General features: G+C 37.0%; 8 protein-coding genes across 23 annotated transcripts in view; 5 read left to right on the plus strand and 3 right to left on the minus strand.

Moving 5' to 3' along the window:
- Positions 1-7,482, minus strand: part of LOC123768752 (uncharacterized) — a 45,529-nt gene extending 38,047 nt beyond the window's left edge. For 4 of the 9 annotated variants that reach the window (XM_069316292.1, XM_069316290.1, XM_069316289.1 and 1 more), the window contains exon 1: positions 7,343-7,482. Coding sequence is in view for 2 of the 9 variants with exons in the window: in XM_069316290.1 (XP_069172391.1) it covers positions 7,343-7,382 (40 nt within the window). In the remaining 7 variants the exon portion in view is untranslated. Of the gene's footprint in view, positions 1-2,187; positions 3,239-7,342 lie in introns of those variants that run through there. The other 5 variants (XM_045759517.2, XM_045759516.2, XM_045759514.2 and 2 more) reach the window with 5 other exon arrangements.
- LOC123768754 (baculoviral IAP repeat-containing protein 7) lies at positions 329-12,222 on the plus strand. Of its 2 annotated transcripts, none has more exons than XM_045759521.2 (8): positions 329-417; positions 4,758-4,959; positions 7,202-7,594; positions 7,905-8,290; positions 8,499-8,675; positions 9,789-9,839; positions 10,052-10,145; positions 10,324-12,222. In XM_045759521.2, the coding sequence occupies exons 2-8, from the start codon at positions 4,902-4,904 to the stop codon at positions 10,515-10,517; spliced, it is 1,353 nt and encodes a 450-aa protein (XP_045615477.1). In that variant the 5' UTR covers positions 329-417; positions 4,758-4,901; the 3' UTR covers positions 10,518-12,222. The 2 variants fall into 2 exon arrangements, with proteins under 2 accessions (XP_045615477.1, XP_069172394.1); XM_069316293.1 differs by having other exon boundaries at positions 402-509.
- A 7,258-nt stretch (positions 12,223-19,480) lies between these two features.
- LOC123768750 (scm-like with four MBT domains protein 1) lies at positions 19,481-37,662 on the plus strand. Its single transcript, XM_045759497.2, has 12 exons — positions 19,481-19,620; positions 23,487-23,631; positions 24,660-24,733; positions 25,677-25,804; positions 26,571-26,844; positions 29,437-29,615; positions 31,171-31,891; positions 32,369-32,516; positions 33,087-33,261; positions 33,552-33,711; positions 34,790-34,970; positions 36,956-37,662. Exons 2-12 carry the CDS (start codon positions 23,493-23,495, stop codon positions 37,591-37,593), a joined length of 2,817 nt encoding a protein of 938 aa, XP_045615453.1. The 5' UTR covers positions 19,481-19,620; positions 23,487-23,492; the 3' UTR covers positions 37,594-37,662.
- A 3,837-nt stretch (positions 37,663-41,499) lies between these two features.
- mRpL53 (mitochondrial ribosomal protein L53) lies at positions 41,500-48,139 on the minus strand. Its single transcript, XM_045759496.2, has 3 exons — positions 47,959-48,139; positions 45,452-45,564; positions 41,500-44,697 (listed from the first exon to the last, which is right to left on the minus strand). The coding sequence occupies exons 1-3, from the start codon at positions 48,108-48,110 to the stop codon at positions 44,543-44,545; spliced, it is 420 nt and encodes a 139-aa protein (XP_045615452.1). The 5' UTR covers positions 48,111-48,139; the 3' UTR covers positions 41,500-44,542.
- Positions 48,140-52,164: 4,025 nt separating this feature from the next.
- On the plus strand, positions 52,165-102,640 carry AGO1 (protein argonaute-2). 4 transcript variants are annotated; one of them, XM_045759493.2, is made up of 20 exons: positions 52,174-52,292; positions 65,761-65,813; positions 66,012-66,221; positions 66,556-66,761; positions 69,471-69,545; positions 70,228-70,359; positions 73,646-73,820; positions 75,773-75,915; positions 76,671-76,750; positions 81,580-81,688; positions 81,832-82,065; positions 83,267-83,489; positions 84,044-84,187; positions 84,623-84,782; positions 85,203-85,362; positions 90,769-90,849; positions 91,456-91,688; positions 93,001-93,130; positions 95,306-95,505; positions 96,958-100,083. In XM_045759493.2, exons 2-20 carry the CDS (start codon positions 65,804-65,806, stop codon positions 97,064-97,066), a joined length of 2,814 nt encoding a protein of 937 aa, XP_045615449.1. In that variant the 5' UTR covers positions 52,174-52,292; positions 65,761-65,803; the 3' UTR covers positions 97,067-100,083. The 4 variants fall into 4 exon arrangements, with proteins under 4 accessions (XP_045615448.1, XP_045615449.1, XP_069172396.1 ...); XM_045759492.2 differs by lacking the exon at positions 65,761-65,813 and having other exon boundaries at positions 52,165-52,292; positions 96,958-102,640; XM_069316294.1 differs by lacking the exons at positions 52,174-52,292; positions 65,761-65,813 and adding an exon at positions 52,337-52,487.
- Positions 102,641-109,901: 7,261 nt separating this feature from the next.
- LOC123768747 (uncharacterized) lies at positions 109,902-114,758 on the minus strand. The gene is made up of 2 exons (XM_045759491.2): positions 114,621-114,758; positions 109,902-112,893 (listed from the first exon to the last, which is right to left on the minus strand). Exon 2 carries the CDS (start codon positions 112,874-112,876, stop codon positions 109,988-109,990), a length of 2,889 nt encoding a protein of 962 aa, XP_045615447.2. The 5' UTR covers positions 112,877-112,893; positions 114,621-114,758; the 3' UTR covers positions 109,902-109,987.
- A 5,158-nt stretch (positions 114,759-119,916) lies between these two features.
- Positions 119,917-134,530, plus strand: Vps16B (Vacuolar protein sorting 16B). 4 transcript variants are annotated; one of them, XM_045759488.2, is made up of 14 exons: positions 119,917-120,073; positions 120,864-120,965; positions 121,776-121,941; positions 122,941-123,063; positions 125,229-125,302; positions 125,922-126,131; positions 127,049-127,137; positions 128,379-128,406; positions 130,514-130,655; positions 131,652-131,938; positions 132,295-132,429; positions 132,771-132,860; positions 133,733-133,831; positions 134,333-134,530. In XM_045759488.2, exons 2-14 carry the CDS (start codon positions 120,885-120,887, stop codon positions 134,351-134,353), a joined length of 1,545 nt encoding a protein of 514 aa, XP_045615444.1. In that variant the 5' UTR covers positions 119,917-120,073; positions 120,864-120,884; the 3' UTR covers positions 134,354-134,530. The 4 variants fall into 4 exon arrangements, 3 of the variants coding, with proteins under 3 accessions (XP_045615444.1, XP_045615446.1, XP_045615445.1); XM_045759490.2 differs by having other exon boundaries at positions 122,944-123,063; XM_045759489.2 differs by lacking the exon at positions 119,917-120,073 and adding an exon at positions 120,153-120,206.
- A 5,547-nt stretch (positions 134,531-140,077) lies between these two features.
- nst (phosphoglucomutase 3-like protein nst) overlaps positions 140,078-144,179 on the plus strand; it is a 15,451-nt gene continuing 11,349 nt past the window's right edge. Inside the window, exons 1-2 of the mRNA XM_045759485.2 lie at positions 140,078-140,230; positions 143,497-143,567. Of these exons, the coding sequence (XP_045615441.1) occupies positions 140,133-140,230; positions 143,497-143,567 (169 nt within the window). The 5' untranslated portion in view covers positions 140,078-140,132. The remainder of the gene's footprint in view (positions 140,231-143,496; positions 143,568-144,179) is intronic.

Here is a 144,179-nt window from a genome sequence, read left to right on the forward strand (position 1 = left end):
ATCACACATGTTGATGAGCCCTGTTGCTAGTTCATCACACATGTTGATGAGCCCTGTTGCTAGTTCATCACACATGTTGATGAACCCTGTTGCTAGTTCATCAGTCATCCCATACAATTTCCTAATGTATCTTTATTACACGTTTGATCTATGAATTGAACGTCTGGATAATGTTATAATACTGAGTCGTCGGTGGACTTGGCCTTCAGCCCTTATCTTCATGATATCATTGACTACTCAATCTTATCGCGTGCTCTCTGCTTGGGTGAAAGATAACAATAATTATTGAACTACGAATTAGGACACAACAAAAGTTAAGAGCTAGTTCGGCCTCCATGCTGAGCACACGTTTTGCGGGTGTCAAGAAACGAATCGCGAGTCACAATTTTATCAGTTTGGTTTCGGTACTGGTGTAAGGTGCGTCGTCTGGCCCTTGCAAGATGGGTCGTCTAGTCCTTGCAAGATGGGTCGTCTGGCCCTTGCAAGATGGGTCGTCTAGCCCTTGCAAGGTGGTCATCTAGCCCTTGCAATATGGTCATCTGGCCCTTGCAAGATGGGTCATCTATCCCTTGCAAGGTGGTCGTCTAGCCCTTGCAAGGTGGTCGTCTAGCCCTTGCAAGGTGGTCGTCTAGCCCTTGATTAACTGTAGTCAGGCTAAGTTTTGTTCCCGGCTACATACAGTTCACGAAACTCATAATGTCAAGACATTAGTTTAAACAGTTTAAAATCCAGATAGAACATTTTTTTCAGGAATAATGGGGGAGGGGGGGAATGAACCTTTGACAAGCCGCGGGCTTCCTATCCGCGTGACTTGGTGTAGGAACGATCCAGCCCTCTACTAGCATCCTCCTATTGTTTGTTAATATTTAAATGTTAACATAGACGATTCTGTTGCCTACTCCACTCACCCCCAATCCTCTATACCCACATTTATCTATTAAAACCCCATTGAAGTGGCAGAAGAAATTAAGAACATAAGAACAAAGGCAACTGCAGAAGGCCTCTTGGCCCATACGAGGCAGCTCCTATTTATAACCACCCAATCCCACTCATATACATGTCCAACCCATGCTTGAAACAATCGAGGGACCCCACCTCCACCATGTTACGCGGCAATTGGTTCCACACATCAACAACCCTGTTACTGAACCAGTATTTACCCAAGTCTTTCCTAAATCTAAACTTATCCAATTTATACCCATTGTTTCGTGCTTCAAATTAATGAAGAACAAGGCAAAATTTACTGTGATACTACCGTTAGCTACAATGTAATCATTATTTCGCTTGTCCACCGTTTCCATGTCAACTGAAACATGGCCTAACCAACCCTTTCATTACATTTCCTCCACCATGTATCCTTACTTTCCGATATGTATCCTTACTTTTCCTTACTTTCCATGTATCCGATACTTTCCTCACAGTATCTCTAACCCTGTCCATGGAGGACAGAAGAAAATGTATATATGCTGGTTAGCATTGTAAATGTGTGGCCACGTCTGTGGTAGAAAATAATAATAAAAAAAAAAAAATTACATTTCCTATACTGTTCCTTCTCCTGCCGCAAGTCCGTACTGTGTATAATTTTGCTTTTGCGAGTAGCGCTGCTCTTAACATGTATGATAATTCTGACCTGTTATCGCCTTTTTTTAAGAGTTTGCGCTTTCCTCAAGACGATAGTGCAAGTTCGCCTACCCCCCCCCCCCCACCCACCTCCTGGGAATATCTAGGCAAACGACGTTGATGCAACAATGAATCAGCTTTGAAGACGATGATTCAATGTCGGACAAACGTTGCTAAAGCGTGTTTTACCTGCTCGGAGCTAGATCATGTATCAATATATATAATGACGTGACTGTGCATCCAAATACCATTGTTGATGGAGTATATTGCAATATACATCGGCTAAAATAAGATTATATGGATATCAAATAACATGCAACTATGTGTTACGCTCTTTGGTAATGTTAGTGTTGTATAAACATGTGATGTCACTTTTATGGCAAGCTGTGAAGAGTTATGTAAGTACACAGTATCTCCATCCAGATGAGTGTAGCCTGTACTTAACTGAGTCACTGTGCTGTGTATAGTGACCCATACTCATTACCACCCACTGATGAATTATATTGAAAAATATAATTCAAAAATTATTACTGTGAATATTAAGGAGTGCAGAGAAGAAACACTCACTCAGGACTCGAGGACGACTCCCCACCTTTCAGGGCCTTGTAGATCGAGGGCCTCGTTTCTTGCCAGATCCTTGCTCGATCTCTGATGACCCAAGTGGCTAGGCACCGTTCTTCTGCTTCTTTCCTCATAGCCCAATTCCTTATCTTCATATCCCAGCTCCTTGTCCTTCGTAAGGGAATTCCAATGACCTCAGGTAGGCTTAAGCGAAATTAGCAAGTTCTTGCTAATTTAATCGAAGGATACTGGAGACCTCACAGTCCGGCCACAGTGACTGCGCAGTCCCCCGAGCATGTCCCACTTACAGGAACGGCAGCAACCCCCAGGACAGCTGACCAAGACGACGAGGCCGACTCCGAACACTCGACTGACTCCGATGACTCGACCGACTCCGAAGACGAACCCAAGGAAGCCGACCACGATGACTCGAGCGACTCCCATGCTTCAGTCGATGTCACCGGCTCTCCTGCGCCCTCATGCGGCCGCCCGGGCACCATCTCCCCCTCCAGATCCCGCACCGGTACCAACCAGACTGACAGGCTCCCATGCTGCCTCCTCTGGGTATATCCGACGTGGCCGCTCACTTTCCAAGGAGGACAGACAGCATAACTCGATAACCCACAACGACTACTGGGAATACAAGTGCAGGGAAGCAGGACGGATCCTTCGCATGGTCGTCCCTCACGAACGCCTCAACCATCTCTGCGACTCCTTGAAGAATGAAATTCGACCAGACTACCAACTTCGAGGAACTGGGATAAGAGATAAACCAATCCTCTTGTAACACCCGGACATCTCCCTTAGGCCGGCCAGCCCGCCGAGAGCCCTGCTGACCCCTGCGTCACTGAACTGTGAGCAACGTGTGTACCTCATCAATTCACCGGTCTGACCAGCCTTATGGTCTTAATTGGATTGGCGCGTCCAGGGACCCCATCCCCAGATCTCCAGTATCAGCTATTGATACAGGTAATGCCTCCAAAGAGCCTCCACTACAGGCTCACCATAGCCCGTGCTACATGGTAATTTTGTTCCAGTAGCTGAATCTAAAACACCAACAATAGCGAGGTTCACTATTACTGGCTATTCATGCTCGTGCCACCTCTTGGGTGGCTTAATCTTCATCTTTATCAATCGAGATCCCTCCCAAGAATGCAACTCCACAACAGTTGATTAACTCCCCCGGATACCTACAATATTTACTACTAGGTAAACAAACGCATTAGGTGAAAGGAAACGTGCCTAATCATTTCAGTCGTACCCAGAATTTGAACCCGGGATTTCCGATCGCGAGTCGAGAACTAACCCGACTGTATTACCAAGACCCTTCCATTGTCTGTTATATGAGACAGGCTTCCTTTCCCATCAGCTCCCCCCCCCTTTCAAAATCAAGGTTGTATCGAGGGATGGAAGAGATGAAGAGACACGGTGAGAGCGGCTGCAGCTGTCTCCTTTCCATCTGGCTCAAATGACTTTTTTTTACGAAAGTGGTTACTGAACTCGATTATAATTCCTGTTGGCGGGCTTAATTCCTGTTGGTAGGCTTAATTCCTGTTGGCGGGCTTAATTCCTGTTGGCAGGCTTAATTCCTGTTGGCAGGCTTAATTCCTGTTGGCAGGCTTAATTCCTGTTGGCAGGCTTAATTCCTGTTGGCAGGCTTAATTCCTGTTGGCAGGCTTAATTCCTGTTGGCAGGCTTAATTCCTGTTGGCAGGCTTAATTCCTGCCAATTGTCCTTCATAGCTGACCCTATTAGTTGTCCCTGAAGCACGATCCTCCAAATTGGGGACTTGGTTGAAAACCAAGTCCCCCAAATTATTGTTGGGTGGATAAAGGTGAACCGTTAAGAATAGGTTCCCAGTCAGTCCTGACTTGAACCTGCTGCACCCTAATGCTCCCCCTCTCCCCCACCCCATACCCACCTGTTATCAGTAATCTCATCGTACTATGGTAATTCCAGACAATCAGTCTTTTCTCGTGACTATCACTGAAGAAACAAAAATTACGTAAAGCCCCCCTAAGAAAACTGTATATTCGTTTCCGACATATATCCTAAAAGAGCAGAATAACTATCCTTAAAAATAAAGTAATTTATTCCTTCCCGTCAGGCAGTTATTGCCCACAAATATCATACAAATCTGTCTAGCCATTAATTATTTTGTGCAGACAAAACTGAAAACAATGCCAGAACGCAGGCAAAGTAAAATTAGGCTTTCCAGACATGCCATATATATTACACTATATTACACCAAACTCTTAGCCCAATATCCCAATTTCGCCTACTGTAGATAGTGCTGTTTGTCAGCTTTCAATAACTGCAAATTTAAACTATCTAAAATTGTAAATACTGTTGTAAATATTAACAAACTGTGTAACTAATTCATCAATGCCGTAACTTGGTTAGCTAAACGAGTTTAGTTCCTGAACCCGCATACCTTTCAACCAGCGTTCACAGGATAAGTATTAGAATACATTAATTTACATAAAAATAAAAAATAAATTGATATATGCTTCCTCTGCGTGGGAAGACTCGAAAGTTTTTTTATTTATTTATTTATTCCTCATGCGTGATATCAGGATTAGATAAACGAAGCATGTTCCACACATGAGGACGGCACGATAACAGTAGTATTAAATGGTTATCTACACAAGTGCCAGTTTCTCCTTGGGTGTCAGGGAAGGACGACGTGCGTGCTGTGAACTCCACCTGCCATCACCAACATGTCTCAGCTTCAGTTAGATGGACTGTCACTTCCTCAAGCCACACAAAACTTGCGAGGTGAGTTGGTGTCATGACTCCCGTGGTGGACTGTTGGGAGAGTTACGTCGTAACCAGTCAGGCTGCGGCCTGTGGACTACAAGGCTAGGCTGCAGCCAGAGCGACTGTAGTGTGTGGAGCACAGCAAGGTTGCCGCAGCCAGTCTGGCTGGGTTGTGGAGCACAAGGCTGCCGCAGCCAGTGTGGCTGGGTTGTGTGGAGCACAACAAGGCTGACGCAGCCAGTGTGGCTGGGTTGTGTGGAGCACAACAAGGCTGACGCAGCCAGTGTGGCTGGGTTGTGGAGCACAACAAGGCTGACGCAGCCAGTGTGGCTGGGTTGTGGAGCACAACAAGGCTGACGCAGCCAGTGTGGCTGGGTTGTGTGGAGCACAACAAGGCTGACGCAGCCAGTGTGGCTCGGTTGTGGAGCACAACAAGGCTGACGCAGCCAGTGTGGCTGGGTTGTGGAGCACAACAAGGCTGACGCAGCCAGTGTGGCTGGGTTGTGGAGCACAACAAGGCTGACTCAGCCAGTGTGGCTGGGTTGTGTGGAGCACAACAAGGTTGCCGCAGCCAGTGTGGCTGGGTTCTGGAGCACAAGGCTGCCGCAGCCAGTGTGGCTGGGTTCTGGAGCACAAGGCTGCCGCAGCCTGGCTATATTCACTTAATTGTGCTTGCCGGGGTTTGAGCTTCGGTTGTGTCCCCGCCTCAGAGACTTTCGATGTGGACACATGGCATTTACAGCCCGTTACCCATAAGACTTACGTAGTGAAGATAATATGTATTGAATATAAATAATTATAACGCACTGGAGACAATCCAGTTGCAGATATAGTAATTATCAGACCCAAATTGTTAGTTATTATTATTATTATAATTATTTAAATTGTTAGACGGGAGTGGGAGAGATAATGATGCTTTAACAGTGAAGAAAATTATCAAACAATGAAGATTATGCTCGTGTAGTGGAGATGGTGTTAGTATTGTGAAGATGTTAATGGAATGGAGATCGTAGCACAGTGATCTCGGCTCTCAATCAAGGGGACCCGGGTTCAATCCCCGGGCAGAACAAAAAACAGTTGGGCACGATTTCTAGCAGTTAAACAGGTACTCCTAGAGTTAGGTAAATGTTTTGGATTATATCTTTTAGGTCTGGTTGACCTAGGGAGACCTCTATGAGCTTCCTGGATGAGTACAGGCTTCTTGTCCCAAAAACCGGAAATTCTGTAGTAAACATATAGGCACCTCCAAAGGATACCTGATCAACTAGGCTGTGACTCGTACGTCAGGCTGCGAGCAGCTGCGTCAAACAGCCTGGTTGATCAGTCCAGCAACGAGGAGACGTTAAGCCCCGAAGCCATCTCAAGGTAACCTCAAGATAACCATCATAGCTTTTAATCCTGCATTTTATGCTATTTAAAATTTATGCTGACGTCTCAGGAGATATACCACTCAAGAAAGGGTCGAGGGACATCATCTTCGATCGCCCTCAGTGAACAATTATATATTTATTAGATAAGATACCCAGAGGTATCTAGATCGACCCCAGAAGGTTGCACCATTTAAGCGCTGGGAGCCCCAGAATGAAAATCTACCACAGAACATGCATTTTGCATGTCAATATCTCAATTCTGTGATATTATGAACATATGATGAAACTCTATAGGCTCGGCAGCCACTACTATATCTCCACCAACTTCATTGTGGGTCACCATGAGTGGGAGCGAACCCGACGCGCATATAACAGGTCACTTAACACCCACCAGTCACCCTGTAAAGTTTAATGCCGCTAGCCCAAAGCGTCTGGGCTTAAACTTTGAACTAATATGTATTCTATTAATATAGATTATTATTTGCATTACTGTTGCAGTTATAACAATCTATCAGTTAATAACATAATACCTATAGTTGCCAGAGAAAAATGTACAAAATATGGATTATTTTACATAGATTAACTCAACAGTTTGTATTATAGAAAATTTGGAAGATAATAAACAGAGACATTAATCCGTAGTAGGCCTAACCAAACATTTATGGATTAATATATATTCATATAAACAATTAGACATTGAATACGTTGAGTTAGGCTTAGGACAGGTTAGGTTATTGTTTTCCTTTTTTTTCAATAAAAATGTGTAAACTATCAACTAAATACAACAATCCATATTGTGTATATATCCCTCTCAGTCGCTACATGTACTGGCTTACTGATTGATGGACTGGGATATCAGCATATTAATCAAAATATTAATTGTGTTCCAGCTGTGGAGGAGCGTGCTGAGCGAAGGTTTCACTGGCAGTCAGCACTGCTGCTGGAGTCAGTGCGGCGCCAAACCTTCGCAGACTGGACGGTTCCCTTCGTCGATCCAGACCAACTAGCTAAGGCAGGATTTTTCTACTTACGGACTGAAGACCACGTCCAGTGTGTTTTCTGCCAAGGCATCGTAGGCTACTGGGACCCCGGCGACCATCCTGAGGTGGAGCACCGCAAACACTTCCCAAACTGTCCTTTCGTTACTGGCGTGGCCACAGGCAACGTCCCAAGAGTCTCTACAGACACTCAAGACAGTGCACTCTACGCCTTAATGGACGAGTATCACGCCTTCAGGCTGGCCAGCACGCGCCCGCAGCAGCCAGACTCCGGCTTCCACACAGGTCTGTAAACATAACCCTTCTATTAATTGTCATTCCATCCTCCTTCAGTTTTGATTTAAATATACTGAACAACATTATATTTTACCACTATATACGGCAGTCAATATTTAAGCTAATACAATGTATAAAGATGTAGATATGTGCTATTCAAGTTGACCGACAGGGTTAGGTCAATGATCGTAGCGCAAATCTATATCTATAAAAAAAAGAATGTCTGTTTCTGTCCAAGGATGGAGGCCAGGCGCTTAGATTTCTGAAACAAACAAAATACGTTCAATTTACATTAAATTAACATTTACTGTGTAAACAGACGCTGTACAAGTGGCAGACAGCGGGCGGCTCGCCTTCCCTCACTTCAACACTCCATCTAGTCGCTTGCAGACATTCAGGCGTTGGCCTCAGGACACCGGGGTAGCTCCCGAACAGTTAGTGGAGGCTGGCTTTTTCTCCACGGGCCTCGCTGACTGGGTCCAGTGCTTCAACTGTGGCGGAGGGCTTTATGGCTGGAGGAAGGGAGATGACCCGCTAGCCGACCATGCTCGCTTCTATCCCTCCTGCCCCTTCATCAGGATGCAGAAGGGCAATGAGGATATTACCAACGCAATGAAGAGCAAGCCGGCGCCTACAGCCAAGAACCGCGCGCTCGCTCTCAGTGACCAAGAGGCAGAACTACTGCTGCTCCACCCCATCGCCAAGGTTAGCTCTCAGCTCTTGCAGGATACAAGCTTTAGCGTTTTGTGAATATCTTAATAATATTAATGATAAGACCACGTTAATTTACTTATAAAATTTTGTTTTATAAAATTCGCCGTAAAATAAACTAAAACTAAAAATATAGCTAATTATTTTCTAGCTTTAGTTAAAGAGATAATTGAGCATTAATGAGCAATGCCCTCTTCCTCAGCGCCTTGTAGGCATGGGACTGTCCCAGGTGTCAGTGAAAGAGGCACTGAGACGACGCCTGCAGAACCGCGGAGTTCTGTGTCGTACAGTAACGGATGCACTCGAGCTGGTCTTCGACTATGAAGAAGACCAACGCAAGAAGAGCATAAGTCCCCCGCTCCTGCATGACGGAGCCCAGGTAACAGCACTACCACCCATCTCTTGCTTAGCATGTTGCGCCTCCATCTTCAGTATTTACTCGGTTCTATTGCAAGTAAATACTGACATTTCCATATAAATACAATGAGGATTTTTAACTTAAATATAATAATTTTAAAACATTTCGCTCCGTTTATCACATTTTATATATTGTTTAGTTTCAAGTTGAGATCATGTCTAGAATAACTTAGATTTTAGGTGCAACACATTCTTAAAAAATTATAGTATTTATATTAACTCTTTGGTAGAACGTACAACTTGAAAACAAAACTATATATGAAATGTGATAAACGGAGCAAAATTTACGGTTTGTAAATTCGCCAAATGGCAAGCCAAAAATTGGAACAGTAACTATAAAACCCAACAACCTGCCGAAGTCCTAAATATGCTATCTTAGGCTTAATATAAGCCACACTAGACCTAATATACCGCATATATATGCTATACTAGGCTTAATATAAGACACACGAGACCTAGTATAGTACATATATGTGCTATACTAGGCCTAATATAAGACACACGAGACCTAGTATAGTACAGATATGTGCTATACTAGGCCTAGGAAACTTTAGGTCTGGTGGTTGCCTTCTTTTTCGTGCCCTGAAAAAAAATAATAGAACAAAACGCGATTTTTTTTGTCACAACAGTTCATTTTCGTACGTTCATCCCATATTAGCTATAAGTACTATTATGATCCAGAGCAGGACATAAAATAGTTGGTCAAGCTTCCCTTCACCTAATGCCTCTGTTCACCTAGCAGTGAAAAGGTATGCGGGAGTTAAGCAACTGTCACGGAGTTGCACCCTGGGGATGGTCAGTAGCTCGACTTGGGGGTCGACGGCCCTCGGTACAAGCCTATAGTATACATATACACCAACTTCCTTTCCCTGACAATACGATTATTATTATTATTATTATTATTATTATTATTATTATTATTATTATTATTATTATTATTATTATTATTATTTTATTCTGCGGTTATTGACTACGAGATTTTTTTCTTTGAGATTGTTTTTCTTCGCTAGCATATTTGTTATTGTGTAGCTTTTATACAAAGCACATATGTAATGGAGACCTCTGGTGTCAACAGATTGAGAACCAAACGTCGCAGACTACAATCGCCTCACCAACGCCCATGCAGGTAGGCTATGTTGCCATAGTGCACTAATGTTGATTTACGTCCATGGCGATATGTTAAAATTATATGTTAATAATGTCAATGTTGCCATATAAATTCCCCTGCCGACAACTCTACCAGAGTGATTTTGTAGTCAGGCGGGGAATTTGGAAAATGTAAATATATTGTGAAAATGAAGCATTAAATCGGGATATCATATTTCATCTCTTCAACAGGTGGAGCCCTCGATGCCTTTTTCTCCTGGTGTTGGCTCTCAAGACCAGCCCAGTCCGCATGTGACGTCAGATCACACCAGACTATTACAAGAAGGTAGAGCTTACAGCCTCATGCCCTAACATAACACTAATGTACAGTAGTGGTGAATTCACCTTGCTCATTCTTCGAAATGTGCAATAGATCATAAAGCTTGACAGACCACTTTTAATATATTCTAAATTGTGCTGTGAACTAAAATATTAAATCAAAACATTTGCATTTGACTTCACAGTGGAGGAGTTGCAGCGGCAGGTAGTGGAAGCAGAAAGTCGATTACTTTGTCGAAAGTGCAAGAGAGAGAGAGTGGCGGTTGTGTTTCAGCCGTGCTCTCACCTCCATCTGTGTGCCGACTGTGCCAGACCACAGGACAGCTGTACCACATGTGGAACCATCGTCAGGGGAACACTCAGGCCTATCATTGGCTAATCTACAGACGGCACCCAAGTGGACACTTCTTATGTGGTCACCATCGATGCGCTACAGCTTGCCATCATCATCCACTACACAAACAATGTCAGAACACATTGAGTCAATATCTACACACAGCCTATTACCAAAGACACCTATTGAGACGTTGTAGTAAGATTCATATCTCGTGCTTCAATTTTCTCCAACGAAATACATGTCAGCACTACTGCCCGCACCAATGTGATAAGGGGCTGACCCCCCAGCACGGTGAAGTGGATACTTCGTGCAACAACCATCACAGAAATACGCTCGACCTTAACTGGCTGCAGCATAGGCTATATCCTGTACCTTGCCTGTTAAACCCACCTTCGACAGAAGTGTACATTTTCCATCTAGCTCCAACGCAGCATCAGAAGGGGTCTCAGTACAATTTAAAATCTCTTGGGTCGCCACGTGCCGGTAATCCACCAACGCTGTCAAATATCAACACCACATTCTGCTCTACAAATACTTTATGTAGTGCCTACAGTTTTCCACGGCGCATTAACAAAGCTCATCTTTATTGCTCCACATCCTTCTTGTCTGCCAACGCTCAGCCATCACTAACCTCTACATATTTCAGTAAGGTGTATAAATACTTGCGTGATAAGGTAAGTAGTTCACTTATCTCTGCTGCAAAACACAGTTTTACCGGAAGTCGGGACACGGTACGAGAAGCTAATGATTACAGTCAACATAAGAGGTCCTGGTCACTTCTGTTCTGCGATCTCTTGAAAACATTTAAAATGTCAATAACAAATAATTTTCGCATCTTTATATTTCATATAATTAATTACAAAAACAGATTAAAAGATATATAAAATGATTTTTACATTTACATAAAAACTATTTTCCGCCTTAAATTATATGCATATACGCCTACTAACGGTATGTAAATAAAAACCGATTCATAGAGCACAAAACATAAAAATTAAGCATTCCTCTGGCCTAGCATGGCACATATATGTACTATATTAGACCTAGGATTGCTTGGACAAGAAAGTCCAACAGTACATATTGGTACATTTGACCAAATAGTTACCATAAGTACTGTACTTTAGGAAGATGAGCTGGAAAAGCACACACACGGTAACCGCGCCGTCTACACTGTCGATGACCCTATATATAACCGAAGCAACATATAGTAGTAGTAGTAGGTAGGCTTGGGAGACAATGGTGTTGCGCTCTGGACGTCGAGGCTGGCGTGTCCTCTCCAGGGCACAAAGTCTGTGTAGTTAGATATGGAGGAGACTGTTACCCATGCAGCAAGTCCTCTTCCCCTTCTCCACGTTTCTGAAATTGTCAAATGGAAAGGCAAACGCCAATACTCTTGGTTTCAGCGCTGTCGCAGGAGCTGTCGCAGGAGCTGCCAAAACGAGGTTGAAGTCAGCCTTAGGCGCTCCAGCTCCGGATTTTTTCCTCGAGGTTATATGTCGTCTCGAGACGTGTCGATATATGTTATGTCGTTTCCTCGAGACATATACCACATGTTTAATAATAAGTGGACTTAAGTAATGGTCTTATAAAATTGTGTTGGGCTTTAGCTTCGGTATGCTGAGCACAACACAAAAATAAGTTTAAATTCGTGAAAATTTCAACTTCTTACGATTTTGTTTATTATCGACATCCTTATTTACAAAAATTGTAAACTTTGTTGTATTACTCTAATAAATTTTTACTATTATTATGCAATTTTATTTGACATTTTCACTTGCACCCAATACAGCTTGTGATCACATGCAAGGAAGAAAAGGTTTAACGTTCTTTACTAAAAATAATGTTATGGGTAGAAACGTATTAATGACAAGTGGACTTCTATAGTAACAGTCATAGAGTATTGTGGCACGCGAAGCAATGGACGGCTTCCCATGAATATCCGATGTCTGAAATTTCCCAACTGTTCAGTGCTGACTTACGGTAATTTTTCTGCTGCACTATGATCCAAAATGGTTTCCCAGGAGGGCTGTAATTTTGCCCTTAGTTGTTTTCAAGTTCGAATAGTTTTATCTTTCTGATTAAGAAATTTATATTTTTTGTCCAGCCCTTCTTATTGCACGTCTAGGTCCTCTAGGAACTTAAATATCACCTAGTGGTAGTAGGCTACTATTCCCCCCTACGAGAAACCTGCTTAGTCCTTTGGTCCACTACTCAGCACCCCTTCCCTAACTGTTCTATAGAACCGATTGAGTATGGAGACTCGTCTTAAATTTATAATTTCGTTTGTAATATAAATATAGTCCAGTGTTGCTGTATTATGTCCTTGCTTGCCCCAGTTTACTGGTTGCCTCTTGCAAACAACGTCACTATTTGACGCTGTAGCTGTTCATCTTCTTTACAGCATATTCTTTTTGAGGTTATCTTGAGATGATTTCGGGGCTTAGCGTCCCCGCGGCCCGGTCCTCGACCAGGTCTCCTTTTTGTTACACACCCCCAGGAAGCAGCCCGAAGCAGATGTCTAACTCCCTGGTACCTCTTTACTGCTAGGTGAACAGGGACATCTGGATGAAAGAATTTTACCCATTTGCTTCCGCCTCCACCGGGAATCGAACCCGGAACCTCAGGACTACGACTGTGACTACGAAGTCACAGTCCCCGGGGTGTAGTGGTTAAGACGCTCGCCTGGCGTTTCGTGACCGCTTTATCCTGGGTTCGTATCCTGGCTGGGGAGGATTTACTGAACGCAGATCCTTAACTGTAGCCTCTGTTTACCCAAAAGTTAAATGGGTACCTGGTTGTTAAACGATTTGGCGGGTTAGTATTCCGCAAAACATAGGATTAAAGACTTAAAGCCCGAAACGCTACGCGTACTAGTGTCTGTACAAGAATGTAACAACTCTCATATATATAAATTAAAAAGAAAAGAAAAAAACAAGAATCCGAAGCGCTGTCCACTCAGCTGCCAGCCCCCCCCCCCCCCCCATTTTCAGTAGTGGACTCCTATTCCATCCTACGAGAACCCTGCTAAGTCCTTTGGTTACTACAGACCGTTATGCATGCCTTAAGAGACTCCTAATATTCTAAGCCGGGGTTATGCACACACAGCCACTAGAATCAAAGTAAATAATTGATATAACTACAGAGGAAAGACGGCCTTGACGTGTGACTAGGGCGTAGAGTACCTGAGGCCTCCATACTCGAGTGACACCTCTGGTGAGGCCTATAGTCTCAGGTGAATACCAGTTGTATGTCTTAGAGGTCTTCCTTTATAATGGGTGTTCAGTGGTGTTGTGGTTAAAATTACGGGCTACTGCTTTTGTGGGCTTATGTTCGAGGCTCTCGTGGCCCAGGTGAATGAAATGAAACGTTACCTTTTACAAAATAATTACGTGAATTACACCACCAGGAAAATGAGCTCCTATTTACAAATGACATAAATAATTTAGACATGCTTTGGGCTAACCCCCAAGCCTCCCTGAGAACCAGGCTTACCAACAGGTGCTTCACAGCCAGCACATGTGAGACCACAGCGGCCTTGTGTCACGCCCCAGTCACTCAACCCACAACAATAACCCTCAATATAACCTCATATAGTACACCTATTTCTCTGTAACGTGAATCTTGCATCAGGATGCTACTAACACAACTATGTGAGGTACTTAGCTGTATGACGACTATTTAAAAGCGACAATTTCACTGGAAACTTCTTGCCTCGTTCCAAGCCCCTTCTACTGAAATCTCTTTTCGCCATCTTTTCGCAGGGTTGCCAGATCTAAGTTGCGGAAAGTAGCGAGCTGACGCTCTAAAAGTAGCGGACTTGTAATAAAAGTAGCCCAATCTTTTTTAGTGAATGATATGGGTTTCAAAGTAATATATTTTGATATATAGAGTACACTACACGATATATATATATATATATATATATATATATATATATATATATATATATATATATATATATATATATATATATATATATATATATATATATATATATATATATATATATATATATATATACATATATCCCTTGTAGCTTGTAACTCTCTTGTAACACTTATATGCTGTGCTTCCTATTTTAACCTGCTATGTTAAATGGGATTCTTGTATTGTGATTTGTGTATTTGTACTCACTGAATTTGTGCGCCCCTTGAGGGACTTGAAGTAAGGGGGTAGAAATAGCCTAAGCTACTCTATCTCTTTGAGATGTATTTTTTTATTGTCTCAATAAACATACTTGAACTTGAAGTGGACTTTAATGTTTTTTCGGCAGCTTTATTTCCTTGGTTTCCGAGCTGTTTTCTTTACCGTGTATGTTGTAATAAACTATTCCAATATTTACAGTTGTTTCTCCCTGTGAAGATTATTAAACAATTGTGATTATAAGGGCGCGGAAGTTCAGCCTGGCCAGGGCCGCCAGCAGCCCTTGGGCCCGCCCCGGCAGCGCCCAGTCTTTAATTTGGCACATTTGCGGGATCTTGGTATAAGCCTAACATGTATATATACACACTGGCTGCCTGTCTCCCCTACACAATGATTTATTATTACCTATTATTTTATCATTTAATTTAAATATTAAATAAAATAATTGATTTAATTATTATAGTAAGTACTTAATAATTTAATAATAAGTAGTAAGTACATAAAAATGATTAAAAAGTACAGTTTAGTCATAGGAGATTTCTAGATTGGAATTCACTACCAAATTTCAATATATCCAAGTATTTTTAGTGTGAAATGCTGTTATTATATGCATAAATTGTTGTTTGAATAATATTACGCTTAACCACTTGGGCTGGACGGTAGAGCGACGGTCTTGTTTCCTACAGGTTCGCGTTCAATCCCCGACCGCCCAAGAGGTTGGGCATCACTCCTTTCCCCCGTTCCATCTCAAATCCGTATCCTGATCCCTTCCGAGTGCTATATAGTTGTAATGGCTTGGCGCTTTCACTTGATAGTTCCCCCACCCCCCTGAATAATATTACGAGAGCAGTATTTACGGGCTATTCATGCCCGTGCCACCTCTTGGGTGGCTTAATCTTCATCAATCGAGAGCAGTACGTCCTAACCAGACATTATATGATGATATCCTGAACAGTTGATAAATAAAAGTAATTGCCGAACTCCAGTTATCTAATACCTATGATAAACGGTATAAAACCTTATCATAAGCCAAGGGATTTGTAGATCAGTGTTTAAAGGGAATTCGGAAGTAATAATAACACACCTAATGCCATCTGTCGGCAGAAGAGAACACTATCAACTGGCTGGTCAACAGTGGCCATAAGATACAGCTTACGCCATCTGTTGACATCAAATTACACCTATAACAAATTACCCTACAAAAACTACTAGCGCCATCTCTTTTTTTTCCAACGCACTATAAATAGCCAAACAGCAACCCATAAGGTGGGTTGTTGTGCTCGGGTAGGAGGTTCCAAGCTCCGCCCACAGATGGTATGGGGTGCATAATAAATGGCATATCATTTTAGAAACTCTTTGTTGACATTCACACAACAGCCAATCACAGGAAGGGATCAGCTAAAGGCTCCATCCACTTAATAAATCATATTTATTCAGCACACCATCCTTGCTTATGACATTCTGCTTCAACTTTAATCTACCTAAAAAGTGAAATATTAAGTATTTAAAAGTATTAATATAGTGATAATTAAATACTGCAGGATGTAACGGGTGTTACAGAAATATGGGCTGGCTACCTAACTTTTGACGTTATTTTGGGGGGTTGCCTTGACACAAATAATGATACGCTGCTCTGCCCTTTTATTCGAGTAAATTATTCAGTTAAATGGAGATTTCTGTCAGGTGCAAAACAGAAATGGTTGTTCTTTTTCACGACAACCTTGTTGTTGTGCACAAGGACCTTTTTCTTAGTTTAAATTTTATTCATAAGAGTTTTGGTATTCCCCGCAACAGCCAATCACAGGAAGGTATCTCTGGAAGCTCGGCCTCCTTATGGACTCAGCACATCGATTTAGCTCATGTCTCTGTTTCATCTCTTGTATATACAAACTGACTTTTTTCGATAACTGTTACATTTAATAATAGGAGATATAAAAGCTTTTACACAAAATGGCTAAATTCTGCCATTAAATGAACTGTGTCTGGTATACATACAAACATTCACCAATTTATTACCATTCATCCATTATTAATTTCATATGTAATGTATACTGTCTAGTTTTTTTCCTCTCGCCATTACTTGGTGCAATATTTGAAAGTTGTTTATTTATTTATCGATTTATCTATTATCTTTTATTTATATTTACAAGTTTCTGTGGTTGGAAGAAAACTCTGCATTGAATTTTGACTAATTTATTAAATAATATTATTTAGTATTACAATTATTATTAATTACAATTATATTTTTCTTAGTTACTTTTATGTAACTCGCAATCGTACATTCTTAACAATAATAGCCCAAATTAGCACATCTTGCTTTTAAATTAACCCAAAAAGTAGCAAGTAGCGAAATTAAAAATTTGGGAGCACCGGGCTCTCAAAAGTAGCCCAATTCGCTATTTGTAGCCCAATCTGGCAACCCTGCCATTACGCCAAGTTCAAGTTCAAGTTCAAGTATGTTTATTGTGATAAGAAAGAAATACATCACAAAGGGATAGAGTAGCTTAGGCTATTTCTGCCCCCCTCTACTTCAAGTCCCTCAAAGGGCGCACAAATTCAGTGAGTACAAATAGACAAATAACATTACAAGAATCCCATTTAACTTCGCAGGTTAATATAGTAAGCACAGCATACAATTGTTACACTCTTGGGGCAAAATTCTTGTAGCTCCTAAGTAATCTGTCTATCATAACATATCACACATCCAAACATTTGAAGTGGTACATTACTTATTTCCTTATTTCTATAGTTATCAATAAGTTGATACTCTATTGCAAAATGTTCTAAGGTGTGGGCGTGCGGCATACTACATAATTTACACTCCTTATTCAAGTTCAAGTATGTTTATCAAGACAAAATAAAGATACATCTCAAAGGGGTAGAGTAGCTTAGGCTATTTCTACCCCCTTACTTCAAGTCCCTCAAGGAGCGCACAAATTCAGTGAGTACAGATACACAAATCACAATACAACATTTAACATTGCAGATTAATATAGTAAGCACAGCATATAAGTGTTACAATCATTGGGGTAAAATTCTTGTAACTCCTAAGTATTCTGTCTATCATATCATTATCACACATCTAAACAATTTGAAGTAGTACACTACTTATTTCCTTATTTCTATAGTTATCAATAAATTGACACTCTAATACATAATGTTCTTTCAAGTTCAAGTGTGTTTATTGAGACAAGTTAAAAAAAATCTCAGAGTAGCTTAGGCTATTTCTACCCCTCCCCATATTTCAAGTCCCTCAAGGGGCGCACAAATTCAGTGAGTACAAATACAAGAATCCCATTTAACATTTCAGGTTAATATAGTACTATCTAAGAGTATAATAGTGTACATCCACCGCACTAGATTTTAACCCATTAACGCTCCAAGATAATATTCTCACTCTACTTTCATCCATGATTAATAATAAAACTATCTTTGCCCTGTCCGTCACATTCCATGAGATACGAGATTTTCTCAGACAGACTCTCCCAACACTGTAACATTTTTGCTTTCTCCTTACTTGCACAACAGCTACTAACATCAAAGGTGATATTATTCATATCTATTTTCTTTTTTACTTCTCTATATCGTTTTACTTTAACCTTTGTTTCAACATTTGTCACTACAGAAGGTTGAACACATGCTAACACTACTAGAAAGTTCATTTTCCTGACTATCCTCTATCATCAATACGTCATGTTCTTCCTTACTTTCTTCAACACTTGTTTCACCCACCTCGGGTATGGTAAACTCTCCGCCCCATCTCGGGTATGGTAAACTCTCCGCCCCACCTCGGGTATGGTAAACTTTCCGCCCCACCTCGGGTATGGTAAACTCTCCGCCCCACCTCGGATATGGTAAACTTTCCGCCCCACCTCGGGTATGGTAAACTTTCCGCCCTACCTCGGGTGTATGGTAAACTTTCCGCTCTACCTCGGGTGTATGGTAAACTTTTTGCCCCACTTCGGGTATGGTAAACTCTCCGCCCCACCTCGGGTATGGTAACCTCTCCGCCCTACCTCGGGTATGGTAAACTTTCAGCACTACCTCGGGTATGGTAAACTCTCCGCCCCACCTCGGGTGTGGTACAGCTGCATGTAACACCAGATTGCCTACATACCTGTATATGGCGTTGTAATATTTGGGCTACAATTGTCTTATTTCTGATTAAAATTTATTTTTTGTATTTTCTGACTAATATTAAACATATTATGCTTCGCGAGCGCTTTGGCCAGGGTTCGTATCCTGGCCGGGGAGGATTGACTGGGCGCCAATCCTTAACTGTAGTCTCTGTTCACCCAGCAGTGAATGGGTATCTGGTTGTTAAACGATTTGGCGGGTCGTATTCCGGGGAGGAAAATAAGGATTAAAGACGAAACTCTATGCTCCGAAACGGTATGCGTGCTAGTGGCTTTACAAGAATGTAAGAACATCTGAATATATATATATATATACAAACAAAAAATACAGTACTTCTGAAAATGTGCAACGCTTTCTCTTATATGGGCTGCGCGTTCTGTGCCGAAAAAAATACAGCATCATCAGCTTCTATGAATTTAAATAAATTGACTTTCTGCACATACTGCAAAACAAGCTTTGCATTTGTATATCAGACTGTACTTAATACTTGGGGACTGATTATATCTGTGTGCGCTCGTTGCTTCATATACAGCAATAATCACAGATAATTACAGTATTATGTATTGACTCGTCACAAAGCTTTTAGTCACGCTAACTTGTGTCTCTCTCCGAATGTATAATACATAAAGGATAATGTACCTAATCTCATTCCAATTTATTACATGTGGCGATTAAGTGTGCGTTGTCTTTATATGATACAGTATACATAAAGAAGTTGGAGAGGATAAGAAAGCGATAGTAATGGTGTGTAGAGGTGAGGTATCCGCCTGGCGCAAGTCTTAGATGGTAGTGGAGTGGAAGACGGGTCACTGGCTCACCTGGCACTCTTCTCCTTGTTTTAGGGCCATATCTGCCCTCGTGTGAGGTAATTATGCATCAACTTGGCACCACTTTAGGAGTGGAACGTGTTAAGTAATGAAAATTCATGTGTGAGAACTGAAGTTATATTTTATTATTGTAAACCATGATTGGACGCGAAGATTGAAACGACTTGGCATCATTTGTTATTAAAAGTCAATAATTTACGTATAATTAATTATTGTTATTGATTGTAATTACTTTGAGCAACTTTAAAATTGTTGCTAGTTAGCTTAGATATACGTAATGGTTGCACTAGATATATGTACACTTGCCGGAAAATTAATACTAATTGTACAGGTAATGTTGACAGCCAGCTGTCAACAATACCTGTAAGCACATGTACAAAAATTACAGTTTTGTACATCCTGTAGTAGAACATTTTCAGTAACTTTGTGTGTCTTTAACAGTTATAATGGAAATTTTCAAACAAGTTAATTTTAAAAGTTTTTCTTTTAATTTTGTAACATAACAATTTGAATCCTTGAAGTTCAAGTAGGTCTAAAAAAAAATATATATATATATATTTACTTTTTTTTGCAGGCACAAGTCAATATGTTGTACAGAGATACAGATGCTGAACATTGATTCTGTATAGAGATAATTAAGTATGGGAAAGCATATACTGTATATTGGAAAGCTGGCCAGATTGAAAAATATGTAGTAGTTCATGAGAACTAATTCAACAGTTGCTTGAATAATGTACATTTACATAGCCTAAAGGTTGTGAATATGTTGGATATACATCTGTACAGCTGTTCTCTTTATAGAACTTTCTCTCTGTTCTGTTATATATATATATATATATATATATATATATATATATATATATATATATATATATATATATACATATATATATATGTATATATATATATATATATATATATATATATATATATATACAGTATATAAACAGTGCTGTAGGTACAATGGTAATTACTAGTATAGGTTCCTAATTAATCACCCCAAAAAATGTACTAATTTAAACACCCAAATTAAGCTTAAGATATGCCCAAAATGCTGCAAAATGATTATTGGGTTTTAGAAAATGTAAATATTTACAATGAAATCACTTTAATCAGAGCCTCCATAATTTACTATTATTATTATTATTATTATTATTATTATAGTTCAGTCTCCTATACCTGCTTGATGGGGTTATGGGAGTTCTACTTCCTAAGCCCGGCCCAAGGCCAGGCTTGACTTGTGAGAGCTTGGTCCACTAGGCTGTTGCTTGGAGCAGCCTGCAGGTATAGACATACTGTATTTCCAACATAGCCACGGTCATTATGTTAGCTTAGGTTCTACTATAAAGATGATTTTCATATGTCTTGAGAAAATTATACACATTTATTATATGGTATGCCATGAAAGGTTTGAATAACATTACACTGTTCAGTATATAAAAATATATCTATTTTTAAAACTAAAACTAAAAAAAAAAAAAATTTGCTGTCACAAATCAACAATAACCAGCATATTGATCATCACTACTACAGGTATTACACAGCAAACCTTGCAAAAAACTATGTAACTTCAAAATATCACTTGCCTATCAGTTTTTCAACCAAAATGTCAGATCACTTTGTAAACATTTTGATGATATTAATGTACTACTTGCAGCACTAGGTACTAAACTATCATTCATTATTTTAACAGAAACATGACTAAGTGAAGACCATACCCAACTTTACAACTTAGCTGGTTATAAAGCCATTCACAACTGTAGGCCTAATAAAAAAGGTGGCACAGTTATCTACTGACAAAATACCTTCATTTGCAATAGTGTCATTAGTGATAGAGACGACTGCTGTGAATATACCTTTGCTCAGTTCTCTATTAAATCCCTTAAATCCTCTTTGACTATTGGAGCTCTCCATAGTTTTCCCATTACTAATATAACTGCATTCTCAGATAGCCTAAGGAATCTTATCATAAATAACAATCTCAACAAAAATCACATCATTCTAGGAGGTGACTTCAATATTGACCTTTGTCAACAAAATAGCCCTCAAGTTGACTACTGTATTTCCTAAACAGCATGAACTCCAGTATGCTAATCCCCCACAATCACCAAGCCCACCCGAATCACTAAAACATCTTCTGCTACCTTGGATCACTTACGGAGTTACGTAACAACTCCCCTTGCATCTGGTATAATCACTGACAGAACAACTGACCACTATCCTACCTTCTTCATAGCAAACATGAACATAACACCACCAGATATCAAGAAACTCACATTTAGGTTACACAGTGAAGCAGCAATAGGCAATCTCACAAATGCACTTCACAATATAAACTGGGAATCCGAATTCAATAATACACAAGATATAAATTCATTAGCTAACATCTTCCTTTCCAAACTCTAAGCCTCTACAACACTTGCTGTCCTCTCCTCACCAAGCAAGTAACTGCCAAAAGATTCAGCAATGCCTGGCTCACAAGTGGCATACTCAAAGCAATCAACAAGAAACATGAATATGAAAAAAATTAGGATTGGCCTAGTCACAATATTAGTAGTTAAGAGGTACTCATCAACGCTTACCAATATAATCATAAGAGCAAAATTTTCCTATTTTGAGAATAGATTCAAAGAATCAAAAGGCAACATGAAAAGCACATGGAAAGCCATCTCTAACATCCTAGGATCTAAACAACAATCACATAACCAGAAAACTCTCGAAGGATGGTTATACACCAGCAACAAATTTAGAAATGGCAACTGAATTTAATAGCTTCTTTTCATCATCACCTTGCCAGAAAAAATCTCACAGACTCGGATACATGTTACCACATATCTTACAGGCAGCTATCCAAACACTCTTCTCCTTTCACCAGTCAGCTCGACAGATGTTATGTCCATCATTCACTTTCTCACCAAAACTGGGAACATCAGTGAAATACCATCTGTGGTAGACAAGAGTGCCTCCCATGCCCTTGTACCACCTCTAGCCCTGCTGTTCAACAAATATCTAGGATGTCAAACCTTCCCTGATATCCTTAAAAAAGCACAAGTAATGCCAGTTCTTAAAAGAGGCAATACGGCAGACATAAACAATTACAGACCAATATCAAATCTACCTATATTATCAAAAATATTTGACAAAATTATTTACAAACAGCTCTACTCCTACCTCGTAAAATTCAACATACTAAGCCCTTGTCAGTTTGATTTCCACTCCCAAAAGAATACCAACGATGCAATTATTAGTCTGCTTGATATAATCTACACAGCCCTTGACAAAAATGAGTTCCCGACGGGACTCTTCATTGACCTGAGAAAGGCCTTAGATACTGTTAACCATAACTACTGTACCTCTTACTTAAACTCTACCATTATGGAATCTGAGGCTTTGCCCTGAACTATATTTGATCCTATCTTAGTGACAGACACCAATATGAAATAATCAATGATATAACCTCTCCCACTCTACCATTACTCGTAGGAGTGCCACAGGGCAGCATCCTAGGACCTCTCTTTTTTCTTATATACATCAATGATACCTGGTTACCTGGTTGATACCTGGTTGATGGGGTTCTGGGAGTTCTTCTACTCCCCAAGCCCGGCCCGAGGCCAGGCTTGACTTGTGAGAGTTTGGTCCACCAGGCTGTTGCTTGGAGCAGCCCGCAGGCCCACATACCCACCACAACCCGGTTGGTCCGGCACTCCTTGGAGGAATAAATCTAGTTTCCTCTTGAAGATGTTCACGGTTGTTCCGGCAATATTTCTTATGCTTGCTGGGAGGGTGTTGAACAACCGTGGACCTCTGATGTTTATACAGTGTTCTTTGATTGTGCCTATGGCACCTCTGCCATAGCCACCTCTGCCACCTCTTTAACTACTAATTTTGTATATACTTTATGCAGTTAAAGATGATGTCAGGTACCATAGAAATGGAAGAGGCACAGTCAGCAACACCAGTAGCATTTGCAAACCAATCACCCAAGCCTCAAGAAGTCGAGTGTTCAGAAAAGCTTATGACACAAGAATCAGCTGTCATCTCAAGTCCAGGTTAGAGGTTTGATTTATAAATTAGCTAATCAGATGTTATGTATATCATTGATTTTGGACAGGAGTAGCTAAACAATTATTGGGGAGTACTGTACTCTACAGTAGTTGTAGCAAAATTGGTGGTAGTATTAATACAGTAGATATCTTACTTATAATGTATTGAATTTACCTGAATTTACTCAAATTTATCGTTTGACCATGATTGGGGACAGGAAATCAGTAGCTTGGTAAAGGTTCCCCCCATTTTTCCTGATAATTTTTTCCTGGGTTTATGGCTTCGGCAGGCAGGCTAACATTTTTTCTATTGGTTTTACCGGAATTTACCTGAGGGGCAACTAATACTAGTGTCCTCGATGAGGACACGAAGCGGTCAGCTTGTCAAAGGTCGCCCCATTTGCCCTGATGATCTTTTCCAGCTGAATTTTAAAACCGAACAGAGGTTTTGGAGTTTACAGCTTCTGCCGGTAGGCAGTTCCACAGGTTTACAACCCTATGGGTGAAAAAGCATCACCTGTTTTTTGTTTCGCATTGTAACTTATTGGGCTTGAAGCTGAAGCCCTTTTTAAGTGTTACTTCGGATTTTTTAAAGAAGTTGTCTGGATTATTATCCTCCGATTGGTTCATCACTTTAAAACTTTCCATGAGATTTGGCCTGTCACATCTGCTTAGCAGTGTAGTTAATCCTGTGGCCCTTAGCCTTTCATGGTATGTGAACCAACATTGTTTTGGGATGATTTTTATCGCTCTGCATTGTAATTTTCCAAAGCAGATACCTGTATGTCCTTCTGAAGATGTCTCAATTCTATTTTTATTTATAACATGACAAAGCACCAGCCTTATAAATGCAAAGACTGTAGTTAAGGTACTGAAAAAACATTGGCATGAAATATCTCCTACTAAATTAACTGTGTATTACTTTCATATACTGTATTTATTTTTTGAATAATTTTAGTTGATTTATTAAAAAAATTATTTTATTTGTGTTGGACTACTTGAAACATAAATTGTACAGAATATGAATTTTTCAGAAGATGAATTTGTGTGGGAAGAATACTTGGAGGAAACACAAGGTGAAGCAGTTCCTCCTACAGCCTTTCAACATGTAAGTACAATACAGTACTGTACTTGTGAAAATAATTATTTTATAATAGATACATTAGAGTTGATGTATCCCAACACTCTGGAAACCTAGTTGTGCTTGCGGGGGTTGAGCTTTGCTCTTTTGGCCCGCCTCTCAACTGTGGAGACATATTGTTGTCTATTCACTTGTTTACAAATCTAAATATAATACTACCTTTTATCTACTGCCTTCCTTAACAGATATACAGTACTATATACCTATATACAGTACTATATACCTGAGTTTACCCGAGTAGGTATTTAACTGCAGCAAGAGTGCTACATATGAATACCTTCCTCAATAGGGTCCTGCAACACAGTAGTCTACGTCCTCGGCTCACAACTGAGTGAACCTGGTTCAATTCCTGGGCACAATAGAAACAGTTGGGCAACATTTCCTTGCTCCTGATGCTTCTGTTCACATAGCAATAAATAAGTACCTAGGAACTAGGCAACTGTTCTGGGTTGCATCCTGAGGAAGGTCAATAGTTGGCATAGGGTGATCTTGATAAGGCCAACAGGTGGGACTGTGGGAAACAAGAATGTGAACTGTATGCTTTACTCACATCAAGTAAATAGCAATGGAATATTGTTGGTTGAAAAATAGGCAAACATTTGAACAATATCTGTTACACAGACTTCACACTGGAGGTACTGTAATACTAATGCTGTGTATGGACTATGTCAATATTAAGAGAGGTAACGAATGAGCTGTATCATTCTAACATTGAGTATGGTTTCAGATGTTCAGAGTTTGATTATTGTTGTGATGCAACAACTGTCATTTCCATCCATAAAACCCCCTGATATGGCTCATTATTCACATCCAATACTATACTGTAAATATAAACACATTATTTGGGTCCTATATATGGTATACATGGTGTCTCATGCAACTTGTCAGTGTGCAATGTGATGCATTTCAGGTGGAGAAGAGCTTAGAATCTGGAGTACTAGAAGATCATTTGGTAGAGGTGGTTCACCCTACACTCACACAACAAGGAACCGGATACTGGCTAACAAAAGTTGTTACTACATGTGGTCCACTGTTAAGGTAATGCATTATACATACAAAATTGTGGTCATTATATATGATTTCTGAGGGGAGCCCCTTCGGCTCCCTGGAGCTATCGGCAATATATTAGACTAGGGATTTAGTCAATGGAGTTCAGCCTACCGGGGACCACGAGCCAGAACCTGGCCCTCCTCAGAGAGGCACAAGGAGCAATGGCTCTTGGAAAACCTCCCGGGAGTGCATCATGTGATGTGTCCGGTTGCGACTACGCTGTGACCTGTGCACCTCAGCTTCTGTGGCCGGGGATGTGCTTTGGGTTGATCCGGTTTCCCTCGTTCCCAGTTCCAGGGCTCGGGTCTCCCAGGTCATCAACAGGGTTAAGTCTAGCTAGCCTGCAGTTTATCCTTGTGCCCATGACATGCATAAGTTTGCTGCTTTGGCTACCATTTTGAGCTGCCAGCCCAGTCTTGGGGGTTCCAGGGGGGCCATTGCTCCCTGTGCCTCTCTGAGGGGGCCAGGTTCTGGCTCATGGTCCCCGGTAGGCTGAACTCCATTGACTAATGCCCTAGTCTAATGTATCACATATTAGCCCGATCACAAAGGAGCCTCTGGGGCTCATTCAGAAAATGGCGTTTCATTACATTCAATGCTAGTTTTTTATTAACTATAAAGATAATTAAAAATTCTGCCTGTTGCTGCCACTTTAAGGAGTGTGAACAAAAAAAAAAATAAACAAATTAGTCAATCTTTTGCAAATTAATATTGCACATAGAATAATTCAATCACTTTTTACTTTTTTTTACAGATTGCGGTATGTAACTCAGAGTTCATTCAATATAGAATGCTGGCATGAGATAGCAAATGGGGGTCTCCACCCTGTAGGTTGGTGCAGTCATCATAATATCCCTTTATCTTTGCCACCTGAACTCACTTCTGTTTTATTAGATGATGACAGTGTAAAGGAAGCCAAAGAAGTAGTAAAACAAGTTCAGCAAGAAGGTACATCAGTACCGGAGGAAGCACTTGACGTGGAAGGCTATACTGCAGTGGACCGCATCAAACAAGGAATGAAAGTTGAAGTATGCATCTTGTTTTGGATATACAGTATGGTGTATAGTACAGTACATATATGTATAATTTCATGGCCGAGATTTCACACACGAGTTGGCTAATAGAACATCATTCATCTTATAGGTATAAATTTTTTAACATAATGAATAGAAAATCATTTTTGAAGTATAGTAGCTCTCTGAGTAATCGTAATTATGATATTATTGTTTTATCTGCTGAAATATATTTGTCAGTTCAAATAAATAGGAAGTAAAACATGTAATTGGAAATATAGTGACCATCTCTCTCTTGTTGCCACTGCACTGCTTCAGTATTGCAACCAAAGTACAGTATGCTGAGAACATGTGTATGCAAAGATGTCTAAAATATAAAATGGGCATTGTATATTAATTTGTCACAACATTAAAGGGTTTAATAATCTCTGTGAGAGTAATTATGTCTAAGCCAACTTTTAACTGATTATCTTGTAACTACATCTTCAGACGCCAATGGACTAGTATTTATGTATCCTTTAATAAGGATACTTTATGATTTCTCCATTTTTTCTTTTTTCTTTTTCCTACTGAAGGTGGTTTTCACTTATTATCTCTAGAAAATATTTGTGGAAAATGGTTCACATTAGTATTTTGAACACTAGACATATATTGGGGGCTACATTTTGAAGCAATATGTAGAATCTCAGAAGAGACATCAAGGTATAATTTAAACAAAACAATCCTTGCAGTTTTGTTTCCAAGGAAAAAATATATAGGAGCATGGAAAGCATGCATTAGTTTTCCATTTGTTGACTATTGACAGGACAATGAATTATGTAAGGCTTTTGGTAGAGTTGGTTGATCAGAAACCATACATTTTAATATGACCGTTGCACCCAAAATGTACAGTTCATCCCTATTAACAACACAAGGACCATTCCCAGATTCAATCCAATCTGTATTGATAAGAATAAGAAAATGGGTCTTTGGGATATCTATAAATACATCCCTATTTTCACCAGTTTAACCTTAAAATTGATTTGTGTACACTTGATTTGTATGATGTCTTCCAGAAACATGACCCTCAAAAACTGTTGAAAAACTCTATAGAAGCTAAAAGACCCATTTCAGACTTTATAGGAGTTGCTGGAATTTGGAATAGGAGCTAATCCTTGTTTTAAAAGGGGATAAGGCAGTGGAGCAAACCATGACCTGCCTATGACAGCCCTACCACCTATGTGTCAGCTTCAAAAATTGGATGAGGCTAACCCTAAACATCTGGCCTCCATCCTTGGACAGGCAGATATACATCCTCTTTTATAGATATAGATAATGTCTTATATAGTCATAGTGTATACTGTAAAAGTTCACTAATCCAAAACCTGCCAATCTGGAAAATGCCCTAATCCAGCAAAAATCATGTCTAAATAATGTTATATCCCTTTCCAGACAATGTCCGTACAATCTGGATGACCGGATATTTTTCCAGATACAAATAAACAGACAGAGAGTTTACCATATATGTGGTGTATAAGTCAACATTTGAAGCCTAAAAATCTCTCCAAAACCAAGGATCGACTTGCCACCGAATATAAAATGTGAACCTTTCTCACTGAGAGATAAACACGTTATAATAATAATAATAATAATTTATTTTCAAGAAGGTACAATGGGTTGGTGAAATTACATAAGATTGGTAATTTTACATTCATGCAAAGCCACTAACACCCATAGCATTTCAGGCAGCAAGTGAAACAACAGGCCTAACACTCATTGTACACCACCACCACAAAAGGAGGTGGTCAAGCAGGGTTCAAGCAAGCTGGGAGGCTTCAGGCAAGCCGGGAGGCTGGAGCGGGTGTGGGTGTGGTGGGTGCTTGGAGTGGGTGTGGGTGTGGTGGGTGTAGGCACCTGCCTGCCTGCCCACTTGTCCTGCCTCCTATGAGCCAGGAGGCTCATAGGAAGCAGCCCCACCCACCCAGCCCCACACACTAATTATAGTGTGTGGAAATTCAAATTATGTTGGTTGTGGTACAAAAAGTTTTGGAAACGTTCACTTTTGGACTTCTCTGATCAAATGTCCTTTTGTCCGGATGACAGGCCCATCCGGACGGGGATCCTTCCCATATACTCCGGACTAGCTAGCTAATACCTGTACAGTATTGGCAATATTTTAATCATTATCATTGTCCCATTTCACCACTTTTCTTGTCAAGTCACACAGTCGCTGCCAATAGCAAGACTCCAGGCTCAGTAGTGACCTATTAAAAGTTTTAAACTTTCCCTGACATGTCATATTGGAGTTAGAGAAGACACTGGAGAATATTCATTCTAGCCTGGAAAGACTGCCAGACATCACATTTCCAAAAAATTCCAGAACCTTTTCAAGTGCTAACTTGCATCACAGTACTGTACTGTAATATTATAGAGGCAAACTTACTAACACATTTCATGCATTAGTTGAGTAAATACACAAGTGGAAGTGATCTGATACAAACAGGTATTGCCTCACATTGGTTAAACAGCCTTTTGTAAATTCTTCTATTCTTATGTTACATATTGAGCCTGGATGTAAATCCAATTAGAGGTTGACAACATATATTTTGATCCTTCATATCCCTTTAGGTATTATTTGATGGCAATCCACTGTGTGGATGGGTAGCAACTGTGATGGATAATATTGGTGGTCGTCTTCTCTTGCGTTATGATACCCCAGACTGCTCTGCTGATACATTCTGGCTCTTCTATCAGCATCCACGTCTGTGCCCACCTGACTGGATTCATCATCAGGGACCACTTTGGAAGTAAGTAAACAATAATACAGTTATTTATATTTACATATCATATGTACTCATGTACTTACCTAATTGTGCTTGTGAGGGTTGAGCTGTGGTTTTTTGGTCCCACCTTTCAACTGTTAATCTACTGGTGTACAGGTTCCTGAGCTTATTGAGCTCTACCATATCTCCATTTGAAACTGTTTATGGAGCCAACCTCCACCACATCACTTCTTAATGCATTCCATTTATTAAGTAGTGTACTCTTACACTGAAAAAGTTCTTTCTAATGTTTCTGTGGCTCATTTGGGTGCTCAGTTTCCACCTGTGTCCCCTTGTGCGAGTATCACCCTTGCAAAATAATGTCCTGATCTACCCCGTCAATTTTCCCTGAGAATTTTGTGTAGTGATCATGCCTTCCCGAACTATTCTGTTTTCCAGTGACATGAGGTGCAATTCATGTAGCCTTTCCTTGTAACTTGTACCTCTGAGTTCTGGGGTGTATTGAGATGTATTTTATGCATTGATCAGTTCAATACACAAAGTTTTAACCGTAGTTAAAACTTTTACTCTCGCATGCTGTACAGCCTCAAACCTTTCTTCTCTAAACTTCCTAATGTTAATTGCTACATAAATTTTGTAGCAATTTTTTAAGAATTACAGGTTGGCTTAATGATTATTAATATGGTTACCATTATTTTTTGTCATCCATTTACAGCAAACTTGCCCATTATTCAAAGATCAACTCACAAGTGTGTGACCAGTATTCTCAATGCTCCTACAAGTGATAATTAGCAATACAAGGAATGACAGTATTCTCTCTCCTAATTGCATTATTAAACTTAGTTACCCCACCCCCACCCACCAATACCAGATGGCACTACCTGCCACCACAACAGTGTTGAAGCTGGTAACCTTTCCTTGTGCCGTCCCCTGTCCTTGGTGTATATGAGTTTTTTGTGTGCTTTTAACTTTAGCTGTCCATCACAACTGTTGTAAGTTTGGGGGTAATGTGAATTAAAACAGTAGTTTATCATCACTCACAGACTGAAGTTAGCTGAATATGCACGTCCCAATACACATCCTCTGGGTAGTTGTGGAAAGGATATAGAGGTGCATAATGGGTTCAGGAACTGAACTGCATAGGTGCTACTAACCCTTCCAACACCTGTGATGGAAATGGGGGTTACCTGTGTGTACAGCATATTCTCTGCAGCAATACAGCATTCTATACAACAAACTTCTCAATTTCCATTTTTTTTTTAATTTCTGTACTTACTAATTGAGATATTTATTACCCGTCGTTTATCGAGTTTCTACAAACTAAAATTACAGTATTGTACAGGTTTGTTATAATTATGAATGGACCCTTGTTTTATCCCCAAACAAGGGTCCATCCCTAATTATATAACTCTGGATATAGCTTTAATGTATATCTAGTTCCCAAAATCCATTTCTATCATTATCCACCACCACCCACTGGATTGGTATGGGATGCCAAATAAAACATGAAGCACTGACATTTAGACAGAAAAGCCAAAGAATGTTCATATATAATAATTTTGCATTATATTTTAATCAGATACAGCCACCCAGAGTCATCTTCAGCATATGAATATGCAGAATGGGCTGCTCTCTTGGAACTGAGCCGTGATGATGCAAGACACTCACCTATACCGGTCTCTCTCCTGGCCCCCAAGCTGACTCCTGATATTCATCACTTCAAAGCTGGAATGTTATTAGAGACAGTGCATCCTTTCAAACCATACTCTGTGCACGTTGGCAGAATATCTGAGATAATTAATTCCTATTTCTTCAGAATAGTTATTGATTCTAATACATCAGATGAAGAAGTTTCCTGGGTTACACACATAAATGATCCATTGATATTGCCATGTGGATTTTGTAAAGATAATAATTTGATTTTAGAAGTGCCTAAAGATTGGCTAAGTGAAGCAAAATTTGACTGGGATATTTTCTTGAATTCATCTTCATCTTTGTGCACTGAATGCGAGATGTTCCCAAATTATGAATCCTCAGAAGACCAAGGCTTTTTACCTGAGATGAGATTAGAAGCCGTAAATCCACTTGCCCCCAATCAAATTTGTGCAGCAACTGTTAAACAGACATGTAAACATTTGTTGGTGGTCCAGCTTGACTCAGTACCAGACTCAAAGCCAGTAATTCTAGCATCAACAAGTCAGGATATTTTTCCAACGGGATGGTGTCAGACCAACAATTATCAACTTCAGTTGCCAGCAGAATATTTTCCTCGAGCGACAAGTCATGAAAATTCAACGTCGGTGAGTTTTGATAATTCATATTTCTGTATTTGGTTTTTGGTTTATGGGGTTTGTTTATTCTTTTCAAATACAGTACTGTATTAACAATTTAGGGCTGCAAGAATACAGAAGTACTGTAGTTCACTTTTAATTAGAGAACAGAACATAATGAAGAGTTCATATACACACTAAATTTACATCCAGTGGTATTTTCATTTTTCTTTTTATTAATATGATTAAAGATATTTTAGAGCACTGTTTTAATGCAATTAGCAATGTGTGATCATAATGATGTGATGATGTAATCATTTTATGATGTGAAGTATTTTTTGGTGGTCAAGTAAAATTATACAAGTTTTCACCTAACACGTTAGCTTATGACTGTATTACCCTATTAAAATGTTCAGAATGATGGCTTTCATCGGCTAATTTTATTTTAACATTTGCTGTGTAGGAATTTTCCTCCTAAAAATATAATTTTCATTGTTTTAATTTCAGGAAATGAGCCAAGAGACAAATAATGAGAATTTACAGACTACGGAATCAGTTTTGAGTGGGGGAGGAAGCCAGCGGTCTCTCTGGTGCCCTAGACTGTATGTGAATCACTGGTGCTACACCGGTCCTTATCTCAGTAAATCTAAAGTTGGTAAGAGTGTGTTTTTATTCCTTTATACTGCAAGTCATAAAATTACTTTGGTCATGAAAATTTAAAAATTAATAATTATTATGTTTTAACATTTTGAATGTATTTTGGCAACTGTAATTATATAATAGTACAATTGGAATTCTTAATAATTATGGGTAGTATAGCTCTTCATGTACCTTATGTCAGTGAGGCGCATGTTTTCAATGCGCTCAGTGTACTCTCTTCTTTTCAGAATGGAATATGTCTCAGAACTCAATATTTTTATGGTTTACAGTTACTGTACTAGTAATTACCTAAGTGTAGTTACAGGATGAGAGCTACGCTCTTGCATGCATTTAATTCCATGTGGTTATGTTCTATTAAAAAAAGAGCCACAATGAGTGTTATGGTACAGTACTGTACATGGTGGTATATATAATTCATCCCTCTTCTGATGAACAGCTATGATAAAACATATCTAGTTCATAATCAAATTATCATTTAGATTTTTTAGTTGAGTATGTATGATTTATTTTCTTAAATTGAGAGGTGCTTTATAAAATCAACAAAAATTTATGCATCTATTTTTAGCAAAGCAGTCTCAGAGTGTAGGTCCAGGGTCAGTAGAACTGGTGCTACGTGAAGTACTCTCAATGACCATCAATGCAGCGTACATACCAACACGAGTTCTAAGGGAACTGGAACGCAATGGTCCTGATCCACAACATGTCTGTTCGACTTGGCATCTCACACCATTTAAAGCAAAGTAAGTTCTGCTATCCAAACTGATTCCATTTACACTGTTAAACCTTAAAATCCTTTCTCTTTTGCATTTGCATTTTTGTTTTAATGCAGAAATTTTCTCATTAACTTTAAAATGGCTGATGTGCATTCCATCTTTTAAATTTTCTGTACGAGGTTTGTAATCCATAAATTATATAGGTGTGCCATAATATTAATAAATTAACCAAAAGATTGTTTTTGTAAAATAGTACTCACCAACACCTTGACTGAACCAGCTTTATAGATTACATTTCTTATTTCTCTCTTTTTAAGATTCAAAAGGTATACATATACGGCAAATATTCCGGTGGCCACTACAGCAAATGATATAAGTGACTTCTTATACTCCATTTGCCAGACTTTACAGTGTTGCCCGAATCTGTGGTCACATTCACTGACTGGAGAAAATTGTCCTTTGATCTGCACATCTCAAGTAAGTTTTGTCATGAGAGGTTAATGTAGGCTTGTAACTTCTTGTATAGAAATAATTTTGGTAGACTAATGAACACTAACCATTTGTTACTATTTTATGCCTCTTAGAATTCAACTACAATATCTGAATTAAACTACATAGTGCTGTAATTAGGTTAATGAAACTTAGCAACTTCGAGACTTAGCAACAAGTACTTGGTCCCGTACTGTAGAAGTGTATTTTGCAAGCACTGGCTGTACTATATATGTTAAAAATTTCTAAGCTTATCTATGAAATTTGCATTCTTAAAACTTTGCAATTTGTAATTTTAAATAAGCAGTACATTTTGGGAATATGATATTGTAATACAGTACTGTATATGATAAAATCAATTGGAGCAATGTGGTGACATGAACCAGCAGTCTGGGTACTCCCAGCTGCACACCTTACCCCTGTACCATGACATGGTGAAGGTTATACAGCATCAGATTCCACTGAATCCACAGGATGTGTGGAGGCTCCTACTGAAGCTACTCTACGTTTTTACATATAATCCCCATGCACTCTGGTGTAGGTAAAAGAGTTCATCAACCAAATGCTCTCTTCAAATACACAAGGAAATCACACAAACATGTGTTTTCAAGTCCTCTCAATGTTCCAATTGATTTTCTCATTGATATATCACATTAATGTGATTTCTTTGTGTATTTGAAGGTAGCATATGGTTGATGAACTCTTTTTTTTTTTTTTTTTTTTTTTTTTTTTTTTTTTTTTTTTAACCTACATCAGAGTGCATGTTTTTTTTTTTTTTTTTTTTTTTTTTTTTTTTTTTTACTTACATCAGAGTGCATGGGGGGTTTATATGTAAAAAATGTAAACTGGTTTCAATAGGGGCCTCCAAATGTCCTGTGAATTCAGTGGAATTCCAGATTTGAGAAACCTTTACACGACATCTTTACCATGTCATGTACAGGGGGTAAAGTGTGCGACTGGGAGTACCCAGATCACTGGTTTGAGTCGCTGCATTGCTCCAATTGATTTTCTCATTGATACATCATGTTAGTGTGATTTCTTTGTATAATACAGTATATGTCAACAGATGACAATTCAAGGCAATCCATCATCATGTCCCCGAGGTCGGGGAAGAATCTCCATAAACAAGGGTGTCAGAGGTGGTCCAGGAACATCAAGAATTATTCATCGGCGTAAGAGGGGTGGTCGAAAGCGTCTGTTTGTACCTGTACGAGCAAACCGCCTCTTACAAACTAAATCACTGACGAGTAAGTTTATCTTCAATGATTTATATAATAAAAACAGAATAACTAAAACACTGTGAAAGTTTATAATGCTATTAATTTACTCTAAACTACTACATATGTAAGGCACTGAAACAAATGCTTTTTCTGAACTACATACCTCATTTCTTAAGGTAAGTAACATCTGTTGTGTCCAATAAGCAGGATCATACATTGTCAGGCAGAACAACATATAGCTGCCTGACAGTTTTGTCAGGCAGCTGTAAACAAAATACAGAAAACTTGTAAGCAGGTCCTTGCAGGATTATAGTTATGCTTGGAAGTCAGTAATTAAGATTCAACAAATTATTTCAGAATAAAGTATAGTATACTTACCATGCTGTATTTCTATGTGATTTTGGTATCAAAACATGCCCAAAAATTTGTTCTATTGCTTTAATACTGTAATCATAATAATTGTGGTACAAAAATAATGAAAAGCAGCAAAGATAGGAATTACTGCAGACCTTCCACTGCAACATTTCCTGCTAAAATTCATGGTGTAACACAAATAAATCCATTCAAGTAGAGTTGTACTTGTCTGTTTAACACTTTCTTCTTGGTATTTCATGTTCAATGATTTGTTGGGTGATGTAACTTATAAAGTAGCAGTATGAAAATCTTTGGCAAAATGAAACATTGTAAGATCCCCTGCTTTTACCTCAAGCATGTGGCTTTGTACAGGATCCCTCCTCACCGAGTGGTTCTGTCAGTAATGATTCTTTCCCCTGGTTATCTCATGCCAGGTGGTGTGTTCTTCACTGTAAAGCAACCTTCAAGTGCCCTCTGCAGCATAGATGAGTTTGTCCATTTGTCTATCCCATGTTTCTTCCATTTTAGATTCTTAACTTTAGTAGCAGGCAATTGAGATAACTCAGAAACAAGTCTTGAGATATATAAATAGCACCTTTCATAGTGGACCATTTGGCTGTTTCTGCCAAAAAGTAGGAAACCTTTGGTTTCCTACTTTTCCTGTGGTCAATATCCTTCCTTGTATGACGGCATATATGGAATGGTTTAGGTGTAGGGACATGGAGGTGTGTTCAACCACCTGATTGCAGTTTCTGAAGGAACCCAAGCAAGCCAACAACAGACAGTAGAAACCCTCACATTGTTGTCACTTGTGATATTTAAGGAGGAATGTGGAAGGGCTTTGAATATTATAAATAAATACTGACAGTTACTCCAAGATAGGTTGAATGTTCTTCAGTGACTCCTTGACTCCTTAGTACTATTATGACCCCTGCAGTTTATTGTGTTGCTGGTGCTAGTACATTACTTTATCTGTGTATGATCCTGTCCTTTGCACATAATGTATCTTACATACCTTTTTATTTTTATTTATTTATATATACAAGAATTCTTACATTCTTTTAACTACTAACACGCATAGCGTTTCGAGCAGGTCCTTAATCCTAATTTTTCCTTGGAATATGACCCGCCAAATCGTTTAACATCCAGGTACCCATTCACTGCTGGATGAAGAAAGGCTACAGTTAAGGATTGGTGCCCATGGCATCACTGCACCATGGGGACTGTTACTACCTAAGATAGGAGCTGAATAATCAACTCAGAAATGCAATTTTTCATATATTATTACTCAAGGGTAGATTTCTTTCCCAACATGATGAATGTAACTTAGACCTAACACCAACAGTAAGTAATGTATTGATTGATAACATTAATTGCCTTGTGAACTTTTTTTATAATTTTTAGAGGATGGGTAGAATATGCCTAGAATATATGTGACTTGAAGGAAAAACTAAAATTAGTTATAAAAAATATATTTTTGTGGCATACAAAGTAAACAGAATTGGTTAGTGGAAGGTAACCAACATCCAAAATAGAAGAAACATAATATGTATGCTTAATGGACCATGTTATGAAAGGTTGTTTGGATCAGACAATAAGCACCCAAGGGAGAGGAATCATTTTTAAGTAATAAAATTAACTTTGTATATTTGTTGCAGCTCCATCAGATGATATATCAGAGGATGTTGAAGAGGAGGAAGATGTTGAAATTGAAGGTGATGATGATGATGATGTTGTAAGTGGTTCTGATGAAGGTGATACAAGCTCTCGTAGTTCACGTCCCACGAGCCCCCTCTTAGAACATGGCCTTACCAGTAGACGTCGACGAAGAGTGTTCCCACGGCTTGAAATGCAGACTAGAGGAATTAAATTGCCTGACTATGCATCTCAAATGAAGATGAGACATGTAAAAAAGAAATATGAAGTAGGAGAAGCATCATCTAGTGCTTCAAGTTGCCGTGAAGAACCCTTAGAGCGTAAAGAGCGAATGAGAAGAGATCGAAAAAATGAATATCCAGATACAAATTCTGGGCTAGAACCTGCAGCTGTTACATCTGATCCACTAGAATGGACTGTACACGATGTTGAGCAGTATGTTGCAAGCCAGCCTACAATTTGTCATCATGCAGTCAGATTGCGGGAACAAGAGATTGATGGACGTGCTTTCTTACTACTCAACCTTCCTACTTTAGTACAACATCTTGGCCTTCCACATAGTTCAGCAGTTGCACTTGCTCAGCACATATGCAGAGTTAAATTAGCCCATTTCCTTTATTATTACAGAGCTGAAGCATGACCATCATTTTCATACAGAGGAATAACTATTATTGAGCAATCTTAAATTTCTTAATTTAGACAAGACATTTCATATGATTATTTATAAATATTGATAAGATAGTCTTAAGAGTTGAAAACAAATATGTATTTTTAATTTATTCAGTATATGTATGATGTTTATTTATTAACGTAGGCTTTTCAGTTGTGTTTTAGTCCTTAAACTGCCATGAATAATAATTTAGTGATACTTTGGATTTTTCTGATGCCAAAATTTGTGAGGTGTAGTTTCATGTCAGAAGTCATCATACTTCTGGCCATCATCCCTAAAACGTTGATAAACCAGTGAAGTATAGTTTGCACTTCACACGCTCAACCATCCTGGCAAAATCACTGCCAGGAGTGCACATGCCATTATACTATATATGGGAAAATGGACTTAACACTTTCGCTCGGAGATGACGCAGCATTGCGTCATCCGTTTACTGGCGGTAATGCCGGGGATGACGCAGCATTGCGTCATCCACTTTAAAAATTCGCCAAAAATCAGGTTTTTATCCGATTTTTTGGGGACTGGTTTTAAAATGTGCGCCGATGTCTTCCCATTTTCTTTGTTGAGCCTCGTGGCCCTCAGGCGGCTTGGCACACGCCGTGGGCCCATTGTCTTTGCCCCACTGTTGTGACCAATGTCGCCTCCCCTCGCATCTCAAACGTGTGAACATTTCGGCTATTTTCCGTGGCTATATTTCTTACTGCGGCTTTAGAAACTATCTACGCTTACTCCACGATGGATAGTAATCATGAACAAGGCCCTTCCAGGAAGAAAATTGCGAAAGAAAGGCTTGAAAAGGGTGGGAATTGGGAGTGTAGCAGGAAGGCCTCTGAGCGCTCACTCATGGCTAACGCATGGCCCGTCTTCAACTCGTCGGCGGTTGGAGCGTGACCAGGTTTTTTTTTTTATATGCTAATGTTCCTCTGGAGAATTTTATTACGAACCCATTGAGACCAAAATGAAAGACCTAGGACAAAAATTGAGGTGACCAGAGTGAAAATAGTGAAAACATTTTATCCCGTTTCCGCGCTCCCGGGTAACTCGTTCACACTTTCTCTGCTGCGGGTAATTAGCCGGGCTTTTGGAGTTTATATGCATTTAGTGCTGTAGAGAATTTTATTGCGAACACAATGATACCAAATTTAATCTCGTAGAAGGAGAATTGAGGTGACAAAGTTGAAGAGAGTATACACTTTTCGGAATTAACGCGCGCTTCCGTGACATGCTGGGGCCCATATCGCCCTGTCGAGGGGTGGCGCGCGGGGTGAGCGAAAGTGTTAAGATATAAAGTTTTTTAGAAGCAAAATTTCTTTTATCAGAATAACCGAGTGAAAATGTATTTTCACTGACTGCTGCAACTGTATATATGTGATCTGTGACAAAGTGTGTACGTTGCCTTTAATTGAAATATAAATAATTTAAATGTAAAATTATTTATATTTAGAATTTTGTTCCTTACAATTCTAATTACTCTTATAGTTTTATAAACAGAAAATCAGGATTGGGGTAACTTATTATTTGTTTGGCAAGTTAAGGATTAAGAAATGTGTATATACAGTACATTATATGTGTATTTTTTTCATCTATGCATATTTATTTTCTATTGTCTGCTTTTCTGTACATATCAATTTTTTTTTTTATCAAGTATGCCATATGTATTAAGTTTGTTATTTTATGTAAATTTTTACATATGCAATATGTTGTTACTTATGCATAACAATTAAATAATTCTTAAATGATTACATTTTTTACACAAAGGTTACAAATGTACAAAATTTGTGATTTTGTCTACAAAAGTTAATACGTATACATTTGTATTTCAATACAGAAATTTTAACGTCCACCTATTGAGATTTAAGTTTGCAGCCTTAAGAATTGACTAATATATATATATATATATATATACACACACACACACATATATATATATGGGTGTGTGTGCAATTGGTGCAATTGTAGGGACCCAATGCCTCAAAGAAGAAAATAAAGAGTATGTATTCGGAGAAGACCATGTGGATTCTTACTGAACACTAATATTTTCTTCTCCTACCACCCCTATTTTTTTATATTATTTATTTTATTTTATTACATAGCTACAGTATATATATATATATATATATATATATATATATATATATATATATATATATATATATATATATATATATATATATATATACGCACACACACACACACACACACATATATATACACACACACTACATGCGTAGCTCTCATCCTGTAAATACACTTAGGTAATTACACTTAGGTAATTACACACACACACACACACAGGACATTACTAGGAAGTGATGTGGTGGATGCTGACTCCATACACAGTTTCAAATGGAGATATGATACATCTCGAGAAGCTCAGAAATCTGTACACCTGTAATATCCTACTGCAGATTGACTGTTGAGAGGCAGGACCAAAGAGCTCAAGCACAACTAGGTGAGCGCACACACACACATTTGTTGTTTAACTTATCCTATAAAGCTGTCTAAACTTATGGCCTCCTCATATTCCTTGGCCTTTTCCTCAATCCCTTATTGGTGCTATGTTCTGCACCATACTGGGTTACTCCCTTGGCTTTTCAGCGTTTTGTTCATCACTATCAGCCCCCACATGATGATGGTTGATAATTTCCCAACTGTTTGGAAAACCCTTTCCATGAACATTTTTCCTCCTGTACTTATTTCTGTGGCTTTGCCATTTCTCTTTCTGATCACTCCCATATATACCACCTGCTCCCAGAGCCTAGCATCCTCATTGCAGAACATACCACAATATTGTATGCTCTTCATTAGCTGTTCTTTCTGTCTTTGTTCCTGTCATTGTGGTTGACTTTTGCAGTGCTCTTGTGGATCCAGTCTTTTTCTTTGCATCCTGTGATGGTTGAAATCCAATGCTGGCTGTTTGTTATCTCTGGCAAATATGAGTGAAATTTTGCAGTTCCCAGCCATATCGAAGTTACCATAAGTAAACTTGCGGATCTACCACTAAATAGGCAATTCGTGCTTGCAACATTTCCTTAAAAAAAAAAATCCTTATTCAGATTTGTACCCAGTCATTCTACTATCCACAACCGGTGGCAGGATTGTTGGGTGAGCATTACAGGGAATAAACTGCATGCTCTTAAGTGACCTTCCCTCTTAGCCTTCCTCCTGTCACCATAATAAATGTTATGGGAAACTGCTTTGGCTAGGTTGTGTATTGATCACACCCATTTAACTCGTGCTCAATTAATGGAGCTTCCTGTTCCACTTTTGTTTGAACTGCATTGTCCAACTTAGTTGTGCATCACCTTGTTGAATGTCCTGATTTTCAGGATGACCTTATGTCTTGCTTTCCTAATGTCACTAGGGGTCATTTGTTCTGATGCAGAATCCCTGACGAGTCCGATACCTTTGATATTGCTTGCATTGTTTTTTTTGTTATAGTACTGGCATCTAGTGATATTTAACACCTTTTGAATATCCATTGACAGTTGGTGCTACAGTCTTGGTACCTTCCTTTAACAATTACTTACCCTATAAAGCACCCTATTATTTTATACCATGACAATCTAATCAGCCCTATCTTTAAATAGTGTCCAAGTAAATATCAAAAGATGACACCAAGCCTGGAGGATTTAAGCATCATCTGTGGTGCAAAAGTCAAAAAGTCTTAATTGATATCTAAGATGCCAATATGAGAGCCAGAAGACAAAACTAGTGTTGTCCAAAACAACCTTCAATTTAAGTGCAAACACACCGTCGGCTAAAATACACAAAGTAGTAAAGTTTTAAAGGGGAGAATCACATGAACTAAGAAAAATACTAAACATTAGGTGTAAGGAATATACAGGTATAGGAGGAATAAATGAGATCCAAAGCTTCAAAAAGGCAATTTTTTAAATTGTCAACAAGGTAATTTCAGGTAACAACTTATACAGGTTTTAATGTAGTTTTATACATGTAATTTTATAATCTGATACACAAGACCTGAAGGAACATTACTGTATGGAGCACCTCTCAAAAATAAATTCTTGTATATAAAGATTTCATATGCTTTTCTATTAATTACATATAAATTGAATGATGTCAAAGTTAAATATAATGTATGCCAATCCATTATGATATATACCCAGTCATGCTTAATTAGGTTTTAATATTCTATCCCCACATTTCAACAACAGTGTTTATCGTGCCTGAACAGAGATAACAAATGTTCTATTTTTTCAAAGCTCAAAGGTAACCAAGTGTACTTTAAACATACGAACAGTGGTGCAATTAGTACAAGGGATGTAATACAAGGTGCTTTAAGGAGTACTGTACATGAATAGTATATCATTTGCTGCCAAGATTATGCCAGTTATCCCCTATCATCAGGATGTATAGAAATTTTGCAGCAGCTACAGGAAATTATCAGATTCTTATAGAAATTGATATAAATGCACCGAGCCATGAGGCCTATGTAGCAACAATGTCAATTACTGTACTTTACTAGATATTCATCGAAAGCACCAACTTCGTATTTCTTGACATAGGTCTTTTTAAAGTTTCAAGCCATACACGAGGGTGATTTCCCAATATCTTGTGGATAAAACATACACGAGGGTGATTTCCCAATATCTTGTGGATAAAACATACATGAGGGTAATTTCCCAATATCTTGTGGATAAAACATACATGAGGGTAATTTCCCAATATCTTGTGGATAAAACAAAATGGAAACTTAAGTATACCAGCAGGAAATGTTCAATCACAAAGTGATACCAGTATACAATAAAAAGCAAGTAGGATACTTAACATATCTCTAATAACAAATCAATGGCTTGTGGCCAATTAATTTAATAGGTAATAATTAAACTTTCCAAGCATGTACTGTATAAAATACTATCTGATAGCGAGCAAGTAATTACATATCAAAAGAAAGCACTGAGCCCAGATAGTTTTATAGGACTGTTGCAGAATATTCAAAACTTCCTAGACATTATTCAGGATCCCAATACGAGAGCAGAAATCCATGGGAAGGAGAAAATAGTTACAGGAAGCAAAACTCAATGAAGAAATTGCTTCGAATAACTCACCAGCTGGTGTTCGACCTGGGACCTAAATTGTGATCAAATCCAACAAAGCAAAAAAAAGTTGGTGCATTTTGCATAGCCTCAATTTTTCTTTTCTTTACATTAGCTGTTAATATTTCTAATTTACATGTATTTGCAAGACATGAGCTACAAGTAATTATCAATAGAAGGCACCAAACCGGAAAGGCTATGGAGCACCAACACGAGCTACAAAAGTTCCAACCAATAAACAAAATAAGACATTGCCATGAATGGAAAGATACATTACTTTGAAGTTGTTAAGTTTTAAAACTTAGGATATGTGAATGATGCCAGAGGACTTTGAATGAGGTTGAATGGAAAGTGGGAAAATAAAAGTACTGATAAAAATGAATGACACTAAAGGACTGTTCTAATTCTAATGCATGGGCATGAAACTGGTTTGGCCCAAACTGAATATCATGAGTTAGAGCAGTTGAGATGAAAACCTGAGAAGGATGTGTGGTATTGAATAAATAAAGAATGGTTATGTAATGGAATTATGAGGCAAGTGAAGGCATCCTAATATGTGTGCCATAATAGTAAAGTCATTTGGAAGCAATAATAAAGTAAAGTATATTAATGAGAAAGAAAAAAAAAAAGGAGAAGACTCAAGTGCGGGTGAATCAATATTGTGAGCAATCATGGAAAAATTGGTATGCATGCAAAGCAGCAATGAACATTACGGTGGTAGTTTTTAAGAGCCTGAAAACTTGATAATTTGATATCACAATTAGTACCAATACTTTATAACAGTGGTCTTTTGAAATGACCAAAAGGCCACCAAGGATATTTTTCTATACTGTACCATGTTAATGTGATAGTACCAAGGGTCATCCAAAATATCTTTAGCCCTCTCTTTCAAATAATACATCCATATTCTGTGTCATATTACTCCCTACCCAGTGAAAGTAGGAAACAGGGTAATGGTAAGACTTCCAAGGGCAGGAGAGAGTGGAAAATGCATTTACCACCCCAATGTATTAACAATAACATACTATCCATATATAATGTGCTAATGACAACACTAAATTTCTGAATTTTAAATTTAAGCATCTGATATATACACATACATTTATGGACTCCACATATATAATAATGTGATGCACGTATAAATATAATTTTATTGCACTAAAACAATGTGCATTGTCATCAGTTAAATGATATTCACTTAATGAGATCCTGGTACAGGTACTGTACTGAAATTTCAAAGTTTTTTCTAATGATCATGAAATTAAAAGGTTTAGCTGCCTATCTTATTATCTTACATAGTACAGTACAATATTACAAACTACAGTTACCCATGTTTATCAGCTATATTCAATCCATATACAGTACATGAAGTAAACCAATTGGATGTGATGGATGGCAAAGAATCAAAAGGTTTTCTAGCACATTGCTCAAATAATTAAATCAAGGTTCAGGTTATATGGAGAATAGCATGCTTTATTCATGAATGCAAGTCAACCCATTATAGGTGACTCAATCTACAGGCTTTAGAGTAATAAATCTTGATGCAACTATTGTCAAGATGAGCGTGGCTGCTGTAAAGCATCCAGCAAATATGTACCAAGATTCTTCATCAAAAACATCTGTGAAAGCTGGCACACTGTCATACACCTTGTTGACAATGCTAAGGGTGGCTTCATATTTGCGCTGAGCCTGGGTGGACATGATGACTTGGTTAATACCTTAAGATTTAAGGCAAAACTATATTAGAAAATTTCCAATAACTCACTCTTCCTAAATATTTTTCTTGGCAGTTGAATTAAAGTGATACACAATCAAATCTAAAAAATATATACAGTACAGGGTCAATTTTCAATTGTTCTTTATTTTTTCTTTTGAGATTTTGTTAGTTTTCCTTTAGATAACTTTTCTGTTGCCACATCCAATTTAACTTGGCTGCTTACTAGTTTATTGAAATGTGTAAGTATTTCTAAGGGCTCCAGATGCTTCGCTTGGAAGAGTAGTGTTCTACCATCCACTGAAATGAAAGATTTAAATTAACTATAGTTCAAAGAACACTGAACACATTACAATAAAATTGAGAATAATGGTTAGAATACTGCAAAGCTACACAAGCATGACACCATGCTTACAAACAAAATATCGTGCAATCAACGAACATCAGGCCTCCCTGCTTCTTGGCTCATAGTCTTTTAAAGCATCGTGATGACGACCTTGCCTCGCAGTCAATACTGTCCTGACTACCTCATTAATTACTTACTATAATACATCAATATATATGCTGTCGATTGTGTTTATAAATACTCTATACATATACAGTATAGTCAAAATATTCACCATGATCTGTATATCAATCTAATCACTAAATACCAGGCACTCATTTCTAGGGTTAAATACTGTAATGTCCATATATAAGTACTGTACTGTATATGCAGTATACTGTACTAGGTATGCAATTTTACTTTAAAAAATAAATTTCAGTTAGTTCTTCCATTACAATGCATATTAAAAACTTTAAAAGTAAATTATGAAAAATCAAATGTTTTCTTAAGATATAATGACAGTTTCAAATAACTACCTCAGTACATATAATATACTGTAGGTACTATTTTATAACAGTACATACAGAGTTGTATGTACTCCTCCAGAAATAAAAAATATATAAACTTATTGTACAAAGAAGTACAATATAGAGATCAGGAAATATTCAATAGGTTCCTGGGGATAGTATTCTGTAAATGATACCGATCACATTTCACATTTAAACCTACCAAGATTGACTTCTACAGTAGGGTCAGCTCTTGTAGACAATACATTAGTCTTCAACATGCAATTCAGATTGGTTTCCCGAACTCTCTCTATATAAAAGAAATTCAGCAGGCGCCTGAGGAAAAACAAATTAAGATTAGACACCACAGTATTATTGGAAATGAAAGTAAAATGCAATTACAGACAATTGAAATATACTCTTGAAGTTGGAAATACTGAATACTGTACTTTTTTTTTAAATATATATAATGAGATATGCATGGGGCAATATATAAGATTATATATTAATCTTAATATTATATAAGGTTCCTTATATATATACTATAAGGAACTGTATGGAAATAAATTTATTTAGAAATTAATTATCCCATGCATAAGTGTAAGTGTCAATTTTTTAATCCTTTTATTGATGTCTCACTCCACTCCAAAACAAGCTTTTCAGATGCAAGCTATTCTTAAGTCTGGATAAGGTGCTCCATTTCTGTCACTGTCCCCCCTTATTTACACAATATTTTAATAATTACTTATATACTATAATTATATATAACTATATAATTATTATATAATTAATTATATACTTATATCCCATTAAAAAAAAGTTACAGTATTTATGAATATGTAAAACATTAATAAAAGGAAGACACTTGCTATATATAAATATATTTTTATGATGGTTGTACTATATATAGACAGACAGATTTGATGTTATTATTCCCGTTATTATGATGTTATTATTATTATACACAGAATGTATGTGTATTATACATATATAAAATGCTAAACTGTAATGCCAATCCTGATCTCAAAAGCTTCATAGAAGATTGTAACAGAACCCATGAGCACCACACCAGAAATAAATACAGTTTTGATATTCCTAGAGTACGACTTAATCAAACCAGAAATGCTCTACAAATCAAGGGGCCCAGAATGTGGAATGACCTTCCCAACCATGTTAAAGACAGTACCTCTCTCAACCAGTTTAAGTTAAAAACGAAGCTATACCTAATAAATTCCCTGTAACCTACCTTACCCCTCTATTGTCAACCCATGTATGTCTTGTTTTTTTTTTGTTTTTCAAATCAACACTGTTTTAATGTAATTTTCTGTAATAATTTGTAATTGTATTTGTGCTGTTTTTTCAACAATGTTCCCCCCTCTTTTACCTCTATTTTTATTTGTACTCAACGCATTTTTTTCTTTTTACCCATTAGTTTTAAGCTTTAGTCAGTAGTGTTTTTTCCTGCCCGAAACGCTTTGCGTAATAGTGGCTTTAGGCATTGTATGTACTAGCTCTATCTATAAAGCCAACAAACTTTGTAAAATCTCTTTATGTATGTACCTTTGCCTAAATAAAAATTATTATTATTATTATTATTAACAAGTTCAGGTTTCCTATCACTTAATGGCCCTGTTCACCTAGTAGTAAATAGATACCCAGTAGTTAGTCAGCTTATTTTCGGAGGTCAGTAGTTCAATTTTACAGGGAAACTTTGATATAATGCTGATATCATGTTCATTCATATTATTTATTTACCAGTACCATATAGCAAATTATAATGCAGACGAGGAGTCACAATAACGTGGCTGAAATATGTTGACCAAACCACACACTAGAAAGTGAAGGGACGACGACGTTTCAGTCCGTCCTGGACCATTCTCAAGTCGATTGTGAGAATTCTCACAATCAACTTGAAAATAGTCCAGGACGGACCAAAATGTTGTCGTCCCTTCACTTTCTAGTGTGTGGTTTGATCAACAAATTATAATGCTTGATGTGATTAATTCAAGGCTTTGAAGGTGAGAAGAGTTGTGAATACAAACTGGTGCATAAGTATACTGAGCACCAAAAATACTTTAATGCAAGAAATGCGGGCACAGGCAAGTGGCTCCCAAAATCTTTGTTAATATTATATATTTGGTGTTTACTTCTAATACATAGTTATATACAAGCATAACTATCATATAATAAAGAGTTTACCAAAAACTGACAGTCAAACTGCTTTGTGCATTTGATCAAGTTTGTGAACATTAGGATATGTTGCATTGTTTTTATGAAGCCCAGACTACTGTATATATTACATCATTGTACTCGAGTCAATAACTATATGCATCCTAATTATATTTTATCTGTCAATACCATTGTACAGTATTGTGGTTTTTACATTTTATTTCTACAAAATTGTAGAAATATCTAGGAGCAACCTGTCTCTGCAACTATGTATGTACTGTTCCTAAATAAATTATTATTATTATTACATGCTCGAGGCTGGAGTGAAGCTCGGAGTCAATAATTCCCGGGTAACGGGTACAGAAGCCATAACCCATAGTCTAGTGGCTATGACAGTAGCTACAACTAACACAACTACAACTCTTGCCAGTGTATCATTATTTATAATGGTGATGGCATTTAGGCTCTCACCAGGCACCCTGTAACACCCTCCCAGCCTACACTTGGGTGCCCCACGCAAGCACACACACACACACTTTGGTTTCCTCTACATGGATTTACCTCACAACAATGGCCTTTTCTTCCAGGGGGTCGAAGGAGAAGGTTATCTTCTTGACCGGAGTGAGGTTAAGCAGCTTGCTCTGCTTGCCCAGGGCTGCGTAGAGCCCGGCACTTCTGGTGAAGGTTCCTTGGAACGTGTAAGGTAGTGCCATATTGAATTTCTTCCCCCCTCTACGACCCCCCCTGGTACCATCCCGTCAACACCCCCCCCCCCCCAATTACCCTCCCTTCTATAAAACCCATATTTATTTATTTAGTTATATATATATATACATGGAGATACAATACTAAATTGATGATACTAAATATTCGCTTATATTTTGTCTAGTTCCATTGTTTGCTTTGTATTAACAAGCTTAGGTAAACAGAACAATGTGCTGCTACCCTATTATATGTGAAAGATTACACAGTGTAAATAAAAAACTAGCTATAAGTTCACCTAATATCCCCATACAGTTGTTAATTTATAAAGCAGCACAGATATGAGCCGCAAAGAACTGCAGAAGGCCTATTAGCCCATACGATGCAGCTCCTATTCTTACCCAACAATAGGCCCACACATGGATAATAATATGCACTTATAACAGGAACATAATTGAATCTGCTTTAATACATATCACAAAAGAAAGTAATTTGAACATTAACAGTGGTTTATATAACTTAGATCCATTTTTGATAGATCAATTAAAGGGCAATTTGAGTAGGATCATTGATACACATTTGTCTCACTAATTCATTGTAAATATTTACCATCTTATACTATTATTATCCATGTGTGGGCCTCTTGGTGGGTAAGAATAGGAGCTGCATCATATGGGCCAATAGGCCTTCTGCAGTTCTGACTTCAGAACTGCCTTAATTCTGTTGTTGTTTTAGATTTAGCTACTCAGAATACGAAGTGTCCATGTAGCACGGGCTATGGTGAACCCGTAAGGGTTTGCAGTTCTTATGCGGCTCATATTTGTGTCCACTTAATTACCATTCATTTTTCATTGTACCTCACTTCACTTCACCTCTCTCTCCTGCCTATGTATATGTCCAATACTTGATCTGTAAACACCATTTGGTCACCATTTGGTCCGGGAGACATCTCCCGTCACGCAGGGTGCAGTTGCGCCTCCACAGATCTCCAGTATCATCTTTTGATACTGGTAATGGCTCAAAAGGGCCACCACTTACGGGCTATTCATGCCCGTGCCACCTCTTGGGTGGCTTAATCTTCATCAATCAATCAATCAAGACCTGTAAACACGGGAGACATCTCCCGTCACGCAGGGTGCAGTCGCTCCTCCACAGATCTCCAGTATCATCTATTGATACTGGTGATGGCTCAAAAGGGCCACCACTTACGGGCTATTCATGCCAGTGCTACCTCTTGGGTGGCTTAATCTTTATCAATCAATCGACCTGTAAATCATTCCTTCTGAAGATGTATTAATATACGAAAGTACTGAAGAAAATTCCTGTTTCAATTCTTCCTCCGTGGTCTGACATTGTCACATTTTTCATCACGTATTAATTTTCGTGATTTACACACATATATATATGTGTGTGTATGTATATATATATATATATATATATATATATATATATATATATATATATATATATATATATATATATATATATCAGGTAGTCATTGACCTTATGCTCACCATCTAGGGGACCTCGACGGGGACAGGAAGCCGACGGCTTATCACAGATCTCTCATTTCTCTTGGGAATTTTTTTAACTGGATTTTGAAATCCAGTTGAATAATGTTGTTACATTTACGACTTTGGCGAGTAGGCGATTCCATGGGTTTATAAACCTATATATACGTGAAAAACTATGTTTTCTGTCCTATATTGTAGGATGGTTAATACTAATTCACTTTGTTGGGAACAGGAAGCCAGTATAATTAAACTTATCGAGGTCCCCCGGTATAGGCTAACTGCTGACCTTTTCCAGGATGCAACCCACAACAGTTGCTAAACTCCTTATAAGTACTGCTAGGTGAACAGAAGCATCAGGTGAAAGGAAACGTGCCAAACCTTTTCTGTCCCGCTTGAGCATTGAACTCAGGGTAAATAATACCCAAGAAAATTATATTTTCCTGAATTTACCTGAGAGCCACCATCTTTCTAGTGGCAGTGACGGGTATTGGAAGCCAGCGGCTTGTTAAAAGTCCCTCCCCCCCCCATTTATTCTAATGATTTTGTCAGTTGGATTTTGAACTGCAGAATTTAAAGTCTTGGCATTTACGGCTTCGGCGGGTAAGCAGTTTCGTGTGTCTATAACCCTATGGGTGAAAAAGCATCTCTTTTGTCTTACATTGTTGCTTGTTGTGATTGAAGCTGTTATATGATATACATTTAACCTTTTAAATCAGTGGTCTGGATTAATATACTCCAACATGTTCAGTATTTTAGAGATCTTATGATGATATCTGTCATGTCTGGTTTGCAGAGTTGTTAGTTCTGAGGCCCTCGACTGTTCCAGGTATGAAAGTTGACAGTAGTGGGATGATTTTTGTCAATGTGTGATGAACTTTCACCAAAACAGATATGTCCTTTTGAAGGTTGTCTCCATGCTTGGATACAATAGCTCAGATGGAGATGTACCACTCAACAGATCAAAGATTTGTACAGTTGAATAGCTACTTTCTTTTCCTTGAAGTCAAAGATTTGTTTGACTATTCCTATATTGGGTTTGGTTGGCTTTTTATTACTGTAGCTCTCACTTGTTATGCAGTTACACTGAGGGTAGGTCAAAACTCCTAAGTCCTTTAATTCTTCATCAATCTGATATATGGTAGTGTAATTGTTGATTTTACGAGTTGTGGAGTTCATGTAGATATCCTTGCAAAGTCTCAGTATCGTTTTCGCTTCAAACTTTGCCATAGATCTTAGTTTCATCTGCAAATTTAATTATATGATTTATAATACTCTTATCTATGTCACTGATCAATTTGACAAAAAAAGGAGTTGGCCCCAAAATGAAACCTAATGTGATACCCTACTCGCCACATATGTCCTAACAGATTCAACACGACTCATTTAACACGACGCTTTGCTTTCTTTTGTTGTAACCATTTTTCAGGCATTCTAGTATTTTACCATTGATTTCATGCGCTTGGAATATAGACATTTATTGGTGCGTCGATTGAGCGTACAGCTGATGTTTTTGTCTCAATAAACATACTTGAATAATACCTCAATAATACATACTCATTATTACTACTATCCCCTACACCTTACTTTCCTCCTCAGCCCTCTCTTGCCTATTTATTGCCTGTCTCTACCTCCTCATCACCACGGGAGACATCTCCCGTCACACAGGGTGCAGTTGCACCTCCACAGATCTCCAGTATCAGCTCTTGATACTGGTGATGGCTCAATAGGGCCACCACTTATGAGCTATTCATGCCCGTGCCACCTTTTGGGTGGCTTCATCTTCATCTTAACACATTCACATGGGAGACATCTCCCGTCACGCAGGGTGCAGTCGCACCTCCACAGATCTCCAGTATCATCAATTGATACTGGTGATGGCTCAAAAGGGCCACCACTTACGGGCTATTCATGCCCGTGCGACCTTTAGGGTGGCTTAATCTTCATCAATCAATCAATCTCCTCATCACAATCGACTTGAGAATGGTCCAAGACGGACCGAAACGTCGTCGTCCCTTCAACTTCTAGTGTGTGGTCTGGTCAACATACTTGAACTTTGGAATACAAAATTAAATTACAGTTTGTACACGAAGCATTATATACGCATTTGTTACACTTATATTTTTAAAAAATTCTCGCAAGTGCTATATAGTCTCAATGGCTTAGCGCTCTCTCTTGATAATTACCTTACCTTTCAAATCATCGAGCGACATCCCCACATGAAGTATAAATATTTAATTGAAAGCTGAAAAAAGAAACATACATGCAACCATGGTGATGGCGACGAGTTGAAACGCACATCATTCCATGTTTTAAAAACAATTATATGAGAGAACACCAAGTCAGGAAATAATCAAAACATCTGCAGGTATTTCATATAGGGAGGTCCAAGGCCCAAGAGCTAGATCTCGCTTCCCAAAGCCACAGATAAGAAATTCCAATAGTGGTGAATATCTGAGTACAAACGTACAAATATAACTCGGTAGCAAATTAGGAGTTTGTGTTAATATGAGATTTTAAGATGTATATTGTGGGAGCGTTGAGGTGAGGGAACCAACGGCTCAGTCTTACTCCAGGCAGGAAGTCGAGAACGCCATTTTCAACATTTTGAAGTCTGAGATTTCCATAGTTTCGTCCTTAAGTTAGCAACTATTGTAGAGTTCATGTACCCTGTTGGGCAGCGTAAGTATTCGTCAAGAGTCCACCTCCATTAAAGTACACGTAGCCTTAGACCATAGCAAGGAAGGAACTGAAGAATGTTTTGTTAGTAGGGCAGTGACACAAACGGAACTGTGACCTTGTTTGTGTGTGTGAGAGACTTACAGAACCATACTGGCAGCAACACCCTACCCATGCAGCCAAGACCAGTCACGGCAGGTGGGTTACCTGCGTCCTGCAAGTTCAAAGTAATTATAGGGACGAACGAGGTGGTTTGGCCAGAGAGAGAGAAGACTGGGGTCAAGAGCCTCCAACCCCCCAGAGCTCCCCTGGATCGCGCAAGTAGGACAAATCATCCTTGGCGTCACAATATGACAGGATTCTGCTCAAGTTATTAGCTTCAATTGCTATCAGAAATGCCAATCGTGAAGACCTTTTCATGAAGGATGTAGCAGGATGGGTCGCCAACATTGGACCAAGTATCATGCTTGACATGGATTTAAGCGTAATTGTAAAATATTTATTCTATAATACCAGCTGTAGTAGATAACTCATTATTGGCTCCTTCCATAAAACCTGAAGTTGGTGATTAAATATAAAATTTAACAATCTTTAACCATACTCGGTGACATGCTACACATCTCAAGTTACTCGGGAGATTTTTATTAAAATTTTCTATCTAGCAAGGAAAAGGTGCATTTCTTTTGCATGTTTTCACTGTAGCATTTGCTAAAATAATACATTCTGTTATGTCAACAGTTTTGGATGCTGTAATAGCATATCAGTCACTGTACAGAAGGCAGGTCACACAAATTTTAGAACCTAAGAACCCAAGATATTCATTGAGTGGGTGAAGCTTATTGTATAGTGTGAGTGCATAATGCGGTTTACAAAAACTAAGTTTTGGGTCAAGTTCTCTGTTTTCTAATGTGCTCCTAACCTAAAATAACCTAACATATCCAGTCCTTATCTAGCTTATGTAGCCTCTTAAAAAACTATATTTAACCTAATCTAACCTAACACATCCAGAAAGTTTAGATGAGTGTGGCCTATGTGAAGGTAAGTTGTTAAAAGAATGATGTTTTAATGCAATAGACAATAGGAAAATTATAAAAAAATGGGTTGAAACTACAACTGATTAATGTGTTAGTTTTATTAGGGTAAGCAATGTACAGCATTTGCATATAAAAAAGTAGTTTTATAAAATATAACCTATGCATTTGCCCAAAAAAAACTCTAGTGTTAAAAATGGATCTCGCACAATGCTCCTTGCTATCTGATTCTGTTTACTACTAGAAAAAGAAGCTGCCTTACCTAATAAATCAAACCTAACCCACAAACTTTCATTCACTGTTAGGGTTGTCATGATACTTGTATATACAATATTATGACAATTTGATAATGTTTTGAGGCTTGTGCAGTTTTTAGAACAAGAATGCTTTAATATATAATACAGTGCATTTTTTTTGTTTAAGTAACATCAGTAGGCTAACAAGCTGCTGTCACATTTATCGCCCTAACAAAAATTTGTATTTTCTGTACCTAGATATTTGTTGAAAGAAAAGTTTAGCCTTGGTATTACCTTCAGAAGCCATATGATGAGCTGTTGAAATATCCCCTGCCTATCTTAAATCAAATATGACTGCTTTCTACCCCAAACCAGCACACAAATACTGTACTGTATTTATATGTGCAAAGCTGTCGTGTTGAATTCATTGCTATGAAGCACATTCGTGCTTATTGAGGTAACAGCCATAAAAATAGGCATTACATTTTAGGAATTGCCCAGTGAACTAATTTGTGATCCATGACATCATTCAAGTTGGTAAAAATTACCGTATTTGCCGGCATAAAAGATGCACCCTTCCCATAGGATGCACCCCTATTTTACAAGGATATTTTGTGGAAAAAACTATTTTAGTATGTTTAATCATCCATTTATTGAAAGATTTTAAAGTGGATTTTGTACCCCAACTCTTACCTCCCCTAAGATCACCTGTATAGTTTATATTTTGGGTAAGAGAATTGCTATACAGGATTTTAAATTTGTATTTCTGGATGTGATGTTTTGTGTTGCCGCATCTGGCTACCAGGGCGGCGCACCTGGTGGTGGCACACCGTCCCGACGCTCTGGTTTTGTTGTCATTCATTTGTTGCAAATGGCTGACAGGCAAATGAAAGTTTAACATTTCTTTTATATTTCTGGGAGAATTTTTTCATTTTAGATACAGTAATGAATAAATGTTTCTTAAAGGTAGTAGTAGTAGTAGGCATCCTTCAGTCTCGGGAGACTATGGAGTTGCGCCCTCTTAAAGGTAACACATGCATTAATGTATGACATATATTGGGTGTGGGTTATGTATGTGGTGAGATGTGCACTTCCTTCATAACTGCTGACATATCGTAAAAATATTTTTTTTTGTAAGTTTGTGATATAACTGATTTGTGATGCCCGACTATGATAACTCGGCTTTTCAGTATTTTATTGTTAGTAATACAATTTACTGTAATAATTGGCTTGTTTTAAATATTTTATTATTAGCAACGATTTTTATGCCTAGCAAACTTACCCAGTGTGCTCATCCGGCTCCCTAGCCTATGGCACTAGGTGTCCCATCCGTAATTACGGCATATGGCCGTAATTAGATGTAGGGCAATTTTTTTATATATATTTAAAAAATATAAAAAGTGCCCCATTTTATACTCCGGCAAATATAGTACAGGTACCATAATTAATTTACCACAAAACATTCATCAGGTTTCTTGGTAGTAATTAAAGGTACAACTCCTATTGTGCATGATTTGGTTACTTTTACTGTACTATATAGTGTCTTAATATTTCCGTTGTAAGGCATGGCAGATTTATAATACAGTACCTAAACCAAAAATATCAATATTTTAAATATTTAATTTACAAACACATTTTTACACTAATTTTATACATTAAAGTAATATGAGGATGGGTTGCCCCTTCCAGTTTGACACATTAGTCTAGACTTCATGGACATGTCAAGTTAGATACAGTACTTACCTAACTTGACATGTCTAATCATAAATACTAAATAATCATAAATACCCTTAAGGGTATTTATGATTAGGTTGAGTGTTATGTTAGGCTTAATTTTTTAAATTAATGTTGCTAGTATAGGTTATGTACATGTTGAAAAAAGAACAACTTGACCTGAAAGGAAATAAAATGAGCCTTGAGTATAAACGTACACCAAAATATATGCTGCTAGGCTGGGGTAGGTTTATCTAGCCATAATATCTTACTATTGCATGCTCTTAACCCCAAAAATAAGTAACATAATAAGCAGATTTTTTATTAGTACATTTAGTTTGTACATGCTATGATCACAGTTGCGTGGATGAGATTTGAATGTGCAATTTTATTTTTTTTAATGGCTGATTGGAAACAAACTTTTTTTTTTTTATATATTTGAGTATAACAATTGCATTATTGCTTCTCTGATGTTGAGCAAGTATTAAATTATCGTGTTGGAGCAGCATTGTCATGTTAAGTTACATTCCATTCACCTGAAAAAAGTTTAGGAGAAACACCCTTCACCATGATTAATAACTTGTATTGATTAGGTAATGTTTGGCTAGGTAACATTGTTTGCTGATCATAGTAGTAGTATATATTATTACAATGTTTATACTGCTATGATCACATTAGGGTGATCGTTCTCTATACAAATGTCCTTTGGTATTCAATGCTCATACTCTGTTAGGTAAGGCTGTATAGATAGTTTTGTGCCAGCACCATATTTCACTCAACAGAATACAAGATTTTTATTGTGTAGATAACACAACATTGGCTTAAGTATCCAACACTAAGATTATTGCCTAGGTAGCAGTATAGTAAATATATTATAATATTAGTACCTGTGTTTTATTAAGGGGGTTGGATATTTACCTTATACAGTACAAAATTAGCCTTGTTTAGCCTTGAGAATTCTTAAAGGATATTTTACACGTTTCCTTTGAGATTTTGTTTGTAAATGCTTTGCATGTTGCATTGCCATTCCAATAGCAATTATATATTTGCCACAAATATTTGGGGTTTAAATAGGATTGTGTAGAGTTAAGTTTGTAAAAAAAATCTTTGCCACCCCCTTCCCCACCCCCAAAATTGTAAAAAAAAATCACTATTAATTCCGAAAACTTATAGCTTCTACTGTTAGTGACGGATTGCTGTTGGTTGTATACTCTAAATTGCATTTAATCTTCTGCTGCTTGCTGTCTATTGTCAACTATCATGTCTGAAGGTTTATGTTTCTTACATTTCCAAACAAATATCCTCACCTAACCTTTTTTGACGTCACATAATTAAATTATTTATGGCACCTTTAATGAATTTGATGAGAGCTTACTTTGATTTATTTTTCTGCAAATTTGTTTAGCCTATTTAACTAGGATTTTGTGAAAATGTACATATGAAATACTTTTCCCTTTAAGAATATTTAAGTACAACATGGGTGTGGAGCTTCAGTGTAAAATGTTCCTTGAAAACCTAGAATATTACTGCTTATAAAGCCATAATTTTATTTAAAAGAAAAATTTGATAACTGGAAAATCAAAAACATGGTGATCTATCAAAAAAAATAACTTGTTCAAAACTTTTGTGAAAAAGTGGCACCTAAACTCTCATCACATCTAATTCAGTTCACGTGTAGTATTAAAATTGTTGCATGATATCTTAGGTAGGATATACTGGTGGCTATTATAAAAGCATTTCCTTATTGAATACGTAGTCGTGAGTTTAATTTTAAAAGACAAGCTTTTTTTCCTTTGTAGTGTGATTTTTAAATTTCTAAAATGTATAGAATTACTGATTTGTGGACACAATTGTGAATATTGTTGTCAGTACTGTACTGTATTTGCAATATAGCCTTTCAGGCTAGGTGGCTTTGATCATTTCTTTACTGATTTTGATATGTAGCAATTTTTAGCCCCACACACATACAAAATATGGTTCTCTTTAATGTACAGTAATTCATTTTCTTTCTAAACTGCAATGATCTAAATCTTCAAACAGATATGATTGCAATGATTGTTTGCATAACCTCATTGATAAGATAAAATATGAAAATTATTTTTTGAAAATATAATTACCAATTTACAGTACAGTACTTTAATTCTACTGCACTTTAAATGGGCAAAGAAATTTATCTAAAAATTACTGAAATTGCCCATTATTAGAATGCTGCTATCTACAGGTAGTTCATTGAGTAATGTATTTATTTTACTAAACATAAGTTGAGCTGCTTACATATTAGTGACCTAATCCTGGCCAGTGTACAGCTTTAAGGTCATAGCTTCAGGTTTTAGGGTGGAGCTTGGAAGTTGCTAAAATCTTCAACTGGGTTTGTTGTAGATTCACATACTGTACATGAAATTCAAAAGTTATTAATTGCATATTTTAATTGGTGATGGCTTTCAATATGTATGAGTAAACTAATAAAAAATTAGTGTCATCAGTTCAATTAATTTATTAATTTAGCATTGTAAAAGGATAAGGCAGCTAGATTTTTCCTGTTGATTTTTAACATTTAAGTATTTGCCTGCACTCAATGCTACTATGTGTAAACAAAATGGCTTTTATTGATTTGCAGTACACACTTTGTTTTTTTAAGTAACCAAGTGTGCAAATTTATTTACTCAACATTGGCATTGTTTTTTTAAGTAACCAAGTGTGCAAATTTATTTACTCAGCATTGGCATAAAACATATCAGAATTATCCTATCTAGGTTATATTTCCTACTGACTAGGCCAGAGACAAAAATACTTCTAAGCATATGGAAAAAGAATATACATATTAGGAATTAAACAAGGTTGGGAAGGCTTGTAGAACTTTGAACATATTTGTTGGTATGGTTCTGGTACTTGGCTATGCATGTATACAGTATTGGATTTTCTCAGTGTTCCAAGAAAGATATGGATGTAGTATTTTAATGGTTACAATGGTTTAAAAACTGTCAGGCTGTCTAAGGGATAAATTCTTGTAATCAACATTAGCATGCATTTGTAGCAAAACAGATTCTCACTAATGTGTTGGGAGTAATAGATTGATTTTAGTGCTAGGAGATGGTAGTGAGTTTTTTTTTTTTTTCAAGAATTGTAATTGGTGAAAAGCTAGTAAACAGTTTTAGATTACCGTTTTCTAAGGGTAAATGAATTGTGGACTGACTCAAGATGAAAGTGCTGTTATGGTTTAGATGCATAAAGTTGTATGAACATGGTAAGGTAGTACAAGCCAAGAGAAGAGAATGGTGCGTTCTTCACATTTTTTAAAATTTTGGATTTGACAAGAAATTACAGAATGCGTTTATTATCTTTTTAAGATAATGCATTTGTTAAATGTACTCATTGAGCAAATGTAAGTGCACTTGTATTAAGTGCAAGCTAATATGCTATAATTAGGCATTCCAATGCTAGAGTTGAAATCATGATTTATAATAAAATACAATAAATATAGTTATAAAAGGGGTTTATGCCTACATAGTAATTAGAGCTATGTCTTTTAATCTTCTTTGAACTTGTTCATGAATGAAAAGGATTGCCATTTTTTTTCAAGTTAACTTAAATTGATTTAGTTAAAATGACTTATAGTTTTGATTTTAGTACAGTACAGTACTTTCATAAGTGAGCTATGTAATATTTCTTGTTATTTAGTTATTCTTTTAAGATAACGGATTCCAAATTTGTCTATAACACTTTGATGCATATTCTTAGTTGAGCCAGCAATTATAATGAATTAGTTTATTAAATTTTGTTAATACCGTACATGTGTGTTATATGATAAGGAATATTTTCCATCAAGTAAATTACTGTATAGTTATTAAGTTGAAATTTCGAGTACTTTCTAGGTTTGCTGATAGTTATTACAAAGTACAAAGTGCTGATAACAATGTATAGAAACACAATTTTAACATTTTGCCTATAAGGCAATATGTTACAGTATGCACAAATAAAATGTACTCAAATGTAGGTTTGCTTGTATATATGATAGGGGGGGGGTAGAGGGATGCAGGTGTGGGGGGTGAATGTATGTGCATGTTTGTGTGTGGGGCTTAGGTTTCCTTGTGTATTTAGACAAGAATGCACACACAGTTGGGGGGGGGGGGTGTTAAACGATTCCAAAACTGCAAATACGTTATTACTGGTATTTCTCTTTTAATGAGGTTTCATAATAGTACAAAACAGTAGCCTATTGTACTTAAGTTATTAATAATTTTCAAATAAAAAGTAAATTCTCTGGATAAACTTGAATGGAATTCTTAAAATTTATTGGTGAACTTGCTTGTAAAGTTGCTGTACAGTATATTATTTGTGGATATTATACAGTACTTTTTCATGCCATCGTATGTATGCTAGCAATTCTTTAAATTTTACTTACTATTTCCCAATTAAAAAAAAAAGGAATAATGTTACAAAAGCTGGATCTAGATTTTAGATTTTGTTAATTTAATGTATACATTGTACTGTCTTACTTGGTTCTAGACGTATTGTACTCGCCTATTAAAAATTAAGAGCTAAGAAATTAATTTTAGTTAAACTTTTAAGTCATATTTGTGTGCCTTTGTATGACATTTTTTTCATGAATATCTATAGAATAAACTGCTACATCAGATGGGCAAATGAAGTACAAAACAAGTTTTTTGGGGATAATTGTTTCCTGTGTGTGTGAGTGTGACATACACATTTGTCACTGGCTTTCAGCATGTTAATTAACATTGTTTGAAATTCATCAGAAGTACTGTTTACAGGGCTATTGATACATTAGGCGTAGTGATTTTTCAATATTTCAGGTTGTGTAAAAAAAATTTGAAAATAATAATGCATTTTGTTGGCTACAAAATATTAATGAAGTCCGATCCAGTTATCTGTAGTCAGTTTTGATCGAAAAGTACAAACCAGACTGTTTTACTAGTTCATTCTGTTGCTATTTTTTCCATTAAGGTCTACTTTGTTAGTTGTATTTTATTTATTTTAGTAATATTGTTCAACATTAAAGTCCACATTTTTGCCTATTGTCAGTAAATGTATCACATGTACTGTATTTGGTTGATAAACAAAACCTATAATACAGTACAGTATTTTTTCTGAGGGGAGCCCCTTCGGCTCTCTGGAGCTATTGGGCTAGTGTGTGATATAATAGACCGGGGCGTTAGTCTATGGAGTGAGACCTACTGGGGACCATGAGCCAGAACCTGTCCCCTTCAGAGAGGTTGCAGGGAGCAGTGGCTCTGGAAAACTTCCTTTGTGCTGGGGGTTTTCCTTAATTGCTATTGACCAGGGTTAGACACCCAGAAAGGTAGGCACAACAAAACAAACCCCCACATAATAAAATTACAACTAAAAACAAAAGAGAGGTAGAACTCCCTCAAATCCTAAGGAAACAAGCAAACACCACACTCCACTGCCGCACTGCTCATCCGCACAGCCCTCCTCTCCCATATAGATAGGGAGATGCCAAGACCACGCCGACATGAAGAGGGTCAACGACATTTGGGAATCCATACGTCCAGCAGAGCCAACGGAAGGGTCGGTGTCGACACTCCTTTCTGTGGACTGAGGAATGAACCAAGACAGGCTATCCATGAAGATGTTGGATCCCCCCCCCCCCTGAGCCACTCGAAGCGATCAGCCCCAAAGAGGCAAGGACCAAAGAGAACTCCTACAGTTCAGCCAATGAACCACCGGAGAACAGTCCAAATGGAGCCGGATGGTTGAACCCAAAGCGACCTGAACCCTCCAAAGCTAAAGCCGAACTGCTCCAAACACCTGCACCGTGCTGTGAGCCCGACGGAAGGATGTACCCCATCGCCCCTGGCCGGCCAAGTGAGCACTGGTCACAAAACCCCAGCCGAGAGACTAAACCCAACGCCAGACCTCTCCGACTGCGAGGATGTTGTGGTGGACGCCTTTTGGCAGGGATTATCTTTACCTCTTTTGCTTCGGGTTCTGGCTCGGTTGGAGTTGTACCAAGGGAGAGTACTCCTCGTGACCCCTTGGTGGCTGACCCAGCCTTGGTTTCGGGCGCTGCTTGCTCGGTGTGCAAACCCGGGATGTTTCCTGCGGCTCCGCCTCTTCCAGCGGGTCGGACCAGTCTGATACATGGCTGGTTCAGTCAGTCTTCTCCTCTGCTCTTTGCATTTGTTTTTTTTTGACATGGGTTTATCACCATTTGTATGGTGATCAGGTGGCTATATTGGTGTCCCACCTGAGAGCTTCGTCTCAGCGACAGTATGAAATTTCCTGGCGTTCTTTCCGCCATTTTCTCTCTTTTAGTAGGTAGTCTTCTATTTCTGATCAGGTTGTCTTGTTCTTTTTGTCTTGGCTTTTTCAGAACCATCATTTGATGCCTATTACTGCCGACTTGTATTGTGCAGCATTGGCAGAGCTGCTCCAGCTTGCGTTTGGAGTGTATGTCTCTTCTGCCCTATTCTGTAAGCTTTCTTGTGCTTTGTTTCACCTCTGGCTTGCTCATGCGCCGCCCGAGTCATCCTGGTCCTTGGACATGGTGCTCTCCTCGGTTTGTGGTTCCAAGTTTTTTTCTAAGGCTCTGTTTCTGTTGGCATTGGCCTTTGGGGGTCGAGTTGGTGAGCTGCAAGCTCTCCTCCGGCACGGTGGTTTCTGCTTTTTCAGTCCTGGTGGTCAGTTTGTTCAGTTGCAGCCTTCTTCTTTTCTGGTGAAGAACAAGACAGCTGCTTTCTGGAGGGGTCCTTGGATCATTGATGCTTGATTGGGGGTGCATCGTGTTGTCTGGTTGCAGCTCTCCACCGTTATCTGCGTGCTTCAGTGGCTGGAGATGTGCTTTGGGTTGATCCGGTTTCCCTAGTTCCATGTTCCAGGGCTCGGGTTTCCCAGGGTTAAGTCTAGCCAGCCAGCCTGTGATCTATCCTTGTGCCCATGATGTTAGGAAGTTTGTGGCATTGGGTGCCATGTTTGGCAACATGTCTTGCCAGCATTGAATGTAATGAAATGCTATTTTCTAGGTGAGCCCTGGAGGCTCCCTGGCAACCTTCCCTCCCTCCAGTCAGCATTTTTTGCGCTTTTATACTTAGCTTCTGAACTGGAGTGCTGGGTAGCCGGGGAGGGGAAGGCTGCTCGGATGAGAGGTGCAGCAGTGGAGTGTGATGTTTGTTTCCTTGGAATTGGAGGTAGTTCTACCTTTCTTTTCAGTTTTTAGTTGTAATTTTCTTACCATGTGAGGTTGGTTTTGTTATGCCTACCTTTTTGGTTGCCTAACCCCGATTAGTGGCAGATAAGAAAAACCCCTACCACGGTTTTTTTTCCAGGGCCATTGCTCTGCAACCTCTCTGTGGGGGGCTAGGTTCTGGTTTATGGTCCCCGGTAGGTCGAACTCCAAAGACTAATGCCCTGGTCTAATATATCACACATTAGTCAGATAGCTCCAGGGAGCTTCCAGGGCTCACCCAGAAAATTGCGTTTCATTACATTCATTGCTGGTTTTTAGTTTAATGGTAATATGCATGTACTGTATTAATTTCTTCATTTATATTTCTATTTTATTTGTTATGGCAGTTTGATTTATTAGCATTGGGTGTATCTTAAATTTTAAGCTTCTGTCTCATCTCATGGTTCTCAGCGTTTTGAACAGAATTTATGAACATCACTGATGTTTGATAAAATATTTACTCTTAAATACAATCAGTGTTAATGAGATATATATAATACCTTGAAGTATATTACTTAGTGAGGGTCAATATAATATGTTATATATTAATTGAAGTATTTTAGACATTATTAAGGTATTTTTAAACAAATCTAGTAATTATGTATTTCGTTAGATGTTGTCATTTCATTCATTGAAATGACACCATAAATTTTGGGTTTAGGGGTGGTACAGAGAATAGTAGAGAGTTAAGACATTTTCTGCTTGCTATCTTTTTCTAGAAGAATTCATGATAATGAATATTTTTGTGCATTTGGGATCATTTAAATCTTATTTGTCAAGTATGCCCTTTGAGGCAGTGTTAGTTTTCACTTTGGTTTAAGCCAGTTTCTGGAGTATAACCATATCTCCTCCAACTTCTCATAAAATCCTAACCGGATTACCAATATTGAGCTAAATAAAGGAGATGTGCCGTAATATCTCACCGAGTGCAGTAGTGGCTGCAGATCCAGGAGTGAGTTGACTAGCAAATAATGTTCCTATCCTTGCGCTGAATTAGCAACTTATCTCTGCTCATGGATCTAATCCATAATAAAAATCTGATACTAGCTACTTACTATACTTGACATTTTTTTTAGAAAGACATTGCTGCATACTAGTACTTTACCTGGTTTGTATATAAAGAAAATTGGCTGTGTAGAGTGTAACCTGTGGAACTAGACTAATGTGTAGCCTTTGGGTTTAAGAGTGTCCTCAAAAATTTAACTTTCTTTTATGCTCCTCCATCTGCTGGGTTATTGCTTAGTTTGTGCATGTGCATGTTCCCTTCTTAATCTATTAAACACTGATACTTTAGTCATGGATTAGGTTAGAGCTTAGGTTTGGCCTTGGGCTTTTGTGTTTTTGTAGTCCGTATTATTTTGTGTACAGTACAATTCTGTACTACTATAAAATTTGGCTGGGAGCTAGCAATTAAATTTCTAAATTTTAATGGCATTCTTTTTTCTTAATACACCTCAGGGAACAGTTAGATGAATATTTCGACTTTAATGTACCTATATAATCTGTACAAAAAACTTATTGTCGGAAATATACTGGACAATTCTCTGCATTAATCTATTGTGTAAATTGTGATGTGTATTCTACTGTAATGCTTAAATACAGTACAGTGCTGCACATTTCAGATTTTGCAGCATAAAGGCTTTTGTAAATGTAAAGTTAATAGTCTCTTCACTGTTATATTGGTGTAAAATACATGCAGAAGTTAACTATGCTGTGTCTTTAGTGCTACACTTTCTGTACAGTACAGTTGCACCTCGACTTACGATTGCCCCTACTTACGATAATTTCGAGTTACGATGTAAATTTCATCGAAAAATGCGACTCGACTTACGATATTTGTTGGTACACTTTCGGGTCGACCGAGCACGTGGTTCCTGGTCACGTGGCCGACCTGCCTCAGTTTACTACAGCTGCCCGCTTAGTGACGATCGCGCCTATAAGAAATTTTGCTTTTGTGGTGATTTTTTGCATTTTGAACATTGAAATAATTATTATATATCAAGCCATGAGTCCCAAGAAAGTCAGTGGTAAGGCTCAACATATGAGTTCCCATGTAAGGATGACCATAGAGCAGAAACAAGAGATCATTCGTAAATACAGTATGAAGATGGTGTGTGTGTTGTTGGAAAATGTTAAAACGAAGGGAAAAACAAATGTCTCTTGACAAATTTGTAGTGAGACAAACAAGCACTGAACCACAACCAGGTCCTAGTGGTATTCAGGCAAAACGTAGGAGAGAGTACCCCAGAGAAAACATCACTGCCTTATGTGATAATGGAAGGGGACTCCCCTTTCAAACAGTAACAACTCTCCTCCTACTCCCCCCCCCCCATCCCCCCATCACCATCTTCCATATACTGTACCATCAAGAGCCCTCCATAAAGGTAAGATAAACTTAGGTACTGTATTGCAGTTAGAAAAAAACATTGTATTCAGTATAAAATGTATTTGTATGTTAATATTTTGGAGGGTGGGGAACAGATTAATTCAAATCCCTTTATTTCTTATGGGAAAAATCGCTTCGACTTACGATATTTCGACTTACGATCCGTCTCTGGGAACGGATTAGCATCGTAAGTCGAGGCCCCATTGTATGTGATTGGACCAAAAACTGTTAGTGGCTGTATTGAGTAAACACAGGGGGCATTTGGATATGTCAAAGAAATGCTCTCAAGTCTCTATATGAGCTTTACCAAGCCTCATTTATTTTTTAAATATTAAATTTTTGTATTTTCTTGATAAATACTATCTATAATTTTTATTTGCAAAACTGACACTGGTAAACAAAAATATCATTAGTCATATTAGCTTGTATATCAGAGTTGCTATATTTTTTTTAAGTGCTCAATCTTTACAATGCAGAAATTATTTAAAAGAATGACATAACGACTGATGAATGTTCAGGTTTTGTAAATTATATAGTAAGTACTACTGTACTAGATATTACAGCTAACTCATAGTTAAGAGCACCTTTGAACAAAATAAACATTAAATTATATTTCCAGTGGACCGTAATTTTAAGAAATCTTCTGTATAATTCCCTTGGGGTGTCCTTTAAAATTTAAAGTTTAACAATGCTTGACTAAAAAAAAAAAAAAGTGAGAATGTGAGAAATCATGCATATCCCTGCTTTGGCTCTTAGGTTCTGTAATCTGTGCACCAGGGTATGGTTATAATCCCTCTACATAAGCCTGTAATTGGTGAAGGGATGCCATATATGATTAGTGATTTTATATGATATACCTTACCTAATCATATTTTTCATAACTTGTCCAAATTTTCAGTGGTACATTAAAAAGAGTTTTGCCCATAGCCATTGGCAAAGGAATGACAAAAGGTAATTATCGTATTTAAGGAATGAAAAGTTATGACATAGTAGGATAGGCTAAAACAAGAATATCTAAAATTTTAGATAGATGTTATGTAGAAAATTACTAAGTTAAGGAAGGTTGAATTTTGAGAACACATTAACCAAGTTGATACATATATATGTACTTAGCAGTTAATATGTGGTGATGGTGTCTTTTTCTTATAGCACCTGGTCCTCCTGGCCCCCCCGGCCCACCTACGGGTCCGGGGGGACCCCCAGGACCAGCTGGTCCCCCGGTGCCCCGCCCCTTGACGTTACCTCCTGGGCCTACTCCTGCCCCAGGACCAATCACCACAATTGTGCCACAAGCTGCTGGTACACCTGCAGTGGCCACTGGAACTGGCATTACTGCACTTTTACCACCAGAGCTACCAAGTAAGTGAGAGAGCAAATAGAAGTTATTGTAATTAATTTAAGTCTCAGGTTGGAATTTAATTTACTTGGGTTGGTTAATGTGCAATGCTTATGCCAGTAAATTTTTTGTGCAATGCAGTACAGCAGTACTACTGTATGCAGTTAAGACTACTATATACAGTAATAATTTTTCCCATGTGGAGTCAATTGTGCAAGCCCCAAAAATTCTTCTCTTTACAAAATAAAGGTTAAATGTAATAATTTTTCCCATGAATAAACAGTGCAGGAAGTACTATACAGTACATAAAATGCTAAGGACTATGAACTGTTAATAATTTATATTTTTATCTAAAAGCATTTGTAGCACCAAGGCGGCCTAACCTTGGCCGTGAAGGGCGGCCAATCACTTTACGGGCCAACCACTTCCAAATATCTATGCCCAGAGGCTACATTCACCACTACGATGTAAGCATTCAACCTGATAAGTGCCCCCGGAAAGTCAACAGAGAGATTATTGAAACGATGGTCCATGCCTTTCCTAGAATCTTTGGCAGCTTAAAGGTAAGATCTTTCAGAATATTAATTTAGCTACTGTATTTATACAATTGTTAATGAAAGATTAGCTAAATCATATTTGCATTTGCATGTTAATCAAAGCTGATACGAACATTTAAATTTACAGTAGGCCTACTGCCCAATGGAAGCATATTCTAGTTACACAAAGTACTTTTCAGAAATTGGGGAAGATTTGGGAGTAGACAACACCAACACAAACTCTTGAAGTTATTGTAATGTGGAAGCACATACACCTAGGATAGTGTTAGCAGCATGCACAAAACTGGGAAACAAATGAGTGGCTTTAAACAAACTGGAGATACAGTACTCTTCTCTTTCAATTAGGAAATAATGTGAAGACCATTGGGAACACAACAGATAAACTATTTCTGAGGCAACACATTACTAAACAAAATAAAAAGATGGAAGATCCTACCAGCTGCTCTTGATTATTACTTGCCCAAAATGAGGTGGATGTTGAGAAAAGAAAATATGAACTACAACTGGGAGCTAATGAGCATTATAGTAAACTAAAGTGAGCTATAGAGCTAAAAGCATTATAGTATTTTATTATGCTATAATTGTCAAACTGAGAGGAGACCAAACAAAGAATGGATTACAAAGGGTAAGGGACTACCTTCTGGAAATCCTGTAGAAAAAACTAATATCAAAAGAAAAACATCAAATGAAAAAGCATCTAATATAATAATGTAGAGAAAGGCCCAAAATGTGTGGTTTAATATGCAATGCAGACCCCCCACCCCTCAAGGGGTTTTGCTGTGACATGGTGAGTTGGCTCATGTACAACCCTCTGGGGCTGGTGGGGGTTGCCTGCCCCTCACTGGGTGTTTAGTACGTGCAAAAAAACCATATAGGGTACCTGTTCAGGTCATTGGACCATTTACCAGCATGTAATCTGCACCTTGTGAATGCAAAAATGACACTTTAAAAACAGATTTGCAGCATGGCAGTGTCTGATTTGAGAACTAAGCTATGAGGTCAAAAGAGGAGCAACTGTGCACTTATGCTTTTATGAATGCCTCTGTTCGTAAATTTAATTAACGATTAATTCAAATTGTTTCAAGAATTTGAAGAATCTAGCATTTTTCAATAATCGGAATTGGTATGGGAATCTAGAGAAATTTGTCAATATTTCTGAATCTTAAAATTGATCTTTTTAACATTTAATAACAATCTTTTTTTTTGTTTCTGGTAATAATTAAAATTGTTTCAATTATGATCATTGACAGTCAAGTAATAAAATTTTATGTGAACAAATGGTTAAATTTTGTATTGCAGTGTAAATTGTATATAACATGTATACCTGTGATGGGTAATGGATTGTTTTCAGTGTTTCTTATGTTTTGTAAATTAAGGATTACTTTTGAGTAAAAAGGAATTAGTTATGCTTTAATTGAGCTAGTGTTGCACTATTAATTTCATTCACAATGAAACCAGAATGGTGTGTTGTATCAATGACAATTATTTTGAGACAATAGGAATGACTTGAACCAGCATTCTGGCGATTCTCAGACATCAACCATAAACTGACTTGGCCATGATGGGCTAAAAGTGGACTAACCCAGAACTCTAGTGAATTCACTGGGAGGGTCTGGAGGCCCAGAACCAGAACCCAACCAGGATTTTACAGTCGACCTACCCACACTCTCTCACTCTGGGCTGCGGTAGTGGTGTTCACACTCTTACACCTCACTCAGATCACAATGAAATCAAAATGGAGGGATGTATCAATGAAAATAATTTTGAGGCAATGGCCTTAACTGACTTTTCAAGGAGACAGTTAAGGCAGTTGTCTGGGATTCACCAGAATGCTAGTCCAAGTCACTCCATTGCCTCAAAATTATTTTCATTAACGTTATTTGAAATAAGATGACACATTTGATTTGATTGTATTGTACACAATTGAAGCATGCATATCCACATGTATAATGGAATGTTTTCACTTTAAAGGTTTCTTCCAGAAGATTAAGTTGGATTTACCAATTGTTTTCTATTCAAAAATCAATATTATATATTACTATTGTACATTTACCATGCTTATAATGTAAATCGTAAATTTTCCAAACTAAAATACAAAAATGTTTCAGAAAATTAAATATCCAATTATATTTTTTAAAAGATTTGGAATTTCATAATTGTATTGGAATTTGTATAGAAATAGTTAGAATTTTCAGTATTGTCTCACTATTAAAAACCAAATGACACAATTCAGACACAAAATACATTAGATTATAAAATCTATGGGTCAGGGCATAATGAGCTAGACCTTACTCTGTGTTGTCACTTGATAGGCAAATATTATCACCACGTTAAACACGGTAACCAAAACAATAAAACCACAATTATCACAAAAACCACATCAGCCATAACCACCATTAATTAAATCAGTACACTAAAAGTCACTTTAATCCCAATTACATACACAACCTCAACTGCAAACAACCAGTACATTCACTCTGCTCATTACTTCATTACATTGGCCTGTATTCATTTATAGCACATTGTGATCATTGTACCCCTGTACTCAATACACTGCCCTGTTTGTATCCGGGAATAGATTGGCTTTGTGATACTATTCTCGGTCATCCTTGGGCAATTTTAACATACTGTACCTAGTTTTGCCTTATTTTCTATACCACATAATGAAATGTACTGTAGTTTATATTCAATGCATATCTTTATCTTGATTTTCAGCCTGTCTTTGATGGTAGAAGTAATTTGTATACAAGAGATCCTCTACCTATTGGTAATGAGAAGATGGAATTAGAGGTGGGTGCTATATATACATCTATTGATTTTGTATGATAATGGCCTACACTGAAAACATAAGTAAGAAATATTTGGCTCACATTGGTCTTAACAAAATTATTATTGATATATGTTGGCGAGGCTATCTTATTTGAGCGAAGAAGCACTATTTTAAAGATAAAACCGATTTCATGTGATAAAGCACAGAGGCTAATACGGGTGATATTGGTGCAATATGTCCTTGCTCAGGTGTGTTAGGGGAACATATCGGTGGGATTTTTACCCACTGTAAGAATTTTTCACAATTCTTTTCATAATTATCCTAATATACGTGCATTTAGTGGTGTTCATTTGTAGCAGTAATGACCGATATATAGCTGTGTCACATGCATTTATCCATAAGTTCCATTACTGTTTAATATTAAGTTGGCTATATAGAATTTTTTTTATTACATCCCAATTATGTGACTAGAACACCTTCACATTTAATATGGGATTACTATTCAAAGCATAACAAATTCAGTAATGAGACTGGTTTGCTCATTCACTTTAAAATTTGTCAGAATGATTTAATGTTAGATTGTAGTGCAAGAATTTACATGTATAGCATTCATAGTATGATGGTGTAAGTGATTTCCAATTTTTTCTTTACATGTATAGCATTCATAGTATGATGGTGTAAGTGATTTCCAATTTTTTCCAGGTAACATTACCCGGGGAGGGACGAGACAGAGTCTTCAAAGTAGCAATGAAGTGGTTAGCACAAGTAAATCTTTACACCCTGGAAGAAGCTCTTGAAGGGCGTACTCGAACAATACCTTACGATGCCATACAGGTACCTTCAACGATTGTCATTTGTGGTTTTGAGCTTGTACAGCACTTAATTTTCCTCGTGTATATTTAGTCAACATTGTTTTTCTTTGCTATTCTTACCTTAGTGTTTCATTTAGCATTCCTATGTAGTGTTCAATCTTCCACTTTTGTACATCTTAGTTTAATCTTGCTTTAAATTTGTTTGTTTCTCTACTTCATAAATATGTATTTTACATAATACATTAGAATAAAGTGGCTGGTACATTGAAAACCCTTGTTGGAAAAAACCCAAGAGAATACCTGGATTGTACCTGATCTGGGATTCTGGGAGTTCTACTCTCCAAGCCCGGCTCCACAGGCCCACATATCCACCACAACCCGTTGGTCCAGCACTTCTTGAAGAAAACTATCTAAGTTTTCTCTTTACGGTGTCCACCTTTGTTCCGTCAAGATTTCTAATACATATACTCGCTGGGAGGGTGTTGAACAACCGTGGACCTCTGATGTTTATACAGTGTTCTCTGATTGTGGCTATGGCACCCTTGGTCGTTCCACACCAAATCATCACAGCTCTCAACCTGACCGTCTCAGATTTACATTAAATTTGGTAGGATGTGTATGAAAGTATTTCACAGCATCTTTGCTTACAAGCTCAAACAAATTAATACTGTAACTCACAACTTTGCTTCTAATTGAAGTAGAACCTTCAAGTTGGGCTTGTTCTAAGCTAAGGAAACATTGTTTTCATTAAAAATAGTTTTATCATTAAATATATACATATATATATATTTTTTCAAGATATCACATGACCTTTGACGTTATATATTAAATATGTGTATCATAATTTGGATTTTTTTAATTTTTACATTCTCTTATTGGTGTAAATTTCATTTTGGGATGACTTTTTGCAACAGGAGAAAAACAATTATAAAGAATAGGTGTGCAGTAGTTAAACACTTCTTGCACCAAACATGTATTAGGCACATCAGTTGATGAAGAAAGAACACAAACTTTGCCTGTGTGTCAACAAGATATAATGGAGAATGACAAATTGCTACACAGATGGCTTGAAACTAGGCAAATATCTGGAACTTGAACGCTTCATGCTTTCATGCCAGAAACGGGGAATGAATTAATAATATAGATTTTCTGGAAAATCAACTAATGAAGTGCAGCAAACAAATACCCCACATGAGACAGTCTTTGGAAGTAATAAAAGGTTTTATGACATGCATCTGAAATGATTCCTGGTTGTAAGGTTGTTGTGAATGTGAATGCAATGTCAAAGGAGGTTTTGATCAGTTTCCTACATCTCAATGGAAATCCATTGAGATTTCCATCCCCCATTGTGTGTGTATCCTCACCAGCCATATTGAACATTCCCAATGAACCAGGTGAACTTATACAGTAACTGCTGCAGACACTCGATGCTCAGAAGTGCTACAGAGAAGGCACTATTTATGATGGCAAGTTTTACTCAAAATTATATAATGGGTTTGTCTCCAACATGGTTATTTCCATAAGCAATTGCTTAGGTATTTCCTTAAATGTGAAGTATGCTACTTTTGTGATATTTTACTCATGTTCCCAAAGCCATCCCAAATGGAACTTGTACCAGACAGAGAATCCATTTAACTGTATAACATGTATATTTTCCTGAAAAATTAAAGATACACGTTCTATATTCAAGGTCAAAGGTAGCATCATGTAATGTTGAAGAAAAAGGGAATTATCAGGAAAAAGCTTTAAGCCATTACAACTATATAGCACATGGAAGGGATCAGGATAAGGATTTGGGGTGGAACAGTGGAAAGGAATGGTGCCCAACCACTTGGACAGTCTGGGGTTGAACGCCAGCCTGCGTGAATCGAGACTATCGCTCTATCTTGAGATTATCTTGATGATTTCGGGGCCTAGCGTCCCTGTGGCCTTTTTGTTACACACACCCCCCAGGAAGCAGCCCATAGCAGCTGTCTAACTCCCAGGTACCTATTTATTGCTAGGTAGTAGGGCCATCAGGGTGAAAGAAACATTTTGCCCATTTGTGTCTGCCTCCATCGGGGATCCAACCCGGAACCTCAGGACTATGAATCTGAAGCGCTGTCCACACAGCTGTGAGGCGCTCTACCGTAATGTTATATAATGTTGAAATTAAAAAAATTCAATATTAACTGTAAAACTATTTTAATGAAAGCAATGTTTCCTTGGCTTCAAAACAAGTTCAACATTTAAGGATCTACCTAAATTATAAGCAAAGTTATGAATTTTTTTTTTGTTGAGCTTGTAAGCAAAAATGTTGTATATTTTTCACATTGGCAACCCTAATGTATGAATATCGTGCATCACTAAGTGCTAGTCTGTTGCTCACTAAATCCTGAATATAATTTTTCCCACAAGTTCATTTTCTTAAAGGAACACAAGGTCCTGTTTCATGTAGATGCAATAAACTGCAGCTATGTTCTGTGAACATCGTAACCAGCATTTGGTTCACTAGTTTCTGAACCTTGTACAGTGTTTTAAGTCAAGATTATTTATGATAGTCATTAAACAATTGTAGTTATTAATTTTGTCATTATTAAGTGATGCTGTGGGTACGAGCTGTCTGGCAGTGCTGTGAACTGCTGTTGCACGGCCTACTGTCACTGTCATCTCAGTTCCAAGATGGCATCTGTTTACTGGAGTGCTGAGGAAGCAGATGTGAGCACTATATACCCGTATAAGTTTTAAATTTTATGCGGAACTTTTTAAACCTCACTAAACGTGTTTCACAGCTTCTGGATAATTAGGAAGAGCATCCCTGATTGTGTTGTGGGGTTGAAGGGTTAAGCATGATTTTCCATTTCGGAAGCCGCGTTGTGGCTCTGTTATAAAATTTACCCTCGCCAAATATTCTACAGTCCTTTTTCTGATGATTTTTTTTGTTGCATGGAATAAATGTTGATAATATGGGTCAGTAGTTTAGTGCTTCATGTCTGTCCCCTTTCTTGAATATTGGGTTTATTACATTGGATTGGGTTTTTTTCAGATTTCCTGTAGCACTCCTATTTCAAGTGTAATGTTAACACTATAGTTAATGGGTAACACTAAGATTCCTGCACCTTCCTTCAGGAACCATGGTGATATCTGGTCTGGTCCTACTGTATGTGTTACAGTTCCTCCAGGTATCTTTCTACCTCTTATACTTTTAACTTCAGTTCTGTCTAGTGTTGTTTTTGGTTGTCTGTTGGCACCCGTACTTGCACACCAATCTGATTGTGTATGTATGTGTTTGTACAGTGTATATATATATATATTTTTTTTTCCTACAGGCTTTAGATGTAGTCATGCGCCACTTGCCATCTATGACTTATACCCCTGTTGGAAGGTCATTTTTCTCTGCCCCGGATGGTTACTACCACCCGTTAGGTGGTGGTCGGGAGGTGTGGTTTGGATTTCACCAAAGTGTACGACCATCTCAGTGGAAGATGATGCTCAATATTGATGGTAATTACATACTGAACTGTGTTGTTCATTCATGTTTTATTTGCAGTACATTGGAAGTTGTCAAACAATATGCAATTAGTCTACAGTATTTGGAAATATTTTGCTTCAGAAGTTGATTACAGTACTTCATTTTCTCTTATTAAGGCTTGGCCTGTAATTATTTTATTGCCCACTTGGTGTTCTACCACTTTCTGCAAATGTTTTTCATACTTGTTTTATCGTTAATGTTTTTACATAATCTAATTTTCCATGATTATTTTGTAAAATTTTTGAATATTACTTCATTATAAAGGCACTTTTTTTGTAAATTATTTATCTACTAATTAATGATAACATAAATTCCATGCCAAATTCTCTGGGAATGCACCAAATATCAGTATTGTTTATAACAAAAAATGTAGTGGAAATATTCCTGAACCTTTTAGGTGGGAGGGAAGGAGGGGGTTTGGAGCTTTAGACACTTAATTTTTGGTATGGCACTTAATCTTAGCAATTTTAACAATTTTCATATGATGTGTGTGGGCTTTGAGAACTTACAATGCCCTGCAGTTTTTAACGGCCAGTATTGAAGCAATTTTTTCATTATAATTAAGCCTGTCATGTAACATCTTGAAAAATGTCAATCGGTAAACACAACAATTTTCATATGACTAATAGGAACATTCGGTAAATTCCAAGGTTGAAGGTTAGGTTGTCTTTTGTCAAACAAAAACTCCTTGATACTTCTACCCGCCAGTATAAAATACATTGTGGATGGTGTTTGGGTGTGGTTGCATGTTATATATATGCTTTCCTAGTTGTGCCCACAGTGAGTGAGATCTAACTCTAGAGCCTTGCATATGAGTATTTTTGTACATTTCTGTCTCGTATATATGTAACTGACACCTATGCTTCCATGTTCTATTGTTCATGGATAATACTAAATGTATCTTCTTTGTCAATTCCCTTCAGCTTTGTGTGTTGTGATCATATCATATTTTCCCATATTAGATTTAGTTGTGTGCTCATAACTTATCCCTTTAATCTCTTAATATTTGTCTCATGTCATATCTTAACATCTTAAATTTTTATCTTGTGCTATACCATGTGCGAATTCCACGCTAGAGTTGCATATTCTGCAGAGACTGGCCCTCGCATTCTCTGTGTATAATATTCCTGTGCGTTGTGGACTTACCTACAGCGGGAATGAAAACTATCTCTTTAGGCTCAGCCTTCTAACTTTTTGTATGGTGTGTTTAAACATATTTTGATATTCTGTTGTATTTGCTTTTGAAGCAGTGGCTGTTGTATTTGCTCTTGAAGCAGTGGCTGTTGTATTTGCTCTTGAAGCAGTGGCTGTTGTATTTGCTCTTGAAGCAGTGGCTGTTGTATTTGCTCTTGAAGCAGTGGCTGTTGTATTTGCTCTTGAAGCAGTGGCTGTTGTATTTGCTCTTGAAGCAGTGGCTGTTGTATTTGCTCTTGAAGCAGTGGCTGTTGTATTTGTTCTTGAAGCAGTGGCTGTTGTATTTGCTCTTGAAGCAGTGGCTGTTGTATTTGCTCTTGGAGCAGTGGATGAAGGTGGTTTCAGTGTCTATTTATTCATTTGCTCATCACTATTATTAAATAGTGACCTTGCTTGGCACAATTAAGCTTTAATGAATACTAAAAATCTTGTGTAAAAAAAGTAGGAACTTTTTGTTAAATTTCTATAATTGTTGAATTTAATACAATTCCTTTTCATTACAGGTAATTTGATTTGGTATGCATACAGTATGTATTTGGATCATTGTGAATATTTTATAGTATACACTCTATACTATAAATCTATGATACTATACTATATACTCGCAATCTATGATCCCTAATGAGGGTGATTTTTCTTTGTAAACCTGTAAGCCTCATTTCACTTAACTTGGTGCCTGCTCATAAAATATATAATACTGTATTAAGTCAAATATGCATTTGTGTTTCAGTATCTGCAACAGCGTTTTACAAAGCTCAAGCGGTAATAGAATTTATGTGTGAAGTGTTGGATATACGAGAAATTGGTGAACAACGTAAACCTCTAACAGATTCTCAACGTGTAAAGTTCACTAAGGAAATTAAGGGATTAAAGGTAAAATAAGCTATTCTAATATCAGTATTAATATAATTAAGTTTTGCACTTTAGTAACATGCAACAAAGATTTTACTACATTGTATTTTATTCCATTTATATACAGCAAGTTTGCATGTAAATTGTCATACTCTATGGTAAGGCCATACTCTTTCTATATGACCATATATAGAGTATGACTGTAAATCATATGGTCATACTCTTTACATAAACTTTCAATTTATCTTTAGTAAAAGTTACCAATTATAATATAGTGGGGATGCCTTTATTTACAAGTTGTATGTGTTCTTAGAAAACCTCATGTAAATTCAAATTTCATGAATCTGACATGTTGATATGTAAATGGTACAAATCTGTCTTTTTCCCTTTTGTTTCATAGTAATTACCAGAGAATAAAGCAGGCCTTAATATTTTGTAAGGGTGAAGTTATACCCTTTTCGTATTTGTTGGTCATGTGAACAATTAGTAGTAGATACATGGTGCACTTGCTGTGCAACCAACCAGTTGTGCAACATTGTTGGGAGCTTGGTATTTGTAACTCATTTTTATGGGGTGGAAGGCAGGACAAGTTATCAGATCTTAAATTGTTAACCTATTCCTTCCAATGTGCCTAAGATGTTTCTATATAATGCTTGTCAGTAATTTTAGTACAGACATAGGAATTACATCTTTTCTTTTTGGTTAGTGTACCAAGTAATTGGATAGGCTATCTGTTTAAAGCTATGAGTTAAAATTACATAAATCTTATCTTGCAGATTGAAATTACTCACTGTGGTGCAATGCGAAGAAAATACCGTGTGTGCAATGTTACCAGAAGACCTGCTCAAATGCAGTCGTGAGTTATTAAATTTATATTGTGGGTAAACACTTTCTTTGCATGCAAATATTTGAATCCTCATTTGCAACTTTGTTACATGTATTATATTTTATTTACTCATGGAGGTAATTACTTGACATTCCAATATTCTTCAGCTGTTATTTATGTTACTGGGCTTAGTCAAAGGACATCGTGAAATTTAGGATGGTGAACATTAACCTCATACTATTTGTTACATCAGTGACACTATATAGCTTCGCTAATAAAGTGCACCACTGCACTTCATCAATATTAGCACCCCACTGCTCCTCAAGGCCAGGTGTTTCTCGTATCCAATGCTCTCTTCCTTAATTCTCCCTACCCCCACTCCTTATCCCCTCCACTTATCCATCTTTCTTCTACTCTCCCCGCTCCCTCCAACTAAACTCTCCTCCATAAGGACCCCTTCTTCCCCAAAGTTCTCTCCTCTCGCCCTTCAAGCTACAACCATACTGCCTCGTTCATTCTAAAACATAAACGTATGTGTGTAATTACCTAAGTGTAGTTACAGGATGAGAGCTACGCTCATGGTGTCCCATCTTCCCAGCACTCTTTGTCATATAACACTTTGAAATTACTGATGGTTTTGGCCTCCACCACCTTTTCACCTAACTTGTTCCAACTGTCTACCACTTTGTTTACAAAAGTGAATTTTCTTATTTCTCCGGCAGCTTTGTTTCGTTAGTTTAAATCGGTGACCTCTTGTTCTTGAAGTTCCGGGTCTCGGGAATTCTTCCCTATCAATTTTAGTGATTCCTGTTACTATTTTGTATGTAGTGATCATATCCCCTCTTTTTCTTCTATCTTCTAGTTTTTGCATATTTAATGACTAACCTCTTTCATAGCTCTTGTCCTTCAGTTCTGGAAGCCACTTAGTGACATGCCGTTGCACCTTTTACAGTTTGTTGATGTGCTTCTTAAGATATGGGCACCATACAACCGCTGCATATTCCAGCTTTGGTCTAACAAAAGTCGTGAACAATTTCTTTAGTATTTCTCCATCCATGTATTTAAAAGCAATTCTGAAGTTAGAAAGTGTAGCATAGGCTCCTTGCACAATGTCCTTAATGTGGTCCTCAGGTGACAGTTTTCTGTCAACCACCCCTAGATCCTTTCTTTGTCAGAATTCTTTAAAGATTTCTCACATAATTTATAGGTTGTGTGGGGTCTATGTTCTCCAATTCCACATTCCATAACATGGCATTTATTCACATTAAATTCCATTTGCCAAGTGTTGCTCCATATAGTTTTGTCCAGGTCTTCTTGAAGGGCGTAACAATCATCTAGGTTTCTTATCTTCCCTATTATCTTAGCATCATCAGCAACCATGTTCATATAATTCTGCATTCCAACTGGTAGATCGTTCATGTAGACAGTGAACGTTACCGGTGCAAGAACTGAACCCTGTGGTATTCCACTTGTGACATTCCTCCAATCTGATACATTGCCTCTGATTATGGCCCTCATTTTTCTGTCAGGAAATTTTTCATCCATGTTAGCTTACCTGTCATCCCTCCAATATGTTCCCGTTTCCAGAACAACCTCTTATGTGAAACTCTCGAAAGCCTTTTTTAGGTCCAGATAGATGCAGTCAACCCAACCATCTCTTTCCTGTAAAATCTCTGGCTTGATCATAGAAACTGAGTAAGTTCGTTACACAGGGTCTTCCAGATTGAAAACCATACTGTCTGTCTGATATTATATAGTTTTTCTCCGTGTGTTCTACCCGTTTAGTTTTAATTATTTTTTCCAATATTTTGACTGACACTTGTCAATGATACAGGTCTATAATTAAGGGGGTCTTCCCTGCTGCCACTTTTGTAGATTAGAACTATGTTAGCTTTTTTCACACATCAGCTACAACTCGTGTAAATAGGGATGCCTGAAAAATCGGTTGAATTGGAATGCTGAGCTTAGGTGCACATTCTCTCAGAACCCATTGTGAAACTCCATCTGGACCAACTGCTTTGTTCATACTTAGCTCCTTGAGCATTCTTTCTACTTCGTCTCTAGACACCTCTGTGTGATCTATGTTCTCTGGAATTCTTATTGTGTCTGGTTCCCTGAAGATTTCATCTTGTACAAACACACTTTGGAACTTTTCATTTAATGTTTCACACATTTCCTTTTAATTTTCCGTGAATCTATTTACCATTTTCCACCTCTGAATATTATCCTTAACCTGCAATTTGTTTATGAATTTATAGAATAGACCTGGTTCTGTTTTACACTTGTCTGTAATACCTTTTTTCAAAATTTCTTTCTCTGTCTCTCCTCACTGCTATGTAGTTGTTTCTGGCATCTTTGTATCGCTGGTATGTTTTGGGGTTTGGCCTCTTCCTATATTGATTCCATTTTTGTGTCTTTTGGTCTCTGGCCCTCTCGCAATTTCTGTTGAACAAATCCTGTTTCCTAGTTCTGCATCTCCGTTTTGGTATAAAAAAATTTGTGCCTTTATCATTTATTTCACAAAACTTGACATACATATCATTTACTTCCTTGCCTAGCAACAAGTCTGTCCAATTATACTCACTAAAAAAAATTCTAAGGTTGCCATAATGTCCTCTCCTGAAGTCAGGTTTTTCAACTGCTTCAACCACTTTATTTTCTTCCAGATTATAATGCATTGCATACTTTATTCCCAAAAAAGACATGGTCACTTTTACCCAAGGGAGGAAGATACTAAATGTCAAATATCTCTTCCTCCTCTCTGGTAAATATCAAATTAGCATGGAGGGAACGTCCCCTTCCCTCATCCTCGTAGCTTGTTTAACACGTTGATATAAGAATGTTTCCAGGATGAGGTCTACAAATCTATAGGTCCAAAAATCCTCTGTTCTAGCTTTAAATGCTTCCCAGTGTATGGATTTTAAGTTGAAGTCCCCGACTATCAACAGTCGTGATCTATCTTTATTTGTTCTCACTATAATCTCTCATTATTGTTATAAGACCCTCTCGTTTACTATCTAGCGCCTCCTTTGTCCATGGGTTGCTTGGTGGTGGACTATATGCATTTATGATCATTAGTGTATCATCCTCATGGCAGATCTCTAGTGCTATTATGTAAACTTCTCGTAGATTGGCAATCATTATTACATTTGTGTGTGTGTGTGTGTGTGTGAAGACAGATCCAGCCTTTTCTTTAAATAAAGATAAGAGATGCAGACGATTGTAATGCCCTTCAAAATTATCTAGATAAAATAAGTGCTTGGAGTGGCAAGTGGCAAATAGAATTCAATGTAAATAAATGCAATGTTATGGAATGTGGAATCGAAGAAAATAGACCACACACAATTTACACATTTCGTGGAAAGGAATTACAGAACTCTAATAAAGAACGAGACCTAGGGGTGGTTTTGGATAGTAAGCTATTGCCATAGGAACACAAAGAACACTGTGAGAGGAGTGTATGCGTCACTTTCCAACTTCAGACTTGCTTTTAATTACATGGATGGTGAAATACTAAAGAAACTGTTAATGACTTTTGAGACCAAAATTAGAATATGCAGCAATTGTATAATGCCCAAATCTCAAGAAGCACATAAATTGGAGATGGTGAAACGCCATGCTACATAATGGCTTCCTGAACTGAAAAATAAGAGTTACGAGGAGAGACTGGAGGCGTTAACATGCCAAAACTAGAAGATAGTCGAAAAAGGGGAGATATGATCACCACTTACAAAACACTAATGGCAATCAACCTAATTGACAAAGGGGAATTCCTGAAACCAGCAACTTCACGAACAAGAAGACACAGTCAAGCTAAGGAAACAGTGGTGTCGAAAAAAATATTAGAAAGTTTCTTTTGCAAACAGAGTGGTAAATGGTTTGAATAAGCTATGTGAGGTGGTGGTGGAGGCCAAAACAGTCAGTAGTTTCAAACAACTGTTATACGACAAAGAATATGACTTGGGAAGGTGGAACAGCATGAGTGTAGCTCTTATCCTGTAACTATACTTGGGTAATTACATACACATACATACGTAGGCTGTTGTCTAACAAGAAGCTGTTTGACAACAGCTTAGGGGAGCCTCATGACTGAGTGGACAGCGCTCTGGAGTCATAGTCTTAAGGGCTCGAGTTCGATCCCTGGTAGAGACAGAAACAAATGGGCAGCGTTTCTTTCACTGTTGCACCTGTTCATCTAGCAGTAACTGGGTACCTGGTAGTTAGACAGCTTCTACGAGCTGCTTCCTGGGGATGTGTATGCACGTGTATTAGAAATGTGTAATAGACATAATAGAGGAAAAATAAATTTGTTAGAAAAGCGGAGTCCAAGAGCAAATAGCATGATTCTGCAGATATAAATAGTAAATACTTATAGTACATTCTCACACATATACATATATACAGGTCCTTGTGACTGAGCGGACAGTGCTCAAGAATCATAATCTAAAAAATTAAGGATCAGGGTTCAGTTCCTGTCCAAGGCAAAAACACGGGGGAAGAGTTTCTTTCACATTTTGTCTCTGATCAACTGATAGTAAATAGGCACCTGGGAGGTGGACAACAACTCTTGGCTGTATCCTGGGCATTTGTGTGTGTTAGAGAAAAATATATATAGTAGATATGGTAGAGGAAAATAGGTTGTGAGTTGGGACATTAAACAACCAACGATTAGAGAGGTCAGGCCAAGAATTAACAGCTCGATGTGGCAGGCACAAATAATAAATATATTCATATACATTCACATATATGTGCACCCCCCTCATACCTCACCTTGCACACCCACCATCCACTTTTATTATTTTAAAAGTGTTACAATTTATATTTTTGTCTTGTTTATTGACCGTTTTAATTTTTGGCAGGTTTCCACTTCAGCTTGAAAATGGACAAACTGTTGAGTGCACTGTAGCTAAATATTTCCTTGACAAATACAAAATGAAACTCAGGTTCCCACATTTGCCCTGCCTTCAGGTAAGTTATATTGACTTGTACATTAAAACTTATAGCATACAGTATAATATTTTGAAATTCGAAAATAGTAATGATAGTTTCAAACTGGGAAAATTCATAAGGTCATAATTTTCCTAAAAAAAAAATGTTTTTTTTTTTGCTAGGTGGGTCAAGAACACAAACATACGTACCTTCCTCTGGAAGTCTGTAACATTGTTCCTGGTCAGCGATGCATTAAGAAGCTTACTGATATGCAGACTTCGACCATGATCAAGGCTACAGCAAGATCAGCTCCAGATAGAGAGAGAGAGATTAATAACTTAGTTCGAAAAGCAGATTTCAATAATGATCCATACATGCAAGAATTTGGTTTAACAATCAGCACAGCAATGATGGAGGTACAGTAAGGAGTTGGATGAAGGTTCAGAGTTTCTTTTATTAGATGTAACAAATACTAAAACATTTTCAAAGAAATTTGTTTTCTGTACTGTACTCATTTGTCTCATGTACTGGGTGTATGGTGCTACTCGTTAATCATCATATACACAGTTATAGATCATATAGACTCTGTTACCATTATAAAGACAAAAAATAAGAGTGAATTTTTTGCTTACATTTGTAAAACACTGTGTATTGTAAACACTTCCTACCAGGTACTGAGCAGCCTGGACCATGCTTTTTATTGGAGAATGAAGAATGAACTAAAAGCCACTTATTATCATAAGACAAAAATGAATTGTATATAGTTAAAGAACAGCTATTTTTTAAACTAGAAATTAAAAAAAAATTGGTCACATTGACTCAGTAGAAACTGCCCACAAACTCATTTATCTCAGACTCTCGCCTCTCAAAATGCATTTAATACACCGATGGTCTATGGAGTTTTAAGTAGCTTTAAGGTCTTATCTATGTTTACTTACCAATTAATGACCATGAGACAAGGCCTAACCCTTAACTTTATTGAACCTTGCACATTTTAAATAATTTAGTTTTCTGTTGTAAATGACTTTTTTGTGGATTGCAGTGAAATTAACCCTTTTGCTGTGGTTACTCATTTTGTGGGTAGTTTCTACTGAGTCAATGTGACCAATTTTTAATATTTCTAGTTTAAAAAATAACTTCCTTAACTATACAATTCATTTTTGTTTTATGACAATAGGTGGCTTTTAGTTCATTCTTCATTCTCCAATAAAAAGCATGGTCCAGGCTGCTCAGTACCTGGCAGTAAGTGTTTCCTATACAGTGTTTTACAAATATAAGCAAAAAATTCACTCTTATTTTTTGTCTTTATAATGGTAACAGAGTCTATATGATCTATAACCGTGTATATGATGATTAATGAGAAGCACCATACATCCAATTTTACTGGTTATGAAATGGTAAGGTGCTATGGATGGCTTCTGTTTTTCTCTTATTTTTAATATATACAGTATAAATCCTTCACTTGAGCAAATTTTTCCTAATTTATTTTTCCTGGCTGATGATGCCTCCCCACATCAACAAAGGGAGAGATGTAGCAATGATGATTTATGCATGTACAGTATATCTTATTGTAGTTAAGAATTAACATGCTAGAAAGTTAATTAATGTATTTTACAGGTGCGTGGACGGGTGCTTCCACCTCCAAAGTTACAGTATGGAGGGCGAACTAAGCAGCAGGCATTGCCAAACCAAGGAGTGTGGGACATGAGGGGAAAGCAATTCTTCACTGGGGTGGAAGTTAGAGTGTGGGCAGTTGCATGCTTTGCCCCACAACGAACAGTTAGAGAGGATGCTTTACGTAATTTTACTCAACAGCTACAGAAAATAAGTAATGATGCTGGTAAGTTGAGCAAATTAAAATATCGGAAGCTTCTTAAAATGAATACTATTAGTTTTGTCATCTAGTACTGTTGATCTGTTGTTTTTTAGAGGTACAGTACTCAAAAACTAATAATTTAAATTCTTGTATAAAACATTGTTAACTTGAACCAGATAAAACATATTTCTAATTAAAATAATAGTAACAGTACTCTGGTTATTCCTGTATTTGGCTTATATGCACAAAACTGAATTATAGTAAGTGGTGTTGTACTGATGTGTGTATACAGTATAGTTTAGTTATTATCCCCAACATGCAGTCATTGATATTTATTGATCACCTGCAGCCATTGTCATTTACTGAATTTTATTTTTATTGACCAGTCATTACACTATTAATATAAATATGGTTACATTCTGAGGGTTAAGGCTTTATTATTTATATTAATTTTTATTGGTTTTATGATGTCTGCAAACATTTTCTAGTCATTTTTTTATATAGAGATGTTACATGGAATCAAGTGAATATTGAATTGTTTATATTCTTAAACCCCTCTTCTATTTTCATGCATTCAGGAATGCCTATTATTGGTCAGCCATGTTTTTGCAAGTATGCCAATGGACCTGACCAGGTAGAGCCAATGTTTCGGTATCTCAAGAGTACTTTCACTGGTCTTCAGCTGGTATGTGTAGTACTTCCTGGGAAGACCCCAGTCTATGGTAAGTAAAATTTTATATCTAAGAAAGTCATCTGTTCTTAACATTATGCAAACCTTAGGATAAACCAGTTTGTTGCTGTTTTGTAAAAATTATATTATTACTTTCTTCAGAGTGCATAATGCATTTGATAAATTCTATTAGAAAATTTTTTTACTGAAAACAATTTGTGTATATATCTCGGCTTTGCAGTTTTCCACAGCTGCTGCTTTTTAATTCTTGTACTTTTTTCTTTCATATACCTTGTATGTCATGTATCATGTAATCAGGCACTACTCTTTCCCTATAAAATCCAGTTGTGCTACCATCACATCATCCCACTAAACTTTCAAAGTATCTTTTCCATTTATTTCTAATCTCCTCTTTATTGTTAACATTCTCCCATCAAATTGCACGTGTTTTTGTGTAGCCTCTTACTAACCCTAGTTTTTGTTACAGCTGAAGTGAAGAGAGTGGGTGATACTGTTTTGGGTATGGCAACTCAATGTGTACAAGCCAAAAATGTTAACAAGACATCACCTCAAACATTATCCAACCTCTGCCTCAAGATCAATGTCAAGTTAGGAGGCATCAATTCTATTCTAGTCCCAGGCATTAGGTAAGAAATGCTAAAACATGATGACAGGCATGTACTGTATTTTAGCTGTTAAAAACAGTTATTGGTGTCCTTCAGAAGTATGTGTGTATCTTAATTTGTTATATTTAGGGACATGATCCAACTAAACTTTACAGTGTAAAGCCCAGTAACAGATTTTTATATAACAAGTAATTTTCTTTATTTAACTTAATTAAGATAGGCATAAATGGTCAGTATCCTTCTGGTGATCATATGAACTTGGCGCTGAATAAGCTAATCAGTTCTGCTACCTTCCATAGGCTCAGATTCAAGAATGATAAAAAAGAAGCTTGAATTTTTTCACATTGATAGAAAATAGAAAAGGCAGAAATAAAGTCTCAGAAGTGACACTACTGTTCTGAATTTGCTTATACAATAAGAATTTTCCAATTTTTTCCATAGACCTAAGGTGTTCAACGAGCCAGTAATCTTCCTTGGTGCAGATGTAACTCATCCACCAGCAGGGGATAACAAGAAACCGTCCATTGCAGCTGTAGTAGGTTCTATGGATGCTCATCCTTCTCGATACGCCGCAACAGTCCGGGTCCAGCAGCACAGACAGGTGGGTAATCCAGATGAATTTGTGTTTGTCATTTTTTGAGGAAACGGCAGAAGTAGGTAAACCATGAAAATGTGGAGGTAAGCGACAGAAATGAGGAGATAAGCTATGAAAATATGTGCAGGTAAGTGGCAGGAATAAGTAGATAAACTGAAAATGTAAGAGTAAATGGAGGAAATTAATGTTTAAACAGTACAAGTAACTGGTTGTGGTTAAAAAAAAAAAAAAAAAAAAAAAATTCATTCCTAGTAAAAAATTAAGCTTACTTGAATGGAGCTGAACCCCCCTATGATTCGGATTACCGAGTATAGATGGTAAACATTCTCTTACGTAGTAAGCAAATTTTGAATTCGATACCAAAAAAGTGAAAAGCCATATATTTGCACAATTGCAATGAATCTAAGCCCATTCAAAGTACTGTACATAATGATAGTCAAGTGAAACAAATTGTGATTGGTTAGGGCCATGTTAATTCTAGCTAATGGGAATTTTACAAGTATTAGATAACACATTAGATACCATGATTTTGGAAAAGCATTATTATTGAAATTGACCTAACATTAGATCAACAGTATTAAAGTTCATTCAAAATTAGATAAATATTATTGATATTGTCTAGATGTTAAATCAACAATTGCAATGTTGGTTCCATGTTGTTCACATTGTTTTGTTAATGAATTATTGTAAATGATGATGGGTAAAGAGTTCTGCTGCATTACAATAATTTAGAATATATTTGTGAAAGTTGAGTTAAGACAGTTATATTAATTTAGGTTTCATTAGGATAAAAACTAATATATATATATATATTTATATACATAGCATGCACGACTAATCAGTAGCACTTCATTTATTATATGAAATAAAAAATAATAAAAATCCTTAAGAAAAAAATATAAGTAATATTTTGTTTCTTGCTGTTCTATATTTCTTTTGAGAGAGGGTTTTAATTTTTTGGTATTCTCAGCAACATAGAGGGGATAAACCAGTCACAACTTTCATGTCCCTCAAATGTGTGTTCTAGTATACAGTTGACGTTGATAAGGTAACATCAGTATTATTATTACTGTTTCCCACTTTCATAGAGTTGGTAAGTAAAAATGGGGAACAATATAGAAAAAAGAATGCTAAATGTTTTGAAAAGTACTGCCAATCCATTAACTATATCTATTAACTACATAGGATCACGCAGAGTAACATCATCATTCAAGAAAATTATTTACAACAGTACCTCTACCACATAAGACTATTTATACCTTCTAAGTTTCTCATCTTTTGTCATTTAACAAAACACAAAATTTTCATAAACTACTACCACGAAGACAGCTTGCGCAATGCACGCACTACATCACGGAGGGTGGCAGTTGAAGAAATCTGATAGTGGGTGATAGTGATTTTTGGAATGGATATAACACCAGTATTAACAGTGAAGTCTCATATAGTGTAAATAGGATAACATCAGCAGTATACAGTACATTAAATTGGTTAACTTATATACAGTATTTTTTTTTTTTTTTTTTTTTTCCAAATTTAAACAGATTCCTTCCAGTTAATATACTCTACTTATGTCATACCAGTTCTAGAATATGAAGCATCATCATAGAATGTTCACCTTTTTGAAATACAAGAAGAGTAAGAAATTTGAGTTAAAAAAATTGAAAACTCTGAGAAGATATGACCACAACAAACAGGGAACAGTCACTTTCCAAGAGAAAATGAAATGAGAAGATAGAGATAAAAACACTCATATGCAGTGAAATGAACTGGGAGATGGTGTTGTCACCACCATTCAAGAATTACAAGAGCAGGTTTGACAGAGCTAATGTGTTGGGAACATAATGCTCACTTGATTCACAACTGATAATTGAGCATTAATATTGAATGTAGTTTGCGATTCAATAACTATGAGGCAGGGCCCATAAGCCCTGGTAGGTAAGCCCATCATCATCTTGGCTTTCCTCTCCTAACACCCTTTATTTTTACTTTCTTGTATATATATACTTCACCAGTTATTCATCTCTTTATTCAGTATGACAAAATGATCCTGGTACACTTGCCTCATTCTTGCTATTTACAATTTTTCACCTTCATTAATCTCCTAACATACACATTGATATTTGTGAGGGAGTTTAAGATATTTACGCTTAAATTTGTAACTCATCCTCAAGATAAATTGCCAAAAACAAAACCATATCCAGTTTATTTATGAATGAAATTAGTTTTACATATTAATGCTCAATTTGTGAATCATAATAGCTACTCTCGCATGCCAATCCTCTCAGGTTTACATTCATCCCATCTTGTGCGACCTGCTCTTGCACTCGAAATTTCCATCTACACTGATCTCTAACAGTCAGTGTTTCTTGCTGTTTCTCATCAATTATGAGTTCAAGGATGCCAGCAACTGCACTAAGTTGAACTTGTGCTCCAAAATTGAAAAGGAAGGACATTCACTTGAAATCGAACTGAATATTTTCACGAGTTTACGAAAATGTTTGCAACAAAAATTTTTGGTCTGCGGCCGTTAACATTTTGTACTATACATAAGTAGTTGCAGTGTAGTGAGTCATGTGTTATATGAGAGTGTATTTCTATAATGACCTGTTCCTTGAGAAAGAGGCAAGCTTCACAATCAAGCATAAAAACTTAATTTAGTCCATCTGTAAGAGCCCCACTTTCTAGGTATCGAATATCTTCAATGACGTGTGCGCAAAGGTGATGTATCAAATTTGGCAAATGATAAAGCGTACGATGGTCAATATTGGCACCCCGGCTAGCATTCACCATGAATACAATATTTATGCCAGGCCTCTTCATGAACTGTGGGTTTTTCACATGTGGTAATTACAGTGCTCTCTAATATTACCAGTTTACTTGTTGTAATACTGTTTATTGATTATAGAAAAATTATTTGCGATGTAAGAGTGGTTGGTATGTGTGACCTTGTTTTTCCATCCAGGTTGGATGTACAGGAGGAGACTGGAAAAGGTGAAGTGGGAGGTGGAATCAGTAATGGATAACCTTGTTAGAAAAATGCAAGTGGCAGTAGCAGTATTTGCAATCATTTGCCTATTTTTAATCTAAATATCTGGGACATTTTGCAACAATTTTAGTTTTTAAATCCTACATTCTTGCAATCGTGGAATTAAACTTGAGAGCTGAGGTCGGAAAGGTAGAGGGTACGTTTAATGTGTACATCATGCAACATTAGCTTTTTTTTTTATATGCACTCGCATGAGATGGTGTGGGTTTGGGAGGTAGGGCAGATGAAGCAGGATGAAGATGTGTGATTCCCACCCATTTCCAGGGATGTTAATGAGTTGCACAATTTTCCTGGACTCCCCCGGGAACGCCTTGCCATTGTAAGTTTGGCATAGCTCATTATGATACACATACAATGAGTACAATACTTACTATTATCATCGTAAGCTGTTCTAGAGCTTTCTTTAACATTCTGCTTTCATTTAATGTTCAGTACCAAAAAGATTATGCATAACTATATTCAAGTAACAATTTCAGTTTAATGCTGAGATAAGAAGATAAACATACAGGTCGAATGGGCAGATATTTTCCTTCCTACCTTTAGGGATGGATTGAAAATGAAAGATGATGAGTTAGCTGGTCTTAAAGAACCATTCCAAGATTTTATTGCTTAAGGAAAGAGGATTAAAAATTGGTTAAAAGTACAAAAGTTTTATTATAACTGCAGCATCAGTTCTGTTTAGAAGTGATTTTGTTCTCTCATTGACCATTGGGCAAATTGTTGTCTAAGTGGCAGGGTCAAGAGTTGCTTAAATTAATGACAGCTAATTCATACAGCAAGATTTCATACATTTCTTTTTCCTATAAATGAATTGAACCATTGTTTACATTACCACCTAAATGCAGTGCAAACCTTTTACAGCAAGAGGCATTTTCATTTAATTAATTCGTATTATGAATTCATATAGTTTTCTTATGTTTACATAATAAATACTGAAGACTCGACTTTTATGGACTTTTATGTTGGTGAATGCTGAGAGTAGGGTATTTTGCAGTTCATTTTGTATTGAATCAGTATTGTGATTTGTCACTCAATGGCAATATAACATGGATGATTAAAAATGTCTGTTGTACTTCTATTGTGTTTCTTTTAGAATTGCACACAAACAGGAATGTGATAATAGTTTATAGTGTAGATTTTTTTTCTTTAATGCACAGGGTGACCACCAAGTCGTGCATCATTTTGAATCGTTGATTTTATTTGCTGTATTGTTTCGGGCAACAAAATGAGGTCAGTCAAACCCTGCTAGACATGACATTATTTGACTGATTTTGTTTATTACCCGAAACATTACTGTAAATATAATAAAATATAATATTTCCCTATGATGCTGAGTTGGACAGCCTGTAGTTTGCCAAATACCTCAGTAGATAAAGCATGGCTCTTCACTCCCTTTTCTTATATAAAGTTCATTTTAATTTATGTCGCTAGATATTGAAAACATTATACATTGTGTGGGATTCTATGGAATTACAAATATAAACAAAATATAAAGATGGGTTGACTCGTGTCTGTCTTCTGGATTTGCCACATGAAATACAAATGGTCTTTTGTTTCTGGATTATTATTAATATATTTTGTTTTTACAAATATATTGTAACAATTTTAAGATCTTTTAACAATAACCTGTTTTGGGATGTTAAATGAAACAGAATATTGATCTGAATATCTCATTGTGCAAATAAAGATTGGGAAATATTAAAAGTGCCATCGACAGTCTTCAGGATTGTGCGAACGATAAAGTACTGAAAAGAGGGATAGACTCGTATCAACAGTTTTTTTTTTTTTTTTTTAGTGAGGTGTGGGTAGAATTTTTTTCTATTAAATACTTCAATAAAATTATTGCATATAATCAGAACTAAGTCATAATCTGCATGGTTGTAGCAAACTGGCAGTTGGTCCTTCTCTTACATAGTTTAAGAACACCTCTATTTCCATTGAGCAAGTATCTTGAAGCGTTTTATTATTATTTTGCTTTTTTTGGGATATATTACATCATAGGTTATATTCTGCTGGTGTTGTAGTTTAATATTTACTGTTTGAGTTTAAGTATTTGAGAAAAGGTAGAGTTGAGTTAAATAAAAAAAATCCTTTAATGAACAACCATATAAACAATTGCGATCTTTTGTTGTCTATCTTATGAGGTTGTGAAAGTGAAAATTTTGTGTACATGAGCCCCAGTGTTGTTGTCATGGCATATTCTTTACTGATGATGAATATAATGCAAAAACATCCATAAATGATATGAAATTATTTAACCTAAGTATACAGATTAATAATCTTTGTAATTTTAATTTAAAAACCTCGATTTTAGAAAATTATAATTACCAGTTAAGTTCAATAAGCGTTGAATTTGCCATTGACAGAATGGATCAACAACACAAGGCCAAAGTGCCAGTGATGGCTCGCGACCAAGACAACTGACATTCGCGAGGACAGCACATGACGCAAGTATTTTTCCTTTTTTTAAACCCATTGGTAACATGATGATTTTTAGCTGCTTGTCAAAAAGATGTTTTTTCCTCCTACATAACAGATAACATGACCCTTATTGGCAGAATAATCTAAAATGTCATGGAAAGACCATTTTACTTTGTTGGCAAATCCAGAAAGCAAGCACCATTCAATTTTGGATACCCTTTTCCATTTTAAATATTGTCATTTAATGGTTAATTGCAAATTTTAGAGATTTCAGTTTTGTCATGTCTACTATTTTCTCAAAATAAATTTTTGATTAACAGTTCCCTGTTGCCACCAAGACCATAAAAGTTAGAAATGTAAATGCTGTTTTTCAGCAGTAACTAAAGTAATAATTTGTTCTACTCCATTTGTTCATTTTGCTTCAATAATTGTTTACTAGATGTAAATATGATTCCAGTTCTGTGCAGCATAAAATTAAATTTATCAAATAACCATTTCCTAACTAAAAGTGTAAAATTTTACTGTAAATAGAAGGTGGTAATCTTGTCATATTATAATTTACTGATTTATGACTAGAAAATAATTAGTTTTTCATCTGTTTACATAGTCTGACAAAGTACTTGTGTTAACAGGAGGTTATCCAAGAGTTATCTTCTATGGTCAAGGAGCTTCTTATACAGTTCTACAAGTCTACACGATTCAAGCCAAATCGAATTATTCTTTATCGTGATGGCGTAAGTGAGGGTCAATTCCAGACAGTGCTGCAGCATGAATTGACTGCCATGAGAGAGGCATGTATTAAACTAGAGGCAGACTACAAACCTGGCATCACTTACATTGCTGTGCAGAAGCGTCATCATACAAGGTTTGTATTATATACAAATATTTTATTTGTATAATGTTTAAAAAAAAGTGTTAAATGATTTCATTCAAGATATATCCATAACAGAAACAATCAAACAAGCTGTTATTAATTCTGTATCGCTCCATTCAGAGCAAGGATCGCTCTGCATGGAGGCTGGTTTGGCCATGAACAAGTTGGCACTGTGATTTGCAGTGATGGTCAGCATGCCCTGCTTTTTCAGCCTACACTCAAGCACCACTTTGTGATCTCATGTTTCCTCATAAATGTTGTTTTATGCAATTTTGGATTATACTCCTGTATAGTGGTTCCTTCCAAGACTCGCAACATATTTAAGTAAACCTAAAGATTCCCCCTCCCCCTAAGAAGAAATCTAAGGCAATATGATAGTCTTTTGAAGCTGGAGGCTGGAGATTATATCTCTAGTTGGACTATGGGTAAAATGTGACTAAACTGAGCTTACAGGTGGTTTAAAAACAAAAGTTCAAGTATCAGGTGGTACCAGGGTTATTTGACCAGGCCTCCTTGTTTAATAACGTGAGGTGGCAAGTGTTTTAGATAAATATTAAGTTTGCTTTTTACCACAATTAGAGGTGGTAATTCTTTGGCAACAGCAAGATTGAGAAATATTGTGAAAGACCAGAAAGAGACTCAACCCTTTATTCACTTGTATGTAAACTATGCAAAGACAATGGAGCGATGAACACTTGAAACCAGAACAGGGAACCACGTTTGCAGATGCAACTATACATCTGGGAAGTTGATCGCCAGCTGCCCATGTGTCTTGAAATGCTCATTGGTACTGTCCACTCGTACTACAGAAATGACAAAAGAGCTTATGATTGTGGTCTGCAGCAGAAGGGTTAAGCTGTATGTCAAGTGTCACCTTACAAATTAAGCATTGAGTAATGTTTAGTAATAGGATTTAAGAATTTTTTCACAAATAATTTTTTTTTTACTATTTACTTTCATTTTACTTGTGATCAGTTTCAGAGAATGTTATTTTTGCAGCCTGACTTGAGGTTGGGCTTCCCTGATACCTACCTGATGAACCAGGCTAATCCTGCTTCTGGCTCGAAGGATTATACCAATAGTTTGTCCATAAGTAACTTTGAGAAGGCTTAAGTTTATGCTTAAATTGTGCATAGAACAATATTCTGATTGGCATATGCATAGAGCAGAGGAAATAGTCTAATTGTTTTCATATTTTCCCATCAGGACACAAGTACTCCAATTAGATCCTATTAAAAGTATTGTGTAATTTTTTATGTCCATATTGTTTTCCAATTATCTGCATTTGCTTTCTTGCATCCAGATTGTTTTGTTCTGACAAGAAAGAGCAAAGTGGTAAAAGTGGTAATATCCCTGCTGGAACTACAGTTGATGTAGGCATCACACATCCAACAGAATTTGATTTTTATCTGTGTTCGCACCAAGGCATCCAGGTTAGTTAATGCATTTGTATGGCATTTAGCAATGCTTTAACTTACAGTGGATTTAGGTGGAAATTAATTTTTAGATGTTTAGTTTCATGGTAGGCCCTTAAAGCACAAGCCTTCTTTGTTTAAATTTTACTTAGAAGATTTACATTGTTTTACATTGTTATGCTTATCATTGCTGTCTTATAAAGTGAATCTTCAATAATCATTATATACTGTTTTACAATTATATACTATTTTAGTCAAAGTGTTCACTTGTGTTATGTTTTGGTTTAGGGACACTTAGTAGTCTGCTGAAATTTATTTTCACATTGTCCTAATAGTATCCATTATTTTTCTAACTATTGACCATTTGATGTTCCTTAATATCTTTACTTGTTCATTATTTTTTCTTTGTACCTGTCCATGCTTGCTGAGATGATCCTCAATCCTTCATCCATTAATTATTGTTTCCCAAGTGCTCCCATGGGGCAATTAAATAATATAATAGTCAAACCAGAATACACAATTCTGTAGCAGATGTATCAAGTATTTCTAACACGCTGAAACAAGGTCATCTTCACCAAAAAGGGAGAATCCAAGAGGACCAAGGTATCGATGGATGAAGGTAGAAGATCTCTCTCGAGGTGCATTGTTAACATACAGAAATATTGTGTACTATGTGTGTAATTTTTACACTGAGTAACAGTATGGGACATTATATCTATTAAAGAATATACAAGAGAGAGGCTTGAAATTATGAATGTTATTATTTACTTGGAAATATTTTTGAAAGAAAAATACAAAAAATTAAGAAGTTGAAAACGGACCAGGAGAAAAGAATAAGTGGCGCACTAAGGGCCTAAATGAATGAAAGTTTTAAGTGATGTGTGCAAGGAGTTTGTTTTAAATAAGTACGTAGACAGCATATTCTCTGTAGTGGATATGCTTGACCTTCATGAACTCGTTGATATGGACATAGAGAACAGTGCCATACTTCTAAATTAATACCAATATCAAACCAGTCACTTAAAATATTGTAAGGTCATATATGTAGTGTTTCATAATAAAAAAGGATTTAGGAGGTAATCATGACCAGGATTGATTTGTTTACCATCTGCAGTCATATTACTGGTATGTACTATTGCTTGATACCTCCCTATCCCACAAAAATGGAGATTTTGGGGTAATGTGTTTACAGCCACTTTTATCAATCAACTAAATTATCACAAATTATTCTTTCTGGGAAATCCTCTACAACTGTTCTATTTCTTTTTGTGCTATATCCTCTGATTATTCCGCATGTTTGATGGTGCTACACAGCCTTCCCGTTTTGGTGCCTTTTGATAATTACTTACTTTTTGTGCTATATGCCTTTTGCAGTGGACTTTTTTTTGGTGTATCTACTGGTATGTACTGAACTGCTCTCCCACCAGCATAACCAGTCATATTTGCATTTACATTTGTCATCTATTCCACATGTGATTTTCAAGTGCTATATCCACTTAAAATATGTAAAAAAAGATATACAGTACTTTTACACTGCCTGTAAATATTACATTTATCTTTGGTATTCTCATTGGCATTTCCAACCCTAAAGTTTGTATGGAAAAAAACATAAAAAAAGTTAAATTCTGAGAGTTTAAGAAGTACCTATTTACTGGAAATCCCTTGTTCTTCTATAGTCTTTCCTCCTGGACCTGTTATTCCTCCTGTTACCTTCCTTCTCGACTGGTATGTAGTTCGATGCGTGAGAGTATTGTCTAAGTAAATAAGTATGGTTAACATGTGATAGTCATGGAAAGGGAGTGAAGTTTGATGAAATTGAATGATTGTCCTCTTTTTTTTTTTTTTTACTGTAATTTGCACCTAAGCTATTAAACACATGAAATATTGCTGAAGAATGCTGTGTGTGTGTGTGTGTTGGTACTAGGGTAGGTCTTGTGTCACTGCCGAGTATGGAAAGCAATATTTTGGATTGGGTTATCACTGAATATCTGCCTTTATTGTGTTAAAATATTTTTACTTCCTCTACTGGTAGGCGTCTCCCCGTCCCAGAAGAATGGAAAATAGGGTAGAGTTCAAGATGACACTAAGGAGTTGCTTAACAGAAAGAGTATGTAAAACCAAGCTTAGCTATATATCCATATGTACAGTTCTGTTAGATTATTTTCAGGCTACAACTTTTTTCCTCTTCAACAGGGCACTAGTCGTCCAAGCCACTATCATGTATTGTGGGATGATAACCATTTTGATAGTGATGAACTGCAGTGCCTGACCTACCAGCTGTGCCATACATATGTTCGGTGTACTCGGTCAGTCTCCATACCTGCCCCAGCTTATTATGCCCACTTGGTAGCCTTCAGAGCACGTTATCATCTCGTCGAGAAAGAGCATGACAGGTGAGGTAGCTTTCTTTTAAAGGAAAAACTCGTATAAAAGAACTCGATCCGTGTACAAATTAGCTAATTGAAGTTTGCACTAGTCTGGCTACTTGACAAATCTTTTAAATAATGTAGTTACATTAGACTTTGTTATTCGCGTGGGATATAACACAGAACACACATGCGAGGTTAAAATTGAAATAATTTACTTATTTAATGCGGTCGATGAATAGTTTTATGCAGATTTGTGTGGCAATATAAGCAATTGCAATTGTCATGTTTTTCCTAATATTAAAAGTTACGTCAAATGCATAAATACTGAATTAAATTATATTTTACAAAATCGTATGTTTTAGCGGAAATTGTACTTCACTCGTAACACAACTAATGAAAATTTAAACTGTTTCACATTAAAATATATTATATTGTATAGTATTAAAATAATAGTTTTTGCCATACATACGTTATTTAAATTTAAATGCTGTAATAAAATTCACAGTTCTAGAATGCATCCTATTTTTCCAATAAGATCCTTAATTAAACATGCCCGGTAATTACTTGATGTGTGATATCTGGGAATGCATTCTCACGTTCAACCAATATAAATCGAATGAGAATTCTTATTTACCCACATAAATGATAGATTTTATTGATTATGATTGGGGGTTCAGGTAAATAACATAAATTGGCATAATGGAGCCGTGGGCAATTTCCTTGGAGGTAGTTCATTGGAAATGGTATGGGCATACTGAGCACACCCATTGGATGACAGGTTGGGTAAAATGGGTAAGGATAGCAAGGGGAAGACAGTGTAAAATGCAGTGAATAGTAACCATCCCATAAAAGAGAAATGTGATGGACTCGAACTCAAGACTGTAGTTTCCCCATGCCGACAGACTATCCACTCGGATAGTGTATCGGCATGGGAAACCAGTCGTGAGTTTCAGCCCATTACATTACTCTTATATTGAATTGTTACATTCATGCTGTTGTGAGTGTCAGCTTGTACAGTAAATAGTTTCTCACTGCCTGGTGCATTTTTTACATAAATGCAAGGGGAGTAAGTAACATAATAGAGATTCAGAAATATCTTGTCATGTAAAAGTGTGTTTGCATATACCAGTACTGTACATCACTTGATTTGGTACTTAATAGTAGAGCTCTAGATGGCAAATTTGCTTTTGAAAGTGTATTTTTTATAGTGTCTGTCAAACTTCAAAGTTTCTTTCCCAATCGGCAAATTCCCCAAAATTCATGTTTAAATTTCATCTTTTCTGGCGTAACTGTAATGAGCAATATAAATATTATGCCATGAAAAGTATGGCTAATGAGGGAAACCCCACCTACAAACCCTATTTTGGGGCTTGCAATAGTAAAGGATTTTGTGGCCTTAATGAGATACACAGATTAGGGTTAATTGTATTTTCCTAGTTTGATAACTAAACGTCATTTGTCTTTACTTCTAAACAGTGGAGAAGGATCTCACCAATCTGGTAATAGTGAGGACCGCACACCATCAGCAATGGCTCGAGCAGTGACAGTGCATGTTGACACTAACAGGGTGATGTACTTCGCTTAACTGTTTGTTCTACCTAGTCTGACTCAAGGTTCACATCATCATTGTGCAAGATGAAGTCACATGGACTGAATTGTGGACAAATCACACTGATTTACTTGTGGACAAGTCTTGTGTATTCATCTGCAGACATACTCGTCGATGCATCTCTATTGTGGTCAATTTTGAAAAATTATTTAATGAGTCTTGTTTGATTTAGATCTTCCATATATATGAAAGTTGTTCTAAGATTACTTAAGTTTTTACCCGTGAAATGATTGTTAGAAATCTCACTTTAACATTTACAGTTTATATCTGCTACTTTTCCTTTAAAAAGTAGTTGTGTATTTGATACTTGAATGACCATATTTATTATGAACTGACCTGATTCAGTTAACCTGAATCAATTGTTGTCCCCAATTTAGATTTGGGTTTAGTATTTTGGCGGCATTCCTTCAAGATATTTGAAATGGCAGAAGTTGTAGGCAAAGGTGTTGACCATTACAGTTTGTTATAGATATAATGGAACAGGTTTAATCCTACATTACAATTGGAAGTTACTATTAACATTTGTAAATCTGTTAAGTCACATGTTGGATGATTGTAATGTAGGAATCTTGTACCTGCAGCAAGTGGTGTAATGGTTATTAGATTGTACCTGCTGATGTACCTCATGCCAGCAATCATGGTGGCTTACATATAATATGCGATTTTAACATGTTAAGTCACTGTAAACTATTGCCAGAGTAACTTTAAATGTGTGTTTTCATTGCATTGTGATGCTGAAGATGAAAATATAAGGAGTAACCCACGTTTTGTATGTGTGCATTCATCTGGTGCACCAGGTCTCTCAAGTATGTTACTGTATAAATAACTTGTGCACACTAAGCAGCAATTATGAGGCTTTTTTATATGTACTATTGACATCTATTTTTCTGTGGTGAGAAATATAATAGTACACGTATCTTAAGCTTCAAAGTTACTGAACTCGATGTAGTTGGTGTTAACGAAGCCAGGAAATTCAAAGCCACTGTGACATGGGTTTTTAATTATTTAAGGTAAAAGACTCCTGCAGTCAAGTTTTTACTGCCATTTTTTTTTTATGGAGGGCCAGGAAACCCTCACACATATGTACCTTCATTTCGGAGGTGGTGCTGTGATCTCCCCAGGATACGGGGTGAATACTGTTTAGAAAAAAAAATATTATTTTGTAAATTTTAGACAGAGTTTCTCCTAGTGGCATTTTTTAATACAGATCTAATTGTCACTAAAAAAAAAATCCATGTTGAAATCTGACTTGATTATAATCTTCATAGCATTATTTACCCCCACCCCATCCTCCCCCATCACCAACACCTGGTATTACCTGTGTACTTCCTAGTCTTGGCCAGAACTGCAGGTTTTTGCTTCCAGTGTGATGTAGGCATTGTATTATTGTATTTGCATTACATTTTATTTGCATATTTGCAAAAACGTCTTTGTGTATTTTACGTTATTCACACATGGCTTACCATCAAACTGCAGGTAAATCTCGACAGTACTGGTCTGAAACCCTAACATGCATAAATGTCACAGATATGTATTAGGCACTAGTTTCCTATCAGGACAATATGTGACAGCATGTTTTGGTTCAAGCAACTGAACTTAACAATTCACAAAGAGCAGCCTGGGCTTGGGTGCCATATAATTATAATACAGCTCATGTGATGCCATGAGGCAAGGTGCAGCTACATTCTAATGCAGCAGTAAATGGCAACTCTACTCAACAAGATCAGATGCAGAATCCCAGTCTTCCTGAATGTAGTTACCAAAGCCCACAAGTAGTAAAAATGCAGAGTAGAGTTAACTTTGTCTTACACAAATTAATTTAATATGAAGTTATTGGGTCCATTAATTAAAGTATTTTAGAGGTTTTGTATGCATTTGAGATGTAATCTGCATAAAAATGCAGTAAGAATAACATGCTGGGCATGTGAGTTCAAACTTAATGTTTTACAGGGAGATCAAAGCTATGTAATATGAAGTGCAAGGCAATTGAGCACTTCCCTCAAGATTGGTAGTTCTAAAGACAGACTTTATTGTTGTGATGCTGCATAATTTAGAAAAATACTTAACTTTCTTTGTTTCTTCAGCTAACCACATTCCATCCATATTGGATGGGAGGATTGGCAATTTTATCTGTAAAACTCTTGAAATGTTTACATAAAAATTGGCTCCATAGACAAAAAAAAAAAGTCAATCTTTTCAGCAAGAGCTTTTGAAACTGGCATAGTCATACTAATGTGATGATCAGTATAGCTGCGTCCACTAAGGTCTGGTAGCAAGTCCTTACAGTGTTCATTTGAAATATTTCGTCCAGGTATTATGGGGCTTATCCGGGTTGTCTGGTTGGCAATAATCTATAGCTACTGCCATATTTTATTATTATTATGATTATTCAGTTACTCAGATGGTAATGACACCTCTTTCAATTGTTCATTAATTTTTAAGTATACTTGCCAAAATGACATTACTTAAATTTTAAAAGTGGTGTCTTTCAATTTGTGTGGTGGAAACTAGCCTGCAGACTTAGCTCAAGAATATTAACACCCACAAAGAGAAAGTTATACTAAATTGGTTTGATTCAATGAGGTTTTGCACTAAAAAAAAAATAAAAAAAAGGTAACCCGGACCCCAGTACCCTGATAGTTTTATAAAAGGGCAGTTCAGCTTCTTCCAACCTCTATGCAACAGTAGTCATAGAGATTGTAGGGTTTTAAAAGTCTTCAATAAGTCCCTTTCCTTCTCCAGTGCAGCAAAATCAGTCATTATATTAAATGGGCCCCTTGCCAATTCTCTCTCTTGCTTAATTTTGTCACAATATTGTGAAGGTGATATCTGTGAGCTTGTGGGTAATTAATTATATAGTTTGCCTTTCTTTGTGGGAGAGTTCATGTTTTGCATTAGATTTTGTGCTGCTCTCAATATTTTTTTTTGTTCTGGGTGTGACCAAAGATTGAGGATGCAGTTGTTACTTTGTACATTAAAAGGTGTTTTTACAATTTGTTTGATTTTAATTGGATCAAGGCATTAACTAATTAGAATAGCATTTGTCTAGCATTAAGTGGACAATCGTAAGTGAAACACAAAATGGCGGATCATTTTAGTGAATTAGTACAGACCAGAAACAAAAGCTTTAGTGTCTGATACAATGTTTCTGTAGATTTTATAACATTGTTTACATCAAAGTAAAGTTTTCATTCATTTTAGCTTAGATATAAGTGGACAGTGTTACAAATTTGTACTATATATTTTTTTCTTGTAATTTGGCATTGGTATGTCTTTAAATGTTGTCTGTATCATTTACAAATTTGTGGAGGTTTTCATAGTTGTATGAGCAAAAGTTAGCTTACAGAATCCCAAATATTACCCCTTTGCTTACCAAAGGGGGTATTGTTACTTGAGTGAGAAACCTTGTACAGTCGCATCAGAGACTGCTAATGCAATGCCATTTTTCTCGTCGCTTTTTATTGTAGGAAGTGATCACCACATCCCACATTTTTAAATTGACCATCAAACAATTCTGTGTAATGCAGATTCATGTTTTTAAGAATATACACAGACAGTACATAAACACTTGCTCTAAATTTTTTGCTTTTGTCTATCTCATACCTCTCTCTCTCTCTCTCCTATTTTTTCTTTCTTTCTTTCTCTCACTTTCTCTTTCTTTCTCTATCTTTCTATCTTTCTCTTTCTATCTTTCTTTCTCTCTCTCTCTGCTCTTTCTTTTTATCTTTCTCTCTTTCTCTTTCTTTCTCTTTTTCTCTTTCTCTTTTTCTCTTTGTTTCTCTCTCTCTCTCTCTCTCTTTTTTTCTTTCTTTCCCCTCCCTCCTCCCCTTCCTATCCTTCCCTCCCTCCCTCCCTCCCTCTCTCTTCTTCATTCTTCTCTCCTTTCTTCTCTCTCTTCACATTCTTTCATTTTCAACTTTGTGCTAGCCAAAAAGTGAGGCTCAAGAGCTTGATATCACTCCCCACACAAAGGTACACACACTTCACACACTATAAAACCAGCCTTAAATGCTCAACCATTGTAAGTTAAATATACAGTACAGTATATTGAAATAAATTTTTCATAAAAACTACATTTTTTGTACTTTTGTCTGTTTACGTATAATATGATGGACCTTGCAGAATTATGTTGGTTTTATCGTGTTCCTTTCCAGCAATAATCATAATAGCACTTCACACATGCAGACTGCTTAACACTTTTGTGTTTCGAGGGTGCTGCTCATCGTTGTTCAAAGTGAACCTCACCCTTTGGCCTCTTGCTCAGCCTGACATTACATGCTTATGCTCAATTTATGTTTGCAAATTTTTTTTTTTTTTTTTTTATAGAATTAGAATATTTATTTTGTATCTAAATGGTCAGAAGTAAATATTAAGCATAGGCACAATGAATTTGATAAATAATGTTTAGTATGAAAGGTGCCTCTGAGTTTATAATAGTTATCATTTCTGTATTGTGCACCTATTTATTGTCATGCATATAAGATGCGGGTCTGTTGCTGAACAGGGGGCCGCTAATAGGTAGTCTCCTGCACGGGAACTGCCACCACTACGAGTCGAGCGATCTCCCATGGTGGTGGTGCATCATTTAGACATGCTGCGGCTGCAGTTTATGATGGTCAGTCCTGGCTGGTCTGCTCTTTTAGATGCGTGTGTGTGTGTGTGTGTGTGGTCTGCATGTGTGTGAGGATGTATATGTACATAAATATATACATACAGTATGTATGTATATGTAGTATGAATTTATAAGCGTACCTAATAGCCAGGCTGCCTAAGAAGAATATTCTTTTAGATTTTTGGGGGGTTGGAGCAAAACTTATAAATTTGATGATTATTTCTTGGTGCTGCTAGGTAAAGGTAAAGCTAGGCCTTGTAACATTGGAAATTAATTTTGTGAATATAGTGTTGTGTGTTCGTATTAGGGGTGAAATAATTTCAAAAGAAATACAAAATATGCCAAATTGCTCTGGATGTTAGGCAAGACAGGCTTTGCTTACTAGGCCAAGTAGTGTGATTCTGGCTATTAGATATGCACACACATGCATAAGCATACATATATATGCAGGAAGAACTGATGTCTTTTTTTTTGTTTTGTTTTATTTTTATAATATGGGATCCTTTGTATAGTACTTTCGAAACAATTGACAAATTAATTAATGTTAAACGTTGAAAATTAATTATAATTTGTGCACGTCCGGGACCATCAACTAAGCAGTGCAATAATTTAAGCTTACACTTGCATTTTGTTTGCAAAATTTTATAGGCTTAGACCCTTGATTTTGGTATCGTTATGCTCGGAAATAAATGTTCTTGAATGTATCGGTAGCAGCAAATAATTAATTACCATTGGTTAGTGATGTTGTTTTATATTGGATGATGTACTAGTGCATCATTAAACTCACAAGGTAATTGTAGCGAATGAGACATTTATGCATCATCGGAACACGAAAGTGCTAGTACAGTATCAACAAATGTAGTTCTTAGAATGTGGGCAGTCTTCATTGATCTTCATAGAGTTTTGGCCAACATATCATTAATTTTAATTTTTGAGGGTTTTCTCATTTATTTGCTTTTCAGCCAGTAGAGGTTTATAATTTTTTAGGCTTTATAATTTTATGTATTTTAGGTGTAATGCAAAAAAAAATTAAATATTGAAATAATAATAGTATCCATAATTAAATGTTTGCTGTGTAGTTGTGTGCTTGACTGGTTAATTTCCTTGGCACTAAAACGGCATTCCGCCACTCAACTGGTAAATGGATTTCCAGGACAATTTTCGTAGTTAATATAATTGCTTGGCATGTAAATGGAGATTATTTCCCTAATGTTTATAATAGTTAAACTTCATGTAACACTATTTGAAGTGACAATGCTAAGGATGATATTTCCATTCTTAAGAATTATAGATGTACCAATTTTAAGATAGCTAGGGCATTTTGGATTTCTGGATAAGCTCATGTGTTCACTCCTTGGAAGAACCAAAGACCAAGCAAGTGGGGGCTTCTGTGGTAATGTTGAAATTAAGATCTTGTAATTTTAATATTTGAAATTCAGTTTCCATACCACATTTGTATGCTTGTAGCATTCACTTTCTGGTACATAATTTGATTAATTACTAAAAATGTAAATTATAAATATTCTTTAATAGCATATGCCTATAAAAATTTATAAGAGGATAAATGGTATTTTTTTAGGCAGTAGTGTTATAATATTTGCCTAATTCTGCTTTTGACTGTAACTTACAATATGCAGGAAAAATGCTTTTTAACTGATTGACGTGATATTTCCTTTCCATCATTAAGGGAATTTTCAAAGATCTTTTTGTACATCTGCAGTCTTACTTGGTATTGAAATTTTGGTAAACGAGGTGGAAACTGACATTCTCTAAACTCTCCTCTTCACTCGTGTTCCCTAGATTTTTTTTTTTTTTTTGTGTGTGTGTGTGTTTGGGTGTGTACCAAATGTGAACATAATTGAAGTATTCTTGCAGCTGTTATGTGGTTGACACTAGTGGTTGATTCTAATCTTTACATGGTGGATATGCAATGGTTTTATTCTTTGAGGTGGAGGGGCACAGGTGGAGGTGGGAACAATCAGGTTAGTGACTACTTTCCACCTCCACCTAGTAGTGCCTTGAACCACGTGTTATCTTTCAGCTGGTGTGTCAGATGCTGCTTGTTCTCTCGAAGTTTGCGTGTAAACATGAGTTTTTATTGTGGTTTAACAGGTATCTATTGTATTTATACACTTTATATATCAGAGAAATCTTCAGATGTTTTATTTGTGACAGGCAATAAAGTTTGCACTGTTATGTATCTAATGTGGCCATGAAACTAGCTTTATGTTGATGATTATTAATATAAAAGTTATTATAGTTTACCTTTTCTAATTCTATATTAACATTCCCACAGGACAGATAAGTCAAATTGCATTATTTACTGTATTTATAATTTTCCCATTCAGTGTCCATTACAAACATGTGGTGATAAATAACCAAATAGACAGACATGTGCTGTAGTATACAGTGATTTGGTGCTGATGTTCATGTGTAATGCATCATTTGTTATTAAAAAAAATTCCCCAGTAATAACAACAATTGAGTAATTGCTCGTACCTTGCTTCATTTTGAAATAAATGTTAGAGATGAAAATTTATGTAAGAATATAGACTTTAGTTTTGTGTATACAAGAACTTTGCAGGGACATTTTATGTTCAATCTTATGTGATTAATTTCTGTTAATCCATTTTTCCAGCAAACATCATCCACACGATTTAAATTAATATTTTTCATTTTTTTTTTTTTACTTTTAACATGTTTGTGTGTGGTGATTATTTTTATAAAGGCAATAAATGTGGAGATATTTTCTTCTGTAAAAAATGTACTACAGCTCCTAAAATTTAGTATACTGTACAGCATTTCTGAATCTCCGACCAAACAAGCAATATTTAAGGTTTCGCTGCTATCATCTTGAGTCTCACCTGGTTTCAAAATATATATTTCATTTTGAATCCTAACAAAATGTGACAAAAACATTGTGTAGATGAGTGCTTTAGTAATGTCTAAAATAGTCATTATAGCCCTTTAATGCATTTATGACTAAAATTTTAAATAAAAATCTAATGGCACCATTCAGTTGAGTAGGTCCATGGCATATACAATGGTTATGAGCAGCATGTCCTGTGCCCCCACTCTCACATATCCTGCCACTGATGTAACATATCGCAGTCACAAGATATCATTTAGAATAGCGACACTACCAGCAACACAAAGCAATATGCAGTTAGAGACTAGTCTCGAGTCAAACCCTAAAATCTTGTTCATTTATAGTCGACAAAATATTTATTGTTATCTTTTGTCTGAAATACCTTTATTTATTTTTACTACAAATTGAAAGTTGTACAACTACCTGAAATGTAGAACAAAGGGATCTTGACACAATTTGCCTCATGGCTCATCATATCTCTGTATTCACTTTGCTGAAGCGATAAGGACTTTCATATTCCAGAGGTCACGTTACGTTTGTTCAGTGTAATGGGAATTTGATTGCAATTGCTTAAATATTGGTCATATTTAAAAAAAAATCCTTCTACAACATTTTTTGTATACAGTACGTATATCATTTATAGGCTGGTGAATAATTCATGTAGAATGGTTTAGTGTTTTTCTCATAATCTTAATACAGTTTTATGAACCATATAGGCAGGTAGTTTTGCACTTGCTATGCTTTAGATGTTAAGAATGGTGTATAATTTATGTATTTCATTTTCCACCAAATTCGATTATAGGATTTGAAAAGGTAATGAGCTGTTCATTTTCTAAATTGACTTCAACTTGCTCACAAGGAAAGGTACAATGTGTGCATGAAGGCTTACTACTTACTGTATAGGTCAATGAGTAAAAGGGCTTTGATTTAATCTTATTCCTTTATGAATATCTTCCTGCAGGCCATATCCAGCAAATAATATTTATTTGAAAATTAACCATATCTCAATGAATAACATATATCATTCCAGATAATAAGTGTGTGTGTGTGTGTGTGTATTCTGTATTTCCAGTGTTGTAGTATTTTCTCTAATAATTTTATTTGATTACTTAGTAGCATATCATAAAGTTTCTATAGTCGTTTCTTACATATCATCTGATTTATATGCGAGGTTATAAAACAACCCCACAGCAGTCATTCTAAGAAATACTCTTTTGACTTGAGCATTAAGGTTGGGCACAGGATATGGTGGTTTTGAAGCGGGATATAAATAAAAATTGTTTCTTTTTTTTGTTTGTTTTTATTACCTAACTAAAAGTTTACTGGAAAAATATTTCTACCTATATTTGGCGTACAGGTAGTTTTAGATTTAGATGGAGGACCTCATCTAGGACTAGTCTACCTGTACTTGGAATATTTACTCAGATATGTTACTACTATTCATTGTGTTCTTATGAATGAAAATGACTAAATGTAACATAAAACTTAAGAAATCTTAACTCAAAGTGCCTTTGGAGTTTTTACCCAGTCCCCCCATCACCATATCACCGGAACTCAAAGCAGTGGATGATGCCTTGATGTGGTGAGGGGGCTCCTGTGCACCATCTGCAGGTAAGAGTTTATGGCTGCTGCTCTTCTCCTTTCTGATTGTGCCCCTCCTGCGGACATTTTGCCATTCTTGAATATTCTTTCCGATGTCTTGTTTTGAAACTGATGTTTGGGGAGGTGCGCGCGCACGCCCATAACACTGGTACCCGACGTCGAACGAGGGAACACTGTCAATCTTTGCCTTCATTGCTGAGCCCGATCTTGACGGACTGGCAGTTGCAAGGTATTTATCCACAATGCCTCCAGTAGATTTAAGACAGTTGAGTTTTGCTGGGTTCCCAGCCATATTCGTGTCTTTATATGAGCGTGCGGACGCTGCCGCTAAGGAAGATATCCGCGCTTGTCCCATCTCTCATAAAGGTATTCCTTACTCTGACTTTTACCCAGTTATTCATTCCTCCATCCTTGCCCGTTGGCAGGGCTGTTGGTCTTCTGTTACTGGTAACAAACTGTGTACTCTTAAGTACTGTGTCCCTGTGGCCTTCCAACTACCACTGTAACCGGCGGTGGGAAACGGCTCTGACAAGGCTGCGTATTGGCCATACGCACTTACGGACACTTAATAGAGCGCCTCTCGGCTCCTTATTGTCCTATTGCATTGGCCCTCTTACAGTTGTGCATATCGTTGTTGAATGTCCTGACTGCCAGGACGCACGTGTATGTCTTGCTTTTCACCGTCCCTCTCGGTCACTTTTCCCTCGATAGAATTCTTGGTGAATCTGATACTTTTGACATCGTTCGCTTTATGCGTTTATGTTCTCTTATTGGCATCCTTAGAAATATTTAGTGCCCTCTGATTATTCCGCACATTTGACGGTGCTACATAGCCTTCTTTGATAATTACTTATCCACAATGCACCCTTGCATCCCCCCCCCCCCCCATCTTGTCGGGTGTCCTATCTGCTAATTGTGGCTCCATCGTAGGTATAGGGGCTTATTTGTGGATTAAATTGTTACCTTTTCATTTATATGCCAATATCTGGCCCTCTCTTTAGCTTCTCAGGGTCGTAGGGTGGGCGACCAGGCCTCGAGTCAGACAGTTGGAAGGCTGGGCTCTGTAGGCCCCACTACATTGGGCCCTGACCAGGCTGCTTTCCCGACTAACCCTCTCTGCTCCCACCTCTGTCGCAGGGTTATGCCCCAAGCCACTAGTGGTGACCACCTCATCACCTAGAGTGGCTTCATCTCTCACTGTAACAACTGCACCTTTTACTGGAGGGTGCTCGGCGCCGTCAACTCTGCACTAGCATGATTCCTTCTGGTTCTAATACTTTCCAATCATGGTTCTGAAGTCCTTTAATCCAGTCCATCCTGTGGTAGTCGAGATTCAACATTAGCTGTTTCTTATCTTCAGTAGATTTAAGACTGGAGTTTTCCCTGGGTTCCCAGCCTATTGGTGTATCCCTAAATGAGAGTGCGGACGCAGCCGCTAAGGAAGCTATCCGCACTTGTCCCATCTCCTGTAATATAATACATTTATATTATTATATATTTTGCTTATTCCGACTTTTACCCAGAAATTCATTCCTCCATCCTTATCCATTGGCAGGGTTGTTGGTCTTCTGTTACTGGTAACAAACTGCGTACTCTTAAGAGTAGTGTGACCCTGTAGCCATTCTCCTACCCGTAACCGGCAGTGGGAAACGGCTCTGGCAAGGTTGCATATTGGTCAATACACGTTTAACTCGCGGGCACTTAATGAAGCGCTTCCCTGCTCATTATTTTCCCCTTAATTTAATCGTTGGGAGCGGCGAAGGGAAGGGTGAGGTGATTGTTACCTGACAGCTTCTAGCTGTCCGCCAGGTCTTCCATCTTCTCTGGATCAATGGAGGACAATCGAACAACTGTATGCTCAAATTCGAATTCATTTGTTTGTTGATTACTGGTATCAGCTCCCAAATGATCACAGCCTTAAGTATACGATCGTCGGTGCGTGTGATTACTGTCGTATCTTTCACTATGTCTTGGCGATTCAGGATGGTGTTGTGCACGGGAGAGATATATCCCGTCACCCAGGGTGCAGTCGCACCTCCACAGATCTCCAGTATCGGCTAATGATACTGACAATGGCTCAAAAGGGCCACCACTTACGGGCTATTCATGCCCGTGCCACCTTTTGGGTGGCTTAATCTTCATCAATCAATCAATGGTGTTGTGGTATTGAGAATGGTGTTGCTTAATTCCTCCGTTTTAAAAATGAAGTATAAGACGTCTAGTCAATGTATTCGTGGCATGTGATATGTAGCATATATTTCGGAGCACACAGTCTCCAGAGCTGCATTTGTATTAATACACAACATTAGTACACCTCAGGTTGTCAGAGGAGGCAGAGATGTTACTTCTCATAATGAGAGAAGATGTACGAGGGTTGTTATAATAAATGACAGGATGAATCCTTGCACTTTCACTGCAAGGTTTGCAATTCCTGTCAATTATGTCTCGTATCACCCCTCTCATCCTTGTATGCCTGAGTGAACGTATTTTTAAAATACACTACATTTTCTTATCTTGGGGACCGATTTTCAACCCCTGGGGCCTGATTATCCTCAGTCAGATGGCGACCTAGCATTACGATTTCGTCGAATTCTTTATTGCTATAATCGTTGTTCACAACAATTTAGCAGATTCGTTCAAGTTTGTGGTGCAAGAGTGTCATTTATTATAACAACCCTTGTACATCTTCCCTCATTATAAGAAGTATCATCTCTGCCTCCTCTGACAACCTGAGGTGTACTAATGTTGTGTATCAATACAAATGCAGCTCTGGAGACTGGGTGCTCCGTAATATATGCTACATTGATTAGACGTCAAGCTTACACTTAAGCTTTACGGGTTAGCGGGGCAGCCAGAGGCTTAGGGCCCATGCAGGAATTTCCCTTCAAAAAAAAAAAAAAAAAAAAAAAAACGAACTATTCATGCCCGTGCCACCACTTGGGTGGCTTAATTTTCATCAATCAATCTTGTAAGCTCAGTATACCTGTGTTAGTTCAACAGTGTACTCCTGAAGATATCACATTGCTGACGAAACGTCGAGAAATACAAATTGAAAGATTAAGTGATATAGTGTTTCTTCACCTCCAGATGGTAGAAGATATTTGCGTAGAATGGAAAATATCCAAAAGAAAATTAATATTAGTCACAATGTATATATGTATATATATATATATATATATATATTAAAGGGTACTACTTATGGTGCAATTGTAGGGACCCATAGCCTCAAAGAAGAAAATAAAGAGTATTCAGAGAAGACCTTGCGGATTCTCACTGAACATAAGGGGCATAACTGGCCGACCCCTCACAGTGTTCAAGAGAGAACTGGATAAGCACCTCCAAAGGATACCTGATCAACCAGGCTGTGACTCATACGTCAGGCTGCAAGCAGCCGCGTCCAACAGCCTGGTTGATCAGTCCGGCAACCAGGAAGCCTGGTCGACGACCGGGCCGCGGGGACGCTAAGCCCCGGAAGCACCTCAAGGTAACCTCAAGGTAAGGTAACACTTAAATGTTATCTTCTCCTTCAACCCCTATTTTTTTTTTTAATTTTATTACATTGTGTTACAGTTTACAGGAAAACACCTACACATAACAATAACTGTTCGAAGATCTCATCCAGCTCTTTGGATGTGGAGTGGGTGCCCAAGATACAACAAACATTTCCTCTCTGGATCGTGACACTGAGGCGCTGAAACGAGAAACTGACCGTTCTTGAATCTTTAGTTTGCCTAATGAGTTATATATATATATATATATATATATATATATATATATATATATATATATATATATATATATATAATTACTGACATTACACTTGTATCCATACAAATTTCTTGCACTCGATGTTGCCAGCTGCATATTCAAGGCGGAGTTTTTGGTGGTGAGTGATGTTATAGGTAGACCCCACGACCAACCAGTGGGCCGTAACCCCACGCTGCCGCAGACCCTCCAGCCACCGTTCACACCCATCAGCACCCAACTCACTTCGTCGCAGAACTAAGCGACTGTAGGTTTTGTGCATGGCCTTGGCAATATCACATGCCCACTCAACAGTATCTTCAGTAATTTTCCACATATCCACAGAAAGAGAAATTGTTCTTCCGGAGATAGCGAGGGAGGGAATTGTTCTGGGATCCGTAGTTGCAGAAGCATCCAAGTTAAGGTATAACATTTGTAGGTCTAAAAGCGAAGGAAGAGTAGCATTAAGAGGTTCCAGCATATCTGGGGTGACGTGGATGGCTAACCTTCTGACGGTGGCTGGTAGTCTAGTGATGGCCGAGGCACTCAGGCGTCCAGCAAAGTGTTCCAGCTTGCATAGCGACTCTCTACTCGACACAGTTTTCAAAAACTCGTCCGAAAATTTTTCTTTCTCTGACCAAAATTGTTGATATAGATGCAGTGACAGTCTCATCTCAGGAGAGCCTGCACAGACTCTCAAAACATTCTGTAGATGTGGATAGTTCTGAGGACTCTTGGTAGCAACAAGAGATAGATGGTGTGGCTTAGTTTCCTTGATAATGTTAACTAAGGTGGAAGTTATAGCGAAATCTTCCACCTCCCATTCACCACCCATTTCTTTTAATATAATTCCTTTAATTGTTTTCTCTTCCTTTGCTTCCTCGATATATTCCATCCACTGTGATGCTTTCTTTACCCCTAAATCTTTCAAAAGACAAACAATTTCATCAGCCCTAGTTTTTAGCTGGCACGGTAAGAGCATAGCCAACATTCCCACTAGGTACTTCACCATTGACTGCAAACTGGGACCATGTGCTTCACCAATACCACACGATGGTAGTCGCAAGATATTGCGAATGGTTGTAGAAGGCAAAGCTTCCCTCAGCTTCTGGGTGACAGACCAAGCAGCGTAATATTGTAGGGTAGACCGTCTGGGAAAAGACACCTTACGACTCCTGGTAAGGCTGCCAACATACTCCTCTGTGTAACTCATAAAAGCCGAAATCAAATATGCCTCTGGCAGTTTTAACTTCTCACAGTCTACAGCCAGACTTATCAGATGCTCGGGGTCAATGCTGAATTTTCCGCTCCGCAAGCACTCTGCTGCCACTCCTGTCAGTGAAATCAAAAATTTCCGAAGATTTATTCTAATGACAGTTTGTGTGCTTATGGCAGACAGTGATGAGGTTGTTATCGTTTGTAGAACTTTATGTATAAGAAGATCTTCCACTAACATGAAAATTTCTGTGACAGTGGACGATGCGTTGAGGCGATCAGGAGCAAAGGCCCAGCTCAAGGTAAGTAGACTAAGGATCTCCGGTGATCTGAGATGTTCCTGTAAGTACGGCCGCTTAGACTTTATGAGCTGGAGAAGCTTAGCCTCTCTGTCATGGTCACTAGTGTTGCCGGGGAAAACATAATTCATAGTTTGTTGTACGAAGGGAAAAGTTTGGTCGTCTGGTATACCTTCAATCTCCAAAAGCATTGTCCTTTTGTGTATGGCTGATAATTTTCTTATGATGCCTTTAGCCGATTCTCGAGAAACTGTGGCTAAAATTCGGGTACCAGGCGACATCACCCTTAAAAAGTCCTCGAATATCGAGAAAGATTGCTTTAATTCATCAATGTCATCTAATATTACAAGTAAATCAAGCGAGAGAAGAGTGCGCTGAAACTGGGATTCTTGTAATATGGCTGCCGTGCGAGGCAGAAGAAAAGCCATCATTGCCTCTAGAGAAGAAAACATTGCATTACGACATTCCAAGAAAAGAATCAAATCGAAGTTGTCAATCTTTCCCAGTGTGCATGAATTATTTATTCCTCTGTCTAATATAAATTTCAGTAAGGTTGTTTTTCCCATCCCACTCAAAGCTGAAAACAAAGTTACCTGAGGTAACGTTCCATCACACTCCGTTGCCTGCAGAACGTCACATACGGACACGTAGCTTTCTTCTCTCGACAATTGTCTTTGCATTATCTGCGTTTCGTCCCGTCTTAGACAAGGGTATATGAACACTTTGTCAACAGTCACAGTCCGTCCTTCCATCAGCCAGGGAGCCACACTCACTTGACAAATACCATTAATAATTGTCTTTAATTCATTTCCTCCTTCTTCAATCAGGCGGGCTCTACGGCTTGCTAATAATTCTTTCTGGTACTCAGCTTCTGTTTCCAAGGGCACAGGAGAGTCTTTGATTGCATCTAATTGGCGGTTAATGGACTCCAACAAGTCATTCACCTTAGAATTGTCTACGGAAAATTTGTGCCCAGCTTTCTTAAGTGTTTTGGTGAACAATGTTCTCAGCGCATCTAGTTCGTCTGCTAACTGATTTGGTGAAAAGTGTATATTTTCGTGAGCTAATTTATTTCTCCTCTCCTTGATGGCATAGAGGCAATATTCCAATGAGTCTGAAGCTTCATTTGTCCATACGGAGTCGGCAGCATCACTCAACCCACACACTAACTGTAACAAACTATAGGTTAAGGTGATATCAAACTCGGACACTTTTCCATGTGTGATTTTTTCACGTTGGGAGGCCTTAAAGTCCTTGCGGAACTTAGCATTTGTGTAATTGGAAAGAGTAAAGAGGGCGTCCCTTACACTGCCTGAGCCTCCAATAAAGCCCCACGAGAACACCTGAGATAAAACTTGCTGCCCCACCCTCTTGAGGCTGAGGGTGTACTTAAGGTGGTTGTAGTCCTCCAGGTGAACACCTTCCGAGGGAAGAGACGTCCCCATCTCCGCAAGCGCCGTGTCTGAAACAGTGAGTGTGTGCTCATCATATATCCGGACCTCAGCTTAGCTTATTACTATCGTTAAAACGAAAGCAACAAATCCCTTTTAATCCACCACGTCCGTTCGGCAAATCTTCGGTAGTCGAAATACTTGTATTTTTGGCCAGAATTTATCAAAGGTGTCTCAATGACCGGTATGGTATCGGTTATAATGACTGGACATGATAGGTAATTCTACATGTCAACAGCAAAGGGTAATTTTGATTGTTAATTTTGATATATAATGCGACGTTTGATTTTTCTTATAAATTTTAAAAATCTTTAGCTTCTTGGTGTAATTTTACTGTTAGCCCTTTGTAAAACTCGATTATATCTTCACGTTTGGTAGAAAATACTCATAATGAGAGTGTACTTTATTTAGAGATAACGTTAAATAATGTGCACAAAACATCCACTACAATGTGTTGTACTTGAGTACTGAAGTCCTTGGCCTATACACATAGTCTCTTCTATGGGTATAGTCCAAGGAACATTCCCTCATTTTTACTAGTTATGCTGACACTGTCTCTCTGAAGGTGAATTGGGTTTGATGATGTGCTTCCAAATAAGATGTATATAGTTGGTCTTTTTCATGTTTAGTGTGAGTTTGTTGGTCGACATCCATAAGTGGACATTTTTTAATTTTTTATTTGGAATATTATATAGAGTATGTGGGTTGGGGTTAGAGCAGATGAAGGTAGTATCGTCAGCAAATAGTATAGGCTTAAGAACATTAGAGACATTTGGCAAGTCATTGATATATATAATAGAAGAGGTCCTAGGATGCTGCCTTGTGGCACTTCTATGGTTAATGTTAGAGTAGGAGAGCTTATATTATTGATGGCTACATATTGGTGTCTGTTATTAAGAGATGATCGAATATAGTTCAGAGGAAGGACTCTGATTCCATAATGAAGATTAAGTTAGTGATAGTTATGGTTTAGAGCATCAAAGTCTAGTCGTAACACAACCATTTACTGCAACTTCAAGAGCAAAGTATTTTAATTTATTTGCATAGCCAAACTTTTACTGTGTCCGAAGCCAAAGATCACAAGTGACTGAGACAATTATGGTTTGTCAAGAGGATGAAGAGAGATAACAAATGAGTCGGAAGCAATAATTGAAGCAATTGATGGTCTCAATTGATGGTCTGATGGTCTAACAGATGATTTTAAGTAGGTAAATTCTAGCAGAATTAATAAAATGATAACAAATACATTGCAAGAAAAAAATGAGATGAGAGATTAGAAAATATTATTAGATATAGAGATCAGATAATAATTATGTAACATATCATTTAGATAATAACCATCAACACTGCACGTGATAGCACCAATTTTTAAAAAACTCTGGACTACAGCCAAATGAGTTTGTGAGGGAAGACTGCGAGAAGTCCCATGCACGCTCCAGAGAGTGTTGCTGCGTTTGTTAAATATAAGCACCGCTACTCCCACGAACACAACACTACATGCAGTACCGAGTTAAGAACACCAAATTAGCGTCCTATCAGCCAAGTGCATACATACATGCAGCTATGTCGTTGTGTGGTGACCACAAGTATACTGTCATAGCCAATTCACATGAAAACAAACACACTGCTGCTGTAACCTGCATGCACACAAGGATCTAGAATTCAGTCTTGAGTGTTCTCGTTATCACCCACAGGCCGAGTAGTCCTACGAAAGACACGAGGCTTAAGGCTTCCTTACCTGCTCCTATAATCCTCCCATGGTACAGGCGAAATAAGAAGATCAAAGCGCAGATGGACAACCTCCCTCAGGAGCACAAAATGGACTGAGTGCCCCAGCAGGAAGGTGCCGAGGGTTGCCAACATCACTCACTGTAAGCTACAATGCTGCTCTCACCAGTGTAAATTGTTTAGTTTTGCCCTCTGGCAAGTGTTGATATTTCAAGAAGGTAGTCTAAATTAATATACAGCTGTATTCCAAATTATTCACAACCATGTGCCGATTAAACTTGCAATAATTATTATTCATACGCGATACGTATACACTAGATGAATCATTGTAACGTATGTTAGTCTGTTGCTGAGACAAAATAACCTTATATAAGACTAGCTTCTACTTATTTTCTGTCTTTCAGTTTATAATATATAACGTGTTCACTTGTACAAGAAATATATAATGTCATCATTCAAGGACAAGAAAACAATATTGTGAATGGTGTCAACCCTCACCCAGAATGACGTCATTAAAAGGACGGTGTCCGAACGGGTTTACTTTACCACAAACAATATTACAGGTTCATTAATCTGCTACGGTGTATATATTTTCTTGATCTTTATTAGCAGTTTGGTATATATAAAATGCAGAATAAAATCTATTTTGTAAAGCATTTATAACGTAATATATAATGAAGTAAGCATGTATTGTTTTGAAAATATTCGCGCAAGTCGCGGTGCCAATTTGAGTGATTCATCAGGAAGTGTGAGTACAATAAATTTCATTCAGCTTATACGTTGTGTAGGAGAGTTACGCACAAGTGCCACAACACTGGTGCTCTCGGAAAAGAGTTAACTATTTAAGTGGAGCTTATGAATATTGAAGGTCAATGAAATGCACTTAAATGCTTGCTGATGTACTGTAGTTATATTTACCTGAGGGGGGCCAGTATTTCCATTCCTTTCCCCCCCTGTCCCATCCCAAATCTTTATTCTGACCCCCTTGATTGATTCTTTCTTTGTTATGCACCCTATACCCATCCCGTGTGCGGTAGTGGAGACGGTTACAGAGGCACATAATCTAGCAAGTCCTCCAACCAAAAGCCCTAAGTCCATTTCATGCACTACCCAAACCCCCTTGCTTATGAATGAAAAACGGTTTACACACGACTCACAACTGATGACGTTCGAACACTTCCGGAACAAGTGCTTCACTGACGAATTTTGTTCGAACCACAACGTTGTAAATGCTTCACCCAAGTACTATGAATACAAATAATCGCCTACAGAACCTTAACACCTAACCTAACCTATGCCTATATATGCACAATATACTAATATCTTATAATATTTATTTTTATTTGAGAAAATTCCCGGTTTGAACGAACAGCATGTAAAAATTTAAGAATGCGTCTGTGGGGTCGACTGCTGGATGCAATGGAGTCGAGGACGGGTTGCACTGTACAAGGCAATTAACATCTATTGTGAGTCACGCGGTTACTATGCTAGCTCCGCACCCACCCAACTGGGCGGCAGCTATACAGCCATGTGCATGCATTACCTACGATAAGCAAATTTTGGATACTTCGCTAAGATTCCTGGCAGCACATCATTATGAATGAAGTACTTACACATTTCTTGGACTCCATTGATAGTGTTATCTCTCAATTCCGAGACTTTCACATTCTTCCAAGTGCTATATAGTCGTAATGGCTTGGCGTTTTCCCCACCCCCATAGTTCATTCATTCATTCTCTAGTGGCCTCGACGAGGACATGAAGCCGGCGGCTTGTCAAAGGTCTACCCATTTGTCCTGATGATTTTATCAAACTGGATTTTAAAATTCAGCAATTTTTGCATTTGAGGCTTCGACGGGTGGACGGTTCCATGGCTTCATAACACTGGGTGAAAAAGCATCTCCTATTTTCTGTCCTACATTGTGGCTTGTTGAGCATAAAACCGTTGTTCCTTGTTTGGTTTGACATACGTCTGACATATTGGTTTGTCATATGTGGTATACAAGGTTCTGATCCGTTACAGAAGTTTCTAAATAGTTCTTGTGTTAGTTAACCTAGCATATGCTACTGATGCTATCCTTTTGATGTGGGATTTGCAATGTTAAATGGGATTCTTGTAATGTTATTTGTCAATTTATACTCACTGAATTTGTGCGCCCCTTGAGGGACTTGAAGTAGAGGGGGGTAGAAATAGCCTAAGCTACTCTATCCCTTTGAGATGTATTTCTTTCTTATCTCAATAAACATACTTGAACTTGAACTTAATGTGGGATTCTGGGGACAGGTTTGGAGTAGTAAACCGCCCCCCCTTCCCCAGATGTACACGATTTTTGAAGGATTTCACCTCCCAGATGGTATCTTACGTTCGGCATCTTGCTCCCTTCACTTACTTTCATTACTTTGCACTTACTTGAGTTAAACTCTAGCAGTAATTTGTTGCACCATACCTTCAGTTTGTCCCGGTCGTCTTCTAGTCTCTTTCTATCTTCCTGTCTTTGTCTTTCTCATAATTTTAGCATCACCAGCAAACACTGAGATGAGTGAGTCTATATGCTCTAGAAGAACGTTTACATATACAGTATCAGAAACAAGTTAGGTCCAAGTATAAAGCCCCTTGGATACTCCACTGGGGACATCTTGCCACTCTGAAGTGGCGAGATGTTCCTCAAAGTAACTCGCTGTTTTCTGTTGCTTAGATACTCCTTTATCCACTGGAGCACCTTACCATTTACTCCTGCCTGTTTCTCCAACTTCTTTACCAGGCTCTTATGGGGTACTATTAAAGGTTTTCTGACTCCAAGAAAATGCAGTCTGTCCACCCTTCTTTTTCTTCCCTAATTTTTGTCGCCTGGCCATAGAATTCTATCTAGTAAAACCTGTGAGGCACGATTTAATATTCCTGAACCCAAGTTGGTGGTGTGTTACAAAGCTCCTTCTCTCCAGTTATTCTACGATCTTTTACCTTATACTCTAATGGGTGTTTGCAGCCTTCGATTTCTTTGTTTGTAGTTTTTTTTCTTTGTATCTTCGTTCCGAATGTTGTCGTTGATGTGAAGGAAAGTTTTGTGTGGTTGTAACCATTGCAGTGGATGAGGGTGGTTGTGTTTCTTGTTCTTTTTGTAGTGGCATGGTGTTGGCTTCAGGTTCTTGTGGATGTATGCTGATGTTGCATTCAAGCACTGATGAAGCGAGCTCGACTTCGGGCTTTTGTAAAAAAAATTTGTTTATATATACAAGAGTTTTTACATTTTTGTACAGCCACTAACACACACAACGTTTCGGGCAAGTCCTTAATCCTAATATTCCCCGGAATACGACCCGCCAAATCGTTTAACAACCAGGTACCCATTTTACTGTTGGGTAAACAGAGGCTACAGTTAAGGATTGATGCCCAGGAAATCCTCCTCGGCTAGGATACGAACCCAGGCCAAAACGCTCGCGAAACGCCAGGCAAGTGTCTTACCACTACGCCAAGGGGAAGAGGTTCGGGGTTGGCTTCCATCAGTAGTGGTGGTGCTTGAAAGGTGGGGCGTATCCGATCATCGTCGCCCCTAAATCAACAACTTGAATGTGTTTGGTGTTCCCAGAGATTCGTCTGGCACAAACGCAGGGAAAGAGCTGTAGCCACTAATAGTTTGTTGACATTATTGATGACGAGGCTGTGATCATTCTTAGCGACTCTATCTGCATACGCTATAATAATCTGAACGTGGATGTTTAAGAGGGATGTCGCAGGTATTCCGTTCGCGGTCCAGTTTGAGAGTACATACTATTGGTTGGGATCTGCACAAGCTGTAGTTTGTTATCGTTGGTTTGTTGTAGTTTGTCCCGGTAAGGCTGGGAATTGGGTTTGGTTGATATCGAAGGGGACAACAGCTTATTATTTCATGGTACTGGTTGGGTTAGCTTTGGCTTTGATTTTTGGAGTTGTTCTTATCTTCGTGAACATAGTTGTGACACCGAAATGTGGTCTTCACAGCGGGTGCATTTTCTGGTAGTATTGGAACAGTTTTTGTTGTAGTTGTAGCGAGTAAACCTTATACTCGCTCCAATATCTCATTATCTTAATGGCATAACTAATTAGCACTAATTACACAAGCTATAATCCTATCCCTATTTACAGGTAACATTCTTTCCATCCTGATGGAGGAAGCTGAGATGTAGTCACCAAATATAAGCAAGCGAATTGCGAATAGCCGACAGTACAATTTCCACAGGGATTCAGTGAACTACAATACAGACGCTTAGAACTTACCACATCTCTTCAAACCTCAAGAATGTAGCACTCAGCGTATACAGTTCTAGTCGACCCCAAGACGCTACAGCTTTACATAGAGCAGACAGCAGACTGCGACCGCATCAAGTTACAACGCTCTCTCTCCCCATCCAGTTCAGACACTCACGATTCCCCATTGAGCTGCCACGCTCTCCCGCATAGAGCTCCGCGACTCCGGCGGCCTCACACAGCTCTCTGCTCTGCTCCAAGCTCCGTCTGAACGTCTACGACAATGCCACCAACCGACAATTGTAATCAAGACGACTAAATAAATATGAAACTCACTAAACACTTCCCGAGCAGATGCTGCATCATACTTCCTGCTCGGTGCATTTGCTTGTGAAGTGATCGTACTTGAAACACCTGAAGCACTGTTTCTATGGGCAGCACAAAACGTTCACCAGACTATCTTCATATACAAGAAGATACATTGGGGTTAAGAAAGTACATAGCAATGATGATTTTACATTTTTTTAAAGCCATTAGCACGCATATCGTTTTGGGCAGAAACGCTATTACATTACAGATGGGTTCTCTTCATTGATGTGTCATACGATCTCCTCCTCAGCTTCTGTTGCTATCCACCAGTTCAGTATGTAGACGAATACTGTCCTTCCTACTTGGTACCTCTGTGGAGGTATTGGCGATACGTTCATCTCCTAGAGTGCGAACTTTGCTTTGTATGTTATTACTCACACAAAGCAAGGGGGCAAGAGTTTCAGGCTCGACATGCTCGGTGTAGGACAGCCAGCAGATGCTTTTTCACCCATATGGATTTGCCTACCCACCAAAACCGTAAATGTCAATTTAAAGTGGCAAGTTAGAATACAATTTGGGGAAAATCCTCAGGGATAATGGGAGAACACTTGACACACTATCGGCTTTCTGTTCCCGTCGTCGAGGCCTCTGTAGCAATGTTTAGCTGGAGAAATATTTTATATATAGTGCAAAACTTAAATTCTTCCCATTTGAAGATGGTTCTTGTACAATTGATAGTTTCAATAATTATTAATTTCGTATTGTTTCTAGTGCGAATCAAAGAGCTAGAAGAGGTGATCGCTGGTGGTCGGTTGTGAGCGGGAGAGCGCTGGAGCTGGGTCACTGCCGCAGTTGTCAACATTCTCACGTCAAATCCGAAGCCTGTGGCCAGGTCCCAGCCATAGTGATCTATGGTCACACCACACAAACTGTGAGTTAGGTCCCAGCCATAGTGATCTATGGTCACACCACACAAACTGTGAGTTAGGTCCCAGCCATAGTCAAATATGGTCACTGTGAGTTAGGTCCCAGCCATAGTGATCTATGGTCACACCACACAAACTGTGAGTTAGGTCCCAGCTATAGTGAAATATGGTCACTGTGAGTTATCAACTTAATTAACAAAATAATGAAAATAATGTGAAGCCCCCTTGCACGTTTGTGGCAGGTCTAACGTTAACTTTCAGGAGAGAGATGTTAGTTTCATTAATCAATTCCAGAAGTAAACAACATGATTTTTAAACTTCTAAGTTTTTACATTTTTTGCACACATTAAGCTATTGACTTATGCTACAAAATGTGGCACAGTGGTAAGTGCAATCGGGTCACAGTCAAGAGGACCCAGGATTGATTCCTATGGTAGGATTGAAGCATTTGTCCAAGTTTGCCTTTCACATGATGCATCTGTTCACTCAACAGTAAATATGTATCTGGGTTGGTCGGTAGTTGGCCTAGAGGGACGCCTCGATAAGCCTAACAGACTTCCTATACCCAACTAAGGGAAATAATAAAATTATTTAATTATTATAAAAAATATTATTATAAATTATAAAAAAATAAAATTTTAAGTTCAATTAAGGGATTGTTAGTGTTTAAAAATTACTATTTAAAATAATCAGAGAGTATTCATTCTGTTGTACAAAGCGGGATATTGAACAACTATACAGTACTTTTTTAGGCTAATTTGGGCCTCAATTTTATACATAGCCATTTTTCTTCAGAGTACAGTACAGTATTAGAAAATGAGCCGTGCAGAAAATGAAGCATATTGGGGGTCAACAGATACTGCACCCTCGGCCCTTGACAACTTTTTTGATGAAGACGTAAGTGACTTGAAATACGGTTCTAAAAAAATTTCTGCATTATTTTTTTAAGAATACTATAAGATTTGTTAAAATATTAGATAATATTGATGCAGTAATTTCTTGTATATATTATGGTTTGTAACCCTGAATCACCTTATTTCCAACTTCTCCAGTTTGCCTTTCTTTTCTGAATGTAGTCTTGCTTTTCTGAACATTGCCTTGCTTTTCTGGGCAAGTTAGCCCCCTGAGGTGAGTCACTCAACCTCTGTGTTGCCTCGAGATAATCCACTCGTGTGTCCATCTATTTATACGTGCTTATAATAATAATAATGCTGTCCTTCCTATCGGCATTTATTAATGGTTCATTTGCATGTTAAAACATATTAAGCCCTATCTATATAACAGTCGGTAATGGATTAATCAAATACTGTATTCAATAAATCCAAAGCTATTATTGATTGCTAATAATTCTGCTGTGTTATATTATGTACAGTATTGTGCTGTACTGGTATAAAATTTAAAATGCATTTGTTTAAAACATGGCTGGGTAAGCTTTTTTTTTTATGAATTTGGTTTTTATCCTCTGATCATTACATATACTGTACATATCTAAAATTTATAATTGGTAATTTGTACTACAGTATCTGAACTACAGTATTTAATAATTCACTGTTAAAAAATAATTAGCCTGCATATACCGCATTCATTTTGCTTTTATGAATTTAATGCGCTCCTTAGCATTTTGAACAATGCGATACTAAAGATAATTTAATTTTAATTCATTACCATGTACAGTACATGTATAATTATTGCATCTTGCACTTTCAGAGTGATGTTAATTGGACTGGTTATACAGAACACGACAACCACTCCTCTGCAGCGACTTCTCCCTGCGAGTCTGTTGATGCGGTCGTCCCCGGAGGGCAGCAGGCACCCACCAACTCCAGTATTACTGACAACATCACTCTACATACATCCACAGATTGGATTGTTGGTAATTATGTTAAAATACAGTACTGTACTATGGAGAAAACCAGAATTTTTAGATATGAAAATTATAGTACTTACTGTATTCTTTTAAAAGATAATTTGAGGTAGGCTAAAATACTGCACTGAATACAGTGCAAGAAAGAGAACCATATATCAGTGAGAGGAAAACATGCCTTTAAATTTTCTTGTCAAGGCCCCTGAACCTCTACAGGCTTAATTACAGTACAGTACAGTACTAGTTTTACAGTAGTACACTTTATTTTTCCAACATTTATATTACCTTTTAAATTTTAAACTAACTGATACTCATTTTATGCCAAAAATATAAAGTTTAATTTAGACTTATGTACACCTGCATAGTTCAGCCATTATGGTAGTGATTTTTATAAGCTGTTACGGAAATAGTTTGATTTTGAATTTGACAACTGTAATGATTTAAAAATCATTGATAAATGTACTTTCTAAATCTTGAGTATAAAATTTATAATTACCGATATTACATGTTATTACTGTACTGTATTATGACTTTCTCTTGCGTAAATAATTGACTAAATTTGTGTAAACTAACCTAACTATAAATGTACAAACATTTATGAATAATTGAAATTGAAATTTATTTGGAAAATGTGGCATTAAAATAGAATAATGTGGTTTGGGTGGACACTTTCTACCTGTACTAGCATATAAAAAATTTTAGAAGCTATAGAAATGTGAAATTATCTTTCTGATGACTGAGAGATTCTGCAACTGAACTTAAAAATTTCACATAGATTTAAAGTGACTATTCTTTATGAAACTTTAAGAATTTTGTTGGTACTGTATTTTTCTTCTGAAAAAAGTTCTAATGTGCAAGAATGTGTTTTGTTTCTGGAAATAATGAAGATAAAACTACAGAGAACCTGAACACTGTATTTATAATATTCCATTATCACTGTCTTCCATGCATTAAAGATATGTATCTGAAAATTAATATAGTGTTTATTTGATCTTTCTTGGTGTGAAGTAGATACGGGAAGTACAATAAATAGCAGCGAGAGGCTGGCCAAAGGTGTAGGGAAAGCGATTGGTGAAAAATTAGATTCTTGGAAGCCCCCTTCGGTATCCATCAAGTGGAACACGTCACAAGGTATTGGTGTTTTTTATATTTTGCTTCTTGTGTATACAGTATTAAGTATTTTATATGTGAAGGCAAAGTATCATTCATACACAGTAGACTTTTAGTTCTACAAGTAAGTGCATTCTTTGAATCTTAATGTAAAACTGGCCTGCATAGTACAGTATTTTTTTTATGGCTTTTGGAAAATTAGGAATATTTGCAGTTTTAAGATTACTACAAAAGAACACAATTTATTCTATTGTAAATATCTTAAGGTAAAGTTTTAAACTGTGCTTTGGGAAGACTAGGAACAAGATTAAAAACTCAGTGCACTATCTAGACTGTTAGTAGATATCTATGATTTGAGGGATAAGATTTAGTCACTGTTGAATAAGTGAAATAAGTTCTATATCTTTTAATATTGTTATGTTATTCTAATTATATTTTAAGATTTTTTGTTATGTAATTTGAGAAAGTGGACAACTATGAACAAGCTCTTCCAAAGTTTCCATTATTTCAACTTTCTACATCTCTGGCTCGGTGGAACTTGAAATATTTCTATTTAAAACCCAAGAACCATGCTTTTGAAATGGACCTGGTTCTCTTGGAGTGAAGGACTGTGTTTGCTTTCTGGTTGCAGAATTAGGTTCCCAATTCCTCTTTGGTGGTGAGCAGTACCTAGTTTATTTGAGGAAATGAGGAACTCCTCAATCAGTATCTTTGTTTACACTTATTAAACAGTTTGAGCTCCAAAGCATTATGAGCTTGTGTATAACAACAATAACATTGTATTTGAATTTTAAAGCTTGTAAACTGTCTAATAATAGTTAACAAAGTCACCATGATGAGGGAAGGATGCACAGGTTTTGTAAGTGGTTGTGTAAATGCTTGATGAATCCTGGCCTCTGTCTTGTCCACTGCCATTGCAGTAGCTAATACTTTGGTCAAGTTGTTTGCACCAATCTTGTGGGGGTTAGTAATGGAATTCATTTACACACACCTTGCTTTTAGAAATAACTTATTTTCAGGATAGTTTCACGTCTGTCTTGGAGTAGAGCATTTTCCTCTTTCCACCCCATTTCTTGGCCCTTCTGATGGTAGACAAAACCACACAAGGTGCTGTCTTCAATCTATTCAGACTTATTCAGGCTTAAGGCTGAGGCTTCTATTCCTTCACAAAGGGTAGTTGTTCATGGGTCTGTCTTGTGGTCTTCAGTTCAAGAAAAGGGTTCTGGTGGCAAAGTTCCTTCCCTAGGGGGGCTGGTCTTTGAACATCATCTACAGGTGGTCAGATACAGTACTGTTCATTTCGGGAAAGTCGTGTGTCTGTTTTTTCCTGCACCTTTTCAGAGTAAGTTTCAGTAACTGTGTGGTAAGAGAACATCTGAAGGACTTTTGCTAAGCTTGGGCCAGGGATACCTTGGCCTCGCTTGTACTTTATTGTCAAAACGTCATATTTGGGGTTGGTCCATATGGCCCTCAGGAATTCTGTTGGTCTCTGGTAGCCATCCTCTCCATTTCATCATGCTAACATCCAGAATATACTAAAAAGGAGTGGTTTGTGGAATTCATTTTCGTCAGCTGCAGTTCCATTCTTTCCTACAGTGAAGGGTTCTACCAAGAATAGGTTAATTCTCGATGTGTTAGGGTTCGACACACATTACTTCCTCTTAAGTTTCCAATTTCTACCATGTTCTTGGTGCATCAAATTTTTACTCTGTCCTTGAATCATCAAATCCCCCCCTCCATTCTTCTTGTTTCTCTCCCTGGATCTACAGTCTGTATATTTCCACGTAGCAATTTATCTGGAGTGGAGAGATTTCCTCTGGTTTCCTATTGAGAATGTAAGTTAACCTGTTCTTGGGTCTTTCACCAAGCTAACAAGTTTTGTGCTTTTGTGAGTCTCGGCTCAGGGTGTGCAGATTTTGGGTTTATTAGGCATAGTGCCTGTTTATCAGGAATTGCTTGTTGACAATGCTGGATTCTTTTAGTTTTCTAGTCATTTGATTAACTTGACAGGTCTCGTCGTTGCAGAGCCGTTATTGAGCCCCACTGAATATTGACAATGTACAGTAATAAGATTTTTGGGGGGCCCATTAAAGCATGAGCATTTCTAGTCTATGACTTCAGATTTACTTTCATATATGAAACTTGCATACTGGATATTTATATTTTGTACCTGTATCTGTTTCTAGGACAAGGCAGTGGTTCTTGTGTTCAGTGTGCTGCTAAAGATAACGAAATCTCTCAGTTAAAAAAACGACTAGAAGTAAGTTTTCATTTACAGACCTCTTTTTAAAAAAATTATGAAATGTAATTGCTCTATTATAATAATTCAGGCCATTGAGGTTATCGTTATAATAATAGGCCATTGTTCTTAAATAGTCGAAGAGCTGGTATTGGGTCTCAAAATCCTAGGATTGAGGTACAGTTTGGTGGCACTAAGAGGAAACTTGCTATATTTTTGGGTGAAAAGTTTGGGCTCATTTTGAAAAGTAAGCAAAGATACTGTATCCCATGAATATAAGTTTCTCGGCTTATTCATACTCGGTCATGTATAATGTGTGTGTAAATATTTTGTGTAATATTAAAATACTATACTGTACAGTATATACAAAAGAATTTTTTAGTTTTTTGTATATGCAGTATTTGCTTATGTATTGGGAATTTATTAGCAATGGCATCTTTGTATATACAGTAATAGATATGGGATTGGTTGATGTTTTCAAGTGTAGTTACATGTATGAAGAATTTGGGGGATATAAGTAGGAGCTGCCTTGTATGGACCATATGTCTTCTGCAATTTCCTTAATTCTTATGTTCATGTTTTCCATTGTATAGATATTTTCTCTTTAATTTCAAAAGATTTGTAAATTTTATCTTTTCAGAATTCTTATTCTCGATACAACCTTACATTACCACCAGATGATACAGTCAACCGAATTCTCCTAGGTCAGCCATACTCTCTAGAATGTTATCGTAGCCATGAAGATAAACTTGCTTTGTTAGATGCTGCCCTAAATATTATGGATGGAAGTGCAATATTAGCAACATTGCTTCATATGAAGATCACTGTTAAAAAAAGTCTGTTCATTAAGGTGAGCATTGTATTTATGGATCTGTCAGTGTAATGCAACCTGGTCTCATATGGTAGTTAGTTTTGTGCCGTGTTTTAAAAAAGCTGCAAGTCTTTTACATTTTGATATTAGATTTCCATTAGTTTCTCCATGTTCTTTTTTGTATGATTAGACCATGGGATCCTTCGATTGGAGTTCTATCCTACCAGGGACCACGAGCCAGAATCTGGCCTCCTCAGAGAGGCATGAGGAGCAATGGCCTATAGAAACCCCCATGTGGTTGGAAGCAATCTATGTCTGCCATCTACCGGGTTAGGCACCCAGAAAGGTAGGCATCTCAAAACAAACTCCACCTGGTTAAAATTGCTACCAAAAACTGAACTATCAAGCTGCCATGTACATATACTATATATATAAATATTTTGTACAATATTAATATACTGAACTGTGTATACAAAAGTATTTTTTGTGAAAATATATATACTGTATATATATATATATATATAGCAAGAAGTCAGTCAATCTTACTTCTGGTGTGTCGTTCTCGGTGGCTTGGGCGTTGGCCATACTGTTCAAGCTGGAAAGTATGGCCAGTATGGAAAACCCCCAACCACAAGGGAGTTTTTCCAGAGCCATTGCTCCCTGCTCCTCTCTGAGGGGGGTCCAGGTTCTGGCTCGTGGTCCCTGGTAGGCTGAACTCTAGCGACTAATGACCCAGTCTAATGTATCACATATTAACCCGATAGCTACAGGGAGCCTCCGGGGCTCACCCACAAAATTGCGTTTTATTAATTTCAATGCTGTTCTTTAATATGTAATATGATTGGTTAGGTATCGATAGAAAATATAAATAAATTGGAACAGAAACAGGTTATACATAAAATTTTTGCAAAAAATGTTGATAAATAATTTGTGCTTGACTGTTATTTTTTTATCAGGAAATGCAAGTAAGGCCATCTGCATCTCAGCTGTATGTCAATTACCTAAAGAAGCGTCGCAACTACGCAGAAGCCATAGATTTTCTAGGGTAATTTTATATATTGTTTTATCTTCAATACAGTAGACAGTAGTATGTTTTGAAAGAGCAAAGTGATTATATATAGTATCTGTTTTGTATGATTTTCCAGTTCCTCAAGTGTTAACACTTTCTCTGGCATGTTTAATAATTGATAGTCTTTGTCTCGCTCGCTCGCTCGCACATGTGGGGTCTACAGCTTGATACCGATACAGCCCCGGTGAATGGAATGGAATCAGTAGTGTTGTCAGGGTTTTGGGCTACGGCAGCTTCTTGAGCTCTAGCAATGTCATCTAGCCGAGCTATGGAATTTGTATGACTAATACTGTACTATAATTTACAAATGATTATATTTCTGTTATACGGCTACTGGAAATTGTTTTTTGCCAGAACTATATACGTTACTGAAAAACCTCATGGAGATCTAATTCATGCAAAGCAACATTACTTCTATAGTATCGGAAAATTTTTATATGCCAGAGGACTCAAAAGTCAGGCTGCGAGCAGCCGCGTCCAACAGCCTGGTTGACCTGTCCAGCAACCAGGAGGCCTGGTCGACGACTGGGCCGCGGGGTCACTGAGCCCTGAAATCACCTCAAGGTAGCCTCAAGGTAAGGAGGCCTCAAAAAATCTTTTTCCACATTTCTGTAAAAATAAAGCATGTTCCAATGTATCCTATATTACATATCCCGCCAAACACTCGACGAAACTACGACGTTGCTACAGCGTTCAAAGTTGTAACACCTTCTAACAACTTATAACAACCAATATAACAAATTGTAACAACTTTCTAACATTTCATAAAAGCTTTATAAGATGATGTAACAACTTTGTTACAAGTTATAACAAGATAAAAAGGGAACCATTACATTGTGTGTTTGCACTGATAGTATAAAATATTATAACACTTGCCAATTTTATAGATCCTCTTTGCCTGCTGGGATTGATTGAATATGATTAAAGATGGAATTAATTGCTGTTGTGGTTGGTGGCAGGTCATCAGGATCAGACTTGGCCACCAAAAAGGGACTAGCAGGTTTCTTCCTGGGAGCATTATGGAGTTTGCCAGGAGATGCTGGATGTTTGGAAGGAGCCATGATGTATGAATGGAATCTAAAAGTACATCAAACAATATATTTTTGAGGAGTTACAAGGTCATACTGTGGTATTAGTGCCAAGATATCTCATTTGATAGTTCATAGCCAGCTTTTATGCTGTTTACTTTGCAATTAATGCAAGTTTTATTATTCCAGATTGCTTGGCAAATCTGAGGATGCAGCAGTAAGTATAATTTTAACAAGTTATCTACAGTATTTTGATAATTCCAGGTCGTATTCCAGGGAACATAGGATTAAGGACTTGCCCGAAACGCTACGCGTACTAGTGGCTGTACAAGAAAGTAATAACTCTTGTATATATCGATAAAAAAAAAATGGCCATTCAGTACTTAATTTACACTGGCTGTTATTTACTGTTAATCCACAAATGATTCTTGGTTCGTGGGAATGACGGCAGTTTTAATTCGCGTGGCATTACTTGGAGCCAAGTTCTTCAGAACACATTGTCTACGATGACTGGGATATTTGCACACATCTGTCACTGGCATATAACCTCCTTAGAATGTTGTTGGGATGCTCATGGCTCATGCCAGCTGGATGCTTCAGCATCAAAGATCCTCTGTTTGAATTGATGATTAAGAGGGTAGCATCTTCATAGCCTTTTCTCTAATTGATTCCTTCCCATAGTTTTATGACATCACCAGGGGTGAGTTCACTAGGATTACAGCTTGAGCTCTCAATACACATGTCAGATTCGATCTAATTATATGATCATAATGGCTTAGTGCTTTCTCCTTATACTGTAATTACTTTTCCTTACCTAATTACCTTTTCACCTCATTAATTTCCCTGTTACTCCAGCCAAGATGATTGTGTCATATATGAGTTATCTCCAAGCTAAATAAGGTTTTCTTTATCTTATAACACAACCTGGTATGTTGGCCATCGTATAATATCTAGATTCTAGGTGATGGTAACTATTCAAGGACCCACGCACTTGACTGGAGTCCTGCCTGAATTCACACTTTAGTTGCCCTGTGCGCATCATGTTGCACTGTCTATACATCATGTCTTCATCTGGAGTGTACAAATAACTGAGCAATCTCCCCAACTCTCAAATCTAGAAAATTTGCCCAGATGCAGTAATATTCCATCAGGTCTTGTAGCCTTTAAAACTTGAGCCTGGACTCGGAATGTTCTGCCATTTGATGGTGACAGAATCAAACATGGCTCCAAATCAGTGCAATGAGTTCTTCCAAGAATGCCTCCCACACATCTCCAAAACTTGTACCTTGCACCTATTTTGAGAATTTTTAGAAATAATTAAGGTATATTTTGTATGTTGTGACGTATAAGTGCTGAACTGTGCTGTATGTATGATATTAAAATGGACAGTAGATACTGTACAGTGGTACCTCTGTTTCCAAATTTAATCCCTGAGAAGGTTTGACAACTGAAAATTCGAAAGCCAAAACGAAGTTTCCCGTAAGAAATAATGTAAATTGAATTACTCCGTTCCGCAACCCCCATAAATATTAACTTAAAAATATATTTTATACATATTACTACTCGTACATACTGTAGTACAAAATATAAGTACAGTATATGTTATTTTTATTGAGGACTCTTGCTGGTGTATGAAAGTAAAGAGAAGGGGGAGAAGGAGAGGTGTTAGTATTTGGAAGGGGAGTCCTTTGCCATTATAACTTCAGGCAGTGATGACATTTCTGGGGTACACTCTCTCCTATGTTTTGCAGGCATACTACTAGGACTTGGTTGTGGCTCACTACTTGCTTGTCTTACTAAGAATCTGTCTAAAGACACTTGTTTTTCCCCACATTTTAACACTTGTCTGTTGTTTGAGTTTTGTTTTGAAATTAGAACTAGAAATTCCATATCATAAAAGATGGAATATGAAGATCTTGCCAAGTGATAGAAAACAGAACAAGGATGTTGAAAACATAAAATGAGGGAAATAAATGGCAAGTATTTTTATACAGTGAGAGTTGTAAGCAAATGGAACAATGTTCATTCATAAGTAGTGGAAGCTGCCCCCATTCACAACTTCAAGAGCAAGTCTAACAGAGTATTGAAACATCAAGAGGTATAAATACATCAAATACAATAGTATTGAGGTGGGGTGCTAAAGCTAGATCTCGCATGCCATAAATTCATCTGCTGTAGGTAAAAAACAAGGTAAGCATTATTCAATGGTTTGAAATTTTTCACGATGTTCATGTCTTGTATTATATGATAAATTGAGAAAGTATGATTTTGCATTGTATAGTGTTTCATTGATGTAGGGTCTAAACAACAACTGAATATTACAGATTCTATCTTATGAATTGGCTCTCTCAAGCAAATCACCAGAAGTCAAGATGAAAAATATGAAAAAGGCTCTTGACAACAGCTTCACAGATCCTAGTCTCTCATATGAGGCAAAAATTGTGATGGATAACATAAAACTACTAGGTTTGTAAGAGTGCTTTTAGTTTCACATGGTCATGTAGTAAACGTTACTTTAAGATATATTGTAGGAAAATATAAGTTTATTCTTGTGCTTTATAAGGTTAAAGTATTTAGTTTAATCTGTCTTCACTTTGCATATTTGATGCATTTAAGGAATGCCTATATGAGAAAAAAATTCAATTCAAGTTTCCTAAAGTTCAATTTTTTTTAGTCAATAAAATGCTGATCTGTTCATTGTTATTAAGAGGAGTAAAAGTCATAGGAATGTGTATAAAACAAATTAAAAATCTTAACCCAAACATTGTTCAAGAGAAACGGAATAGTTTCAGTCAATCCTAAAACAACATACTGTAGTTTTGGCTTGGTGGTGGTCCCATAACTTCTCAACCAAAATTATACTGTTTAAAACAGGTTTGAAATGCTAATCAATGCTGAGCAAACCATAACTTGCACATAGCAAATTTTGATGTTGAATTCCCTACCTTCTGTAAAGTGAATGTTGTACATACCAGACTCTCACATTGTGGCATCTATTCGTTTACCCAAGGTGGTGACCAGTTGGTCTTGATTAGTAATTGAAGGCTTTTATGGTGGAAGTAAAAAGAATTCCTTTTCTCCCTGCACGAGAAGTAAAAGGGGATACCTCTTCCTTTTGGAGATGTAAAAGAAATATCTTTTCTCTTTTGGGGGGAATTAAAATGGATATCTCTTCTTCCCATGGATAAAATAAAAAGATACGTCTTCCTATTTGGGGTTAGTTAATAAGATAATTTTTCCTGGTGAAAAATAGAAGGAAAATATTTCTTTGTCATAGTTCTTTAATGCCATTCCACATAATTTATAGGTTGTGTGGGGTCTATTTTCTCCTCCTGTATTCCACATTCCATAACATGGCATTTATTCATGTTGAACTCCATTTGAAATACAATTGATGCTTTATTGCATATCAGTTTTATGATTTAAATAAACTAACTTGGGTAATTTTTCTTTTTTTATTAGAAAGACAGATGGCCATAGATCAAGCAGATTGTAATGATCAGACAAATCCCATGCTTGTCAAATATCCACGTGCTGCCAACATCGTTGACAAGTCTCTTCTAACAACTCTCTTTTACTGCTGCATGTATCATTGGGATGTTTCCGAGTCACATGCTGGAAGTCCGATGGCCTTGAGAAAAGCTCACAGCTTCACGGATGGTCAAGTCTTGTGGACAGTCTTACGAGGGCGAGCACGGGTTAACCACTGGCCTTTGCCTAATGAATTGGATTCTTGGCTAGGGAGTAAGGTAAGCTAAATAATGTTGTAAGGACAATATAAAGATCCTCATTATACAGCATATATATTTTTATTTTGTTCTTTTTTACTTTTGCATACAGATTTCATCCTTTTGAATATACTACTTCATATGAAAAGAAAAATACTGTATAATTTTCCACCCTTAGAAGATAAATATCTTTATTATTTATGGTAACTGAACATGAGTGTGATGCTTATAGTGAATGAACCCCTTTTACCACAAATGGAATCCTTTATGTTCATGCTGGAAGTTTGTCAGATGAAGTGCTCTTTAGATAAGAATGCAGTAATATTGATATGCACCATATTAAATTGCATTTTGCTTTAATCATGTGTGTGTTTCAGGGCTTACTAGGAGCACTTGGGTCCTTAACTTCTGCATTCAGTGGTGCCGGCAAAGTGATCAGTTCTGGCATCAAGGCAGCTCTACCAATGGAGCAGGTGGTGCACACACTGTCAGCAAGTGGAGCTCCAGCAAATGTAATTCTTTTCTGTATAACATCCCTATTTTTCTGGTAAATATTTAGACATTGCTTTTATTTATTATATATTATACCATGTTAATAGATACCCAGTGCAGTTTATATTCTAAATAGCCACTTGGTAACTATTATTTTGCAGTATTCATCTGCATTGTATTTGCTTAAATATTTCACACACAGTTAAAAACAAATAAATAATAATAATATTAATGGTAATTTTAATAAAAAAATTAATTTCATCTTTGAGGTTTAGCTGTTGCTGTCATTGAAAATCAGGCTTTCAGTGGTGAACCAGTTGATATTAGTGTGTAACTCTCTTTATCTTCCATTATAATGAAGGTACTAGCAGTCTACATATCTTTGATAGACTCCATGGACACTCGCATTAAGTTGGCTGTGAACTACAAATGTCACCAAGCAGTTATTGATGTAAGTATTATGCAATTTTTTTTACAAGGTACATATTTCACTTGAATAAAGTGAGTAATAGACTTGTAGTCCTGTAGTGCAGTGGTCTATGTTTTTGGCTCTCAACCGAAAATTCACAATTCTCTTTCACCTGATGCCTTTATTTATCTAGCAGTAAATAGGTACCTGGGAGTTAGGCAACTGCTGTTAGTTACATTCTAGGCAAGGTCTCTAGTTGACTTACAGGAGTCCTCAAAGTACCTCACAAGCTTTTTGTCCCCGACTATGACAAACCAAACCACAAGTTGAACATATGTAAACAAAATTGTACAGTGGACCCTTATGTCACGTACATTTATTCAGTTAATTTTTGTCATATAGTGACCCAAACATTTTTAATGCGACTATTATATAACGCACACTAATGACATTCTCACATGTCTACTTGAACAAACAGTGCCAGGGACTTGGCTCCCTCAGTCCAGTGTGTGTGTATAAATGAATAAATGAATGAGTAGGCAAGTTTGGGTGGAAATAAGTGTAGTGTGTTCATGTGTACACATGCATTTGTTTCTACAGGATTGAGCTTCGGCTCCACATGCACCAACCTACCTACTCGTACATCTTTATACAGTATAGATAAAGGTGCAGTGTACAATACCTGTAATGTGCAGCTTTCTTGTGACCGAGAACCTTAACTCTCTTTTTGCCTTGTGTTATACAGTACAGTTTATAGTGTGTGTTTATACAATATACTATATTCAAGGAACGTAGCTACAGCATTATATAAGGGTCCACTGATGTACAGGACCAGCATTTATTTGTTTATTTGTTACATGAAATGTTTTAATTTAATTTCCAATGAATTTGTATTTTATCTGAATATATTTTAGGTTCACATTGCTCAAAAGGACAGGGATGCCCTCGAAAAATATATGAAGGAAATACCGGCAGGCTCTCCCGAGTATCTGAAGGCTGAGAGTGCATTAAAGGTATGTCAGCACAGAACATTGTGCATGAGTGATGGAAGCTTGCACAAAAATCATGTATTTAAGAGATATTGTTAATTTAGAGAGGTATAATTAGTTAATAACAGTACAAACATAAGAGTGCTCAAGAGATGTTCAGGGCAATTAATATTTTTACATTTATTAAAAGCCACACACAGGTTTTACAGTTTAGAATACTTGAAGTTAAAATATTACTCTAGTTGATGATGTGTCTGTAATCCTGAGTTACAACATGGGTTGTGAGAGAAATTTGTCAAGAGGAGGAGATTGAAAAATTATACACTTCAACAATTTGGGGAAAGTGGTTTTCTGTCAAAAACTTACAATTGAATATGTTTGGAACTGCCTGTACAGTACAGTATTTAGTAAACATAAATAATACAAATTCAGAAGTACTTTGAAAGCTACTATATATATATATTGTAATGCGAAACTAATGTTTAATTTTGCGGTTTTCATGTCAACCTGTGCTTTTTCTTTCAGAATGTCAAGTGGAAAAACTAAATCAGGCTGTTACTACACATTCCAGGAACAACATTTGATCATTCTAGATGTTCAGATGTATAAAACATTTAAGGACATGGAGGATAGACAGACGGACGGACACACACACACGCACTCACGCATGCACACACGCACGCGCACTAGGGGGCCTGGAAGCCTAGTGGATAGCGTGCAGGACTCGTAATTCTGTGGCGCGGGTTCGATTCCCGCACCAGGCAGAAACAATTGGCAAAGTTTCTTTCACCCTGAATGCCCCTGTTACCTAGCAGTAAATAGGTACCTTGGAGTTAGTCAGCTGTCACGGGCTGCTTCCTAGGTGTGTGTGTGGTGTGGAGAGAAAAAAAAGAAAAGTAGTTAGTAAACAGTTGATTGACAGTTGAGAGGCGGGCCGAAAGAGCAAAGCTCAACCCCCGCAAACACAACTAGGTGAATACACACACACACACACACACCCCGCAACCCCCTCCCACCCCCTGCCCAGCCCCCCGCCCCCCCCCCCCCCCGCCCCCCCGCCCCGGCCACCCCTCCCACCGCCACCCCCCCCCCCCCACGCGCACACACCCCACACACACTCACACACAAAAGAGAGGTGTTAAATTTGCCAAAGTTGAAGGATAGAAGAAGAAAGGGAGATATGATCACTAAGTACAAAATAGTAACAGGAATTGACAAAATTGACAAAGGAACTCTTGAAAACTGCAATGTCAAGAACAAGAGGACGTAGATTCAAGCTAAGTAAGCAGAGATACCAAAAAATATTATAGTTCTCTTTTGCAAACAGGGTGGTAGACAGTTGGAACAATTTAAGTGATAAGGTGATGAATGCCAAACTATTAGTAGTTTCAAAGCATTATATGATAGAGTACTGGGAAGATGGGGATGGGGGGGGCACACTATGAATGTAGGTCTCATCCTGTAACTACAATTACCGGTAGGTAGTTACACAAATACCTACACCCTTCCACCCTCTATCTACATCTACTTACCTTGTGTGTGTATATGTATGAACAGTATGTGTGTGTGTGTGTGTGTGTGTATGTATGTATGTATGTATGTGTATAGATATATACTGTATATATATATATATATATATATATATATATATATATATATATATATATATATATATATATATATATATATATATATATATATATATATATATATATATATATACAGTATATATAATATATATATTATAATCCTATTATAATATATGTAACTGGAGGATTATAATCCTCTAGTTACCCAGTCCTGCAATTATCATCATCAATAAAACCTTGCCAACTCTCCTCTAAGTACATTATCCTATAATAATAGTGATTATGAGAGTTTAATGCTACTGCTTGAGTAATAAATGAGCTTAAACAAAATACAAATTTGATCATTCATGCTTGCTTGAAAAAATAGAACACTGTATTGTATTTAAATTTTTGAGTAATTAAATATTGTGCTAGTTAGTAATCTCATAAATTGTGATAAGACCTCACATAATCAAAGTGTTAAGCTGCCTTATCATAGAGAATCAATCATTTCCCTCTTCTTTCATCCACGTAGAGAACTTGGATAAGATTACGATGTGATATACCTGTTTTTTTATCATCACGACTTGTCTGCCAATAATACAAACACTTTTTTTTATTACATTTTGTTAGTTTCAAATTTTGTGTTATGAAGTTTTAATAAATTCATGTGTACTGTATTTCTATTTATATTGTTTTGTTTTATATAGCGTGTATTGTATATACTGTACAGAATAATGTACTTCTGTCTTGTCAGAATTTTTTAGACATGTGGAGACCAAAAATGTTAATATAGTATCAAAATGTGAGTTCTTATATTTAGAGAGAAAAATAAATTATATGACTTCCAAATATTTATATTTTATATGCAGCATATTTACATGTGCATTATAACAGAATACAGTATCAAATAAATTTATGACCATAGACTATTATACTGTAATAGTGTTTTATAATGACAGTGTAAGTTCTTTTCCTAGGTTAAAAGGATTCTGAAAATAAAAAGATATATCATGAATGGTAAGGTAAAGAACAATATATTGGTATACTTTGTTAAAAACAGGAAGGCCTAAATTGGCTTGTCCAGGTACCTAGAATATAGTAGGGCTGTCTGTATGTTCTTCCATCCACCGACCAGACCCAGTCGTGCCGATCTAAATGCACACCATCCTTTGGTGTATATTTAGAGCTTTGTGTTGGAACAGCTTTATCATCTGTACTTTTAGGGTTATGATCATTAACCCATTTATTGCCAAAAGATTGTCAGATCTACACCATTGTTCACATATAAAAATGTAATGATTTTTTTCTTTATAAGAGTTGAAAATTCGTGTGAACGGTAAACAATTTCCCATGCTATAATATTGGTCTGGAGTCATTCACACTTGTGCTCGGAAGTACTGTAGTTTTTGGCAACTGCTGGCCACCTGCAATTGGGTGGACATTACAATTATATTACTTATGAGAATGATCAACTTGTGCAACAGTTAAATTTATTTAGAAAATATATTTCATTGTCTAATTTACAATGAAATAGGTAATGTAATTTGTTTACAGGTAGTAATTGTTAATTAAAATATCAAAATAGGCTTCCAGCACAATCCCCCATCCCTATAACACAAGGGATACTAGACTGATTGTGCTCCACATTCTTGCAGGTAGATTAATCACCCCCATCCCTGCAATAACATTATTTCAAATTAAAATATACCACCATTTGGAACATTGCAAATAGAAAATTTGTTTTCTATCCATCATATTCCCTATACCTAAGCCAAACTCAAAAATTTAGGCAAAAATCTTCAACTTCTTGCTTGTGCAAGATTCATGAAAGAACTGTTCTTAGCAGGCAAACACTACATATCCAAAGCTGACTTGCTCCTAACTTGCATGGCCTCCCTGGATAGACAAACTTGCTTAGCTGAGTACTTTATCAGACTGGTGCAAAGGATTCATGTAACATTTCTTGATCTCCACGCTGCTTCTGACATGGCTAACAAGGAACTTATCTTGGACCAACTAGCCTTTATTTGAGTCAGATTTATTGACATTTTTTTTAGAGGTATTTAAGTAATAGAACTATATCAGTCATTTATAAATTGAATTAAAAGTAATTTTAATTCTTTAAATTTTACAGACCTCTGGGAGAAGAGTTCTTAGGCTAATTCTTTTAATGTGTTGATGTATAGATTGATAGCTGACATACCTACAAAAGCTCATAAGGCTGTCATCTGCATCAATGCAAGCAGTGATAACCTTCAGCTCTCCTTGACATGTGAGTATCAAGTAGAATGACTATACAAGAAGGAAGACAGACAGGAACCACTCAACTAGAGGCTAGAGTCCCTAACTTGCATACCATGCAAGGTGGAGAAGATTGTGCAAAAAAAAAAGTAGTGGAATATATGGAGCAAAATAACTTTGTAACACATCACCAGTATGGGTTCAGTGATGGCAAATCTTGCCTCACAGGATTAATTTAATTCTATGACCTGGAAAGGAGGAGGGTGGTCAGACTTCAAATTTTTGAATTGCCAGAAAGCCTTTGATACAGTACCCAATAGCAGACTAGTGGAGATGCAGGCAGGAATAAATGAGAAGGTACTATAATGGATAAGGGAGTACCTAAGCAACCGAAGACAATGAGTTACTGTGAGAGGCAAGGTCTCAAACTGGCAAGATGTCAATAGTGGAGTTCCACATGGTTTGGCCCTTGGACCTATCCTGTTTCTGATATATAAACAATATCCCAGAGGGAATAGACTCATTACTCTCAATGTTTGCTGATGATACAAACATTATGAGGAAAATTAAGACTGAGGAAAACAGCAAAAGGCTACAAGACAAACTGAAGGACTGGTCCAACAAATGGCTACTGAAGTTCAACCCAAGTAAATGTAAGGTAATGAACATGGAATTTATTTCCACAGAAGTGTGAGTGGCAATTTATATGACATGGACATGTGGACATGTGGGCTTCAACAGTAGTCGGGGAAAATTGGAAATTCCAGTTTGGCAGCAGGTTTGAGACCTATACAGTCCAGGTGAAAGGAATGTTTATTTCCAGAGGTGTGGATGGCAATTTATAAGGTAATGAAGTTAGGTGGAGAGAGCAGGAGGCCAGACTGTGAATGGTCTGATAGTGAATGGGACACGAAGTCCCCCGTGAAACGGAGAGGAAGATCTAGGAGTTGATATCAGACTGAACCTGCCCCCCTGAAGCCCACAACAAAAGGATATCATCAGTTTTGTATGTTAGGCTGGCTATCATCAGAACTACCTTTAGAAATCTGTGTAAGAAATCATTTAGAACCTTGTATGCCACTTAAGTAAGACCAGCCCTGGAGTATGCAGCTCCAGCATGAAGTTCATACTTTGTCAAGCTGAAGATGGTTCATAGGTATGCCACTAGACTAGTCCCAAAACTAACAGGTATGAATTACAAGACCGAGTTAACTGCACCTTATATTACTGGAATACAGAAGTTTGAGGAGACATGTTCACCACATTCAAAATTCTCATGGGGCATTAACAGGGCAGCTTGGTGCCTTCTTTGATAATTACTTACTTACTTAACAGGGCAGATAAAGCCAGAATAAATTAACAAATCCACTAAGGCCATGATGAGGGTTCGAAGCTAAGCACGGGGTGTTCTCAGCTGCGCCTTAGTCAACTGTGCCATGACATGGTTAAAAAAATGTGGCACAGTTGACTAAGGCACAGCTGGGAACATCCCGTGCGTAGGTTCGAACCCTTATCCCGGCCCATTGTAGATTTGTTCATTTGATATTTCTCGTTATTATGATTTGTGTGTAGTGGAAGGTCATATTGTTTATCATGGATGGTACTCGCACAAGAGGCCACAGGTGGAAACTCAGTACCCAAATGAGCCACAGTGACATTAGAAGGGACATTTTTATTGGCAGAGTAGGTAATAAATGGAATGTATTCGGCAGTAATGTGGTGGAGGCTGACTCCGTACACAGTTTCAAATACAGTATAGATTTGATAAGAGCCCAGTAGGCTCATGAATCTGTACACCAGATGATTGACAGTTGAGAGACGGGACTAAAGAGGCAGAGCTCAACCCCAGCAAGCACAACTAGGTGAGTAGAGGTGGGGGGCTTGGGTGGCCTTGAGGGGGGCTGGATGGTGGTGCCGGCGGTGCTGGCGGGGGCTCAGACCCCCATCATCGTGCCTACACCATCGCTAAATACTTCATTTGAAATTAAAACACTTTGGCGCTCTGGGCCCGTTAGACATTGTCACGATTTTAATTGCCAATTAAATTCCTGTCAACTATTTATTATTTAATATTCAATAAATACTCGTTTATTTACGTGTCAATTATTCCATTGTATTTGATTCTTCGTTGCCAACTATTTTCTAATTAGATACGCATGTACGATTGTGACTGGTACTTTATTATATTGTTATTGGCAATTCCCGTTGAGTAACACATTTGCACATTTAACTCCTATTGCTATTGTACAGTTCGATTACTAATCGATTACTAATTGAGGTAAAATACACACAAAGGGATGAGATAGCTCAAGCTATTCTCACCCCGTTCAGTACATCGTGTTAATACATACATAGACACACATACACAAGCAATAAACATATTACCAAACATTCTGAGAGATAAACATATACATTATCTATATTTACTGAAGGAATTTGAGGTGTTTGGAGGGTGGGAGAAAGCAGGAGTGTGTCAGTGTTGCCGCGACCGCCACCGGGAACGGATCGCTGCCATGTCCTGCTACGACGACCCTGCTCGCCTCGCTCGAGACAAATACCCAAAATGTGTAACCGAGGAAATCAAATATGGCACAGCGGGCTTCAGAGACAAGTGAGGAGTGTAGTGAATGTTCTGCTGTACGGGGCTGGAAGTGTAGTGTTGCTTTAATTATTAATGTGGCGAGTGGTAGTGCAACTGGCTCATGGTATCGGCTCATATATTGAACATATGCTTTTTGTGTGAGAGAAAGTTGTCCACGTAAAACCGGCCTGCAAGGGTCATTGTACTCAATTGTTTCAGATTCTGAGAGGAAATTTATATGGAAAAACTAACATGCAATTAATTATTCCGGAATTAAGATGCACACACACATTATATATGTATATATAATATATATAATTAATATATATGCAGGCGATGAGTCACAATAACGTGGCTGAAGTATGAAGTGTGTGGTCTGGTCATATATATATAATATAATATATATATATATATATAATTAATATATAATATATATATATATAATTAATATATATAATATATATATAATTAATATATATATAATATATATGTAATTAATATATATATATATTTATATATATATAATATATATGTAATTAATATATATATATATTTATATATATAATATATATGTAATTAATATATATATATATTTATATATATATATAATATATATGTAATTAATATATATATATATTTATATATATATAATATATATGTAATTAATATATATATATATTTATATATATATAATATATATGTAATTAATATATATATATATATATTTATATATATATAATATATATATATAATATATATGAACAGTATATATAATATATATATAATATATATATAATACATATACACAGTATATATATCATATATATATGTCGTACCTAGTAGCCAGAACTCACTTCTCAGCCTACTATGCAAGGCCCGATTTGCCTAATAAGCCAAGTTTTCATGAATTAATTGCTTTTCGACGACCTAACCTACCTAACCTAACCTAACCTAACTTTTTTGGCTACCTAACCTAACCTAACCTATAAAGATAGGTTAGGTTAGGTTAGGAAGGGTTGGTTAGGTTCGGTCATATATCTACGTTAATTTTAACTACAATAAAAAAAAATTGACCTCATACATAATGAAATGGGTAGCTTTATCTTTTCATAAGAAAAAAATTTGAGAAAATATATTAATTCAGGAAAACTTGGCTTATTAGGCAAATTTGGCCTTGCATAGTAGGCTGACAAGTGCGTTCTGGCTACTAGGTACGACATATATATATATATATATATATATATATATATATATATATATATATATATATATATATATATATATATATATATATATATATATATATATATATATATATATATATATATATATATATTATGTCGTACCTAATAGCCAGAACGCACTTCTCAGCCTACTTCTCAGTATATATATATATACTGTATATATATATATATATATATATATATATATATATATATATATATATATATATATATATATATATATATATATATATATTATATATATATAATATATTTTTTTTAAATATATATATTATATATATATTATATATATATATGTATTATATATATATATACAGTATATATATATATTATATATACTGTATATATATATATACTGTATATATATATATACTGTATATATATATATATATATATGTCGTACCTAGTAGCCAGAACACACTTCTCTGCCTACTATTCAAGGCCCGATTTGCCTAATAAGCTAAGTTTTCATGAATTAATTGTTTTTCGACTACCTAACCTACCTAACCTAACCTAACTTTTTCGGCCACCTAACCTAACCTAACCTATTAAGATAGGTTAGGTTAGGTTAGGTAGGGTTGGTTAGGTTCGGTCATATATCTACGTTAATTTTAACTCCAATAAAAAAAATTGACTTCATACACAATGAAATGGGTAGCTTTATCATTTCATCAGAAAAAAATAGAGAAAATATATTAATTCATGAAAACTTGGCTTATTAGGCAAATCGGGCCTTGCATAGTAGGCTGAGAAGTGAGTTCTGGCTACTAGGTACGACATATATATATACAGTATATATATATATATATATATATATATATATATATATATATATATATATATATATATATATATATATATATATATATATATATATATATATATATATATATATATATATATATATATATATATATATATATATATATATATATATATATATATATATATATATATATATATATATATATATATATATATATATATATATATATATATATATATATATATATATATATATATATATATATATATATATATATATATACTGTATATATATATGTCGTACCTAGTAGCCAGAACTCACTTCTCAGCCTACTATGCAAGGCCCGATTTGCCTAATAAGCCAAGTTTTCATGAATTAATATATTTTCTCTATTTTTTTCTGATGAAATGATAAAGCTACCCATTTCATTGTGTATGAAGTCAATTTTTTTTATTGGAGTTAAAATTGACGTAGATATATGACCGAACCTAACCAACCCTACCTAACCTAACCTAACCTATCTTTATAGGTTAGGTTAGGTTAGGTAACAGAAAAAGTTAGGTTAGGTTAGGTTAGGTAGGTTAGGTAGTCGAAAAAACATTAATTCATGAAAACTTGGCTTATTAGGCAAATCGGGCCTTGCAAAGTAGGCTGAGAAGTGCGTTCTGGCTACTAAGTACGACATATATATATATATATATACTGTATATATATATGTCGTACCTAGTAGCCAGAACTCACTTCTCGGCCTGCTATGCAAGGCCCGATTTGCCTAATAAGCCAAGTATATATATATATATATATATATATATATATATATATATATATATATATATATATATATATATATATATATATATATATATATATATATATATATATATATATATATATATATATATATATATATATATATAATATAATATATAATTATAGGATTAGGTAGGGTTGGTTAGGTTGTCATATATCTACATTAGTTTTAACCCAAATTTTAAAAAAATTAGCTCATACATAATGAAATGAATAGCTTTATCATTTCATAAGAAAAAATGAAAATTATTGAAATTCTGGAAAATGTGGCTTATTAGGCAAATTGGGCCATGCATAGTAGGCCAAGAACTGCATTCTGGCTACTAGGTACAGTACAACATACTGTACTCATATGTATATATATATATATGTATATATATATATATATACTGTATATGCAGTAATATATATAATAATATAAATACTGTATATGCACTATTTGTGACATACTGTACTGAAAATCAATTAAATTTCAGGGCGGATAAGTTAGACTTCATCATGTATCGGATGGGTCTCCTCGCGGGTCTCCGAGCTCGGGATACATCAGGTACCCATCACACTGAATACCTTTTCTGAGCTATTGAGTGCATATGAAAAACATCTTCATGATTATGACATAGTCATGCCTAAAGGTAAGATCATACTGGTTCTTTATGACAGGATCTGAACAGTCAGGCAGTGACAATCTGTGTTAGCACCGCAGGGTCATAATGGTGCTAAGGAGCACAAGAGATAATTGAATCCATCACAGATTATTAAGATGATGATGGGCACTCTCTTAGCACATAAAGCCTTGCACTGCCACACAAAATTAACTGAAACTGCAAAGTAACAACTGTTAACTCATTACAGTACTATTAAGCCCAATTGCCCTCTACTCTAAATGGCTTCCAGGCAGCATTACCAGTAATGAACTACTACAATGAGATGCATTGAATTTTATACAACAAGAACGTGGGATCATGTACTGTAACTGCTTTGTGTATTCACATGTTAAAGTTTTTAATCTTACGTAAAGTGGATTTAGGAATCTTTTAAAAAAAAATTACTATGACATTATCAATTTTATGAACATTGCCAATCATTAGCTAAAGATAATTTTTTTTTTAGACCAGCCTGTGGTCTACCCTTGTGTCCATGATGTTCATAAGTTTGCTGC

This window comes from Procambarus clarkii, chromosome 83 (assembly GCF_040958095.1).
Source record: "Procambarus clarkii isolate CNS0578487 chromosome 83, FALCON_Pclarkii_2.0, whole genome shotgun sequence".
In the NCBI taxonomy this organism is placed as follows: Eukaryota; Metazoa; Arthropoda; class Malacostraca; order Decapoda; family Cambaridae; genus Procambarus; species Procambarus clarkii.

Coding starts and splice junctions, on each gene's coding strand:
- LOC123768750 (XM_045759497.2), top strand. CDS start 23,493: ATGATGTCAGGTACCATAGAAATGGAAGAGGCACAGTCAGCAACACCA. Junction 32,517..33,086: donor TCTCAGTAAATCTAAAGTTG/GTAAGAGTGTGT, acceptor ATCTATTTTTAG/CAAAGCAGTCTCAGAGTGTA. Junction 34,971..36,955: donor ACAAACTAAATCACTGACGA/GTAAGTTTATCT, acceptor TATTTGTTGCAG/CTCCATCAGATGATATATCA.
- AGO1 (XM_069316294.1), top strand. CDS start 52,463: ATGCAGCCAAGACCAGTCACGGCAG. Junction 66,762..69,470: donor GAATCTTTGGCAGCTTAAAG/GTAAGATCTTTC, acceptor CTTGATTTTCAG/CCTGTCTTTGATGGTAGAAG. Junction 90,850..91,455: donor TCGCGAGGACAGCACATGAC/GCAAGTATTTTT, acceptor TTGTGTTAACAG/GAGGTTATCCAAGAGTTATC.
- mRpL53 (XM_045759496.2), bottom strand. CDS start 48,110: ATGGCACTACCTTACACGTTCCAAGGAACCTTCACCAGAAGTGCCGGG. Junction 45,565..47,958: donor GAAAAGGCCATTGTTGTGAG/GTAAATCCATGT, acceptor GTTTTTCCTCAG/GCGCCTGCTGAATTTCTTTT. Junction 44,698..45,451: donor TACTGTAGAAGTCAATCTTG/GTAGGTTTAAAT, acceptor CTTTCATTTCAG/TGGATGGTAGAACACTACTC.
- LOC123768747 (XM_045759491.2), bottom strand. CDS start 112,876: ATGGGGACGTCTCTTCCCTCGGAAGGTGTTCACCTGGAGGACTACAAC.
- LOC123768754 (XM_045759521.2), top strand. CDS start 4,902: ATGTCTCAGCTTCAGTTAGATGGACTGTCACTTCCTCAAGCCACACAA. Junction 4,960..7,201: donor AGCCACACAAAACTTGCGAG/GTGAGTTGGTGT, acceptor ATTGTGTTCCAG/CTGTGGAGGAGCGTGCTGAG. Junction 8,676..9,788: donor TCCTGCATGACGGAGCCCAG/GTAACAGCACTA, acceptor TGGTGTCAACAG/ATTGAGAACCAAACGTCGCA.
- Vps16B (XM_045759488.2), top strand. CDS start 120,885: ATGAGCCGTGCAGAAAATGAAGCATATTGGGGGTCAACAGATACTGCA. Junction 126,132..127,048: donor AAAAAAGTCTGTTCATTAAG/GTGAGCATTGTA, acceptor TTTTTTTATCAG/GAAATGCAAGTAAGGCCATC. Junction 132,430..132,770: donor CAAGTGGAGCTCCAGCAAAT/GTAATTCTTTTC, acceptor ATTATAATGAAG/GTACTAGCAGTCTACATATC.